The sequence below is a fragment of the Saccopteryx bilineata genome, chromosome 5 (assembly GCF_036850765.1).
Source record: "Saccopteryx bilineata isolate mSacBil1 chromosome 5, mSacBil1_pri_phased_curated, whole genome shotgun sequence".
In the NCBI taxonomy this organism is placed as follows: domain Eukaryota; kingdom Metazoa; phylum Chordata; class Mammalia; order Chiroptera; family Emballonuridae; genus Saccopteryx; species Saccopteryx bilineata.
In genome coordinates, this window is record NC_089494.1 from 71,846,340 (window position 1) to 71,990,518 (window position 144,179).

At 38.2% G+C, this 144,179-nt stretch overlaps 1 protein-coding gene, 1 non-coding gene and 1 pseudogene across 3 annotated transcripts; all 3 read left to right on the forward strand.

The window, feature by feature from the left end:
- Positions 1–14,284: 14,284 nt before the first annotated feature.
- Positions 14,285–85,052, forward strand: SLC38A11 (solute carrier family 38 member 11). 2 transcript variants are annotated; one of them, XM_066280301.1, is made up of 12 exons: positions 14,285–14,598; positions 15,098–15,215; positions 18,156–18,230; positions 33,434–33,568; positions 34,851–34,916; positions 39,347–39,453; positions 42,353–42,432; positions 65,774–65,844; positions 66,523–66,684; positions 70,040–70,152; positions 73,118–73,249; positions 84,401–85,052. In XM_066280301.1, exons 1-12 carry the CDS (start codon positions 14,560–14,562, stop codon positions 84,692–84,694), a joined length of 1,392 nt encoding a protein of 463 aa, XP_066136398.1. In that variant the 5' UTR covers positions 14,285–14,559; the 3' UTR covers positions 84,695–85,052. The 2 variants fall into 2 exon arrangements, with proteins under 2 accessions (XP_066136398.1, XP_066136399.1); XM_066280302.1 differs by lacking the exon at positions 15,098–15,215.
- Positions 16,384–16,459, forward strand: TRNAV-GAC (transfer RNA valine (anticodon GAC)). The gene has a single exon. It is a non-coding gene; the product is annotated as a tRNA-Val (tRNA).
- A 7,128-nt stretch (positions 85,053–92,180) lies between the features above and the next one.
- Positions 92,181–93,521, forward strand: LOC136337803 (26S proteasome regulatory subunit 6A pseudogene; annotated as a pseudogene).
- The last annotated feature ends 50,658 nt before the right edge of the window (positions 93,522–144,179 follow it).

The window sequence follows — 144,179 nt, forward strand, 5'->3', positions numbered from 1 at the left end:
TGAATGAAATAACATGGATAAATATCAAAATCACTACCCTAAGTTAATGAAGCCAGACACAAATGAAAACATCCCATTGATTTCATTTGCACGACATTTTATAGCAAGATAGTTGAATCTATAATGACAGAACAGACTGGTGGTTGCCTAGCTTTAGGGGTAGAGGAGGATTGACTGAGAAGAGAACTTGTTGGGGTGATGGGAATATTCTATAGCCTACTTGGCAAGATGATTACAAGGCTAAATATCTTTTTCCAAGTTTATAAAGCTTACACTTAAAATATGGACTACCAGATTCCTTGGAGGGAGTATACAACTTTTATGCTAAAATGACAGCAACTTGAACTGATAGACCACCAGTGATGTTAGAGTTTTCAGAACCCATAAAATCAACTCACAAGAGAAGGACAAAGCTTCATGTTTTAAGACTAAGGAGCAGAAGCCTGTTTACCGTAACACCAGTCATGTGTGATGAAAAATAAACCTTCAGTGAAGCCTTTCCCAGAATATCAAATGCCAGAGCTACAAATTCTGAATTTGGCAAAATGAAGAGGGAAAAGGGGTCAAAGAAGAGAGAAGCCAACCAGTCCTTCCACTGCCTCCCAGACCACAGGTGCGCAACTGTTTCCCTGGAAAACTCTATTTAGTAAATTGATACCCTCAGAGTCTCTCACCTGTTATGGGAGCTGTTGGAAATGCCAGAGGATGTTTTCCAAATTCATAAGTTTTAAGAAGAGAAGTGAGAAACAAAAATGAAGTTAATTACAGCATGTTTGCTATGCCAATGCAACTTTGAGAAAAACAAGGTAACACCACTCACCACCCCTAACCACCACCCCCCCACCCCAAACCTCCTCATCGCTGGTTCCAGTCAGATTGCCTAGAAAATCCTGACGTTTCCACAATGTCAGTCAATTTTGGCTTAGGGACGTTTTGTTAAAACGCAGATGCTGGCGCTCCTTTATCTGAAGTATGTATAGGGATAGGGGTAGATATTAAATGTTAGAACAGAAAAGAGTCTTAAAAAGGGCAAATAGAAACTGTGCGTGAGTTAGGCTGTAGGTAGCAGTTAATTCATTGTGTGAAAAGTTAGCCTTTTCTTGTTCCACTGTGCACAATGAGAAGGGTCTAAGCCCGGGGTCTCAAACTCAACTAAGCATGTGGGCCGCAGAGCAAGATCACAGCCGTTCGGCGGGCAGCACTAGGTCTACAAAAGGCAACTGTTACGCAACACTTTTCTCACTACAGTTGAAAACAAAAAAAAAATCAGTACAACAAGCACAATCGTACATGCAGTTTACTCAGTGTCACAAAACGACCAGAAGCTGTAGTTCGCATCACAACTGCTGTTAACTAAGCTAATATCTAGCTAGGATGCTAGAGAAATGAAAAATACAAGTAGGCCCCTAGGCTTACTTAATTTTATCCAAAATATTTTGAACTTCGTGGATTACTCTGCGGGCCGCACAAAATTGTTCGGCAGGCCGCATGCGGCCCACAGGCCAAGAGTTTGAGACCCCTGGTCTAAGCCCTGCTCAGGAATAGTGAAGACTTGATGTCACTATATCCATAATGGAATCTAGTCTCTGGGCAGAGCAAGAAAGGAAGAATAGATTGAGGAAACTGCTGGAGAGAAAAAGAAAAAAAAAAAAAAAGAGGAAAGAAAAGAAAAGGGATTACCAAATCTGAAGTCGACTCTATTTAGACTGGCTGGTGACAGAATGAGAAAAGTTTTTAAATGTCCCACCATTTTCTGTGCCCTAAATGTAACTTTCCAGAAATAACCATATAGCAAACTTGGCTACACAAAGTCTAGATCTGAGCTCCCCACAACGCTGATCCCAGACCCTGGGCTTTCCACTTCTTTAAGAACTATATCACTAGATCTTGCAGTATAAATTATGAATCATTTTACTACTAAAGACCATGTTTTTCTGACTGTGAATATGTTTATCATCAATGAAATCACTGAAGGAGTTAAATTGCCTCCCTTGAATCTTTTTTTTCTTTTTTTTTTTTTTTTTTACAGAGACAGAGAGAGAGTCAAAGAGAGGGATAGATAAGAACAGACAGACAGGAACAGAGAGAGATGAGAAGCATCAATCATTAGTTTTTCATCGTGACACCTTAGTTGTTCATTGATTGCTTTCTCATATGTGCCTTGACCGTGGGGATACAGCAGATCGAGTAACCCCTTGCTCAAGCCAGTGACCTTGGGTCCAAGCTGGTGAGCTTTGCTCAAACCAGATGAGCCCGTGCTCAAGCTGGTGACCTCAGGGTCTCGAACCTGAGTCCTCCACATCTCAGTCCAACGCTCTATCTACTACGCCACCACCTGGTCAGGCACCTCCCTTGAATCTTATCAATGGGCATATCACACAAAAAGATGTCAGTCAGTGGCTTACCAGAAAAGTGACTGAAGATCATTTAAACCAACACAGAAACCAATACAAATGGATTTGGGGATAATAATAATTTCAGATTTTGTGTGTTTTCCATTTCATTTTTTAACAAATATTTTTTCTTTTTTTATTAATTTTAATGGTGTGACATTAATCAATCAGGGTACATAGGTTCAGAGAAAACATCTACAGGTTATTTTGACATTTGATTATGTTGCAAACCCATCACCCAAAGTCATATAGTCTTCCGTCACCTTCTATCTGGTTTTCTTTGTGCCCGTCCTCTCCCCCCACCCTCTCCCTTCCCCTACCCAGCCCGGTAACCACCACACTCTTGTCCATGTCCCTGAGTCTCATTTTTATGTCGCACCTATGTATGGAATCATATAGTTCTTAGTTTTTTCTGATTTACTTATTTCGCTCAGTATAATATTATCAAGGTCCATCCATGTTGTTGTAAATGATCCAATGTCATCATTTCTTATGGCTGAGTAGTATTCCATAGTATATTTGTACCACATCTTCTTTATCAAGTCATCTATTGAATGGGTTTTTGGTTGTTTCCATGTCTTGGTCACTGTGAACAATGCTGCAATGAACATGGGGCTGAAATACAAATGGCCAACAGATATATGAAAAGATGCTCATCTTCATTAGCTATTAGAGAAATGCAAATCAAAACTACAATGAGCCCTGGCCGGTTGGCTCAGTGGTAGAGCATAGGCCTGGCGTGTAGAAGTCCTGGGTTCGATTCCCGGCCAGGGCACACAGGAGAAGCGCCCATCTGCTTCTCCACCCCTCCCCCTCTCCTTCCTCTCTGTCTCTCTCTTCCCCTCCCGCAGCCAAGGCTCCATTGGAGCAAAGATGGCCCGGGCGCTGGGGATGGCTCCTTGGCCTCTGCCCCAGGCACTAGAGTGGCTCTGGTCGTGGCAGAGCGATGCCCTGGAGGGTCAGAGCATCGCCCCCTGGTGGGCGTGCCAGGTGGATCCTGGTCGGGTGCATGCGGGAGTCTGTCTGACTGTCTCACCCCATTTCCAGCTTCAGAAAAATACACACACAAAAAAAAAACTACAATGAGATACCACCTCACACCTGTTAGACTAGCTATTATCAAGAAGACAAGTAATAACAAGTGTTGGAGAGGCTGTGGAGAAAAAGGAGCCCTCATTCACTGCTGGTGGGAATGTAAAGTAGTACAACCATTATGGAAGGAAGTATGGTGGTTCCTCAAAAAATTAAAAATAGAACAACCATATGACCCAGCAATCCCTCTACTGGGAATATACTCCCATAACTCATTTTTTAATAATTTTAACCTGCCTTTCTCCATAAATATTTGGAGAATAGGTAACAAAAAAGACTTACATAATACAAATGCATTTAGCTATATGATCCTTAGAAAATCATCTCAAAAAAATTCTAAAAGGGAAATATTTCTTCTAACTAGGGTAAATAAAATGTATTTTTATTTTTTTTAAATTTTTTTTATTCATTTTAGAAAGGAGAGAGGGAGAGAGAGAGAGTGAGGAGAGAGACAGAGAGAGAAGGGGAGGGAGGAGCAGGAAACATCAACTCCCATACGTGCCTTGACCAGGCAAGCCCAGGGTTTTGAACCGGCAACCTCAGCATTTCCAGGTCGACGCTTTATCCACTGCGCCACCACAGGTCAGGCTAAAAATGTATTTTTAAATATGGGGGGGGGGATTCCGTCTAGCTGAATCAGTGGAGGGTTGATTATAGTTCTTTGATAGCAACTGGCTATTTAAGTTAAAAGGGAAGACTGTGTACATGCTTTATTTTTTCTGTTCTTCCCCTCCCTTTAGTTTGCTGTGTGTTTGGACTAAGAAACACATTAAACTTATTAGATTACTCTTATTTTTTCCCAAAGGGAAAATTTTACAGGCTTTTTAGTTCTCTGAGTTTTACAATTAAATTTTAAAGCACACACATACTCACACACACAATCTTCTTATGGTTTAGTTACTCTTGTTTGTTGTTACTATTCTGCATTTCCATTCTCTAAGTCCATACTTCCTTCTAAGATAATTTACATTTTACTCAGAGTATGTTTAATATTATTTAGGTATCATTTTTTCTGCCTTTGTAGTGGGGACATTTAAGGCCTGGCCAGCATAAGGGCTGTGCTGTCCTGGCTTCCCACCACACCGGGTCAAGTCTCTGTGAAGCAAGGTCATGAGAACGCAGCTGCTGGCCTGCACTGCTGCTTCTCTAGCCCTTGGGGAGGTCCTTTCGGAGACTATGTTGAAGAAGGTAGTAGTATTTAGAACAAATATACATGAGCTGTTATTATTCTTGTCCATACTATTTTTAAAAACTTTTTATAATCAGGCTGAGTTCTTGACTGCCTATGTGGCAAGAGGTCATTTTTTTCTTTTTTCTTTTTGTATTTTTCTGAAGTTAGAAGTAGGGAGGCAGTCAGACAGACTACTGCATGTGCCCGAACAGGATCCACCCAGCATGCCCACTAGGGGGCAATGCTCTGCCCATCTGGGGCATTGCTCGTTGCAGCCGGAGCCGTTCTAGTGCCTGAGGTGGAGGCCATGGAGCTATCCTCAGTGCCCGGGCCAACTTTGCTCCAATGGAGAGAGATAGAGAGGAAGGAGAGGGGTAAGGCTGGAGAATGAGATAGGTGCTTCTCCTGTGTGCCCTGACCAGAAATTGAACCCTGGACTTCCACACGCCAGCACATAACCACTGAGCCTACTGGCCAGGGCTTAGAGGTCACTTTGTTTACATTGACATTTTTCTAGAAAACATCTTAGATACAGAGTCTCATGTTGAGCAAATAAATAGGAAGAGTTGTAAGAAAGGAGCACAGCTGAGAATGGGAAAATTAAAGCAAAAATGAGACAGAACTGAAAACAAATGCCTTTTAAAAACAAGAAAAAGATCAAGTAAAAAAGTGTCTTGCTTCATTCTTGCTTTTATTTTATTTTCCCAGATGGTTTTTTATACGGAAATATCAGCCACTAATAAGAATAAAACCTTTTATTACAACATATTATTTTTAACTTCATGAAATACTAATAATGCTTCATACTATCAAAAAACCTTTACATCTTTGCAAATCAAGCACCGTTTTCTATATTTTGTCTAATATATCCATGATACTTCTCCAGTTAACAGGAGAAAGGTATGCAGTAAAAGGCAATATTACAAACTGGAAAAAATGAGAATAAAATTAACTAGAATATACCTTGATCAATTTCCAAAAACCCTCTCTCTTTCTTACTTTATTTACCCCTGTAATACATGTATCTGCCTTATTCCACATCTTAGAAACTGCCATAACCTTTCCTTATCTTACTTTCAATGATCAAGGTCCAACTCAGAGCCTACCTAACATCATAGAATTGGGGAATTTCAAATTCCAGAAGAAATTTAAAACTATTTAATGTTTCCATTTATATTGGTCCTGGTTCAGATCACTGCCCAAGCCTGCCTTTGCTTCAAATTGTTTTCCTCAATCCTATTCCCCAGTACTTGGCAGGTAAACCATAGTAACTGGTCCAATGGTCTGGCCCTTGACTGGATGAGGGATTGGAACTTAACCAAGGAGAGCTCATTCCTAGGCTAGCAGCCAACCAAGAGGAGATGGGGTTCAAAAGGTTGTGCTCAACAGATGTGACAGTATTTAGCTGAGAATATCAAACTGACTTTCTCCAGAATTTGCCTAGGAGAAATGAGTGACTAGCCAGTCAGTTGAAAGAACAGATTGATCTATAGAGATAAGTCAAAATTCTAGGGGATAAAAATAAGCTGGTCCTGATAGAGAGAGCACAAACAGCCAGCACCATCTGGAACCCTGCCAAGTTTTCTAGCCCTAGATCCAGTATATAAATACTTATAATAATACCTCTTCTTATTTCTAAGGAGCTCAAGAAAGTTTCTCTTACTTGTAAGCAAAAACACCAGCGCCTTTCCTATCCTTCATCATCCCCAATAACACTCTATAATATAATGTCCTTGCCCCAGTGGTCAGGCCTGTGTTTAAATATCTCCAGTAGGAATTTATCACTCAAGTTATCCCAGTATATCTCTAAGTAATTAGATTGTAAAGCCATTTCTTATATTGAGTAAACCCCTAATCCCCTGAATCTTATATTCTTCAGCTACTTAAAGATTCATGAGACCTTTCATCATTCTGATTCTGAACATGTCCCAGTCTACTTGTAAATTTATCAAAATGTGACTTTCATAGCTGAAGATTGTCTATGTATGTGTGGTATAACCAACACAGAGAGCCTGGACTACCATTTTCCCTGTGTGTAATGTGTTTCAAGTACTGTTGCCTGATACTGCAGTAGACATTTCTTAATGGCACTGTTGAATCATTTTAAATTTATTGTTAATTAAAAGTATTAATTCATTTTGAAATGAGTTTTAGATAACCCACATGCTTACATCTTATAACTATATGGTTTGTTTTTAGATCGAAGATTAGGATGTGAAATTTACAAATTAAATTTCATCTTTGCTAAGTTAAATTTTATCAGTTTCCAGTCTTCCATCAAATGTCCCCAAGCCCTTGCCCCAGCTATTTATTATAGCTTGATCCTCTGACTGGTCTACCAAATATATCTATTTCACTCATTGGTACATCATTTCTACTACCTAATCAAGTTATTCATCTTTTAATGAAGGCTGGGTCCCAAGTACAGAGCTAACATATCTTGTTTTCAGAAACTACAAAGTGTTATACAAAAAACTTTACTTGTAACTGGTAGTGTGTAAAAAATTAAAAAGAATGTAATGTGAGCAAACCCAATGACTCTTTTTCTAGAAAGTATCTATGACTTTCCAGATATGTGACTGGTGGGGGCAGTGCAATGGAGCCTATATATTTTTCCTTTTCTTGTAGAGGATGAGTGGATAATCCTTTTGAAACATGAGTGGATAATGCTTACCTTCAACTGCTAGTATAAATATTTTGAGCATCTTTTTAAAAATATGTCTACTGCCTGACCAGACGGCGCAGTGGATAGAGCATCGGACTCGGATGCCGAGGAACCAGGTTCGAGACTCCGAGGTCACCATTTTGAGCCTAAGGTCACTGGCTTGAGCAAGGGGTTACTCAGTCTGCTGAAGACCTGTGGTCAAGGCACATACGAGAAAGCAATCAATCAACAACTAAGGTGTCACAATGTGCAATGAAAAACTAATGATTGATGCTTCTCATCTCTCTGTTCCTGTCTGTCTGTCCCTGTCTATCCTTCTCTCTGACTCTCTCTCTGTCTCTGTAAAAAAAGAAAAAAAGAAAAAAAAAGTCTACTAAACATTTGTAAGACAGACAGTGCCTGTCACAAGTAGTTGAAAGGATCATTTGGCTTGAGTCTTTAATGCTTGGTGAGTCAGATTTAGACCTTAATTGCAAATAAAGTTATACTTACAGCTACAGAGATACAATAAAGAGATTAAATTTTGTAAATCAATTTTAAATATTAAAACAGCATCTCCTGTTATGCATTATGAATACATATATTTTAATATATCCTATAATTATATGAATAACAAAATGATATCTCACTTTATTTTGGAATTAAAAGCAGAGCATTAATTTGTTAAAAACATTTGAAACTCTGTCACAACTGTGTGACATCCTTTTCTATAATTTCCTTATTTTTTTTAAATATTGTGGTTGCATTAATAAATGGAGATAGGTCCTGGCCGGTTGGCTCAGCAGCAGAGCATCAGCCTGGCATGTGGAAGTTCCAGGTTTGATTCCAAATCAGGGCACACACAAGAAGTGCCCATCTGCTTCTCCACCCTCCCCTTTCTCCTTCCTCTCTATCTCTCTCTTCCCCTCCCACAGCCAAGGCTCCATTGGAGCAAAATTGGCCTGGACACTGAGGATGGCTCCATGGCCTCCACCTCAGGTGCTAGACTGGCTCTGGTTGCAATGGAGCAATGCCCCAGATGGGCAGAGCATCACCCCCTGGTGGGCATTCTGGGTGGATCCCAATCGAGTGCATGTGGGAGTCTGTCTGCCTGCCTCCCCACTTCTAACTTTGGAAAAATACCAAAAAAAAAAAAAAAAATGGAGATAAGTCAGGCCTTTGTCAGTTTCTGATGCCTTAGAGACAAATGAGCATCATGATTTCATTACTGAAATGTTCTCCTGATGGACCTTATTTCTAGACACATTAAACTCACTATCTCTTAACAACAAGATTTTTACTAACTGAGTTCTTTTGAGATTGTTTCTTCTATTTAGTATATTTTTAATGAGCAGCAGTAATTAGATGAGTCACCACGCAAGGTTCAGTGAAGAAATAAAATCGTCATCACCAACAAGAACAATATAAATATGATCCTTTCCATTCCCACAGATAGTCCACAATTATGTATAGCACACAATAAAGAACTGGGTATTTTATTTTTAGGAATAATAAAACTACCTTGTAACAAAGTAAGAGATTTAGAAGTTTTCCAGGCCCATATTTCTACACTATTGGCAAGCCAAGCTCTAGTCACAAAGTTCTTGTATGGTTACTTTACTTCCACTTCTTGACTTTAACCCCACTGGCCACTCTCTTTGACAAAGAATATTTCTGTTGCACATCATTCATGAGAAGGCAAATGTCCCAGCTAGGCAAGGACACACACTCTCAGTTGTCACTCACATTTCTGCTGCCAAAGTTCCACCTTCCTCTCTCCTCCAGTTCTGCAAGCTCTTGAGCTGATATATCTAGAGTACTATCTGGTTGAACCTCTGATCTTCCTAGCCAGACCAGCTGAGGGGTACACAATTTCCTGTTGCCCAATTTAGTTCAACTGATAGGGGGTTAAAATATTGCAAATGGAACTTAATTAAAATAAAAGGGAAAAAAAGATAAAAATAGGTAAACCAACCCATATTTATTCTAGTGTAGCCTTCATAGATTCTCTTGACTAAAAGGTATCAAAGGGTATTTAGCACCCAAACTCATTTCTTCAACATTGTCACTTTTCATGTGCTTGGGCATATTTATTTAGTGATAAAAACTGGTATTATTTACGAACAAATGTCAGCTTGCTTATCTATTGTCTTGCCTTATGTTCTTCATATCGTACTGGGCCTAAAGTACCTAATGTATAATAACCACTCACCTCCAGCTCTTGGAGCTTAAAAAATGGTTCTGATCTGATAAAGTAAATATTGAGAGCTGCAAACATGTAGATCAAATTGGATTTTGATTCTGAGAAGAAACCCTCCTCTGCATAGAGACGGAAAACTGCATTCTCTCTCACATACACAGAAAACGCAGGCAGTGGAGCAGAAGATGCTGAGAGAGCACTCAGGCACAGTCAGAGCTACAGTTTTTCTGGGTCAGTCCGCAGGTTAATGACCAAAGACTAACAATAATTCTCTGTGATAAGTGATGCAGACCCTGAAGCAAGACATGAATAACCAGTGCTGACCAGACCCCTATGGTATGGATCTAAGAATAAGACCAACATGGGAGAGACACATAGAAGGGGACCATTGTCATATCAACAGAGAGTATTCCCTGAGCCATATTAGCCAAGGTTTTTTACCAGTTCTTTAATGAGGAAAAACTAAAAATATCAGAATCTAATGACTTATAGTTTATTATATGTGTATTTAATAATAAACTGTGTATATTTATTAATCCAGTTTAATTAAGTACAATGAAGCTTATTATTATTTCCACAAGGAGCTTAGTTAAAGAACCTCTTTGAGTGTTGTTATTTAAAAAATACATAAATTGGATGAAACCTTTTGATTATTAGAATCACAGTTTTGGTACTCATACGAGTTTAATAAGGGTTAGATTTGTCTGTAAATGACAGAAACCCCCAAATAAGAGTAGATTAAATAATATGAATGTTTATTTACTTCTCACATTACCAGAACAATCCAGATCTAGCAGATCTACCTAGGCACAGGCACCTTCTTAAATGTGAAGTTTCCAATAGACAGTTGGTCCAAGATAAAACTCCATCTTCAGCCACCATGTCTCTGACTCCAGCTAGTAAGAAGGAACAAAAGAGAGGTAAAGATATTACCTTCTCTTTAAGGATATATATTCTACCTATATTCTCTTGGTCAGCACTTAACCACAACCAGCAGCAAGTGAAAATGAGAATTTTATTCTTCCTTTTAGGTGATTATGGACCAGACAAAAGTCAGAGCCTCTATCATAGTGAAGGACAGAAAGAAAGGAGCCATTTAGAGCCAAATAGTAGTACAGTAGCCAAACTCCTTCTATATTATACAACATTGACCCAACAAAGTATTTTTCTGTTTAGATATAGCAGCAGCAAACATTTATTGAGATCTTCCTACATCCCAAGCAATTAACTGAATTCTTTAAAAAAAAGAAAAAAAGTGTTATGGATTGAATTGTGTGCCTCAAATAAGATATGCTGCTAAAATTCTAACCTCAGTACCTCAGAACGTGACTTCATTTAGAAATCGGATTTTTTTACAGGTATAGTAAAATTAAGATGAGGAATTAAGATGAGGTCATTAAAGTGGACCCAACTCCAAAATGATTAGTGTTCTTATAAAAAGGGGAAGTTGGCCTGATGTGTGGTGGTGCAGTGAATAAAGTGTCAACCTGGAATTGCTGAGGTCGCCAGTTTGAAACCCTGGGCTTGCCTGGTCAAGGAACATATGAGAGTTGATGGTTTCTGCCCCCCCCCCCCTCTAAAATGAGTAAATAAAAAATATTTTTAAAAGCCTTTAAAAAAAATAAATAAAAAGGGGGAGTTGGATATAGACACAGACATGCATAGAAGGAAGGGTATCTGAAAAGACACTGTCAAAATGGCCTATGAAGATGGAACATTAGAGTGATGTATCTACAGACCAAGAAACATCAAAGGTTGTTGGCAAACCACCAGAAGTTAGAAAGAGGCAAGAAAATATTCCGCTCTGTAGATTTTGCAAAACCATAGCCCTGATTATATCTTGATTTCAGACTTCTAGTCTACAGAACTGTGAGAATAAGTTTCTGTTGTTTTAAGTCACCCAGCTATGGTAGTTTGTTACAGAAGCTACAGGAAACTAATAGAAATAGATTATTTCATTTAATTCTCTCAACTATTGCACAAAAGAGGTAGGTATTCTTTCCTTTCTACAAATAAAGAAAGTAAGGCTCAGAAAGTTAAGTAATTTGCCAAGATCTCTTAAGTTTTTAATTGAACCTAAGGGTTTGTGTTTGTTTGTTTGTTTTTAATTCCAGAGCCTGAACTTCAAACCAACTATATTAACTCAAAAATTAACCAAAAATCCATGTTGTTAGATCTTCTTTCTCTTCTCAGCTTGGACACCACTAGAGAAAACTGAAGTGCTATGCAGCTATTAGGTGGACTACCATCCCCCATGTGCCTTTATTGCATAATATTGTAGCCTACCATTCAAACTGGGACACTTTTGAGAATGAAAAGTACGTTATTCATAATTATACTGGGACAAGAAGCCTAAACCATGACTACCTTGGGTAAACCAAGGCTTACAGTCACACTAATTAAACTCATTCTTCAGTGCCCCATTCACCCTGAATTTTAACCAAAAATGGCATTTTAGTGTCTTCACATCAGGGGTCAGGAAACTTTTTGGCTGAGAGAGCCATGAACACCACATATTTTAAAATGTAATTTCGTGAGAGCCATACAACAACCCGTGTACGTTATGCATTATCCAATAAAAATTTGGTATTGTCCCGGAGGACAGCTGTGATTGGCTCCAGCCACCCGCAACCATGAACATGAGCAGTAGGAAATGAATGAATTGTAATACATGAGAATGTTTTATATTTTTAACATTTTTTTTATTATTAAAGATTTGTCTGCAAACTAGATGCAGCCATCAAGAAAGCCACATCTGGCTCACAAGCCTAGGTTCCCGACCCCTGCTTTACATAATTCTAGTAATTATAGTTAAAAATAAAAAAATACCTAAACTATGAAGTAATAATAACATGGTACCACAAGAATAAGATATTCCTTGATGAGTAACATATAGATCATAAAAGATAGTTACAAGAATGATTTTGTAAGTTGATTAATGCAAAAAGAAAAAGAACATATTAATTATTTAGCCGACATTACCTGAACAGTCCTTCCAGACCTCTATACACTGAGTATCCCTACCTTTGGAAAGTTAAAAGAGAGAGAGAGAGAAAGGTCTACCTTATTTGAACATTATACACTAAAGCTCTACTTATTACAGCAGCTAAACCAGTAATCTAATACTGTAGAGAATATCAAGCATCCATTTTTACAAAAAACAAATTATACTCCTCTTCAGATTCCTTTCCAAGGCTGAGGAAAAAGAAACTTCCTCAGGGATGTTAATTGAAAGATTTTTATCTCTATTTTCATTCAAACTTGAACCTTCACAATGTCAGAAGTCAGGTTAACCATCAAGAAGAGCTTCATGAATTCAGACTTCTGCCAAAAGAGAGCCTCCTCTGATTATTTTTAAGAGAACTAGATGCTCTTAGAGGTCATGTAGTTTAGACTGTAAACAGATAATGAGGAAAAATAATAATCCTACATAAATACAATATACTACCTACATAATTTGATAAAAAGTTCAAGTTAAAGCTCTCTACATTCCTGAAAGTCTGGCTCCTGTGGCTTATGTTTGGGGCTAAGACAAAATCAGTAGAACTGCTTATGTACATAGTAATATATATTTATCCTTTACCTCAAACTCTTTATAATCTGAGTAAACCATAAGGTTCTACAATGTTAACTGTTTACTTCGGCATGGGTGAATTGCCAGGGATTCCATGATTTTATCTGTCCTTTCTTCTTCATGTGTTCTCATTGAGACTTATACCACTTTTGAAATTGCATTAAACAAATAATACTTTTGGAATTATAAAAGTCTTTTAGAAAAAGCATTAAAATATGTTTTAAAAACTTCCAGTTTCTGGTATAGCATACAAGAAGCTAGGACTAGACGCTCGAATACTCCACTCCAACCTAAAAACAAGGAAAAAAGCTGAACAAACTCAATGTTATATAACATGTATGGGTACAAGTGAATGAATTAAAATATACAGCATGGATAAAAAAGATAGACACCAATTTATGAACTGGATGACTCTGGGGGCAAAGGGGAAGGAATGGAGATGAGCTGAGGGGTGTCAATTGTCACATCACGTTTATTTTGAAATTTGAAGAAAACATGATAAAACATTTACATTTGTTAATCTGGTGTTTTATAACTTTAGTTTTTCCATGTTTTTAAAATGCTTCATAATTTTAAATAAATGTCTATTAAAAAGATCCTCTTTAATTATTTGATAAGTACTAGTGTTACATTACCACCCTTCCTGTCCCTGGCACTGTTCTCTATGTATCCATCTCTGTGTGATTGAATATTCTCTGGGCCTCTATCCTCATCTGTAATAAGACTATCATTTAAGATTCTTTCTAAGTCACTCTAGGAGCCTTCCCTTCCCCATCACCTTATGCCTGACAACCCCCCTTAAGGTTTGCTCATTGAGTCTGTTATCAATGCATCTTCCTTTCCCCTCTAAGTCTCCTTCTTTGAAAAGTCACAGGAAATATTTGACCAAAGCATGCTCAGTAATTGAGTTTGCTAGAACTCTAGAAAACTTAATTGTTTTCCATTTAAAGTAAAGAGCCTGCATTTTCATTTGTCATCTTTGCTATAAAAGAGGTGTGAGGAGGAGGAGGTAATAGAAAAGATACTCCAAGGGGGTGGGGAGTGGGGCAGGGAGGCTATTGAGTTCTTACCTGGGCATCAGTCTCCAGCCAAGGAGCAGCTAATTGGGGATGGACTAAAATGTGGCCATCGTAGCTGTCTCTGGACAATCTGGTTAGGCACCGTGGGCAGAACAGACTATACTCTGCAGCTGGAGCTGGGTGGGGGCGCTGCCCAGATCAGAAACATCTTGTAGCACCTCGCGTGAGGAAGCAGCACCTTTTGGCTGGGCAAGTCCCTTGAGGGGAAACCGCCCAGGGCTGAGGCAACCAAGCGAACTGCGGCTGAGGAGTGGGGGCGGGGCCAGCGCCCCGGGAGGCACCGCTCGGTCCAGGTGTCCTGCAGCGCGCAGAACCTGGGTGTGCGAAGTCCCCGAAGAGGAAGGTCCGGGCTCGAGTGGCGTACCCACGACCGTGAACCTTTCACCTGTTGCGAGCAGGTGCAGCCATGGGCTACCAGGGGCAGCAGCCCGTCGTCCCACCACAGGTAAAACTGGAGGCTGGCGCTGAATCTGAAGCCAAGTCCCCTCAAGTTTCATTCACCCTGCAACAGAGGTCGGCTTATCTTACCTGGGGTCCTTGTTTAGCAGTACTGAAAGTTCTCGGGGAGGAAAAGTTTTGCCTTGATCTGACTTTTCCCCTCTTCGTAGGCATTTTTCTATGTAATCTGTTTAATTTCACAAAATCGTTATCACTGGCTCCCTAACAGATCCTGTACTCTGGGGTCCCATGTAGCAGCCCATGAACTGCAGCTGTAACCAGGACTTTTTGGGGTGGAGTTTGTTTAAAAACCTCTGATAAACTACTAGCTATTATTGTTACTCCTTATTATCTTCATCCTTATTTTCTTGTATTTGATTTAACTTATTATTATTACTGCTGTCGTGTTAGTTCACTATACTGCATGTTCGACGCTTTTCTGTTTTTTGAAGTGTAAATATTTGCTTAATTATATATATAATTGTCCACTTTATATATTTAAATAGAGCGATCAAGATGACAAAGAAACCCTCGTTTCTGAACATAAGCACAAAGGGAAAACTTGTCGTCAGTCCGCTGCTGTTTTTAATGTTGTCAACTCTATTATAGGATCTGGTACAATAGGTTAGTTGCTTTGTTGTTGTTGTTGTTTTTAATTTTAATTTAAAATACCAAATGAAAGACTTTTATTATGCTGTTAATATTTATTGATTTATTTTAAGTAAAGATCGTAAATGATAAATTGGTAATTGTCTTCTATAAAAGCCTTCCATATTTTTCCAGTGTAAGAATAGGCATCACATCAATCCCTTTTTTCATGAAGATGGGGTTGTGATACACACTCTTTCCACATTTGAGAGCATCTTACACATGTGTTAGGATAAGTGGATCAGCATATGAGAGATGCGGAAAATTTTTTTATAGGCAGCATGGTCAAATGATAATGTTACCTAATTTACTTTATCCCTCCTTCTAAAGTGTCCATCATTACTGAATCATGTTTCTATAACCGTTTAGAGGTGTAAAATCTCCAGATATTTGGAAATACTGAAGGTATAAAAGTTTAATATGAAAACATAAAAATATTGTGAAAACTTAAATCCAAACAATATTTCCGTACTCATCTATATAGTGTTAAATTTAAAGTACAGCTTTATTCATTTATATTAATTTTAAATATTACTTAATCAATAAATAAAAATTGGTTAAGTAAAAGTGCATGTGATTTTTTTTTTAACAAAGGAGCCAAATCATAATTGAAAGAAATGAACACTTCATATTTTCCCAATTTGAAGCAAGGGGGAAATTATGGTGAAATTAATTGTATTACTTTATAGTAATGAAGGTAGTTATTTTTTCCATACTTACTATTCTTTTTTTTTTTTTCTTAAGTGAGAAGCAGGGAGGCAGAGAGACAGACTCCTACATGAGCCCCAACTGGGATCTAGTCGGCAAATCCCCTATGAAGGGATGTTCTGCCTATCTGGGGCCGTTGCTCTATAGCTCAGCAACTGAGCTATTTTAGCACCTGAGGTGAAGCCACAGAGCCATCCTCAGTGCCTGGGGCCAACTTGCTCCAACTGAGCCATGGCTGCAGGAAAAGAAGAGATAGTGAGAGGGAAGAGAGATGGGGAGGGGTAGAGAAGCAGATGGTCGTTTTTTGTGTGCCTTGACCAGAATCGAACCGGGACATCCACATGCCAGGCCAACACTCTACCGATGCTTTACCATGGAGCCATCTGGCCAGGGCCCATACTTACTATTCTTTCTGCTAGTTAAAAACACTCAATTTGCCCTGGCCGGTTGGCTCAGTGGTAGAGCGTCGGCCTGACGTGCGGAAGTCCTGGGTTCGATTCCCGGCTAGGGCACACAGGAGAGGCGCCCATATGCTTCTCCACCCCTCCCCCTCTCCTTCCTTTCTGTCTCTCTCTTCCCCTCCTGCAGTGGAGGCTCCATTGGAGCAAGGATGGCCCGGGCGCTGGGGATGGCTCTGTGGCCTCTGCCTCAGGCGCTGGAGTGGCTCTGGTCGCAACAGTGCGACGCCCCGGAGGGGAAGAGCATCGCCCCCTGGTGGGCAGAGCGTCGCCCCTGGTGGGCGTACCGGGTGGATCCCGGTCGGGCGCATGCGGGAGTCTGTCTGACTGCCTCCCTGTTTCCAGCTTCAGAAGAATACAAAAAAAAAAAAAAAAAACAAACACTCAATTTAAGAAAAAGTAGGAACAAAACAGAATTTTGCACTACTCATTGAGAATATTAATTTTTTTCCTGTAAAGTTTTGACATTTTAGTAAGTCATCATTGAATATTTATCTGGATTGAGTTACTTTTCTTACCTTTCTGAAGTTGATGTGTTTTTTTATTTTGCTTGTTTCCATAGATAATTTTCTTTTCAAATGGCACATCAGGTAGTTACCTGAAGCACAGCAGTAACAAACAAGGTCAATGACTTGTTTGAAATGTTGGTTCTATGTACCACAGAGGGGTGGGCAGCTCTCCTTGGCAGAATTCCAAACTTCATTCCGGATATGAACCCTTAAAGCTGACCCATGTCAGCAACATTTAAAGTAGCACATTTTTTTTTTTTTACTTTTATTTTTTTTCTGAAGCTGGAAATGGGGAGGCAGTCAGACAGACTCCCGCATGCGCCCTACCGGTATCCACCCGGCACGCCCACCAGGGGGCGATGCTCTGTCCATCTGGGGCGTCGCTCTGTTGTGACCAGAGCCACTCTAGCGCCTAAGGCAGAGGCCATGGAGCCATCCCCAATGCCCGGGCCATCTTTGCTCTAATGGAGCCTTGGCTGCGGGAGGGGAAGAAAGAGACAGAGAGGAAGGAGGGGGGGGAGGGGCAGAGCAGATGGGCACTTCTCCTGTGTGCCCTGGCCGGGAATCGAACCCAGGACTTCTGCACGCCAGGCCGACGCTCTACCACTGAGCCAACCGGCCAGGGCCCAGATTTTTTTTTTAAGGAAAAATTTTTCATAGAGTAAAAGTTCTGGGTGGAAATATTTTAAATATATTTTATTTTAAACTTTTTATTGTTCATAATCTAATATTGTTAATTTCCCCTCAAAATTTAAAGAAAATATTTAATATTACCCCCCTTCAGCTTTATAAAAATGATTTTCCTTCTCATTTTTCTCCCCTTCTCTTATGTGGTTGCTCATTTTGACGTCTCCAATCCCATTACCCTCCGTGCTGTCTAATCCTCACATGCAGAAAGCTTTGGGTCATTACTCTCTACTTTCTAGGTCATGCGATCCCCTCACCCTGACATGAACATTATCTGTGTGAACTAGCGTCTATTTTTTTCATTTGTTGTTTTCTTACTCTTATTCCATCATCTCATAAACCTGCTCTCTTGACGTGTCCTTCACTTTAATATATATTTTATTTTAAAATAAGTATCAGTATGCTGACATTTAATTTTAGTAGTCATATGCACTGTTTATACTTATGTCATATAAATATATCAATTTACTTAGCTTATATACAGGAATTGGGAAAATTTTCTATATTTCTATGTTTTATTAACATGATGGATGGGGCATTTTATGTTTTTCCAGGATTGCCATATTCAATGAAGCAAGCTGGCTTTCCTCTGGGAATATTGCTTTTATTCTGGGTTTCATATGTTACAGGTAAAATTATATTTTCTAATCCCTCAACTTAAATTGCACAAGGACTATTTTATACACATATACTCATACACACACTCTGTAATTGAATTTACTAATTTTACTGGATCAAAGAATCCTAAAGAATTTAGACATTTATGTCTGAGGAGATTTACTTCCCTTGCTAATCCTCTGAACAAATTAGAAAAGCATTATACATTACCAAGCCTAAATCCTTTTCATGTGCCTTTTCACTTCATGGAGAAAGTGGTAGGAGGGGGAGTCATTTCAAAGGCTGATTAAAGCTAAGACAGCTATGCTCTGAAAATGTAGTCATCAGGACTTCCTTTCCCACAGTGGCCATGGGCAGGTGCACTTGAAAAAGCAACCTTTCCAGCTATGTTTGTGCAGGTGAAACTGAAAGCCCTGATATTCCCACCTCATCCATGCTCAAGCTCCACACCTGCCACTGTCTTTAAGTGCAACAATAATGTGCTTTTCTACTACTTCTCTTCTGCTTCCCACTTGTGTGACACATTCGTTCGCACCCACGTTTTGCTGCTCCTATCTAAGTGCAGACTATACAAACTCATAATCAGCTCCTCTTCCTGTTATCCTCATCTCTCCCTTGAGAGATCCCACCAACTAACCCCATGACAAACACAGGGTCTTTCCCAGTGGTGGCAATCAGATCATTTAACAACTGGTTCTCTGCCCTAGTGACCGTTTTAAGTATAATAAAATATACATATATACCAAAAAGTAGTTTATTATTTCATGCATTTAATACTTAAATAAGAACAGTGAAGAGGTACACAAAACTAGATTATATTATAAGAAAGCATTTTAAAATATTAATGAAAAAATATTAAATAATACCTGACAAAAAACAATAAAATTGTTATTTAAGATATTTCCATTTTGCTTCTTGATTGGCATCCTCACTTGCAATTTTTTTTTCACCTATGGACAGAATTAATATTACTACAGGCATTTAGAATACGCTGTTGTGCAGATAAATGTAAATGTGTGATTTCCACATTGGGTGGCTGCCCAGGTGCCCGCCTTAGAGGGAACCCTGATTACAAGTGTCATTTTAACAACCAGTTCACTGAACTCAACAAAAAATTAGGTATCAATTCTGCTGAACCAGCGCGAACCAGCTGAATTCCACCACTGGTCTTTCCTCTACCTTTGAATCACTGAAAAAGAAGCAGCAATTACAAATAGATACCAGCTGCTGTTGCTGCTATGATGGCTACTAGCGGTAATCATCTAGATCAGTGGTCCCCAACACCCAGGCCACGGACCGGTACCAGTCCGTGGGCCATTTGGTACTGGTCTGCAGAGAAAGAATAAATAACTTACATTATTTCTGTTTTATTTATATTTAAGTCTGAACGATGTTTTATTTTTTTAAAATGACCAGATTCCCTCTGTTACATCCATCTAAGACTCACTCTTGACGCTTGTCTTGGTCACGTGATACATTTATCCGTCCCACGCTAAAGGCCGGTCCGTGAAAATATTTTCTGACATTAAACCGGTCCGTGGCCCAAAAAAGGTTGGGGACCTCTGATCTAGATGCCTTTTTACCTGGCAATGCATAATGCCCCCATTGTTCCCTTCTCCAGAGTGTTGATCTGGGCCTCAATGGCATCACCTTCCAGTGAAGTTATGACCCTCAGCTGCCATTCCTCAGCCTTCAGTCAATGATTGACCAATATAGAAGCCCTGCCTGCAGGAGAGGGACCAGTGAGTGGTGCAGTTGAAGCTCCAGAGTGCTTCACTGCATGGCTATGCTTCTGCTAGTCTCCACCTGAGATCTCATCCTTGTTGAGCTGTTTCCTGTGCCCTGTCCCCTCACTCCCCTTCTCCTGGGAGCACCCCCTCAAATCCCTTACCCAAGAATCTTTATCTCAGTTCTGCTCCTGGAGCCACTATGAAGATGCTGTCTCTCGTAAACTCTCAGGCTCCCAAGCTCAGTCTGTAACTGCTGTTTTTCTCAGGCTGAGGAAGAGTAAAGAATGCAAGAGTTACCAAAGTCAAAGGTTCAAATGCACTGGGCTCCCTCCACCTGCTTTCTTCTCACCTCCCAAACCTAAGCTGCTTTTAGCTTCTACAGCTCTTAATTTGTAGTTTAATTAGTAACTTAGTAATGTGGGGTTTATAACTTTGTGCTAATTAAGAGTTGCTGGTGTTTAGGAATTGTATTCTGTTCATCAGAGCATTTATCACACTAAAAATTTCCACTTAAAGATTTAACCTGTTGTTTCTAATTTTCTGCTTCCCAGTCAATCAGCTCTCACAAATAATTAATTTCCATCCAGGCATAACAACCATGGCTTAAGTGCATTGTAAATATTTACTAATATTTATTTATTTATTTTACAGAGACAGAGAGAGTCAGAGAGAGGGATAGACAGGGACAGACAGAGAGGAACGGAGAGATGAGAAGCATCAATCATTAGTTTCTTGTTGTGCATTGCGACACCTTAGTTGTTCATTGATTGCTTTCTCATATGTGCCTTGACCGTGGGCCTTCAGCAGACCGAGTAACCCCTTTCTCGAGCCAGCGACCTTAGGTCCAAGCTGGTGAGCTTTTGCTCAAACCAGATGAGCCCATGCTCAAGCTGGCAACCTCGGGGTCTCAAACCTGGGTCCTTGGCATCCCAGTCCAATGCTCTATCTACTGCGCCTCTGCCTGGTCAAGCAATAAAAAATTTAAAAATATATATTACCTAAGAATTCAATACTTGGAGAATGAACAGTTTACTAAAGCCATATAATTTATATATTATACACAAATAAATCATGCTGTGAATAACTTTCTCAACTAATACTATATATAAATAGCAATCATTATGAACAGTTTTTTGCAAAGGCATGTATTACAAAGCCATTAATCAGTGGAAATTACTCTTTAGTTATATGATCAAAATCCTTAAATAATTTTGATAAAGGACAACCACACAAAAGCAAAAAATATTGTATAAACTATGATTCATTTTTATTTTTAATTAGGCTTTTAAAAGCAAAATTTACAAGTAGGGTATAACATTAAATTTTTCTTTAAATTGATGCTGTAGTAACAGAATGATTTGTCTCTAGTATTATTCTTTTGTCTTTTTAAGGCCTCTAATGAGATTTGGCCAGTTAAACAGTAGTTTTTCCAAGTTTGTTTTCATGCTTGTAAAATGTTGAGAAACACAAAGAGAATTATAAATATTTATAACAAATAATTTTATTTTAAATTGCTATAAGATTTTTTATTTAGATGGTGAATGCACAATAAGATATACAGATAATGTGTTATAGAATTGTATACCTGAAACCTATATAATTTTATTAATCAAAGTCAGCCCAATAAATTCAATAAAAATAATTTAAAATTGTTTTTATTTGTTGAATAGAGCAAAATAATTTTTATTGTAAGCATAAAAGATTATTTAAGCCTGACCAGGTGGTGGCACAGTGGATAGAGCATCGAACTGAAATGCAGAGGACCCAGGTTCGAGACCCCGAGGTCGCCAGCTTGAGCACGAGCTCATCTGGTTTGAGCAAAAGCCCAACAGCTTGAACCCAAGGTCGCTGGCTCCAGCAAGGGGTTGTTCGGTCTGCTGAAGGCCCGCAGTCAAAGCACATATGAGAAAGCAATCAATGAACAACTAAGGTGTTGCAACGCACAATGAAAAACTAATGATTGATGCTTCTCATCTCTCTCCATTCCTGTCTGTCTGTCCCTGTCTATCCCTCTCTCTGACTCACTCTCTGTCTCTGTAATAAATAAATAAATAAATAAATAAATAAATAAATAAATAAATAAAATGGGGCAGACCTGTGGTGGCGCAGTGGATAAAGCGTCGACCTGGAAATGCTGAAGTTGCCGGCTCGAAACCCTAGGCTTGCCTGATCAAGGCACATATGGGAGTTGATACATCCAGCTCCTCCCCACCTTCTCTCTCTCTCTCTCCTCTCTCTCTCCCTCTCTGTCTCTTTCTCTCCCTTTAAAAAAAAAGATTATTTAAAAGAAAACTTTCATGTTGAATAATATAGAATCATTCATGGATTACTTAAACTTTGTATATAATACATTTAAAGGGAAATCAAAACATTATATAGTGGTTGATATTTAAGATTCTGAAAAATTTTAATATATTTATAGCCTGTGTTTTACAAGCAGATGAAGTCATTTATATTTATTATTGACTAAATTCTTAGCAAACTGTTAACTTCAAGTAATACATTTTGAACTTTTTATGAAACTTAGCATTCTCATTCTAAAAATACAGTTCTTCATCACAAATTTACAACATTTGTGAAATTGGCTACCTTTTCTCTGTTATTCAGGTTTTCTTTTTTTTTTTTTTAATAAATTTTTATTAATGGTAATGGGATGACATTAATAAATCAGGGTACATATATTCAAAGAAAACATGTCTAGGTTATTTTGTCATCAAATTATGTTGCAAACCCCTCGCCCAAAGTCAGATTGTCCTCCGTCACCCTCTATCTAGTTCTCTGTGCCCCTCCCCCTCCCCCTAACTCTCTCCCTCCCTCCCTTCCATGTCCTCCCCCCCCCACCCTTGGTAACCACCACACTCTTGTCCATGTCTCTTAGTCTCATTTTTATGTTCCACCAATGTATGGAATCATGTAGTTCTTGTTTTTTTCTGATTTACTTATTTCACTCCTTATAATGTTATCAAGATCTCACCATTTTGCTGTAAATGATCTGATGTCATCATTTCTTATGGCTGAGTAGTATTCCATAGTGTATATGTGCCACATCTTCTTTATCCAGTCTTCTATTGAAGGGCTTTTTGGTTGTTTCCATGTCTTGGCCACTGTGAACAGTGCTGCAATGAACATGGGGCTACATGTGTCTTCACGTATCAATGTTTCTGAGGTTTTGGGGTATATACCCAGTAGAGGGATTGCTGGGTCATAAGGTAGTTCTATTTGCAGTTTTTTGAGGAACCACAATACTTTCCTCCATAATGGTTGTACTACTTTACAGTCCCACCAACAGTGAATGAGGGTTCCTTTTTCTCCACAGCCTCTCCAACATTTGCTATTTCCCGTCTTGTTGATAATAGCTAATCTAACAGGAGTGAGGTGGTATCTCATTGTAGTTTTGATTTGCATTTCTCTAATAACTAATGAAGCTGAGCATCTTTTCATATATCTGTTGGCCATTTGTATCTCTTCCTGGGAGAAGTGTCTGTTCATGTCCTCTTCCCATTTTTTTATTGGATTGTTTGTTTGTTTGTTGTTGAGTTTTATGAGTTCTTTGTAAATTTTGGATATTAGGCCCTTATCTGAGCTGTCGTTTGAAAATATCAGTTCCCATATAGTTGGCTGTCTGTTTATTTTGATATCAGTTTCTCTTGCTGAGCAAAAACTTTTAATTCTGATGTAGTCCCATTCATTTATCTTTGCCTTCACTTCTCTTGCCATTGGAGTCAAGTTCATAAAATGTTCTTTAAAACCCAGGTCCATGATTTTAGTACCTATGTCTTCTTCTATGTACTTTATTGTTTCAGGTCTTATATTTAGGTCTTTGATCCATTTTGAATTAATTTTAGTACACGGGGACAGGCTGTAGTCGAGTTTCATTCTTTTGCATGTGGCTTTCCAGTTTTCCCAAAACCATTTGTTGAAGAGGCTTTCTTTTCTCCATTGTGTGTTGTTGGCCCCTTTATCAAAGATTATTTGACCATATATATGTGGTTTTATTTCTGGGCTTTCTATTCTGTTCCATTGGTCTGAGTGTCTATTTTTCTGCCAATACCATGCTGTTTTGATTATCGTGGCCCTATAATATAGTTTAAAGTCAGGTATTGTAATGCCCCCAGCTTCATTCTTTTTCCTTAGGATTGTTTTGGCTATTCGGGGTTTTTTATAGTTCCATATAAATCTGATGATTTTTTGTTCCATTTCTTTAAAAAATCTCATAGGGATTTTGATGGGAATTGCATTAAATTTGTATATTGCTTTGGGTAATATGGCCATTTTGATTATATTTATTCTTCCTATCCAAGAACAAGGAATATTTTTCCATCTCATTGTATCTTTTTCGATTTCCCTTAACAATGCTTTGTAATTTTCATTATATAGGTCCTTTACGTTCTTTGTTATGTTTATTCCTAGGTATTTTATTTTTTTTGTTGCAATCGTGAAGGGGATTATTTTTTTGAGTTCGTTTTCTAATATTTCATTGTTGGCATATAGAAAGGCTATGGACTTTTGTATGTTAATTTTGTATCCTGCGACCTTACTGTATTGGTTTATTGTTTCTAATAATCTTTTTGTGGAGTCCTTCGGGTTTTCGATGTATAGGATCATATCATCAGCAAAAAGTGATAGCTTTACTTCTTCTTTTCCGATATGGATGCCTTTTATTTCTTTGTCTTGTCTGATTGCTCTGGCCAGAACTTCTAGCACCACGTTGAATAAGAGTGGAGAGAGTGGACAACCCTGTCTTGTTCCTGATTTAAGGTAGAAAGTCCTCAGTTTTATGCCGTTTAATAGGATGTTGGCTGATGGTTTATCATATATGGCCTTTATCATGTTGAGATATTTTCCTTCTATACCCATTTTGTTGAGAGTCTTAAACATAAAATTGTGTTGTATTTTATCAAAAGCCTTTTCTGCATCTATTGATAAGATCATGTGGTTTTTGTTCTTTGTTTTGTTGATATGGTGTATTACGTTAACCGTTTTGCGTATGTTGAACCATCCTTGAGATTCTGGGATGAATCCCACTTGATCATGATGTATTATTTTTTTAATATGTTGTTGTATTCGGTTTGCCAGTATTTTGTTTAGTATTTTAGCATCTGTATTCATTAGAGATATTGGTCTGTAGTTTTCTTTCTTTGTGCCATCCTTGCCAGGTTTTGGTATGAGGGTTATGTTGGCCTCATAAAATGTGTTTGGAAGTATTGCTTCTTCTTCAATTTTTTGGAAGACTTTGAGTAGAATAGGAACCAAGTCTTCTTTGAATGTTTGATAGAATTCACTAGTATAACCGTCTGGGCCTGGACTTTTATTTTTGGGGAGATTTTTAATAGTTTTTTCTATTTCCTCCCTGCTGATTGGTCTGTTTAGGCTTTCTGCTTCTTCATGACTCAGTCTAGGAAGGTTGTATTGTTCTAGGAATTCATCCATTTCTTCTAGATTGTTGTATTTGGTGGCATATAATTTTTCATAGTATTCTACAATAATTCTTTGTATATCTATGATGTCTGTGGTGATCTCTCCTCTTTCATTTTGGATTTTATTTATTTGAGTCCTATGTCTTTTTTCCTTGGTGAGTCTTGCCAAGGGTTTGTCAATTTTGTTGATCTTTTCAAAGAACCAGCTCCTTGTTTTATTGATTTTTTTCTACAGTTTTTCTGTTCTCTATTTCATTTATTTCTGCTCTGATTTTTATTATCTCCTTTCTTCGGCTGGTTTTGGGTTGTCTTTGTTCTTCTTTTTCTAGTTCCTTAAGGTGTGAAGTTAAGTGGTTTACTTCGGCTCTCTCTTGTTTGTTCATATAGGCCTGAAGTGATATGAACTTTCCTCTTATTACTGCTTTTGCTGCATCCCAGAGATTCTGATATGTCGTATTTTCATTTTCATTTGTCTGTATATATCTTTTGATTTCTGCGCTTATTTCTTCTTTGACCCATTCATTTTTTAGAAGTATGTTGTTTAGTTTCCACATTTTTGTGGGTTTTTCCCCCTCTTTTTTGCAGTTGAATTCTAGTTTTAAGGCTTTATGATCAGAAAATATGCTTGGTACAATTTCAATTTTTCTAAATTTGCTGATATTGTCTTTGTGGCCCAACATATGGTCAATTCTTGAGAATGTTCCATGTACACTAGAGAAAAATGTATACTCTGTCGCTTTGGGATGAAGTGTCCTGTAGATGTCTATCATATCCAGGTGTTCTAGTATTTCGTTTAAGGTCACTATATCTTTATTGATTCTCTGTTTGGATGACCGATCTAGAGCCGTCAGCGGTGTATTGAGGTCTCCAAGTATGATTGTATTTTTGTTAGTTTTTGTTTTAAGGTCAATAAGTAGCTGTCTTATATATTTTGGTGCTCCTTGGTTTGGTGCATATATATTAAGGATTGTTATGTCTTCTTGATTCAACTTCCCCTTAATCATTATGAAATGACCATTTTTGTCTCTGAGTACTTTTTCTGTCTTGTAGTCAGCATTATTAGATATGAGTATTGCTACACCTGCTTTTTTTTGGGTGTTGTTTGCTTGGAGTATTGTTTTCCAGCCTTTCACTTTGAATTTGTTTTTATCCTTGTTGCTTAGATGTGTTTCTTGTAGGCAGCATATAGTTGGATTTTCTTTTTTAATCCATTCTGCTACTCTGTGTCTTTTTATTGGTAAGTTTAATCCATTTACATTTAGTGTAATTATTGACACTTGTGGGTTCCCTACTGCCATTTTATAAATTGCTTTCTGTTAGTTTTGTATCTAGTTTGATTCTTCTCTTTTGTTTTTCTGTCATTTGTTTTTGTTTGTTTGTGTTCCATACTTCTTTCCTCTGTTGCTACCTTTTTTAAGTCAAGTGTTTTTGTGGTGGTTTTTTTAAGGGTGGTTACCATTAAGTAATGAAAAGGGTACCTACCATATTCATTGTAGTACCCTATCTTATAAGTATTTCTGCACTTCATCATCCTTTGCTACTGTTAATCTCCATCCTCTCCCCCCTTTTTTTCCTTTGTTGTCACAGTTTAAGTTTGGTTTTATTGTGTTCTTGGTGGAGCTGTTACTTGTGGTGTTGTTTTCTTTTGTTCTTTGAATCTGGTTGGAAAAACCCCTTTAGTATTTCCTGGAGTGGGGGCTTTCTGTTGATAAATTCTCTCATCTTTTCTGTATTTGTGAATGTTTTTATATCTCCTTCATACTTGAAGGATAGCTTTGATGGGTATAGTATTCTTGGCTGAAAGTTCCTCTCTTTCAGGGCTTTAAATATTGGGGTCCACTCTCTTCTAGCTTGTAGAGTTTCTGCTGAGAAATCTGATGATAATCTAATAGGCCTTCCTTTATATGTTGTACTCTTCTTTTCCCTGGCTGCCTTGAGAATTTTTTCTTTGTCATTGGTTTGTGTCATCTTTATTATGATGTGCCTTGGAGTGGGTTTGTTGGGGTTAAGAAAACTCGGTGTTCTGTTTGCTTCTTGAATTTGAGGCTTTAGTTCCTTCCACAGGCTTGGGAAGTTCTCGTCTATTATTTGTTTGAGTATATTCTCCATTCCATTTTCTTTCTCTTCTCCCTCTGATATACCTATTATTCGTATGTTATTCTTTCTGATGGAGTCAGACAATTCCTGTAGGGCTTTCTCGTTTTTTATTATTTTTGAGTCTCTTTCTTCTTCTCTCTGTTGTGCCTCAAGTTGTTTGTCTTCTATTTCACTAATCCTATCTTCAATCTGGGCTGTTCTGTTAGCTAAGCTTGTTACCTCGTTTTTCAGCTCGTGAATTGAGTTTTTCATTTCTGTTTGATTTGTTTTTATAGTTTCAATTTCCTTGGTAATATATTCTTTGTGTTCATTGAGTTGTTTTCTGATCTCCCTATATTGCCTTTCTGTGTTTTCTTGTATATCTCTGAGTATTTTTAAGATTTCTATTTTAAATTCTCTGTCATTTAGCTCCAAGGCTTCCAATATGTTAAGTCTTTTCTCCATAGATTTTTCCACATCTATTTGTGTTACCTCTCTTTCTTTTGTATCCATAATATTCGATTTCCTCTTTCTTATCGGCATCTGAGGGTGGTCTTATTGATAGCACTAATTAGAATTAATAAAGAGTAAAAAGTAAAAAAAAAAAAAAAAAAGGTAAAACACCCCCACAAAAAAAACAGTAATAATTTATTATTTCCCCCTTTTTTTCTCTCTTCTCTTTCCCTCCTCTCCCCTCCTCAGGGAAATATCGTGCCTATAATGGAGGGCCGATTTGGGGTGAAGAGTTCAAGAGGCAAAAAAAAAGGGAGTAGGGACCTACTAAATGCAAAAAAAAAAAAAAAAAAAAAAGGAAGAAAATATTAGAAAATATTAGACAAGCATAAGATGATTTGCTTGTAAGTGATGGTCAACTAAGAGATATAATGAGAGGGATAAGAAGGAACCAGAAAAAAGGACCAAAAAAGAATAATAAAGAAGAAAAATAAAAATAATAAGTAAAAATCTGTTGTATTAAGTGGAGCGAAGACTAAATACAATGGAGACCTTGGGTTGGGAGGACCCAAAATGCCACAAAAATAAACAAACAAGAAAAAAAAATAAAAACAAAAGCAAAAAAGAGAAATAAAGCCAAAAAAAGCCTTGAGTCCCAAATTAATTAATTTGTTCGTGATTGAGGATTATATGGGAGGAAAGTAAAATGAGAAAAGAAAAAACAAATAGAAAGGAAAAAAATGAGAAAAAGAGAAAAACGAAGGAAGAAATAAAATAGGAAGAGAAAAAAACAAAATAAAGCAAGACAAAAAAAAAAAAAAAAAAAAAAGAGGAGAGAGTGAGAGTTAAGTGTTTTGGAGTATAACCCTAAAGGAGGGTGAGGATGAAGAAGAAAAATAAAATGCAACACTCATGGGTAGTGTAGTTCAAGAAAGGGGAAGCATAAGATGGGCAGAGAATAGAAGGACCGAGGTGGAGGAAATAAAGGTAATAAGATAGAAGAAACAAACAACAACAACAAAAAAAAAAATTAGTGGATCAAGTTGTAAAGTCTGTGGGTTTTTCTTGATTTTGAGAGGTTAACTTCTTCCTTTTTCTTTTCTCTCCCTCTTCCTGGTCGGTGACTCTGTACCCCAGGCTCTGCCCCTGTGTCACTCTTAGGTAGGGATTTGCAGTTGATGGGATTCTATGGCAATGTCATATAATTGGCTTTAGTCTTGCTGGAGGTAAAGGCTTGTTGGCGTTTGCAGGGTCCAACGATGAGAGAGTTTGCTTTCCTGGATTCTCTCTCCTAGTCCCCCCTTTCTGAATTAGCAGCCTGGTGATCCAGCTATAAGGCTGCAACTGCTTCTGCCTGGGGAGTAAGAGGCTCAAAGAGCTGGGAAATCCCCACTCTATCCCCACTCAGTGCAAGGCTTTGGGAAAGGCTCTGACAGTCAGGGCCTCCAGTGTAATCAGGCGGGGGTGGGAGTCAATTGTTGTCAAGGTGACTGTTCAGCGCCTATCATTTAGTTGGACCTCTCAACCCAGGCTTTCCACACTTTGTAGCCTGTTTTTGCAGGGAAGAAGAGGCACTAGTCTCTGCTTACGACTAGTGTAGTATAGACCTTATTATCTGCCAAGTCCTTCTTGTTAGCGTTTATCCCTGAATATGGAGGCTCTATCAATCAGAAGTTGCTCCCGCCCCTTTAGCGAGAGGCACTAAAAAATATCACGCCTCTTGTCTTAGATCGCTGAACTGAGAGAGATCTTATCAATTAGATCCGAGGGTGCGCAGATTTCATGGGTTAAGCTAATTTCAGTGATTGGGTCGCAGCTGTGCTTCCGAAGGTATTTTAGGCTGCCTGCGTGCGCCCTTCCCCCAACGCTTGATTGTTAGCTTGAATGGCTGGGTGAGGTGCCCCGCCCGGAGAGAATCTCCCAAGCCTCTCCCGCTCGCCCCGCCGCTGGAGGCTGGACCGCACCAGGCGCAGGATAATGGAGCCCCCTGGGTGTGCGGGCCAGCAGGGCGCCCTGGGCGCGTGGAATGCCCAAGGCACGCGCGCGAATGGGGAGCTCTGGGCACCGGTGGCCGGCGACCCCCACTCGCTGTGTGCGGGCCGCTGGGAACGTCAGCGGTGCTCAACCGGACCGGGTGTGCGCGGCTGCTCGCGGGGGCTCGCGGCGGCCACTCGCAGCGGCTCGCGGTTCCCAAGTATATGGGCTGACTCACCACAGGCGCACTTCCTTGAGGTTTGAAAGAACGTCCCTGTGGTAGATTCCTCCACACCCTCGTCTCTCAGATTCAAGTGATAACAGTCCTTTCGCTTTCAGTTTGTGTGGAACTCCGGAATGCTCCGAGGATAAATTTTTCTGTTTCTAGTTGATAAATTTGTTGTGATTTAGGGGAGAGCTGTCGGACGCGCTGCTCACAGCGCCATTTCCGTGACGTCACTCTTATTCAGGTTTTCATTGATTCTCTTTGGCCAGTAAGTTGCTGTTTCACTTTCTGAGCAGTCCTCCATATTACTGCAAGAGTGACCTTAATGAAGCCTCGACCTGATCACTGTTACTTCCCCAATCAAAGCATTCCAAGACTCTATAATGACAACAAAAAATTATTACATTCAAATCTGTCATAGTGTAGTCACAGTCTGAAGTTTCAGCCTCATTCCCAACTACTCTAACCCCTCTTTCATCCTGTCATCAACACTGCCATGTATAGACCTTATGTTTTGGCTATTCTGGGCTACTTTATTCTTCACACATAGAATATGCTTTCACACTGCCTTCCTGTGATATTCCCCTTGCTTGACATTTTCTTTTAACTCTTTCTGGTGAAACCTGTTTCATCCTTCAAGGCCCTACTCAACTCTTCTGTGGAGAGTTTCCTAATTTTAAACAGAGGAATTATAATTAATGGCTATAGTCTTTATGTTTACAGAATATTTTTAAATATATTTGTTAGGTCATTTATCCAATTAAATTTGAATCCTGCTATACCACTGATCAATTTCAACAATATTTACTGCCATTGCTGCCACTGTAGCAATGAAGAGCATTATACCTTTCTGAATGAAGCTCACTGTATAATGTGTTAAGCAAAAATACAGAGTTACAATACTTCATTAAAAACCTCATAATAAAAATATGTGCATGATTATAGGGACGTTAGCATTTAACATAATCTCAAAGGAGCAGAGACTTACCTCTACTAAGTGTTTATAAAAATATGTGAGAGAGCAAAGAAAGTTAAGCAGATGGAAATATGAAAATACAAAACAGAACTGTGTAATTATAAGCAGGGCAGATGCTGGTTAAGGAGGTTTGCAAAGACATTTATGAAGGCTCTCAAGAATGGTCCCATCATTACCATTTCCTGAAGACTGGCTAAATGCTGAGTATGATGCTGCCACTATACTTAATCCTTCTGACTCCATGAAATAGGTATTCATGATCTACTTTTATGGAGAAGGAAATTGAAACTTCAGTGGATTAAAATTATTTGCCCTAGGTCTACAGTTACTTGCAATAGAGTTGAGATTTTTATTAAATGTGTGGATTCTGGAACCAGACTACCAGGGTCTGAATTCTAACTCCTCCATTGCTAGTTCGGTGAAGTTTGGCAATTGACTTAACCTTCTGTACCTTGCTCTTCTCATTTATTAAATGGGACATAATAATGGCACCTACCAAGGATGGCTGTAAATGTTAAACAAGTTAATGTATGTAAAGCATTTAGAAAAAGGCCTGGCACACTAGACATGTTGTGAAAGTATTTGCTAGTGTTTTTATGGCTGTAACATAAATACAATTCAGAAAAGACAAGTCCTTCATCCAACATTGCACTGCAAAAAATAATTTTTTTTGCCTCATTAAAAGGAGTTGATATTTGCCCAAAGGCCTTAGAAGACCCTTGGGGTATTTTAAGCAGAAGATATGATCAGATTTATGATATGGTCAGACCCACCTGAGGGGGAATGCTGAGAAAGTCTTAACAGATGTTTAAAATATTTTGGTATAAGAGAGATTGGTGGATGAGAAAACTATTTGAAGGTTATTGCAGTAATCCAGATCATATATAGTAAAGGCCTAAGCCCTAAAATAAAATAGGTTAGCGATTAGAAATGAGAGAATACAGTTGAACAATTTATGTTATAGTATTGGATTTGGTGACCAAAGGAATATAGATGATGGATAATGAGAAGTCCAGGTAATCCACAAATTTCTGTTGATACTATTCACAGATTGTAGAAATATAGATAAAGAAGCAGGTTCCAGAACAAATATATAAATTAGAATTTGGATAGTTAAAAACTGAGATGTCTATGATATCTCCAATGTAAAATGTTTATTAGGCAGCTAGATGTAGAAATTTAGTTTTAGAGCTTGGAGTAGAGATACAAACTTGAGGGGTTACTAACATCTATAGGAAAATTGAAACCATGGGCATGAGTAAGGTCACAGGAAGACATTTTGAAGAGTGAGAAAGAAAGTCCAAGAATCCAGAATAAAAGAAAACTGGTGAAAAACTGAGTATAAGTGGCCAAAGGTAGGAGAAAATCCAAGAGAAAGTGATGTCACAAAAAACAAGAAAGATGGTTGAAAAAGAAGGGAACGTAACAGGAAAAAAAATGTTACTGAAAGAGCAATTAAGATTAAGATTTAGGATACGTCAACCAGATTTATCAATTTGGAGCTTATTAAAGAACTTGAAAGTTATTGTGGGAGGGAATCAGGGTGAAAACTATGCACTAATTATTTGTATTTTCATCTTTGTACTTTAATGCATTTCCAAATTACTTAAAGGATAAAAAGAAATCATCTGTGGTGGAAACATCAGCAAGAGAAAAGAGAGCCAAAAACATCCTGAGCATATCTGTGTTCTCAGTACAGCTGTATTATTACTGTTCACTAGGTTAAATGTCACTCACTAGGTTCATTGTGTTAAATGAAAAAAAGAAATCATAACGTTTAATTGTATGGTATCTATATATTAATATCTTCAATTTCAACTCTAAAATTGATATTTAAATCTCTAAAATATAAGTTACAAAAAATTCTTAGAATGTTCTATTCACCATAACTATAGAATAGTTACTGATTGTACTTTGATAAAAAACAAGTAATCTGAGTCTCCTAAGTCTATTTTTTATGCTAGCATACAGCATTTTTTACTCTCAATCTTCATACATTAAATGCCTATGAAATATTTCATTACCTACATTCTGTTGTTTGGCCAGTTGAGCCACAATAGTCATGGCATTCGTTAGGTTAGGAAGTAAAATGGAAAACTGATGCTTGACTCTAGTTTGTGTATCTTCTTCTGTACAGTTCATTGCATGGATTGTTAAGTATACTTGCATCTCAATTGAAAAATACATAACTAGAAACAGTACCATTTCATGATGAGTAATGTTTTATGGAAAGGAAATAAGCCTTGCCATGCTAATTTACTATAGCATTAAAAAAATTTTTTTATTTTATTTAAAGTCAAATATATAAAATCTTTTTATTAAATGTTATCTAACATTTGTTTCATTGTTATTTTTACCACAGACTTTTCCCTTATTTTATTGATAAAAGGAGGTGCTCTCTCTGGAACAGACACTTACCAGTCTTTAGTCAATAAAACCTTTGGCTTACCAGGGTATCTCCTTCTCTCTCTTCTACAGTTTTTGTATCCTTTTATAGGTAAGATGACTGTAAAGATGCATTTTATACTTATTTGCATAAACTTCCTGCCATTTCTGAATAACATAGCTTTAATAGTCATTGCACAGTCATGAAAGAGTACTAGTAGTTGAAATATATATATTCCAAATTAAGTGTTGACTTCTTTAGTCATTTTTCCTATCTGCTCGTCCTTTTGGTTGGTTTTCTACGTATTTCATTGAAATAAACTGAGAGTGATTTGTATTAAGATAATGTTTGTGCTTCTCTAGTTTGGTGAAAAATAGATTGATCTGAGATTAAATGTCAGTGAGAGAAACAATAGATTTCTTCTGAGGCTGAAATACATTCTTTGAAAACCCAAGAATATGTGAAAGCCATGTACAGGCCAACATGCTATTTAAAGCTGTACCATAATGATAAAAATGTCACCTAGCACTTCTTAAATAAATAAAATGTTAACATTCAACAATGACCAAGTTGACTTCAGGGTTTAAATGAGTAAAACAGAAACAATTGATCAAACCACTATTTTCTTATATCTACACCAAAGACTAAGAATATATTTTCCACCTGACCGAGGTGGTGGTGCAGTAGATAGAACAATCGGACTGGGACGCGGATGACCCAGGTTCGAAACCCCGAGGTTGCCGGCTTGAGGGCGTGCTCATCTGTTTTGAGTTCAGGCTCACCAGCTTGAGCATGGGATTATAGATATGACCCCATGGTCACTGGTTTGAGCCCAAAGGTCGCTGGCTTGAAGCCCAAGGTCACTGTCTTGAGCAAGAGGCCACTCACTGAACAACTAAGGTGCCACAATGAAGAGTTGATGCTCTTATCTTGTCCCTATCTGTCCCTTTTTCTGTATCTCTGTCTCTGTCACCCAAACAAAAAAAGAATATATTTTCCAAAAAATATTACTTTGTAAATGAGATATTTTAGAGCCTTCACATTTTTCTATTATTATTCATCACTTTGAGCAATATGTGTTTTCCTGGCAAAGGATTTGGAAATTGAACCTTAATGACAAGTAAATCACATTACAAATGACTACCAAATCTCACTATTATTTAAAGATACTTGGAAAGAATCAATTTGTAAAGTAAAAATCTTTTATTTTAATGTGAATCAATATTCTCCAATAAATCTGTTGTCTAGTTATTTTTAAAGTTGTACATATTGGTAATCAAAAATATATTTAAAAGTAGTAAGGTTATGCAAATGTTTGGGAAGTAACAGATTATTTTCAAAATATTCAAGATGAAAACTGTTGGTGACTATATTATTTTAATTATATATTTAGCTATGATAAGTTACAACATAATAACTGGAGACACTTTGAGCAAAGTTTTTCAAAGAATTCCAGGAGGTAAGTAAATATATTTATTTTATATAGTTTTTCATAGTTGGTATGGTTCATAATAATTTATAAGTAAAATATTTATTTGCAGGTGTATGAGTTGAATGACTTCAAGTATCTGGAAAAAATCCATGATTTGTTCTGATCCTAAAGTATTAATCTACCTTTATATATAGCTCAATTCTTATTTAGCTGTTTAAAAATATTACTACTAAAAAAATAAAATAAAATAAAAAATAAAAATATTACTACTATTATCACTATGCTTAGTCATATTATTACTGCTATATTATACTTTATAATAGTAAATATGGATAGTAATATGTATTACTATTAATAGTAAATATGATAAATATTATTAATGTACTTAGAATACTTTATATTTAAAATATGCTACGTATCACCAATTTTTTGGTAAAATTTTCTCATGTACTAATTTTACTATACCATTCCTTAAATAATTAAGCTGGTCTTTCCCCCCACTATTTCTATTAATATATAACTTAATATGCTAAAATTAACCCTTTTTATTAAGTAGTCTTGTGAGTTTTGACAAATGCATATAGTCATATTAACTACAACCACAATAAAAACAAAGAACAATTCCAGAACATCCAAATTTTCCCTATTTCCTTTAGTAGTCAAATACCCCCGCAGCTCCGGCCCCTGGTAACCACTGATCTGATGTCTCTGCCTAGTTTTCCTTTACCCAAAAATGCCAAATCAAGGGCCTTTCAAGTCCTGTTTATTTCACTTAGCATAGTGCATTTGAACTTCAGCCATGACTTTGAGTATATAGTAGTTTGGCCTTTAAAAAAAAAAGAAAAGAAAAGGAAAGAAAAACAATATCTGGGGAGTATTTAATTTTATGACTGGATAGTTTATCTGTCACACAATTGAGAAATATTTAGGTTGTTTCCAATTTGGGGAAATTATGAAAATGCAGCTGTGAACATTCTCAAGCAGACCTTTTAAACACATGCCACAGCCCCCATCCCTGTTTAACCTTTCATCATATTATGGCTATTTGAATAATTCTGTCTTCGTGTTTTGAAGAGCTTCTTATACAAGTCATATAATTCCCATTTTATTGTGACCTAACTCTGTAGTTGTTATCATAGTTGAGATTGATACAAAAATGCCTTTCCTCTTAGTGCTTGAATCACTCATTCTAAAAGAGATACAAAACAAAGTAAAACAAAACCTAGAGCTAGAAATTGCACTCGTCTCTCTTACAAAGTTTAGTGGAAATCAGGGCTGCTTGAATGTCAAATCACAAAACCAATGCTATGTGACCTTGAAAAGGTTAATGTCCTCTGAGTTCTAGTCTCTTCATCTCTAAATGATGAATTAGAATATTAACTACTTTATACAATTTTTTATGTAAAACAAAAAAGATAATATAGACAGTGCGTAGCATATAGTAAGTTAACCCAACATTGTTAGCTATTATTATTGTTACCCTGAACTATTTGCAGCTTCTCTCCTAGTCCTCAAACTCCAAATCATGATATCATAAACTTAGATCATGTGAGTGGATAGCATGCTAAGTAAAAATGGAAAGAATATGAAACTGTGTATACAATGTAATTTAAATTATATAAAAATCTCTATTTTCATAAATAAATAAGGAAAATACATTCAATATAAATTGTGGTTATCTTGTAATTGTATTTTTGTAAAATTAAAAATCAATAAAAATTAATAATCAAAATGTTTCTATCAGGAAATTTTAAAGAAATTATGTTCTATCCATCTGTGCAGTAGGTACTGTACAGGAAAATATAATACTTAAACTGCCATAAGCAAATAGAATAGATCTTTATGTTTTGATATGGGTATGTGTCCCTAATATACTGCTAAGTGCAAGAAGTATGTTACAGAACAGTATGTATAGTGTTATCTTATATGACTATCTGAAGTTACATGTACCCTTAAAACTCTGAACTTATACATTAAAAATGAAGGGAGCCTGGAGATGTTTTCTCTGAACCTATGTACCTTGATTTATCAATGTCACTCCATTATAATTAATTTTAAAAAAGAATATAAAAAAAAAAACAAAGGGAGAAGGAAGGAAGGAAGGGAGGGAGGGAGGGAGGGAGGGAGGGAGGGAGGGAGGGAGGGAGGGAGGGAGGGAGGGAGGGAGGAAGAAAAGAAAAAAAAAAGAAAGCAAATGTTGGAAGAATTGTCCCAACTTGGTTTTCCCAAGAAGAATAAGTTATGAGTATGTTCTACATTCTCCATTTTGCATATCTGTGTTTCCTAATATTTTCCTAATAAATATGTATTACTTCTTAAATAATAAAATAAAGTAACAATTCTTTAAAATTAATTCATGTTCCATTGAAAAACTGGAAAATAACAAAGGAAACAAAAAAAAATCCCATGTGTTTCGCAATTAGAAGATAACCACAATTTATATTGATGTATTTTCTTTTAGACTAGACTTATCTATAGTGCTTTACTTTTACAAAGAGTATGTATAGATAAGTTTACAGTTTCCTTTGAAACGACCTTCCTGGTTATTAATTTTATAATCATAAAAAATTACTTTTAAAATATAGGTCACAGAGCAAAAGACACACAGTTTTATTCTTATCACAATTTCTTTACATTGTTGAATGTGATATTTTGTAATGCATGATTGTATATGTCATGTAAAGATTAATATGCCAAAGTATTTTTAGAAACAGATAAAATCCTTAGTAAGCATGCATTTTTTTTTCTCCTGAAATAATATGACCAATGTCTTATACTGAGGAATGGGCAATTGCTTATACTCTTCCCAGATAACCAAAGCCTTGCTTCACGATAAAAATCAAAATAATGAGAAACATTGGTATAAAAAGTAGTATGTTTATATGATTTTGAATTTTTTGAAAAATTGCAATGTTTGATTTTTCCTACTATTTTTTTAAACATTTAAAATGTTTATTTGGGTGAGTTTTTTGTTAGAATATCAGTATGGATAATAGATCACATCATTTGAATCATTAATGAAAAATGTCCTTTACACAAATGGAGATTCTCAGTTATTAGGCTCCTAAATGCTATTCATAGCAGTCTGTTTTAGTGTTTTTCAAGGCTTAGATTTTTCCCTGTGAAGAAAATATATTTTCTACCAAATATATATATTATAAAGGGAAGGATTTGAAGGGAATAAAAACAAATATACAGATAATTAATTCAAGTTATGATCACCCGGAATATGTAAATAGTTGCATTTTGGGAACCTAAACTTTCTGTCTTATTGTTTAAATTCACAACTTTATGATGGTTCTTTAGTAATGGCCAAATTAAACACTCATGATTATTCTATCCTTGTGTGTAGGTGTGTATGTGTAAAATTTATACCATTTTCCCATCTTGGAACTTTCTTTTTAGTTACTGTATTAGCCATAGAAGAAAATTATTCTCATGCTTCAGAGAAATAGCTTCTTTTTAAAAAAAATCACACTTACTTATTTGACAGACTTGGTTTCTACAGGCTTTAAACTTTGCAGAATTAAATGCACATAGACTTGGTACCACTGAAGATATTTCAACAGTATAACTGCATGATCTCTGAAGGAATTAAATATGGGATAAAAAATTCAAATGATGTCTTCAATAGAACATGTACAAAGCTCTTGAAGCAAATACTGTGATTATCGCAGCTTTAAAAAATACATATACACTTGGATGTTTTAATTTATATCTATAATTTTTTCATTTTATGCTAGACTCTCTCTCTCTCCCTCTCTCTCTCTCTTTTATTGACTGGTTATGGTAGCCCAGAGTCTAAGATATTGTATACCAGGCCACAGCAGCTAGCTTCCTTGTGACTTTTTCTCTAACAAATTGCTTCTCTCTACTTTCGTTCAGGAAAAATACTTCTTTTTCAACAAAAGGATAGAAATATAGTGACTATTTTTATGTAAAACTTTACTTTTGAAATTTTCTTAAAGTTTTACTGATCAAGTATCTTTGAAATACAGAATGTTTTTAAAAGTCTCAGGAAATGCCCTGTCTCCATGTAGCTCACTTTCTGAATGAAGAGTTTTGCCATTAGAGGGCAAGAGTTTTGGACAAAAAGTGACAAGTTTTTTACCTTTGGAAAGGATCTCTGTAGAGTCTAGGTTAAGAGTATACTGTACTCTAAGGGGGGCAAAAGAAGGCAGAAAAAAAGAAAACTGATTAGGAGGCAATTAAAATCATTTAAATGTAAAATATTTTAACATCATTTGAATTATAGATTTATCCTTAAGTTATTTTATATTTGTATTTGTGTATATTATTTATCATTTTACATGGTTTAATGGAGCATATTTACTCTTAAAACTTTGTCCTTTAGAAATTTTTGAGTATTATTTGTCATTTTGATTATTCAATATTTACTGTGTTGCTGATGTGTTACTCATACCTATAAACACTTTCTAATATTCATTGTGTTTTAGTTGATCCTGAAAACTTCCTTATTGGTCGCCACTTCATTATTGTACTTTCCACGGTTGTCTTTACTCTGCCTTTGTCCTTGTACCGAGATATAGCAAAGCTCGGAAAGGTAATTTTTACATTTTAGTAGGTACCAAAGTGTACTCTCTTACCCACGTTAATTTTGTCCAACTATTTTATTGTCTATACCACCAAGTTCTTTTATTTATTTATTTATTTATTTATTTATTTATTTATTTATATTTTTCTGAAGCTGGAAACGGAGAGAGACAGTCAGACAGACTCCCGCATGCGCCCGACTGGGATCCACCCCGCACGCCCACCAGGGCCGATGCTCTGCCCACCAGGGCGCAATGCTCTGCCCCTCTGGGGCATCACTCTGCTGTGACCAGAGCCACTCTAGCGCCTGGGGCAGAGGCCAAGGAGCCATCCCCAGCACCTGGGCCATCTTTGCTCCAATGGAGCCTTGGCTGCGGGAGGGGAAGAGAGAGACAGAGAGGAAGGAGGGGGGGTGGAGAAGCAAATGGGCGCTTCTCCTATGTGCCCTGGCCAGGAATTGAACCCGGGTTCCCCGCATGCCAGGCCGACGCTCTACCGCTGAGCCAACTGGCCAGGGCCTGTACCACCAAGTTCTTAATGACAGTATTTATTTTTATTTTTAGTTTGATTATAATTATCCTAGAGTAAACTATGGTTGAATCTTGAGCTTATTTTAGGGAATGGATGGTTAAATAGTTGATGAGTGTGAACTAAATATGTCCCTTCTTTGTCTTTTTTAAGGTAGATATTCTAACTGACATCATACAGCCACTTTATATTTAGAAAGTATAAAGAACAACACTTAAACCAAGTTAAATTTACTAAAAAATGTTCTATCATTTTTACAGAAAGTAGGTTAAATAATTTAAAAGTAAACTAACTTTAGAAATAAGGATGAATCGCTTTATTGGCTTAAAATTTTCTTCATAAGTTACAATGTCTGTTGTGCCTATTTTTCATCCATTGCATTCAAATGTAAATGTATTGATTGATTCATTGTTGAGGACTTGGCCAATATTTGCGATTTTTAATGCTAAAGACAAATGTTGATTTATTTCTAATGAAACCAACCAAACAGTTATTTGACTCACTATCTATACCCATCAACATAGGTTGATATATCATCTGGTTGTATTTTATTTCCTTAATATCAAGGAATGTTTGCATTTTACCCAAAATATTTTTGGTTCTATATCTACATGATACCAAGCATTCTGATGAAAAATTGTTTAAAAAAATATACATGGGATATTTTTATATTCTGTTTTGAAAAATCCAACAGTTGACTGAATTTTACTTTTTTCTGTGATGTTTGATGTGTGTCCACAGTTAAGAAGTGCCTCTTTTCAGGTAGAGTTGAGAATAGAGATCATATTCCAGAGTATTCTGACTAATCTATCTTCCTTCTCGAACACTGATTTCAAAATAAGAGTACATCAAAAGGGCCTTTTTATGCTGAAATATCTGAAATGGCAAGACTGTTTCCCATTAACATGTTCAATGTAGACATAAATGTTACCTTTACAGAGCAGAAAGTGAGGAATTCATGAAAAGAAAGCTGCTAATATTCAATCATATTATTACCTGAACATTTTCTCTCCTCAATGATTCTTTAAAGTATCATATTGAAATATCTAAATATATTTCCTAGTGAGCAAAGCAGGGGAGTTAAGAGGCCTGATCTGGAGTCAGGATACTTGCATTTGAGTTCCTTCATTGCCACTTTCATGCTGTGTGACCTTGGGAATATTACTTAATATTTCTGTTTCTCAGCATTTTCATTCCATAGTAGATCGAAAGACTTATAATAGAACTACCTTTATAGTTAAAAACTAACAACACAGAAAAGAAAGTTAACTAACCATTAATAAAATAAAATAAATTTTGCATTTTATTCTTATCAGAGAAAAAAGTCTGAAATGTGTTTATCCATTAAAATTAAGAGACAATACAAAGATCTAGTATGAGTGCATAGAACACATATACACACAGACTGGTTTATATGTTAACCAGTTGAGTTAGTTCCAGGAGAGAGAAGAAGAAGCAAAGAAGACTTAGACACAGGCCAAATGGCAAGATCACAAGGAAAAAGTAACCTGCGAAGCTACAGAACAAAAAGAAAACAGCAAAACCACCCCCCAAATGTGGGAGGAGGTTGCTGTGTTGGAAGAGTGAGGCTAAGTTAAAGACGGAAGCAGAAGAAACAATAAGAAATAAGAAAAAACACAAGTCAATATTAGAATAGGGCCTGAAGAAAAATAAACATTTTACTTTTACTTTCATAAAAGAAAATCACGAGTTTTGTGTCCTACACAGGAAGTCACTAAAAACATGTAAAGTCATGTTGATAGGCCCTGGCCGGTTAGCTCAGTGGTAGAGCGTCGGCCTGGCGTGCAGAGGTCCCGGGTTCGATTCCCGGCCAGGGCACACAGGAGAAGCGCCCATCTGCTTCTCCACCCCTCCCCCTCTCCTTCCTCTTTGTCTCTCTCTTCCCCTCCCGCAGCAGAGGTTCCATTGGAGCAAAGAGGGCCTGGGAGCTGGGGATGGCTCCTTGGCCTCTGCCCCAGGCGCTAGAGTGGCTCTGGTCCTGGCAGAGCGACACCCCAGAGGAGCAGAGCATCGCCCCCTGGTGGGCATGCCGGGTGGATCCCGGTCGGGCGCATGCGGGAGTCTGACTGTCTCTCCCCGTTTCTAGCTTCAGAAAAAATACAAAAAAAAAGATAAAGTCATGTTGATATAATAATAATATAAGGTATTTGCTTTCTTATTTAAGGGGAAAAAATATGACGGTGATCTGATAAAAAGTTATGCATTTGAGATTATCGACCCAATGTATAAGAACAAGCTACTAAATAATTGTGTTTGAAACTGTATGTAGGTTTACACAAAGTAAAAAGAGAAAAACCTAATATTTTCAATAAAATAATCTCTATACTGAACTGACAATATCTTTACATTTTCTTTTGCAGATTTCTCTTATTTCAACCGTTTTAACAACTCTGATTCTTGGAATTATAATGGCACGGGTAATTTCATTGGGGCCACACATGTAAGTTTTGTTCTATTGGCTGGTCTTTGATTTATAACTTTCACACAGGTAATTATTTGACATAAATTCTGAAATGTAAAGTAATCGTGGTACCAGAAGCAGCATTTTTCATTAGTATTTGACAACATGAGAGAAAATAATTACACTTAAGTAGACACGCATGTTCATCTTGGACTCTACATGGCTGATGAGACATAAGATCTGGTAGAGCGCTCAGAAGTGGTAGAATGCAGAAATTTCTATATCTATCTCAGAGATAGATTTGCTCTTAACAAAGTTTCATCAATCTAGGTTGAAATTAGGTGAATAAATAATATTTTGGGTGTTTTCCATTAATAATAATGTAGTCACATTGAAAACTACCTTTGATTCTCTATTAAGTATGTTCTTTAATTATTTTGTGTTAAGATGCTTTGTGGTTTGTGAACTGATAGTATAAATAATAATGGTATTTATTTGTTTTTAATGTTATTAATTGGCCAAATAAAATATTGGCAACTTGCTATTGGTTTCCCAAATTTTATTCACTCATCCATGAAATTCAAAGTGTGAGTACTGCTGATCTAAACTACACTACAGTTTTTATTATTTGGTTACAGAATAGGTTTACCAAATAAGGACTAGGTAGTTTATATCCATAATCTCAAGAGAATGCTGGAATGAAACTAACTAAATTGCCTTTAAATGCAAAATTAGATTTCCGTAATGCACAATAGATAGTTGTTGAATAAACAGATTATACATTATGAAGTTTCCATGAAACCTTAAATATTTTCTCTTTTCCAAATAAGACAAAATAAAATTAATTTAAGACATAATGTCTAGGACAGTGCAAGGGACAGGCTGGGTCTTCAGTGAATGTTATCGGTGAGAGAAAAAAGAAAGGAAACCTGGTGAATAGTATAATTAATAATTTGGTCCCCAGGGTACTTCCATTTTCCTATTGATTCACTGTTGTCCTGCAAAATCTCTTCATTTTTTTTTCTATATGCTATCTCCAAATTCTTAGTTTACCAGATAAAATTTAAAATTTATGCCTCAAATTATTTGGAAGAAAATATGAAATATCTAGTTTAACTGCATTTGATATGGCCTTCTCTTTGTAAAAACATACACCTAATTTTTTAAAAGATTTAAATTAAAGGGAAAACTATATTATCTATAATGTTTATATTAATGTTCTCTATAAACAACTTACCCCCAGTTTATAGTTGTATTAGTCAGCTTGGGTTGCTGGAACAAAATACTACAGGGAGGGTGGATAAAACAGCAGACATTTATTTTCTCACAGTTCTGGAGGCCAGAATGATTGGGTTCTGGTGAGAAATCTCTTCCTGGTCTTCCTGCTGAGTCTTCACATGAGAGAGACAGCAAGCTCCCTAATGTCTCCTCTTATAAGGGTACTAATCCCATCAAGAGTGCCCAACCTTATCTAAACCTAATTATCTCCCAAAACCCCATCTCCAGATATTATCTCATTGGGGGTTAGCTCTTCAACATATAAAGGTTGACGGTCACTTTCAATCCATTACAATAGCGTTTTTTAAAAGCACTTGGTTCACTTCAATGTGACTACGTATTCTTTCAGTTAGTAAACTCAGAATGCCTATTATGTCTAGCTATTTTGGTGTTCCCTGAGAGAAAAAGTGCAGAGAGGCAGAAGTAGCACCTGCTGCAAGTTGTTCACAACCAGGCATGGCAAAGGGACTTACTTTATTTGTTTGTTTGTTTGTTTCTTTGTTTGTTTTTATGACAGAGACAGAGGGAGGAACAGAGAGAGATGAGAAGCATCAATTATTTGTTGCGGCACCTTAGTTGTTCATTGATTTCTTTCTCATATGTCATATGTGCCTTAATGGGGAGGAGATGGCTAAAGTAGAGCCAGTGACCTTGGGCTTCAAGCCAGCGACCTTTGGGCTCAAGCCAGTGATTATGGGGTCATGTCTGTGATCCCATGCTCAAGCCAGCAACTCCGTGCTCAAGCTGAAGAGCCCGCTCTCAAGCCAGCAACCTGGACTTTTCAAACCTGAGTCCTCTGCGTCCCAGTCCAGTGCTCCATCTACTGCACCACCATTTGGTCAGGCCCAAAGAGACTTACTTTAAAAACAAAAAGAAGAAAAAGAAATGACAGTACAGTCTGAGGAGTGCAAAATTGAAGCAGAAACAAGGGACAGTGGCAGTTCCAAAGCAGAGAGTGCCTATTGCAAAGAAAATCACAGAGGGCTTCCTGGAGAAAGAGAACCATGATCTGTGTGTTTTGAAGGATGAATCTGAACTTTTTCAGATAGATAAGTGTGTAAAAGGGAATATAGGCCCAGGAAAGGTAGCATAAAAATCCCAAAGTGTACAGTATATTAAATTCTACTAATATTTACTTACTATTATCTTGGTACTATACTAAGTTCTAATTTTCAAAAGTTAAATTCATAGCAACAAAAAGCTAATAAGTATACTGAACAGGATTCAATAAAGAATATTTTGGCTAAAAATTTTAATTGTATAAGATAGCTATTTCAATTGAAGCTTTTATTATGAGAAGTGGTTCTAAAGAATAAATCACTAGGTTACAATAAAAGGTCTTATAGATTTGATATAGCACTGTGAGGCAATATTGAGAAAAAAACAAGTACTTCAAAGTTGGAGATAAATAAATTATTCATTAATTGAACTCCAGGAAAATAGTTTAAAGCAATGATTTTTCAACTCTGGCTTCACATTAGAATTATCTGAGTAGCTTTTAAAAATATTGATGTTGGGTCCCCACATGCAGAGACTCTGCGGGAGTCTAGGAATCAGGCTCTTGGATTCATTATGTGACAGTTGTGAGCCTGTGAACAGGATCGGGAGCCCCTTGGTTTAAAGAAATTATATGAGTACACTTTTAACTGATGCATCATGTTTAAAAATAGACCAGAGATTTCATGTCATTTTTGTTACTACTCTTTTGTCATTATTTTTCATTATTCATTTTCTATTTACTTTTATCTACAAAATTGTTATGTGAGATACTATTGTGAATACAAAGAGAAAAAAAATATCTCACAGATGATCATCATATAGGTAGTACATCTCAATACAAAGGAAAGAGAAAGGAGAGGCCCCTTCCTGGTGGTGCTATGAATTGATTTTATGGCCAAAGAGCTATTTATTTCTGTTGTAAACAAAATGAGGCCTGTGTCTTTCTAACCATCCTCTAGGGGTCATATCTTATTTTATCTGAGCCTTTGAAATTTTTCTAATGACAGAGATTATTTACTTAACTCTTTCAATATTTAGATGTTAAAGAGTGTGTATGTTTTTTAATACCGTGCAGCCTTTTATGTCTGTTTGAATACTACAGCAAACAACTTCTGTTTGTCCAGATTTACCATCAAGCTAATCAAATCCCGTGTTCAGGGGTTGGCAGAGTAGCCAGTCAGGCAGGCTTCCTTCTGAAAATATGACAGCCACAAACGCTCATAATCCATAAAACATGAGAAATTTAATGCTCCGTGTGTGTTTTTTCTCATTCTTTGTTCAGATGAATGATTAGAAAAGCTATACTTTTTCTTATGGCTTTTAAAGTGATACTTGAAAAAGATTTTTAAACCCACTATCAGAAAGGAAGAAGGTATATATAATGGCTACTGGTATTGACCTTGTTACTATGGAAACACCTTTTTAGTGGTTGTGTTTTAAAAATAAAACACACAATGTAATTTCCTTTTTCATAACTCATAGGGCCATAAATTCTGCTTTTTGATATGATTTCAAATATCTCACAGTCGAATGACTTTCAGTTCTTTTTGGAAATAATGGTCAGTTTTATTGTATTTTCTAACCTTTTGCTTTCTAAAAACTGAGGTGACAAGGCAATTTAATTGCTTTCTAGAAAGTGGGCTGGTATCAAAATGCAATAACACAGTTTCTCTCATTCTTTTTCAGACCTAGAATCAGAGGCATTATTGCTATGAAAAACTTCATCTTGTGCCTCATTAATATTCAATTTTTTACATTAGAATAGAAATGATAACATGTAGTTCAAATTTACAACTATTTTCTTTTCATATGACATCTTTCATAGCATTTTAGACAATAATGTGTGGGATTGCTGTTCCAAAAATAATTCCAAAAATGCAGCTCCACTTTCCACAGGTATTTATGCATATAAAATATGCCTTTTCCAAGGACCTTAATACATATTAATTTGTTTTCCCCTTATTCATTCTAATCATGAAATTCTACAATATAATGCTATACATAAAGAAGAACTAGAGGGGATTAAGGAAAGGATCAGAAAAAAATGGATAAAGAGAGGAATAGTGCATATTTGGGAAAAAAGGAATAATTAGTTTTGTCAAATACTAGTCACTGAAGTTTTTGATAATGTATAAATTATTGCTCTTTTTGTTGCCAATGACTATAACCATAGGACCCTAACTGAATGAAGCAAAGAGAATATATTGACTTACATTACTGTAACAGTCAAAGGTAGTTCTGTTATTAGAGTTGGTTGACTTTAGGAGTTCAGTCAATGAAATTAGTCATGATTTGCCTGACCTGTGGTGGCGCAGTGGATAAAGCGTCGACCTGGAAATGCTGAGGTCACCGGTTCGAAACCCTGGGCTTGCCTGGTCAAGGCACATATGGGAGTTGATATTTCCAGCTCCTTCCCCCCTTCTCTCTCTCTCTTTCTCTCTGTCTCTCCCTCTCCTCTCTAAAATGAATAAATAAAAAATAAATTTATAAAAAAAAATAGTCATGATTTATCTTTTTCTATCTCTTGTCTTCTCTTCCTGTTACATTTCCAGTTTCAGAAAAGTTTTCCCTTTATTGTGACAAGATAGTAGCAGCAGTCAGCTTACACCCATTTCAGTCCAAGTTCATGTATAAAAAAAGAGCTTTGTCTTATAAATTATCTCCAACTTTACTTTCAATATGAGTTCTGACTGGCTCTAATGAGGACCCATGACAATCTCAAACCCTATCATCATGGCCTGTGTTGAGTTGCTTGTTTTCAGATTACATGCCTACACTTAATGTTAAGCCAGAGGTCAGCCAAACTAAATCACATGGACTGAGAATGTGGGAAAGGTTGATCCCAAAGAAAATCAATACAGTGATGCCAGGAGCAGACACTGGCTGGTGCAAATTACAGGTTTCTGCTTTCGGTGATAGAAAGTTACTGATAACCTTCTAGAGCTTCAATCAAATAATATGGGTAGAAGCCAGATTAGAGAGAATTAAGATGAAAGCAAATGATAGGAAAGTGAATTTTGCATATCTTCTCCCTCTTCTTCTTATTTATGTGTGAAGAGCATTAATGAATGGAATTGTCATGACAAAACAGTGGCTTGAGGAAGTAAGAACTCTACAGAATACCTTTTTTTTTTATCATAGAAGATATTGAACATGTTAAGAACCAAGCCAAAAGATGGAGCCAAATGTCCCCCAGAAAATCTTGAAAAGTTGGAATTTATAATACAGAGTAATCCCCAGAGAGGAGTTGGGATTCTTCTTCCTCTTAAAACAATGAGAGTATGGAGAGTAAATCTAAATTTATTCTGAAGACCAGTGAAGGAAATTTGAGTGTTCATACCTAGTGTCCTCTATTTTTTCAGAGATGAGATTATCATCTGAGAGTGTGGTAGAAGAAGTAGATAGGTTCAAAATTTGGATACTGTGGTTAGTTAAATTTGGAACTTTCACTGTAGGAAGTAAAAAGGGACTTACACACAGGAATAAAATAGGCCCTAGCCGGTTGGCTCAGCAGTAGAGCATCAGCCTGGCGTGCAGAGGACCCGGGTTCGATTCCTGGCCAGGGCACATAGGAGAAGCGCCCATTTGCCTCTCCACCGCCCCTCCTTCCTCTCTGTCTCTCTCTTCCCCTCCCACAGCCAAGGCTCCATTGGAGCAAAGATGGCCCGGGCGCTGGGGATGGCTCCTTGGCCTCTGCCCCAGGCGCTAGAGTGGCTCTGGTCGCGGCAGAGCGACGCCCCAGAGGGGCAGAGCATCGCCCCCTGGTGGCAAAGCGTCGCCCCTGGTGGGCTTGCCAGGTGGATCCCGGTCGGGCGCATGCGGGAGTCTGTCTGACTGTCTCTCCCCGTTTCCAGTTTCAGAAAAATACAAAAAAAAAAAAAAAAAAAAAAAGGAATAAAATAATCATGCTATTTGTTAAATTACCTTATCTGTTTTACCATGTATTTTATGTTTTTCTCACCATATTGTGAACTCCGTGAGAATGGAGATCACATTTCTCCCTCACAGTGAATCCCATTCACTCAGCACAGTGCCTAAAACAGAATTAGAATTCAGCAAAGAACTTTTGGATGATTAAATAAATGAATGAATCCCTGTGTTTTCTGATTTAAGTTGATTCAACTTGAGGATTAACTGACCAAAATTTTAAAGTAAGGAGACAATAAAAATTATCTTGAGATAATAAAAATTTTACACGAAAACATTTCTTGTCAAAGAAAATTTTCCTAAGGCAACATCCATGCTACAAAAACTTGCTAGCTCATTGCTAAAGTACCATTTGACTCCCAGTTCTACAACACTATCAAGGGCTACTGGTAAGTTTTACCAGACAGAGTGCCTACCCGAAGCAACAAATAGAACTATTGTTGTACTTGAGTCTACATGATAATAGGAGAAACTGCTGCAGGACCAATTTTTCCAGTCTCTGTAGTGTTAGTGAAGCTGGAGAACAGCTGAGGCTGCTCAGTGTGAAGAACTCATTCTCACCCTCATCAGTATTTGTATTAATGGCTGCCTTAGTGAGGTTCGTCACCTGTTTGCTATATGTAGTTAGAAGACAGACTGGTCTCTGACACAGACTCATAATAAAAGAGCAAAAATTTAGTAGCCTGTTATTTCAGAAAACAACTATTTATTAAAATATCCAGCTGACAACAGTCACTCTTCTAGGTATTGGGGCTGTGAAGATGAGGAAGAATACATGACCTCACATACCTATAGCATGTGGGTAGGGAGAGTAGACACTGGAGAGATAATCTCAATGTAATATATATCAATAAAATTATGGGAAAGCACCATAGAAACAGGAAAGACTCTTAGCATAACCTGGACAGGCAGGTGATATTTCATGGTAAGACAATATGTGACCTGCTGCTTGAAAGAAATGTAGTGGCATTAGTTGGGAGAGGTTGGTAGCTATCGTTGGCAGAAGTTTTAAAGGTCTGGAGGTGAGATGTATTGCAATATATAACAGCAGAATCAGTTCAAGGTTCTAACATTAGGAGTAACTATATTTTGCTATTGATTAGGGTAACTATCAAATAAAAATAAAAGTGTCTCCTTTAAGAATGTTCTTGGCCTGACCTGTGGTGGTGCAGTGGATAAAGCATAGAAGTTGGCAGTTCAAAACCTGGCTTTCCTGGTCAAGGCACATATGGGAGTTGATCCTTCTGTTCCTCCCCACCTTCTCTCTCTCTCTCTCTCTCCTTTCTAAAATGAAAAAATAAAATCTTTTTTTTTTAAAAAAGAATATTCGTAGAAATTATCTGAATTTTATGTTCCTTAAATATATTTCTTATCATAGCTTCAACAATAGTTATATCTTCATATCATCTCTTGAAAAACTGCTAAAGATGGTGCTTTCCTGGTCTACTGATTATAAAGCTTCTGTGTTTGGAAGTAACTAGAATTTTGGTGATTCTGAGCTGAAAGTTTGGCTAGAGTGTGTAAAGAAATGATCATCGGGAGGTTGAAAAGACCAGTGTGAAAGGAAAGCTTTATGTGCAGTGCTAACAAACTTGGGTTTTTCCTTTACTTGATGGAGCACTGAAAGTTCTTAAGCAAGAAAGTGACCAGGGCCAGTCTCCATTTCAACTGGACTTCTCTTGCTTCATAGGTGAGCACAGATTGGGGGTGGAAAGACCTGGAAGAAGGTTATCTATGGCAAACAGGAAACCCAGAGCGTAGAAGGGCAAGGCTGGAACAAGTTGAAAGGCAGAAAGCACAGGACGAACTGAAAACACAAGGCTGGTGTGTTCCAAAAAAAGTTTTATTTTCAAAATTGCTTGGGGGTAAGCAGACTGAGACCAAAGGGTGTCGGTCTCGAGCTGAGGGAGGGGCCACTAGATATAGGGGATTTGCTAGCTTGGGGTTTGGACAAGTGTAGATTAGCATGTTGGGGTTCTTGTGGCCTTAACTAGAGGAATTCTGCTGCAGAGACACATATTCTTTGATGTAGCACAGACTTGGTGTCCTTGGTAAATCCTGAAGACAGCCAAGAGGTCAGTCTCCCAGAAACAGTTGGGGACTTGAGTCTGTGAGCCTGCTTTCACAAACAGCTATTGTGATTTAAAGATCCCCTAAGGAGCCCTAATGCACAGGTTCCTCCCCAGTGCAAACAATTTTAGACATTTTTGTGAAGGTAAGCTTTTGCTACGTTTCAAAGTGAAGGCCAGGCCTTCACTTTCTTAGGAGAAAGAATAGCAAGCAAATTAACTCTCTTTACAAAATATTTGGGTGAGGGAATATAAGTTTTACAGGGGCTAATTTAACTCTAACACAGTGAAGAGGAGCATAAAGAAGGGATGATGCCAAGGTTTCCAGTTTGGATAACCAGACTGGTAGACAGTCCAGAACTCACCACCAAAATAAGAAAATCAAAAATGCTGTTCAATTAGTATTTAGTAAGTGCTCACCGTTTTAGTCACTTTTCTCGGTACTGGGGTAGAAGATCAATAAAACACAATCCCTTTCTGCAAGTCTCTTAAAACTTATTGGGAGTGAAGCAGGGTGGACAAATACATAAATAATAACCTCAACGGACTATTTAATAGAATTATGAGCAGGTGCCATGGAAACGTAGAGGAAGGGCCTCAACTTCTTTTAATTTACTAACCAAGATAAGAGAGGAAGCAGGTCTGGGGAAAAAATGTTTTTAATATTTTAATATGTTGGTTGTGAGTAACACCTGTGGTGGAGAGAGAGGAAGAAGAAGTCTCCCAGCGCTTTGGAAATGCGGGTCTGGAGTTCAGGGAGTGTCTGCTGTGGACAAGGCTGGACAGGGTCAGTGTACAAAGAGAAGAGAGGAAAAACCCAGCTAGAAGCCTAGTGTAAAATAATTATCTGGAGCTCACATCTGAAGTTAAATTTTTTTTCATGTAAATTCACATATTTAATGTAATTCTGTTTTGTGAAAAACTCAGTAGAGAACCAAAACAACACTCAGAGTTCAAACCAATTTTTACTATATTAAAAGGTGAAATCCTGCCAATATCGACTCAACCTCTGCTCTTTCAATCCTGCCGAAAACAGAGAACACCAATTTTTTTTTTAATAATTTTATTTTTTTAATGGGGCGACATCAATAAATCAGGAAACATATATTCAAAGATAACATGTCCAGGTTATCTTGTCGTTCAATTACGTTGCATACCCATCACCCAAAGTCAGATTGTCCTCTGTCACCCTCTATCTAGTTTTCTTTGTGCCCCTCCCCCTCCTCCTTTCTCTTTCCCTCTCCCCCCTCCCCCCGTAACCACCACACTCTTATCAATGTCTCTTAGTCTCACTTTTATGTCCCACCTACGTATGGAATAATGTAGTTCCTCCAATTTTTAGAGTGTTGACAGAGGAATTAAGAGTTAATAGTGGAGGGGGGGGGAGAAAAACATAAGTGACAGAATAAAAATCAAAAGCTGTTGGTGTCCCAGATAAGTAAAAGGAAGTATTTGTGATGTTTGTGGTGCCAAAGTGTGCAAGCTTTTTATATAATTCACATAAAAAAAATATATTGGCAGAAAAAAAACAACTCAGCATAATGTCATATGTAAATTTTAACTCAAGATTAGCTTTATGTAAAAGTTGTGCTTAGGAAAAAGGGGATCAGTTTTGATGTTTGGAGTGATTTCCAGCAAGAATTTTCCTGAACAGCTTTATATGTAAATCACAATTGTCTAGAGAACAGAATAATCAGAAGAAACGTGAGCTGAAAGCCAGGAAGTGGCAGAGCTGTGGGCCCACACCCAGCCTGGGAAGTGGGCAGATCTGTCTGTGTCACTAATAGCTTGTGGTGTGACAGGAAATGTGGAGCCTTTGTTCGTTTGCCAGCCGGAGCACTTCACTTTCAGAAGTGTCTGCTTAAAGAGGTGAATGTAAGATTCTCTTAACAAAAACTGAGATCGTCTGATTTGGAAGATGCCTGTGTTTAGCAGAAAAGAATTTGGGCAGGTACCACAGAGCAGTGTGATGTTTGATCTTCAGGATCCAGGCCTTATGTTCTGGGGATCAGAGCACTCCCCCATGAAGCTTGTTTTCATATGTCTGTGAAGACTGGAGATATATTTGCTAGGACTGGCTTTCTACTGCTTCGCCTTATTACTATTACTCAGCTGTTGTAAAGATAAGTGAAATTTCTCTTAAAATAAGACAAAATACCTGAATCCAAGAATCCAAGCTGAGATAATTCTGCAAAATGAATAATTCCCCCAAAACTCTCCACTCCCATCCCCACTCCATACAAAAAGGTTTCTAAAAAAGTGTAAATAAGCATATGATTGGATTTTAAAGGGTAAGGGAATACAAAATTAAGTTTTATTTAGTTAATTCATTTCAATATGACTATGCATACAGTGCCTTTTCCCTTGGTTTCTATTCATAGACAATTTCAATTATTTCTCCCAGTTTATATTTTTTGCTTTCTTGTTTGTTTTGAAAATTCTTTAATATTTATGGTTCTTTATAAGTAAACAAAGTATTTTGTTTATTATCATACTCAACTCCATTCTTCTACATGCCTGTCAGAAAGTCCAAGTGGTAAATAGTAGTTGAAATTTACAGCCTAAGTTACACTACAGGAAAAACTAAACCTCTTTAGGTAATTTCTTTAACTCATTTAGACAATTAGAAGATAATTAGATTTTCTGAAACAAAAATTACCTGCATGAGTCTTCTAGATCTGTGTTGTCCAACACAGTAACAACTAGCCACATATGTTTACCTAAATTGAAATTAGATAAAAATTTAATAAAATTTAAAATTAATTCCTCAGGCACAGTAGCCATAATTTCAAATGCTGAAAGCAACATTTGGTAAGTGGTAACCATATTGGACAGTGCACATAAAGGACATTTTCATCATCACAGCTGAAATTATATTTTTTTCATATATATAGAATGGTGTTCCAGACTTTGACATAGACTAGACTGGGCACCAAGATAACTGACCTCTTTCTTTTGTCTTTTTGTCAGCTGTATCCCCAGTAATTCTAATAGCGATTGCCGCAAAGGTGGTGCTCAACAAATATTTGTAGAAAATTGAATAACGATTGGAAAGCAGGAAGAACATAGTTTCAGATCCAGAGAGGTTTTATGTAGAAAATATTGTATAAATATACAAAGTTCAGGAAACAGGAAATTGGCCTAGATTTCTTTTTTTGAAATAATTTTCTGTACTTGCTTCCAGTCTTTATCAGCAATAGAGTATCATATTTTAAAATTATGTAATTCATTTATCTTTCTCTAGAGGTAACTATTATTATTAAATTGAGTTCATTTCCTTTTACCCAGAGGTAACTATTATGTTTAAGTGGGTTTGACTCATTCCTTCTTATTCATGCTTTTATACTTATACTATGCCTTTATGTATTGAAACAATATATATTTATAGTATTGATTAGTATGTTTGTAAATATGCATAATCATAATCACTGTAGTAAAAATATACAGTTACTATTTTTCATTCAATATTATATTTTATATATTTCTATTTTGATATAGATAGCACTGGGTGACTCTTTTTAATTCCTCTATAGCACAAAAACTTATGATTAGTCACATTTTCTTATGGACTTATTTATCAATTCTTTTGCTGGACATTGAGGTTGTTTCCAAAGTTTGACTTTATAGAAACAATACAGTAGTGAATATCCTTACCCACATCTTCATGCACACGTGTGCACTTCCTTGGCCTAGGCTATATACCCAAAAATGTAGTTGTTTTCTTATAGTAAGTTTTGATTAACTTTCACTTTACCAGACATTGCCAAATTCTTCTCCAAAGTGTTTTATAGTTTAGAGTTTCCTACATAATAATTGCAAGTTTTTCTTTCCCTGCAATTTATCAACATTGTTATTGTTGAATGAGATGCAAAATGCTATAAATATATTTTTATGCAGTTCATTTTTTTTTTTTTTTGTATTTTTCTGAAGCTGGAAACGGGGAGAGACAGTCAGACAGACTCTCGCATGTGCTGACCGGGATCCACCTGGCACGCCCACCAGGGGCGACGCTCTGCCCACCAGGGGGCGATGCTCTGCCCCTCCAGGGTGTCGCTCTGCCACGACCAGAGCCACTCTAGCGCCTGGGGCAGAGGCCAAGGAGCCATCCCCAGCGCCCGGGCCATCTTTGCTCCAATGGAGCCTTGGCTGTGGGAGGGGAAGAGAGAGACAGAGAGGAAGGGGGGGGGAGAAGCAAATGGATGCTTCTCCTATGTGCCCTGGCTGGGAATTGAACCTGGGTCCCCTGCATGCCAGGCTGACGCTCTACCGCTGAGCCAACCGGCCAGGGCCTATGCAGTTCATTTTAATTTGTCTAATTATTAAGGAGGGTGAGGAACTTATAGCATATTTATTGGCCATTTTCACTTCCTTTTCTGTCAATTGCTGTCCATTGATCGCTGAAATATCTTTGCCATATTGATTTGCAGGCATATTTAATATAGAATTAATTTATTCCTTTCCAATTATTATAATTTTTTTCTTAATTGTATTTTGCTGAAGTGAGAAGCGGGGAGGCAAAGAGAGACTACCACATCCGCCTGACCTGGATCCACCCAACAAGCCCACCAAGGGGCAATGATCTGCCTATTTGGGGCATTGCTCTGTTGTAACTGGAGCCATTCTAGAGCCTGAAGCAAGGGCCATGAAGCCATCCTCAGCCCCTGGGGCCAACTTTGCTCCAATGGAGCCTTGGCTGCAGGAGGGGAAGAGAGAGTTAGAGGGGAAGGAGAGGGGGAAGGGTGGAGAAGCAGATGGACGCTTCTCCTGTGTGTCCTTGTGGGTAATCAAACTCGGAATTTCCACATGCTGGGCCAATGCTCTACCACTGAGCAAGCCAGCCAGGGCCAATGAAATATTTTATTACTTATTTTATTGCATTAACTAAGAGTTCCATTCATGGAAAAAAAAAGGGTGGATGGTCCAAGATGATGATGAAGTAGAGGGACGTTCCAACTGCCACTTTGCAGGACCAGATTGAATTACTACTTAATTTAAGAGCAATCATCTTGAAAAACCAACTTTGGACTAAAGGAAGAAGACTCTATAACCAAGGATCACAGAAGAAGCTTCACTGAGATTGATAGAAAGGGCAGAGATGCGAAAAGGGCTGCCCCACTCCCAGGAGCCAGTGGCAGCTGAGGATCCAGAGGGACTCTCACTGTGGGGAGGGTCACACTGAAAGGTCCTCAGCTCCAGGCCTGACACCCTAGCCTAGAGCCTCACAGCCTAGAAGAGGCATCCAGACAGCATTTGGCAGTGAAAAGAGCCAGGTTTCTGTCTGTGAGAAAGAGACTGAGCTTTCTGAGATGCAGACTTCGTCTTAAAGGGCCCACGCAAAAAACCTCATTCACAGCCACTTACCCAGAGCTCCAGTGGAGGAAAAGCTAAGAAGACTGGAGTTGCCTGAGAAGAGTGTAAAGTTGGAGGCCCAGAGTGAGACACTGTGGGGGATGGCCACTGGAACCCCTGTGCTGAGTCATTCTCCATTACTGTACTGCAGTTGCCATTTTTCTTAGGCTGAGCGTCCCCTCTGTGTACTATCAGCCTGGGCACAAGCAACTGCTCTTCCCTCCAGATTCTGTCCTACCCCAATCATGGCGACTGGTGTTTCTGAGAGACCAGGAAGTAAGCAGTGCATCAGTGGCTCAGTTTTCCGGTGTTGAGACTGGAGCATTCCCACACACACTCCCGACTCTAGGACTGGTGCTTCCATTTCAGGAGGAGACTCAATAGAAACTGAAATTGTCTGGAGGGTGGGCAGACCACACCTCTGATTCTCAAAGGCCACACCCACTGAGGTCTATGAAAAATGTCTGGACAGTCTGACACCTGGGACCAGGGGCAGAGCCACACCCACCACCCTTCATAATCCCGGAATTGCTGCAGGCACTAAATTCTAGCAGAGGTTTTTTCAGCCTCTGAGCCCAACAAGCAGGCAGCAGGCAGAGGCTGCAGGAGACAGGACTCAGAAACTTGGCCTTTTAAGTGGACCTTGTCTCAGACCCAGTGTGGGTAAAAGCCAGCCTAAGATAACAGCTTGGTATTTCTATGTACACCTGGGCCCAGCAAAGGCAGCCACAAACTCTGGATTGCTTGTAGCTCCAAGAATTTTGCTGAGGGCCAGTTACAGGCAGTGTCTCCCACTGGTCTGCTCTGGGTTCCTCCCAGGGAGGCCCAGGGCTGGCACATCCAGGGACCAGCTGCAGAAAGCATCGGTTCAGGACTTAACAACCCTTGCTAGAGTGGTATCCTAAGAAAAAGCTCCTCACACTTGGCCCAGCTGAGGTGAATTCCACTCTCTATGATCAGCACCAGCACAGCAGCTCATGAGCATTGGATATGGTGGAGCTTCACAGTCAGCTAGCATGGGCACTAGATATCCTGCCCTGCAGGGCTAGATTCCACAGGGGGAAGGGAGAGAGGCTTGGAGCATAGACATTTAACATGTGGTTCTCTGTGAGTCTATTGTTGGATGTGGTTGAGGGGCTTAGTCACCTTTGGGAGGGGCACAGTCAGCCTCAGATGAGGACTCTCTGTCTTCCTTCCTGAGACCAGGGTCTCAACAGCTGAAAGAACTTCTACAGAGGGGACTGTCAGCCATACTTGGTCTGAACCTGCTGCTCACTTTGTTGGGGAGAAATAAAATTTGAGTATCCAGCAGTGGCTGAGGGATTAAGTTCTGGAGTTGGAGCCATATTCCATACTAAGCTACTGACCAAAAGACACCTGACATAGGGGTTAGTGGGAACTAAAGTTGTATTCACAACCAGACCTACCCTAACCCACCAAGTGTGCAACCTGTAGAGGGGTTGGTTGGTTGAGGCCAGTCTGAGGTGATAGTACAGTCTTACTACAGAACTCTATGGGAAGACCAGGCAGCTACAAGAAGAGGAAGAGTAGCTGAAATGTGTGGACAAATCTTACAGAGCTTGGGACTTTTATGGAGCTGCTATCATCTCTACACAGGAGGAAGCTTATCCTTATACAAAGGGTGGCCCCTCCCACACTACCCAGGCACAGAAAATGCAGACACAAACAACGAAAAGTGCAGTCACTGAAGACAGGTAGCCCACAGCAGGTTACAAACAATAGCTGACACCAACCCAAGAAGATCTAGAGCCAACACAACTGGTAGGGGGGTGGCAGATAGCACAAACCCTGACTCAGCTACCTACACAACTAGCACACCCAAAGGTAGAGTCAAGCAGGCACCGTACACTGTAGAGAATAAATATGCCCACCAAGACAGACATTGCACAGTGTGTAATACACATGATCAAGATTGACCCTTAAAGACAGCCAGCCTGAATGGATAACTGTACCCATGAAAGGACCAACTGCATTTAATACTCACATACAATAAGAGGGAAAATAGTACCCCCAAGAAGCATTCCTAGAACAAGGAAAAGAGGTGGCCTGGAAGTCAATACCACTCAGCCCGTCTTCTTCATAATGACACCACAAAAATTTTAAAGTCAGACAGTGCTATCTAATGCACAGACAAAATGAGAAGACAGAGAAATGTAACTCAAATGAATCAATAAGAGAAATCCCCCAAAAAAGAACTGAATTAGATGAAAATAACCAAACTACCAGATGCAGAGATTAAAATAATGATTTTTAGGATGCTCAAGGATCTTAGAGCAACAATGAATGGACATAATGAGCACCTAAATAATGAGATAACAAGCATCAAAAAAGACATTGAAATTATAAAAAAGAACCAGTCAGAAATGACAAATACAATATCAGAAATAAAGACTGCAGTAGAAGAAATCAATAGCAGGCTGGATGAAGCAGAGAATCTAATTAGTGATTTAGAAGACAAGATAAATGAAAGCACAGAGAGAGGAGCAAAAAGAAAAGAGACTCAAAAAGACTAAGGAAACTCTAAGAAAGCTCTGTGACAACATGAAGAGAAACAACACCCATATCATAGGGGTTCCTGAAAAAGAAGAGAACAAACAAGGGATAGAAAACCTGTTTGAAGAAATCCTAGCTGAAAACATCCCCAGATTGATGAAGGAAACAGTCACACAAGTTCAAGAAGCACAAAGAGTCCCGTTAAAGAGGAACCCAAGGAGGCCTACACCAAGACACATCATAATTAAAGTTCCAAAGTTAAGAGACAAAGAAAGAATACTAAAAGTTGCAAGAGAAAAGCAATTAATTATGTACAGAGGAGCCCCCATAAGGGTGACATTTGACTTCTCAACAGAAACACTTGAGGCCAGAAGGGATTGGCAGGAAATATTCAAAATGATGCAAAACAAGAATCTACAACCAAGACTTCTTTATCCAGCAAGGCCATAGTTTAAAATTGAAGGATAAATAAAAAACTTTCCAGACAAAACAAACAAAGAAAAAACAACCCGAGAATTCATTATAGCCAATTCAATACTGTAAGAAATGTTAAGGGGCCTGCTGTAAAAAAAAGCAAAGAAAAAAAAGTCTAGAAAAAGAGAATTGTAGATTTAAAGAATAAAATGGCAATAAATAAGTACATGTTAATAATAACCTTAAATATAAATGGAATAAATGCTTCAATCAAAAGACATAAGGTAGCTTCATGGATAAGAAAACAGGGCCCGTACATATGGTGTCTACAAGAAACCCACCTCAGAACAAAAGATATACATAGACTGAAAGTGAAGGGATGGAAAAAAATTTTTCATGCAAATGGAAATGAAAAAAAAGCTGGGATAGCAATACTTATATCTGAGAAAATAGACTTTAAAACAAAGGCTTGCCAGACCTGTGGTGGCACAGTGGATAAAGTGTTGACCTGGAAATGCTGAGGTAGCCAGTTCGAAGCCCTGGGCTTGCCTGGTCAAGGCACATATGGGAGTTGATGCTTCCAACTCCTCCCCCCCTTCTGTCTCTCCTCTGTCTCTTCCTCTCCTCTCTAAAATAAATTAAAAAAATAAAAAAATAAAAAATAAAAAAATAAAACAAAGGCTCTAGTAAGGGATAAAGAAGGTCACTACATAATGATAGAAGTAGCAATTCAACAGGAGGATATAACCATTGTAAATATTTATGTGCCTAATATAGGAGCACCTAAATATATAAAGCAAATTTTGATGGGCATAAAGGGCAATACCAACAGCAATACTATAAAAGTAGGGGATTTTAATACCCCACTAACATCAATAGATAGATCCTCCAGACAGAAAATTAAGAAACAGCCACATTAAATGACACACTAGATCAACTAGATTTAATAGATATCTTCAGAACTTTTCAGCCCAAAGCAGCAGAATATATATTCTTTTCAAGTGTTCATGGTACATTCACTAGGATAGACCACATGTTAGGACACAAAACAAGTCTCAATAAATTTAAGAAGATTAAAATCATATCCAGCATCTTCTCTGATCACAATGGCATGAAACTAGTAACTAACTACAATAGAAAAACTAAAAGACATTCAAATACTTGGAGGCTAAATAGCATGTTATTAAATAACAAATGGGTTAACAATAAAATCAAGGAAGAAATCAAAATTTCCTTGAAACAAATGAACATGAACATATAACAAGTCAAAATTTATGGGGTCCTGAGTGGGAAGTTCATAGCATTACAGGCATACCTTAAGAAACAAGAAAAAGCTCAAATAAACAACTTAACCCTGCATCTAAAAGAACTAGAAAAGGAACAACAAATAAAGCCCAGAGGAAGTAGAAGGAAGGAAATAATAAAAAGCCCCCTCGCCCAAAAAATACAAAAGGTTCATAAAACCAACAGCTGGTTCTTTGAAAAGGTAAACAAGATTGACAAAACTTTAACCAGATTCATCAAGAAAAAAAAAAAGAGAGGTCTCAAATAAATAAAATTAGTAATAAAAAAGAAGTAACTGCTGACACCACAGAAATACAAAGGATTGTAAGAAAATACTATTAAGATCTATATGCCAAAAAATTGGACAACCTAGGTGAAATGGACATATTCTTAGAAACATATAATCTTCCAAAACTCAATCTGGAAGAATCAGAAAACCTAAACAGACCGATTACAACAAATGAAATTGAAACACTCATCAAAAAACTCCCAACAAACAAAAATTCTGGACCAGATGACTTCACAGGTGAATTTTACCAAACATTAAAAGAAGAACTAACACCTATCCTTCTCAAGCTATTTCAAAAAGTTCAAGAGCAGAGAAGATTTTCAAGCTCCTTTTATGAGGCAAGCATTATCCTCATTCCAAAACCAGGTAAAGACACTACAAAAAAAGAAAACTATAGACCAATATTCCTGATAAACATAGATTCTAAAATTTTCAACAAAATATTAACAAACCAGATCCAGCAATAAATTAAAAAAGTCATACATCATGATCAAGTGGGATTTATTCTGAGGAGGCAAGGCTGGTACAATATTCGCAAATCAATCAATGTGATTCATCACATAAACAAAAGGAAGGATAAAAATCACATGATTATATCAATAGATGCAGAAAATGATATGATAAAATCCAGCACCCATTTATGATCAAAACTTTCAGCAAAGTGGTTACAGGGAACATACCTCAACATAATAAAGGCCATCTATGACATACCAACAGCCAACATCATAGTTAATAGACAAAAATTAAAAGCAATCCCCTTAAGATTAGGAACAAGACAGGGGTGCCCCCTTTCACCACTCCTATTCAGCATAGTTCTGGAAGGACTAGCCGCAGCAATCAGACAAGAAGAAATAAAAGGCATCCAAATTGGAAAAGAAGAAGTAAAACTATCATTATTTGCTGATAACATGATACTGTACATAGAAAACTCTAAAGTCTCAGTCAAAAAACTACTAGACCTGATAAATGAATTTGGCAAGGTGGCAGGATATAAAATCAATATTCAGAAATCATGGCATTTTTATACACCAACAATAAACTGTCAGAAAGAGAAATTAAGGAAACAGTCCCCTTCACTATTGCAACAAAAACAAAAAAATAAAGTATCTAAGAGTAAATTTAACCAAGGAGGAAAAAGACTTGTACTCGGAAAATTATAAAACATTGATAAAAGAAACCAAGGAAGATACAAACAAGTGAAAGCATATATCGTGTTCAGGGACAGGGAGAATAAACATCATTTAAGTCTCTATATTACCCAAAGCAATCTATAGATTCGATGCTATTCCTATTAAAATACCAATGGCATACTTCAAGTATATAGAACAAATATACCAAAAATTTATATGGAACCAAAAAAAGACACAAATAGCCTCAGCAATCTTGAACATGAAGAATAAAGTGGTAGATATCACACGTCCTAATATCAAGTTATACTACAAGGCCATAATAATCAAAACAGCTTGGTACTGACATAAGAACAGGCATACAGATCAATGGAACAGAGCAGAGAACCCATAAATAAACCCACACCCTTATGGTCAGGTGATATTTGACAAAGGAGATAAGAGCATACAGTGAAGTAAAGACATTCTCTTTAATAAATGGTGTTGGGAAAATTGAACAGGTACATGCAAAAAAAATGAAACTAGACCACCAACTTATACCATTCACAAAAATAAACTCAAAATGGAAAAAAGTCTTAAAAGTAAGTTGTGAAACCATAAACATCTTGGAAATAAACATGGGCAGTAAATTCTCCGATATCTCTTGTAGCAATATTTTTGTAGATTTATCTCCATGGGCAAGTGAAATAAAGGACAAAATAAACAAATGGGACTATATGAAACTAAAAGGCTTTTGCACAGCAAAAGACACCATGAACAAAATTAAAAGACAACCCACACAAGGGGAAAACACATTCACCAATAAATCTGACAAGGTGTTAATAATCAAAATTTATAAAGAACTTTTAAAACTCAACACCAGGAAAGTAAACAATCCAATTAAAAAATGGGCAAAGGAACTGAATAGACACTTCTCCAAAGAGGACATACAGATAGCCAGTAGGCATATGAAAATATGTTCAATGTCACTAATCATCAGAGAAATGCAAATTAAAACTACAATGAGATACCACTTCACACATATCAGAATGGCACTCATTAACAAATCAACACACAATAAGTGCTGGTGAGGGTGTAGAGAACAGGGAACCCTCCTGCACTGCTGGTAGAAATGCAGACTTGTGCAGCCACTGTGGAAAACAATGTGGAATTCTCTCAAAAAATTAAAAATGAAACTGCCTTTTGACCCAGCTATCCCACTTTTAGGAATATATCCTAAGAATATCAAATCACTGATTCAAAAGAAGATATGCACCCCCATGTTTATTGAAGCATTATTTACAATAGCCAAGATCTGGAAACAGCCCAAGAGTCCATCAGTGGACGAGTGGATTAAAATGCTGTGGTACATATACACAATGAAATACTACACAGCCATGAAAAAGAAGGAAATCTTACCTTTTGCGATGGCATGGATGGAGTTGGAGATTATTATGTTAAGTAAAATAAGCCAGGCAGAGAAAGACAAATATCATATGATCTCACTTTTATGTGGAATCTAATGAACAAAAGTGAACTGAGGAACAGAATAGAGGCAGAGGCGGGATCACAGGGAGCAGAGAGACAGCTGTCAGAGGGAAGAGGGATGAGGGGACAGGATCAGAGAAGGTGAAGGGATTAGTGAAATTATATATACATAACACATAGATACAGATAACAGGACAGCAAATCCCAAAGGGAATGGGGGAGGGGCAGGAAATGAGGGACAAGGACATGCGGGTGAGGGAATTATATTGAGTGGGACACTTGAATTCATGTTAACACAATAAATTAAAATTAATAAAAAATTTTAAAAAAGGAATTCTATTCATTCCATTCATGTAGTATGGAAGCAGTAATGGTGAACATTGTTATCTGGTTTCTATCTTTAATTGTAATATTTCTAACTTTTCACCCCTAAATATATCATATTCTTATCAGATATAGGAGAGTCTATTTTATTAATACAGTATTTTGCTTATCAAAATAAATATGAATTGTATGCTATTCAACATATTTTGCAATGGTTGTTAGCTTTTTCTCTATTAATCAGATAATGTGATCAATCACATTAATAGGTTCTTGTGTTATTGAAGTACCCTTGCATTTTTTGGAAAAATTCTTTTTAATAATGATTTTATTTTCTTATACATTTTCTTGATTGCATTTGATATTTCATTTTTTATTTCAGCATTTGTGCCTAAAGTCAGAACAATCTATATGTTCATTTTCTCATCCACATTGAGTACCAAGGTTTCAACAACTTCGTGAAATATACCGAGAAAATTTTTTTTTCCTCTTGAAATGGTTACTTCTGAAACTCAATCACAGATTATTTCATAAAAGATTACAAATTCTTTATTTATTTAATATCTTCTCTTTACCTAGATTTGAACACACTTTTTTTTCTGATCTAGAACATTTTTTTGATACTTTATATCTTATAAAATCAGCATCATTAAGCTGAAGACAGAAAATCCAAAATTATCTCTAGGTACTTTTTTTATACTCCATTGCTAGAAATATACTGAAAGAACCATATGGACCAAAAAAAAATTTTTTTAACTAATGAAGTAAAAATATGAAAATCAAATTCCTATCATTTCATTACTAATATAAGAGTTAAAATGTAAGACACCATTACAATCTTTACTGAAAAGAAAAATGAGTTTTACTTTTGTGCAAATACTTTAACTGGGAAAGTAGATCATTTAAAATATACTAGAAAGTTGAAAATGTTCAGGTTACTACAACAGTTACTACTACCTTTTTTTTAAATTTTTTTTATTCTTTTTATTTTTTTTTTTTTTAGAGAGGAGAGGGAGAGACAGAGAGAGAGAAGGGGGGAGGAGCTGGAAGCATCAACTTCCATATGTGCCTTGACCAGGCAAGCCCAGGGTTTCGAACCAGCGACCTCAGCACTTCCAGGTCGACGCTTTATCCCACTGCGCCACCTCAGGTCAGGCACTACTACCTTTTTTAAAAAAGATTTTTTTAAAGACCATGAACAAAATACATATTTTTCCCATTAGCCTTTGAATTTGCAGGTACGCTGCTAGCAGTTAATGCTCACTGCAATCCTAGTGGAGGCAGCAGGTGGCAGCAGCTTCCACTCCAAAAACTAAGGGAAGTGGAGCAAGCCTGTAACAGCTGGAGGCCTCCCTTAGAAGCTAAACTAGGTCCTTTGTGTCTGTGTCTGTTCATTTTAAAAGTGGGGAAAAATGATATAATGAATAAAACCCACAAACGCTGATAAAACAAATACGATTTTTTTATGTCTACTTTACTTCTAGAATTAATAACAAACATAAAATAGACAGGTGTATGCTTTCTAGGACTTTTCTTCCCTTCACACCTCTTCTAATTTCATGCATTCTCTAAGTCTTGCTAAAAGCCTTCTCTTTCAGGGAAGATGGCCATACTTTTAGACTTTTGATACCATTTATTAAATGACAGTGGATAGTAATAATAATACCAGTAATAATCTGTTAATGGACAGACCAAAGAAAAATCTCAACCTTTTCACTTACTATTTGTGGAAACTTAACAAGTGATGTGACTACTCAGAGCTTACCTTTCTTAATGTATTAAAATTGTGATAATAATACTTAAGTTATTATGAAGACTGAGATAACATAAGATAGTTTCCAGAACATAACTAAGTACATCATTGATTAATTTTAGTTCATGTCCACCTAGCTCAGTAAAGTAGTGCCAAGTATGAATTTCCTTTGGGTAAGATGAGTCTGCAAGGTTTAGTTGGAGGAAAATAAAGGGCAGTGTTAATTAATTCAGAAAGAACACAGCATTATTAATTTTTTGTCTTCCTCAATAAGTATCTCAAATGATGAGTGCATAACAAATGTCTGTTGTCAAATTGATGAGTAAAATAAAATTACAAAATGAAGTAGTCAGTGGATATTTTACTTATGTGAAAATAGAGTCTTTCCAAGTATTTGTCATGTATTTTTAGAGGACTGTGATTAACAGATAACATGGATATTCCTGGGAAATTTATTTACAATTAAATGAGATTAATGAAAGCCCCTTATTATTTCTGACTTATATTCAATTTATATTGTGACAATATTCCTTGTTCTCAGATATGCTTATGCTATATTTGTTTACTAGTTCATTTAACTCTCTTTTAGACCAAAAACAGAAGATGCCTGGGTATTTGCAAAACCCAATGCCATTCAAGCCATTGGTGTCATGTCATTTGGTGAGTATTTGGTTCCAAAGGCACTTTCTCAATGTGGAGTCTTCTATACGGTGAAAAAGTGCTAGGTTTCGTATTTGTGTCTGGAAAACAGATGTCCTAAGTTTTAGACATCCTATGAGCAGCATATGATCTAGTTTGTGCCCATATAAAATTAGGCTCAAACTTTTCTCACTCATCACTAAAATTTGCTTCCATTTGGACAAGTTTCTTGCTCATGCAAAACACTCATTAAAGTCACTTTATTTCTTAACTTAAAAATCTAGCAAATGTTATGGACTTCCTCAAAATCTTGCACACAAAGTATTAGGAATTGACCAGATGTTTAAATCTACTCTGTTACTTCCCAGATTGGAGAAGAATCCATGGACTAAAAACATAGTGTTGTTTATATTCCCCTTAAGATTGGAAAGGCCACTAGGAAGTGGAAAATGGGAACGAAAATTGAATAGGCCTGGTTTATATCACCAGTGACATGAAGAAACTACACAGCCTAATGTGAATGAAATTTCTCATTCCCCAAGCTTTTAGAAAGATTATATTTTGACATATCTCATAAATTAGTATATTTGAACTTCAGTTCCTTAACCTTCCAAAGTAGCATACATCTGTGAATTTTCAGAAGTAAAAGGAGAACAATGATGTTTGCTTCAATAATACCTTTTTCTTTCTTTTTTTCAGCATTTATTTGTCACCATAACTGCTTCTTAGTTTATGGTTCTTTGGAAGAACCTACAGTAGCTAAGTGGTCCCGCATCATTCACATGTCCACGACGGTCTCTGTATTTATCAGTATTCTCTTTGCTACGTGTGGATACTTGATGTTCACCGGCTTCACCCAAGGTGAAATGAGAGGAGCGGTCTTCCTGTGAGTTGGTACTCACATGCATGGAACGGTGCTATCACAATACCCAGTGTTCCACTTCAGAGTACACTACCTTTTCAATGCATTTTTTCCTCTACTTCCCTACTGTTTCTGTTTCTTAATTTTCTTCTTCTAAAATGTCTAAGCCTCTGTAGCCCATACACTCTACTTCCATGCTTTCCCTACAGAACACATGGATTCTGGCTTCTTTCTCCTCTACTCCACTGCAACTTTATTTCCCAAAACAGCAATACCCTCCCACTCTTCCAAGCTAATAGTTTTCTTGTTTCTGATTCTCATGGGCCTCTCTAGATTACTTAATAATACTGAACAGGCCCTGGCCAGTTGGCTCAGTGGTAGAGCATCGGCCTGGCATGCAGGAGTCCCGGGTTCGATTCCCAGCCAGGGCACACAGGAGAGGCGCCCATCTGCTTCTCCACCCCTCCCCTTCTCCTTCCTCTCTGTCTCTCTCTTCCCTTCCTGCAGCCAAGGCTCCATCAGAGCAAAAAGTTGGCCCGGGCACTGAGGATGGCTCTGTGGCCTCTGCCTCAGGCACTAGAATGGCTCTGGTTGCAACAGAGTGACACCCCAGATGGGCAGAGCATCGTCCCCTAGGATATGCTGGGTGGATCCCAGTCAGGTGCATGTGGGAGTCTGTCTGACTGCCTTCCCGTTTCCAACTTCAGAAAAATACAAAAAAAAAAAAAAAAAAAAAGACTAAGAAAAAAAAATACTGAACATTCTTTCTTTCCTCCCATAGAGAAAAGAGCACTACCGTGCCATCCTTGACTCTGTTACATATTTTTTCCTCTCTGAGTAATTCATCTTTGCTTTCTCCTACCTCCTCTCTCCCCCCATTAACTGGCTCAAGCAAATTGCCTTTTTTTCCTCTTAAAAAATTCTCTGTAGATTTTCCTTATTTTAACTAGTTCAGACCTTTTTTTTTTATTTTTCATCTCCAGTCCCATATCTGCTGGATATATCCACTTAGTTGTCCCATTCCTGCCTTAAACACAAAACATCATTATTCCCACAAAACCAGCTCCTCCCCTCCCCCTGGCCTCACCCCACTGCCCCACACCAAACTTTCTTCTCTTTCCTTCTATTCACCCAGCCCACACGCCCCAACAACTCAGTGGTCATCTTTTCACTTTGACCTTCACATTCACTCATCTATGTATTGATAGTATAATATTCAATGGATTCTGAGGCTACTAAATGCTATGATTCATGCATCTCACAGATTTTACAGGCCTGTTATCTCACTTGACCTTTACACAACCCTGTGAAGGTAAGTGGAATAACTAGCTTTAGCCCCTCCTTAAAATTTACAAAGAGAAGTACTAGCACAAGCTGGCTGGGGACAGAGTAGAAAACAAGTCTGACTTCCAGTCCAATTTTAATTTCATTCTTTCTTGCTGCTTATCCCATTTGGTCAAGTATTGCCCATTAAAAGCTCTCTTAGTCTCCAACTGCTCTTGAATTTAGTTTTCTGATGATGCTATAAGCTGGGTGGATGATGCATTGTTTCAAAGAGAGGTTACAAATACCTATGGTTATAGGCAGATATTTCTCAAGAAATAAAGATGGCTTCAATAGACAGTGATTAACATAATTCCAATGCAGTAAAAATATACTACACATGTGCATCATTACAGTGCAGTAATGAAGTACCTTGAAAATCTTGATAGGAATTGTGTTTCAAACTATTGCCATGTATCACTTTTTTTTTTTTGCTTTAGGCTCCAGTCTGTACAAAACTTGGTTTTTAAATGCCTTGTCTGTAAAACATAAACCCTTTCTCCAGGCACACCTTCCTGGTGTTTTTTTTTTTTGTTTTTTTTTCAGTGGTAATCTCTCAGATATAATTAAATCATTGTATAACAAAGCTGACAGGTTGGTTTGAGCTTTGTTTCTGTTTTTTTCCTAACTCTAATTCCCTGAAATACACTTAGGCTCAAACTAGAATAAGCTGACGTTGTTTCTTCAGGCCATTTCACCGTAGGCAAATCTGGTCTTGTTTGTGCACACTGCTTTCTTCTTTTCTTCTCCTTTTCAGGAGATTAATTCCAGTTTGTGAGGAGGCAGTAAGAACTCTAGATTGTTCTTGACATTTCCAGTGACTTTTGAATAGGTGTCAGGCTCATTTTTTAGTGGAGGTTAGTAAAGGGGAGCTTCTGTCCTTTTTTTCTTAGAGTGCTGGAACCTTTTCAATCAACCTTGAAACAAGTCTCTGCCACTACTGCTTTGTGGTATAATCCCCTGCTGCCCCAAAGGGACACTAGAAAGCAATATACATTTGTTCTATTTGATGGTGGAAGGAGAGATGAGTCACTTAAAATAAGTCTTAGGAAGAGGCAGGTCATTTAGCTTTTTAATGAAAGTACAAAAGTATTGTTTTCTTTTTCAACAATGTAGTAGTGTGTGATTCTGACCTAATTTTCTATTTAGTCTAATGAAAACTGTGATCAAAATTTAGAACATAAGCCTGTTATCTTTAGGAAATAAACAGACCAAAATATTTTTTGTTTCAGCGTTGGAAAAATTATTTTGCTGACATATCCTCTGTGCCCTCATTAGATCTTATATTTCTTCATAGGTGTCTGGGGAAATAATCTCTAAATAAGAACTGGTTTAAGGTATCATTTAGTTTGGAACTAATGAAATATAATGCTCTTCCATATTTTCATAGTTCTGAATCAGTGCATTTACACTTGGGTTCATCAGACACCATGAAAGATAATGTACATTTGGAATTCCTGCTGTAGCCCTGAGTTTGTGATTAAACCCTGTAGTGTGATACACAGGAAATTCAGCTCCCCAGATGCAATGGTCCACTCTTCCTTTCAGGATTGTCCTCAGTCTATGAATAGCATTTCAAAAGAAAATTTGTTTATTTTAACAGATCCCTTTTAAAAAAATAATGAAGTCATTTACTTACCAGAAACAAAGACCAGAAGCAAGTTTATAAAACCAATGCACAAGAATTTAGGGAGTTAGTTCTGGTGAAAGAAGACAATAAGTAAAAGTACTTTTCAGAAGTCAATATAAATTTAAGCAAATCTACCAAAGCTAACAATGAGTATAAGAGAAAAACTGTTAGTAATGAATTCATCTTGAAGCGGTCAGTGCATGTCCTAGTTTTAATATCAGTCAAGGATTATATAGTTATTAAATTCAAAAACATGTTTAGATTTAGCAATCTAGTCTATTAAAATAAAATGAAGTTTATGCAGCTTCATTCAGGTAATAAATATCCACTATCTCATTTATTAGATATTTATGTCAATATATAGTATCTGTTAAACAAATCTATTTTATGTCACTCTCTAGGAGACTTATTTGAAAATTACTGCAGAAATGATGACCTAGTAACATTTGGAAGGTTTTGTTATGGAGTCACTGTCATTTTGACATACCCAATAGAATGCTTTGTGACCAGAGAGGTAAGCACAATTCCTTTCCAACACTTTATCTAGGGGATCTCTCTACTACATTTAATTTAGCAAAGATTGTAAATAAATCAAATCTGCAAATTCCCAAGTGTATGACAAGTAATATAATTTAAAAACTTTTTGTTTTCAATCAGTTTAAAGATAAATTTATATTCAGTGTTTACAAGATTTTTTTCTAAAGTTACATTTGGTTTAGTTTATATAAACATAAGTACAAATATTTATACAACTGCATTCCAAAATGAATGCCAGCCTTTAATAGAGGAGCCAAACTAAGGTTTTTTTATTAAAAAAAATTCTGACAAAGAAATTAAGTATTAGGGTTTAACACATATTTTACAAAATGTCTTTCTGCTAAGATATTTTTTAAGTCAACATGTATCTAAGTCACCAAAAGATTCTAATCGGTTCTGTTAAAACTAAAATGTTTTATTTTCCATGGAAAACCAAAATTTCATTTGAACCACTTGTTTTATATATATATATTTCATTTCTATATGTAAGTATATTTATTATTTGTATTTTATACCAAATACCATGCAAAATAATATAAATAGATAGTATTTCATATATATGTATATATATTACATATATATAATACACAATCACACACACATATATATTTCACTTTCAAGTCAATTCCAAGTTATGTTACATAGTTCACCTCAATTTGTGGAGGAAAATTAGGTGAGAGAGAACTAATCTTTTTGTGTAAAATAAGATAATGTGACTTGTCTGGGGTCTTTTACTCAATTTAACTAACTGTACCAATTAGCAAAAAAAACCCACAATCTTGCTTTACAGTGGTTCTTTCAGGAACCACACTGAAAAAGGATTAGTCTTAGGATCTATTCCTAGAGACTATTTACACAGTGCACCATGTGAATAGCTCTAACGTGTCAAGTGAGCTGCCTACACTAACTCATGGGCAAGCTTCTAGAGGCAAGTCAGTGCTTACCTTTCGCCAATTCTGGGAATAAAGAAATGCACAGGGAAATAGAAAGGAAATGTTCAACACTATGTATGTCCTTTACAATTAGCACTTGTCCTCATAAATATGTAACTCACTGATCAGTTCTCCACCTTGAATATATGAGAGACCTAGACTGAACTTTATTTAATGTACTTTTTTTTAAAATCTAAGAGCCTTTAAAGATTTGCTAACTAATGTTGTATGCAAGAAATGATTTTATTTTAGCTTCTTCCCAGAACTTTAGGTTCAAATCTGCTCTCTAGATGAGCATTCCCAGATGGCGCATTCTCATATGGTTTCTGGTGAACTGTTTGTGGACAGTCTGAGGCGCTTCACCTGCACAGCTGTGTCTCCACTACTAAGAGCTTATATTTACTTTCTAGCTGCCATGACAGGAAGACGGAACTAAATCAAGATCTCCGCCATTATAGCAATTACTAAGCAGAGGAAGCTTGTATATATACCTCACCCATTCACTTCCTTTCTCTTTTTCTTCTACACACACACACACACACACACACACACACACACGTCATAAACATAATCAAAGCCATTTCTATTAATAAGTAAAGTAGCCAGCCACATACAAGTGTGCCCAAAAGCCTATTTCACTACTAATTTTTCACTATTACAATTCTATCTTAGAGGCCTTTATAAGAATAAATTTTAAATAAGATAATATTTGGAAAGACGTTATTAATTGTAAAACCATAAATGAGTACAATTTATTAGTATCCACATTAAATTATTAGCAGAATTACGTTGGTATTTGGCTATGGGGAATGTTACTTATTTAGGATTGTTCCTTATCATGGCTTGCAGAGGTCCCCAAACTTTTTACACAGGGGGCCAGTTCACTGTCCCTCAGACCGTTGGAGGGTCACCACATACAGTGCTCCTCTCACTGACCACCAATGAAAGAGGTGCCCCTTCTGGGAGTGCAGGCGGGGGGGGGGGGGGCGGATAAATGGCCTCAGGGGGCCACATGCGGCCCGCGGGCTGTAGTTTGGGGACGCTTGGAAGTTGGCTTTGCTAAGGTCCCTCAGTCCTTTCCAGCTCTTGCCTCATGGTTTTTTTGTAGTCACCACTCTGTTCACACTGTCTCATCCTTATCCTTCATAGGTAAAAACTATTCCTGTTTTTATCTTTTTGCTCTTTTTTACACATTTGCCTCAGTTTGTAAATCCTATCCATTTTTTGAGCCTCACTTCAAGCCAATGGAGGACAGGCACATTTCAGGAATGATGTCAAGCTGATTACTTTAACAGAGACAAATAAAGCTCCTTCTAGTTCTAAATTCTATTTGATTTTTTTATCCTGTCATAAATTGATTACTATTTGTTTCATTAGATTGGTTAGATCTCTGCAATTAGAATGCTAATTTCTGAGAATAGGAATTTTTCTCTTTACCAATTGTATCACATTGTAGAAAATATTAGGTAGCTGTTGACTGATTTCTAATATGAGTATCTGTGGAAAATGATGATCAACTTTTCTCCATTTTTGTTAAGTAAAGGCAAGATACAATAGATTTAACTTCTATCAAATAAGATTTAGATTACATAAAACATTTCCTGTTAGTAGAATATATCATACAGCCATTATTAAAACAAATTATGGTTACTATTTTCTTAGAGGTCATTCAAATAATCTAAATAGCATCTGTGGTTTGTCTTAGTGGTAATTTTGATAGACTCAAAGAAGAAGGATAGGTAATTTCCAAAGGTCTCTTGTACACTTGAGAAATACATTTATTCACACATTAATATGCTATGTGCTGTCTGTCTAATAGTTGAACAAAGAATATTAGTTATTGGTGTATGTCTCTGTATAAACACTTTGGAAAAAGTGGAACATTCATATGGCTTAAAGTTAGATTGGTAGCATTTTATGCAGTCCTAAGGGCAACAATATGAAATACTCTCTTAGTACATCCTGCACGTGTCTGAGAATCCCTTTCTAAATAATCTATTTATTTGGCAGGTGATTGCCAACGTGTTTTTTGGTGGAAATCTTTCATCAGTTTTCCACATAATCATAACCGTGGTTATCATTACCACAGTCACGCTCGTGTCATTGCTGATTGATTGCCTTGGAATAGTTTTAGAACTCAATGTAAGTACATTTAAAGGTTTACACCTTCCATTTTAACATTCCTTTAAAACTGATGTTTACATTTAACATAAGATGTAAGGTGTCACTTTTTGAAGTCGATTTAAAATGTGTTTGGTTTTTTGTTTGTTTGTTTGTTTATATTTTTCTGAAGTTGGAAACAAGGAGGCAGTCAGACTCCCGCATGCGCCCGACCAGGATCCACCCGGCATGCCCACCAGGGGGTGATGCTCTGCCCATCTGGGGCGTTGCTCTATTGCAACCAGGGCCATTCTAGCGCCTGAGGCAGAGGTCATGGAGCCATCCTCAGCGCCTGGGCCAACTTTGCTCCAATGGAGCCTTGGCTGCGGGAGGGGAAGAGAGAGACAGAGAGGAAGGAGAGGGGGAGGGGTGGAGAAGCAGATGGGCGCCTCTCCTGTGTGCCCTGGCCGGGAATTGAACCCGGGACTCCTGCACGCCAGGCCGACACTCTACCACTGAGCCAACTGGCCAGGGCAAAATGTGTTTGTTATAGCCCTGGCCAGATAGCTTGGATGGTTAGAGCATGGTCTCAATAGGCAAAGGTTGCGGGTTTAGTCCCTGGTCAGGGAACATACAAACACAGATCAGTGTTTCTCTTTTTCTCTGTCTCTATCTCCCTTTCTTTCTAAAATCAATAAGTAAATTTTTAAAAATGTGTTCCTTTTTTTAAGATTTTATTTATTCATTTTAGAGAGGGGAGAGAGATAAAGGGACAGAGAAAGGGGGGAGGAGCAGGAAGCATCAACTCCCAGATGTGCCTTGACCAGGTAAGCTCAGAGTTTTGAACCGGCGACCTCAGATTCCACGTATATTCCCTACCCACTGTACCACCGCAGGTCAGGCCAAAAATGTGTTTCTTAGAGTAACTATTTATGATGTTAATATTATGCACATCATGGTACTATATATTTTTAAAGCAGTGGTTCTCCAATTGAGGAAATCTTTCCCCACCTTCCCCATGGGACATTTAGCGATGTCTAAGAGACATTTTCGGTTGTCACAACTAGGTAGGTAAGTGCCACTGGCATCTAGAGGGTAGTGACCAGGGATGCTGCTAAGCATCCCACAATGCTGAAGACTGCCCCCTTGACAAAGAATTATCCAACCCAAAATGTCAAAAGTGCTGAGCTTGAGACACCCTGCTTTACAGCAATATTTTACATTTTGTTTTTATAATACTTAGACAGTACTAAAAAAATAACTATAAATTAATGCATCTGGAATTTCCTGGCAAAGTAAAAATAAGCCTAGAGAGATTCGTTAAAAGCTGTGAATGGAGAGAGTGATATCCACACCCTACATTCACTAACAATGGCCCATGTTCTTTTTTTTAATTTTTGAATTAAATTTATTGGGGTGACATTGTTCAATAAAATTATACAAGTTTCCGATCTATAATTCTATAATGCCTCATCTGTATATTGCATTGTGTATTTATCTCAAGTCCGCCCATCACTATCTCCCCCCCCATTCACATTCCTCCCCCTTCCCCTCTTGCAATCCCCCTTGTATTGTCTGTGTCTATAAGTTTTCTTTCTTGTTTAATGTCTTTGCTTTTTTTACCCAGCCTCCTAACTCCCATCCCCTCTGAAAGCTATTAATCTATTCTCAGTATCTGTGAGTCTGTTTCTATTTTATTTGTTAGTTTATTTGTTCATTGGATTTAACATATAAGTGAAATCATATGGTACATGCCTTTCTTTGCCTGGCTTATTTCACTTAGCACAATTCTCTCCAGTTTCATCCATGCTGTTGCAAAAGGCAAGATTTCCTTCTTTTTATAGACTGCTTTCCACAGTGGCTATACCAATCTGCATTCCTACTAACAGTGCATAAGGCTTCCATTTTTCTCACATCCTCACCAACACTTGTGGTTTGCTGATTTATGGATGATAGTTATTCTGACAGGTGGGAGATGATATCAAACCATACTATAAGGCCACAGAAATCAAAACAGCATGTCACTGGCATAGTAACAGACATATAGATCAATAAAACAAAATAGGGAGCCCAAAAATAAACCTACATTTTTATAGTCAATTAATATTTGACAAAGAAGGCAAGAAAATACAATGGGATAAAGCTAGGAATGCAATGGAATAAAATATTAGGAATATTGGACAGATATGTACAAAAAATGAAACTGGACCACCTTCTTATACAATACACAAAAATAAACTCAAAATGAATTACGACTTTTTTTCATTTTTAGTGAGAGAGAAAGGAAGAACGAGAGAGAGATTGGAAGGGAGAAAATGAGAAGTATCAACTCATAGCTGTGGCACCTTAGTTGTTCATTGATTGCTTCTCATATGTGCCTTGACAGGGGGGTTCCATTTGAGCCAGTGACCCCTTGCTCAAGCCAGTATCCTTGGGTTCAAGCCAGTGACCATGGGATCATATCAATGATCCCACATTCAAGCCAGCGATCTTGGAGTTTTGAATTTGGGATCTCATCATCCCAGGTTAGCACTCTAGCCACTGTGAAACCACTAGGTAGGCTGAGTTAAAGAATTAAATGTTAGACTTGAAACCATAAAAAATTCTAGAAGGAAGCATAGGCAGTAAAATCTTGAACATATCTCGTAGCAATATTTTTTCTGACATACTACCTCAGGCAAGAGAAATAAAAATAAATAAACAAGTGGGACAACATTGAACTAAAAAGTTTTGCACACCAAAGGAAACAATCAACAAAATGAAAAGACAACCACTGATTGGGAGAATATATTCACCAATACATCTGATAAAGGCTTAATATCTAAAACTTAAAAGGAACTTATAAAACTCAACACCTAAAAACAATTCAATTAAGAAATGGGCAAAGGGGCCCTGGCCGGTTGGCTCAGCAGTAGAGCGTCGGCCTGGCATGCGGGGGACCCGGGTTCGATTCCCGGCCAGGGCACATAGGAGGAGCGCCCATTTGCTTCTCCACCCCCACCCCCTCCTTCCTCTCTGTCTCTCTCTTCCCCTCCTGCAGCCAAGGCTCCATTGGAGCAAGGATGGCCCGGGCGCTGGGGATGGCCCCTTGGCCTCTGCCCCAGGCGCTAGAGGGGCTCTGGTCGCAGCAGAGAGACGCCCTCGAGGGGCAGAGCATCGGCCCCTGGTGGGCAGAGCCTCGCCCCTAGTGGGCGTGCTGGGTGGATCCCGGTCGGGCGCATGCGGGAGTCTGACTGTCTCTCCCCATTTCCAGCTTCAGAAAAATACAAAAAATACAAAAAAAAAAGAAATGGGCAAAGGACCTGAATAGACACTTCTCCAAAGAAGACATGCAGTTGGCTAATAGACATATGAAAAGATGCTCAGTGTCACTAATCATCAGAGAAATACCAATTAAAACTACAATAAGAGCCTGCCCAGGGGGTGGCATGTCGGACTGGGACACAGAAGACTCGGGTTCAAAACTCTGAGGTCTCTGGCTTGAGTGCGGGCTCATCTGGCTTGAGCTCAGGCTCACCAGCTTTAGTGCAGGGTCAATGGCTTGAGTGTGGGATCATAGACATAACCTCATGGTCATTGGCTTGAGCCCACAGGTCACTGGCTTGAGCAAGGGGTCACTCTGCTCTGCTGTAGCCCCCCCCCCCCCAGTCAAAGCATATATGAGAAAGCAGTCAATGAACAACAAAGGAGCTGCAACAAAGAAATGGATGCTTCTCATCTCCCTTCTTGCCTGTCTGTCCCTATCTGTCCCTCTCTCTGTCTCTTTCTGTCTCTGTCACACACAAAAAAAGAGAAAAAAATCTACAATGAGATATCACCATTTTTTTAAAACATTTTTTCTCTTTCTAGAACTACTTTCCCTTGTTATCTATCTCTATAACCACCTTCCAAATTTAGGTACTTAATTATATCACATCTGATTTAATACTGGCTTTTTGCTTCAACTAAGAACTATTTAAGTTTCTCTCCCAATTTATCACAATCTTCCTTAAAAATCTCCATTTTCTCACCAGAACAAGTGTAAAATCTGTTGCTTCTGCAATCTGACCCTATACCTTCCATGGGAAGTTATTTACCCTACCGTTTATTCCAAATCTATCCTCGTATCTAGTCAATCTTATTTTTTGGCCTATGAGTAAGTCATATTAATTCTTTTACTCCTTGGCTTATGTTTATTCTTTTCTACAACTATTAAGGTAATAACTTGGTTTATGTATTATTTTGTAGCATGCACTGTTTAGACTGCCCACAGCTTTCCCTTCCTACCAAGTTATAAACTCTTTGAAGACAAGGATGAAGTTAGTGCCTCCTTTAGCTCCACAGTATCTGGCACAGTGCTAGGAACACAGTGCTCTAATTACTGCATGGATGATTGCCCCTGGGGGTCACAGTTCAGGAACTATTTCTGTAAATGCTCCAGGACATAAGAGACATTCTTTAGTGTAGCACCAGGAAATTAAGTGTTACAAAAAAGAAACAGTAATCTTTCAACTACACCGGGGAGATGATCAACATGATTGTCAGTTCTGTTATTTCTTAACTTTTGAAATGTCTCACATTTTTTTTGAGATATTGTAAGATTTCGATATAAGAGAAAATATGTTCATCAACTGTCTGACCACTCACAGCATCTTGATAGCCTAACAATTATTTATTCCTTTAAGTTCACCAAGCCATATATCTATAGCTTATTCTTCACTTGCAAAACTAAATTGTAAGCATAATCCATTAAATTTCCTCTACTGTAATTATTTTGAAGAATTTTTGTAGTTAAGACAGAAACCTGGTACTGTGTTCAGAGAATATTTGACATGAAGTAGAAATCTGAGCTAGCTGTAGAGGACTATTTTTAAAATTTTTAAATGGGATTCTAGATCCTTAGAGTTTTAAAAACTTGGTTATATAGACATTTATAAAATACGATTAAAGAAGAGTCTTTAATCATGTGTTATGATCTACTAATCCAAGACCATTACACTAGTTTTAAAGCAGCTTGTAGGTTAATAAAATCTATGATCTTCTTTCTCTTTCGGAGGACCTGAGCATATGTTTTCCCAATCAAAAATCTTTTGTTGTGCACAATAACATATTCAGGTCTTCACTCAACTCCCTTTTGTGTGGGCATTTAACATGTTAATAAAGTCACATCAAGCATCATTTCTGTTAGTAACTAATGCAGGCTGGATCATGCAACACTAAAGCCTTCTGTGTTCCACTTTAGAATGACAATGTGAGCTAACATGTGCCAAGGGTTTTGCATGCACTGTCTTCTTTAATCTACATTAGTTTTACAGATGAAGAACCAAGGCACAAAGGGATTAAATAGGTCACACTAGTTTTAAGAGGCGGAATCAAGATTTGAACACGGGCTTTCACATCCTGTAGCCTACATTTTTAATAATTATGCTAATCTGAGGTTTCCTAAGCATAGGCTTTAAATTATTTAAATTAAGTATGTTCATTTATCATTTTTTAAATTCAAACCTAGGCATTGACTTAATCTGACTTAACAGCAGGTGCACTGGGTGTGCACCCTGGGCCCCGACTTCTGAGGGCCTCGCAAAACCCCAACTTTACATTTTTTTCTAATATAAGGGTCCCAATATTTTCTTCTGTGCCCAGGGCCTCAAAGGACCTTAATCTACCTCTGCCTGTAGGAGTAACCCATAATATTTATAGATATTAATAATGGGTTAAAATATATACCATGAGATGAAATATATAAAATGAAACTAAAAGTTTTTTTTATCTAAAATAATAATTCTTAATATATTTTATCTTGGTTGATAATTGTACTTTAGGAATTCTTTTCTATTGTAGCTTCTGAATCCTAAGTAGAATAATGATCTTCACAGGTGAGATGTATAATAGAATCAGACTTTCAATTTGCAAAATTAGGAAAATACTGTTACTTAGTATAACAATCCTTGAACTATAAGATCAATTATTCAAGGTTATATTAGTTATTTAATAAAAAGCAAAAAAAGAAATTCTATTAGAACTTAGCTTCCCTTTTATTTCTTTGTTTTCATGGCAGTAGACAATGACATGTTTTTCCAAAGCAAACACACTCTCAACTTTAAAGGTTTCATTTTAGAAGCAAATAAATCTAAGTCCCATTCTTGGTAGCATCTCACACTGATGTTGCTGTTTGAGAAAAGAGGCATCTGTGTTAATTGGGCCCTGTGGGTTTCTACTTGCAGCAGTACACAAAGAGAAAACATGAAGCAGCTGGTGCCTGTGGCCAGAGTAACCAGCCCAACACATAATGTGTGCAGCTTACAATGAAGGAAAAAAGTCAGCTGGTTACCCAGTGAGAGCCCAGATATAGACATATTCAATACAATCATCAGGGTGAGCAAGCCATGGTCAAAGCTGCCAAAGCCCTCCCAAGCTAGGGTATTTTTTTTTTGAGGTACAGGAAAATTTAATGAGTCCAGATTGATTGCAAAGTAAAAAATTTAAAGACACATAAGCATTATTTTATGTAGTTTTCAGCATCGTTGAATCATCTGAGAGATTTCTATTCAGATAGAAGAATTCAGATACTTTTCTATTCTGTATTGCCAGTGAAAAAGTTTAACACCTTCTGTTATTTGCAAAATGCCCTGGCATCAATAGTGTTCTTAAGAAAGGATAGTGCTGTCCTGGATTTATAAATAAGGCTATATTTTATTATTCTTTAATAAACAGTTATGGCATTTATGTCCTGTCAAGGAATTTCAGAAATTCTTCCAAAGCCAGTGGTGTATCCTCAAGCACAGCTGTATGAAATAGATCAAATAAGCTGGACTTCTTTATAAGAATTACAGCAGATGAAACTGCTCCATCATTTTACACTTGCTCTTGGATCCTCACAACAACCTCTAGCTATACTGAGCTTTCAAATATTAAGAAAGTAACTGCTACCTGGACAAGATACCCAACTGGATTTCTTCCAGTACAAACATCAGCTGTATAGTTTTCCCGCTAATTGCTACTTTCTCAACTCTTACGAATCGTGGCATAAACAGAACAGTCATTGCTTTGCACTGCCCAGCAAGTGAGGTTTGGAGCAGTACCAAAATGCTAACTGATGACAGCTTCTTAGCAGCAGCTGGTGACAGTTTTCACTCTGATAGCACTTTCACACTCCACAATCCCAGATGAATAACAGTTTGTTCCTACAAAGGTAAAAGACTTTCTCCATATACACTTTTGTATGTATATATATAAATTTATGTTTTAATTAGCTTTTTGTTTTGAAAAAGTATTTCCAAGACATTGAAGAGTAATAATTATTATAAACAGATTGAGTCATCCAGGATTTCTTATAATTTGAAAAGCAATGTCAGTCTCAAGTGTCATGGTAGAGCTCAAAGAATCCACAGTTCATTTAATTCTAGTCATATGAAAACTAATCCTCTATGCATTGTGTCCTGTGTAGGTATTTATTTGTGTTAGGTGCTATGAGTAGCAAAGTTATATTGTCCATATACTTTAAATTAGAATACAAATTTGGTACCTCTTAGTAGGTTCTCATTCTTATATCTCTAACTGTAGAAATATTTATCATGAAGTGTGGTCAGTCCTATTCTTCCCCAAATTTGTAGATGCCTCCTGGCTAGTCTGATTTGATAACTCATTCCCCTTCATTGCCATTTCTTTGTCCATTTGCTGTTTTTGTAAAAAAGAAAAACATTAATATATTTTTAGCCTTGCCTGTGGTAGCACAGTGGATAGATCACTGACTTGGAATGCCGAGGTCACTGGTTCAAAATGATGGACTTACCTGTTCAAGGCACATATGATAAGCAACCAGTGAACAACTAAAATAAAGCAGCTATGAGTTGATACTTGTTGCTCCCCCATTCTGTAAAATCAATAAATAAAATCTTTTAAAAAATGAATATATTTTTGGAATAATAGTAGTAATATTTCTGGTATGAGGATAGTATTTATTATGAAACTTAGTAATTTTGGTAAATGGTAATTTGAGAAAATATTTCTTTTAAAACTATTTTTAAGGCACGGTGTGTTGTTTTACATCATCCAACTTCAAAATCAGTTTTCTATGATTTTACCAAATTACCAATGTTGGGTCAAAGGCTTTCAGATATTTTTGAAAAATTTTAAATTTACCAAAATGATTTGTCAAAAAGCTTTCAAAGCATAGATGATAGGTGTATAAGTTTTCATTATACTTTCTTTTCTATTTTTCTGTATATTTACAAATTTCATAAAACTTTTTTAAAATATAGCAAAACATGGCCTGACCGGATGGTAGCGCAGTGGACAGAGCGTTGACCTGGGACACTGAGGACCCAGGTTTGAAACCTTGAGGTCACTGGCTTGAGTGTGGGATCATAGACATGTCCCCGTGGTCACTGGCTTGAACCCAAAGTTCACTGGCTTGAGGCCCAAAGGTCATTGGCTTGAGGCTCAAGGGTCACTGGCTTGAAGCCCAAGGTCGCTGGCTTGACCAAGGGTTCACTGGCTTAGCTGGACATATATCAGCACCCCCCCATCCAGACACGTATGAGAAACAATCAATGAACAACTAAAGTACCACAACTATGAATCAATACTTCTCATCTCTCTTTCTTCCTTTTTGTCTCTCTTTCTCTAAAATAATAAAATAAAATATAGCAAAACATGAATTTTATGTAAAGTTTGCTTTTAATTCTAAACCAATATCACATTTGCTATTGAGTATATGTTATAAAAACAAAAACGTATTTTATGGCTTAAAAGAATATTGTTAGTCATGCAATTATATTTTATGAATATGTATTATATAAGGTCTACCAGAAAGTTCTGTCCGTTTCTATCACAACAAGTTTCGACACGTAAGCCCATGTTTATTTGGCACATGTGTGCCTCTCTAATACTATCACTTAATGTATACATACTGACATAGCAAATTAACTAAAACAAAGTTGATTCACGTTAGTCTTATGTGTGAAGCGATAGTGTACCATGGCTACTGATAAAGTTCATTTACGCCACTGTATTGTATACATATTTCAACAAGGAAGAAATGCTACAGAAGCATGTAGAAATTTATTGAAAGTGTTTGGTGAAGGAATAATACCGACTATCACTTGTTTTTGTCCTTACAAAATTTTTTGAAGGGCAAAAAATTCAAAAATGAAGAATATATCAAACAAGCACTGGTTCAATTTTTCACATCAAAAGATAAAACATTTTTCAAAAACGGGATATACAAATTGCCCTCACGCTGGCAAGAAATCATTAATAATAATGGCAATTATATTATTTAATAAAGTTTATTGACGGTAAGAAAAATTTGTGTTTTGTTTTATTCCAAAAATGGACAGAACTTTCCAGTAGACCTAATATTTTGTTTAATATATAATATAATTAACATTTAATAAAATTAGAAAAATCTATTACTTAAAATGCCTTAACATTTAACATTACTTTGTTTGCAAAATTTCTGGTGTAAATTTGGCCTCCTTCAGGGGAATGTTTTGTTTTCTTTTAAGTCAAAAACTCTTGGTATTTTTATAATAGACAACACTACTGCTCATCATTTTCAATTTGACATGTCCCCTCAGGTTGGACTTATCAGTAAGCTAGAATGGGGGAGGGTGAATGAGTCATAGTCATTTAGTTCTGCTGTCAGTTTTCTAAGGTAATTAATGTGTTTAGTTTTACTTAAAAGATGCTATAGAAATGTGATTTCATGTTGAGTGCCCTTAGGGTTATAGTTTTTCTTTCTCACAGACAGGCACCGACTTTTATACAAACTCAAATAAAAAAAAAAGATAGTATGTCCCATATACTCCCTCTCACACACTATGACAAATAGACCTTTTAGACGTGAATTGCATAGTAGAGACACAGTAATTTGAAATGAAGAGTATAAGGTATTATGAAATAATTGAAAATATGGAGAATTTCAAGAGTATTTTAGAAGTCAGTCTTAGCATCTTTTTTTTCAGTATTATTTTGATTTTTTTCTACTCTATGGTGTTATTTTATTTTACTGAATAATATTTCATTTTATTTTTTTTCTTTTTCTGTATTTTTCTGAAGCCGGAAACGGGAAGAGACAGACAGACTCCCGCATGCGCCCCACCGGGATCCACCCGGCACGCCCACCAGGGGGCGACGCTCTGCCCACCAGGGGGCGATACCCTGCCCCTCCAGGGCGTCGCTCTGTTGCGACCAGAGCCACTCTAGTGCCTGGGGCAGAGGCCAAGGAGCCATCCCCAGCACCTGGGCCATCTTTGCTCCAGTGGAGCCTCGGCTGCGGGAGGGGAAGAGAGACACAGAGAGGAAGGAGAGGGGGAGGGGTGGAGAAGCAGATGGGCGCCTCTCCTGTGTGCCCTGGCCAGGAATCGAACCCGGGACTTCTGCACGCCAGGCCGACGCTCTACCACTGAGCCAACCGGCCAGGGCCATTATTTTATATTTTTTATTTGTATTTACTCTTCTCATTTGTAATTATGCTATCAGAAAAGAAAAAACCTATTTCTAAGTTTTTCTTCGATTTATTTTCTTTCCTTTGTTGGAGTTAACCAAACCTATCCAGCATTTAACAAATGCAAGGATAAATATATTTTGTAAATGTTTTTAAAAAGGAAGCCTGACCAGGCAGTGGTGCAGTGAATAGAGCATCAGCCTGGGATGTGTCGGACCCAGATTCAAAACCCCAGGGTTACCTGCTTGAGCGCAGGATAGCCAGCTTGAGTGTGGGATCATAGACATGACCCCATGGTCGCTAGCTTGAGCAAGGGATCACTGGCTTGGCTGGAGCCCCCTGGTCAAGACACATATAAGAAAGAAACCAGCCTTAACTGTGGTGGCGCAGTGGATAAAGCGTCGACCTGGAAATGCTGAGGTTGCCGGTTCGAAACCCTGGGCTTGCCTGGTCAAGGCACATATGGGAGTTGATGCTTCCAGCTCCTCCCCACCTTCTCTCTGTCTCTCTCTCCCTCTCTGTCTCTCTCTCTCCCTTTCTCTCTCCTCTCTAAAATGAATAAATTTAAAAAAAAGAAAGAAAGAAACCAATGAACAACTAAGGTACTGCAACGATGCTTCTCATCTCTCTCTCTTCCTGTCTATCTATCCCTGTCTGTCTCTATCTCTCTCTCTTGCTTAAAAGTCAAAAACAGGAAAAAAAAAAACTGTCTGAGGAATGTTCCATCTGATAACATTATCTTGTTTCTCATTTTCAATCCACAGGGTGTGCTCTGTGCAGCTCCCCTAATTTTTATCATTCCATCGGCATGTTATCTGAAACTTTCTGAAGAACCAAGGACACACTCTGATAAGATTATGTCTTGTGTCATGCTTCCCATTGGTGCTGTGGTGATGGTCGTTGGGTTCATCATGGCTGTGACAAATCCTCAGGACTGCACACACGGGCAGGAAATGTTCTACTGCTTTCCTGACAATTCCTCTTTCACAAACATCTCAGTTTCTCAGTTTCAACTGACAACTCAACTTTCCATTTTAAACATCAGTACCTTTCAATGAGTTGACTGCTTTTAAAAATTTATGCACATTTTTTTTATTGAATTTATTGTATGACACTGGCTAACAAAATCATACAGGTGTCAGGTGCACAATTCTACAGCACATCATCTATACACTGTTTGTGTATTCACAACCCCAAGTCAAGTCTCCATTCATCACCATATATCCTCCAAAATATAGACTTTTTCATGGACTGCTAAACCACATAATAGTACTCACACATGTTTTTTTAGTGTCTATATTATAAAATTATTACTTTGGCATTTATTAAGACTTGGCTTTCTTTATTATTTAGCTCAATATAAAAGATAAAAATTGAATATATTGTATTTTAAACTGGGATAAAATAAATGTTTTGTTTTACTGACTACAGCCTAATTTTAATTGCAGAAGGAAAGTAAAGCCTTTGCCATCATCTCAAAGCGTTATTCTTTTATTTGATGTGAGCCAGTATATCTTGCTTTCATGAAAGTGGATGATTGTGGATTAGAAGTTTGTATATGTGTCTTTTATGAGAAAAACAAAGCAAAACACTGTGTCTTTTAAAGTCTATGGAATCGAAAGGAAGGAAAGCTGTTTGAGAGAGTAAATATTGCAAAAACAAAGTGAAGCTCTCCATTATAATTTCAGCAGCCTCCCTTGTGTGGGGGGTAGTGAATCCCTGGAGAGATGATCCCTGGGCAGTGAATCCCTGAAAGTCCTTGCCAGGTTATTAAGAATAATAGATTGGATGTCCCGAGCACGGTGTGTGAGGAATCAAAATTACCTCTCAGCTTTTGATCTTGTGAGAATATGACAGTAGTGCCATTAAACAAATTATAAAGCAGGAGGGGAAAAAACCTACAAATTTTTCTGATGTATGAGCACAACACAACTTTTGCATCAGCTTTGAACTGTTGAATGCGAAGTGGTGGCTGGAATATAAAACTGGAAGCCAAACTTTCGGACAAGAAGCTTCCAAGAACAATCAGGGTTCCAGAAGAGGCATTCTCCCTCGTTTGGGGTCATGCTCAGAGAAACTCCTGGGTGCTTTTGTTGACTGGATTCTCCAGAAGCTGATACTAAGATGGGGTTTGGCATGCAGGCTCTTTCTTAGGGGTCATAGCCAGTGGGAGAGAGGAGGAAAGCAAGGTTGGGAGGACAAAGTGGCACTGCAGTGTAGGCCAATGAAGCCTCAGGCAAGTTTGCAGGGAGTCTGGAGCCCCCCGGCCATCAGAGTTGTCCCTGTGTGGGAGAACTAGCTGGGCTTTAGCATCACTGCCGCATCAGCCCCTGAAGGTGGGCTCCAGTGGAAGGACATACCCTTGGGCCAGGCAGCTCTCTGCAGGTGTGAGCAACCCAGAAGGAAGTGAGAGCTGGAGGCTGTCTGGTGGAAGCGGGGCGGGGGGGGGGGGGTGTGCAGGTTTCCCTGTACAGGACCTGGGAGGCACAGCTGGGTCCACCACAGCTGACCTCAGTTGTTGTTTTTTTAAGTATTGCCCAAGATTTTATTTCTCACCTTTTCATTTGTATTTCAACCCAGTTGACAATCCATAGTATTATATTAATTTTTGCCAAATACTGAGACACTATCACAAGCAGTTTGTATACACATAATGGGTTTGTACAAATCACAGGCAAGAAATAATAATAATAATCCCACAGAAAGTATATAAAGCATAGTTTCACAATAGACTGAATGAAGAAGTGGTGAGAGCGGAGTCACTGTGTGTCTCGCATAGTAAGAAAGGCCTGCTGAGAGCAAAGGGAGCTGCCCGTGGCAGGCAGAACCACGCTCAGGCTTCAAGCAGCGACTGTGTTTCAATAACACATCAGCCATGACACTAAATTAATTTAAATTATATCGGCTATGTAGATTTTCTGTATTTAATTTGCAGATTTGTTTTTATAGTTGTTCAAGAATCAGATGGTTAAGTGGTTTGGGCCTAGTTTTAGACTGATACATGTTTTGGTAATAATAAAAATTCTTTCACTTCATAGTGAGGGGAATGTAAGAAATTTTTTTTTCAGCAGCCTATCCCTACATTAGTCCAGACTGAGAAACACTGGCCTACATAGTAATTAGATAAAATCATGAGAGATGAGATTTCTAAGAATGTACAGAGAGAACACATCAAGGATAACATATGTAATTTAGCACTTGACCGCCTATTATCTGGTACTTACGGTATTGCTCCTGATGCATCAGCCTGGACTGGTTAAGGAAGCCAAAAGCTCCTGGTAGGAACTGAGTACTACATTGAGGCTTACTAAATATTTGTTCTGTTTTCTTGTTGTTTGGGTTTTTTTGTTTTAGGGATTTTACCCCCAAAATAACTAGAACAAGACTGCCTTGGACACAGTTATTAGCTGCATGGATGACCAACATCTTTTAAATTATGATAGAATAAATCTTAGAAACTCACATTGCTTTTGCAGGAATACTTGTCTGTTTCTTTAGTTTGCCACCATTCAGAACTTCAGGAACCTCCCCCAACCAATTTTCTGCCTCAATTAAATAAGATTTTCACTGAAACTCATTTCCTCCCTTCTAATTCTTGCCCTTAACAAAGCAACTTGCAATTTTGAAACCAATTTTTGAAGTTATCTCTACATTTGAACTTATAAAGTGCTTTTTAATTTTCAAAAAGGGGGAGGTAATATATCATTACAGACTAATGCAAACATTTAACAATACATTTTCATTAAGGGTATAGAGTGAATGAATGGCATCTGTATAACATAGATTAGATCCCTGTCCATGTCATTTAATAGGATCTGTAATCTCAACCCTAACTGCAACCATCTTCAAATATCAGAACAGGTTGATTGCTTTGCCTTCTGCCTGTTTCCAGTGGTGTCAAGCAATAACTGTTGCCTTTTGTCTTTCTTAAAAGGCTCTGAATTCCACATTATCCAACTAAGAATATCCTAATTACTTCTCTGCTGGAGTCATCGTGGCACACAGCTATTCAATTAAAGAGTAATTTTTTGGACAGGAGCAGGCCTTCTGGTTTGTCTGTTGCACTCTTCTCAGGAAAGTAATGCTAGTCAGTTTTTCAGTAGAGACAGTCCCTGTTAGGAGTAGGAGTTGTCTGATATGCCAAGAGTGGCTTGAGCATAGACCAGCCAGAGACCATGACGTAGGGTTCTCATAAATACTTTACCAGTTGTGGTAAGGTAATAATTAAACACGCCAATCAGGTAGTTTCTTTAAAAATTTATAATTGGCCATGACTGGTGGATCAGTGGATAGAGCACCCACCTGGTGTATGGATGTCCCAGGTTCAATTCCTGGTTAGGGCACACAGAAAAAGTGACCATGTTCTTCTCCCCTCCCTCCATTTCCTCCCACAGCCAGTGGCTTGACTGGTTCCAACATGGCCCCAGGCACTGAGGATAGCTCCATTGGGCCACATCAGCCTCAGGCACTAAAAATAGCTCAGTACTTGAGCATTGGTCCCAGATAGAGTTGCTGGGTGTATCCTGGTTGGGGCACATGTGGGAGTCTGCCTCACTATCTCCCTTCTCACCTAAAAAAAAAAAGAAATTCTAATTATTCTAAAAAGTATATAAAATATTTGTCCGGAAAACAAACAAACATCAGAGGGATGAGAGACACCATGAGCTAGAGCAGGGGTCCCCAAACTACGGCCCGCGGGCCACATGCGGCCCCCTGAGGCCATTTATCCAGCCCCCGCTGCACTTCCGGAAGGGGCACCTCTTTCATTGGTGGTCAGTGAGAGGAGCACATATCACTTGTTACGGCTAGCAGTGACAAATATGGAACCGGATATTGACCATCTCATTAGCCAAAAGCAGGCCCATAGTTCCCATTGAAATACTGGTCAGCTTGTTGATTTAAATTTACTTGTTCTTTATTTTAAATATTGTATTTGTTCCTGTTTTGTTTTTTAACTTTAAAATAAGATATGTGCAGTGTGCATAGGGATTTGTTCATAGTTCTTTTTATAGTCCGGCCCTCCAACGGTCTGAGGGACAGTGAACTGGCTCCCTGTGTAAAAAGTTTGGGGACCCCTGAGCTAGATAGACTAGAATAATTGACTAGAAGAGACAGAGAGTCCAGTCATTCTCTAAAGCAGTAGTTTTCAAATTTCCACGTGTCTAAATCACCTGGAGGGCTTGTTCAGGCACAAATTGCCAGGCCCCACCTCCAGAGCTTCTGGTGCAGTATGCTAGGGTGAGGCTCGAGAAATCTCATTTCTGAAAATTTCCCAGGTGATGGTGCTGCTGTTGGTTCAAAGATCACATTTGAAAAAGGTAGGAGGTTGGATACAAGAAAGATGTTGGCTGGGTCATTCGTTTAGCAGGGATAATCAACCTTTTTATACCTACCGCTCACTTTTGTATCTCTGTTAGTAAAATTTTCTAACCGCCCACCAGTTCCACAGTAATGATGATTTATAAAGTAGGGAAGTAACTTTACTTTATAAAATTTATAAAGCAAAGTTACAGCAAGTTAAAGCATATAATAATAATTACTTACCAAGTACTTTATGTCAGATTTTCGCTGTTTGGCAGAATAAATCTCTATAAAACAACTTATTATAGTTAAATCTATCTTTTTATTTATACTTTGGTTGCTCTGCTACCATCCACCATGAAAGCTGGAACACCCACTAGTGGGTGGTAGGGACCAGGTTGACTACCACTGGTTTAGAGGCTAGACAAAATACAAGCAAGATGTAGAAACACCATGCTGGATCTCAGGAGAGAAACAGGCAGGAGATAGGAGGGAGAGCTATTGGCACGTATTAATGTACTTACCCTTTGTCTTTTTGAAAAATCATTTGGTGCTGCTTACTAAAAGAAAAGGAGGAACCAAGACAGTAAGATCATTGAAAAGTAAGAGAGGAAGAGAGTTAGCCTGACCTGTGGTGGCACAGTGGATAAAGCGTCGACCTGGAATGATGAGGTTGCCGGTTCAAAACCCTGGTCCTGCCCGATCAAGGCACATATGGGAGTTGATGCTTCCTGCTTCTCCCCCCTTCTCTCTCTCTCTCTCCTCTCTAAAAATGAATAAATAAAAATTTAAAAAAAAAGAGGGAAAGAGAGTTAACAAAGGAGAAAACAGAGATTGTAGTCTAAAGTCAACACAGCTGCAGTGGTTAGACTGAAAGCCTGGTTCAGAACCTACATGCATTGAAGGAAGACTACCTGCACTTTTTAGCTCTTAGTTATGAGAAGAAAGAAAACACACTGGTGCCTCAAAAGTACACCAAGTTTTCCTAAAACTAAACTCAATAGAATGTCTTAATTGGAAAATTAGTCAAGGAACATAAGTAAAACTGGATTATACTTGTAATAACATCATGCCGATGAAGAATTCATGTAGCAGTCCTCACAGTACACTTTATTAGTCACTCCACAAACATTTGCTCATCAACAATGAAAATTATCAGTAAACCTAGCTTTGGAATTTTTATTACATTATTTATTTATAGCAATATGTTAATGCTCTATTTAAAAAAAAAAGCACATACGGATTTAGTCTGTCCTGCACTCCTAACACCCAGCTGATTCTTGCCTTTACCAACTCACACCTAGACTAACCCATGGTACCTTACCTGAGTATTCTGCTCTGAGGCTCTTCTTCCTCGAAGACGGTTGTGCATCACTCCAAAAATTATCTTATTAAACTGATGCCTTAATAATGCCACTTGCTTGCTCAAAAGATTTTCACGAAATTTTTGTGCTTACAGGATAAAGTACAAACTCCATAGTCTGTATGCAAAGCTTTCATAATATGACCTCAACATGTCATTCTGGCCTTATTTCCTACAACTGGAAGGAGCTCCTTATTCTAACATACCTAAAGCATTACTTTATCCTAAAATTGCTCTGTGCCCCTTTGGCCTTTGCCCCTGAATTCTTGCCATTCTTTCATCTGAAATGTCTAACCCCTTAGCCCAAACAAAATTCCATTACCCTTTAATCTTCTCCCTGGGCCATTCCTGACAACTTTAGTTGCAAGCTAGTTCTTTTTCCTTTGGAATTCTGTAATTCTCATATTATGCTATATGAAGTAACCTCTCCAATCAGATTAAATGTCCCTTGAGGACAATGTGTTTTAAAGCCTCTTTTTATTCTTTATGGTCCATGGCATGATGCCTTGAATGTAGTAAACACTTAAGTATTTGAAATGAGATTGATGGTTTAAAAGGGTAAAACGGTTAATTGTATCAGTAGCCGTACATATTATTTTATCAGATTTTTCCAGCTATAATGATTGTCATTCAGTAAAGTAGCATATTAATGTGCTGCATTCATCTAACAAGCTGATTTAGATAATTAGTAGAGTTTCTTTTTTTGTTTTTTTTTTAGATTTTATTTATTCATTATAGAGAGGGGAGGGGGAGAGAGAGAGAGAAAGAAAGAAAGAGAGAGAGAAGGGGGGGAGGAGCAGAAAGCATCAACTCCCATACATGCCTTGACCAGGCAAGCCCAGGGTTTTTTGAACCGGCAACCTCAGCGTTTTCAGGTTGACGTTTTATCCACTGCGCCACCACAGGTCTTTTTTTGTTTTATTATGCATAGAACCTTCAGAGAAATATTTCAAATATTCTTAAAAAGATGCGTCAAGTACATACCAATCAGGACACAGCTTTTCACTTGTTTTGACTGCTAAACAAACATTTACTTTACCTTTCTTAATTATAAGCTCCTAAAATCTGATACTATTTCATATTTAGTTTTTCTTTTTGCCCGTGTATGCTCATCTTACTCATTCAAGATGATTGATAAACATTAAATGACTTGAATTTCTAATTTAGGTGTGTTGGACTTAAATTGATAACTCAGTAAGAAAACTTACATTAGACCCTTCATTGAACATTATTTGTAAAGAAAAAAAGAGGCAATACTTGAACTGAAAAGTGTTTATGGGTTGGGTGTAATTATCACTTTGCTTAATCTCAGCAGACAGTGCAGTAATTTGACAGAGCACTGGAAACAGGAGGGGGAAATCGTGAGAACACACCTCAGGCAACACAGCAGTTTGCAGTTTAAAATTTGAAATACTTTGGAAATGTTTATGTCCAAGGCACAATGGCAGCCTTGTAGTCATCATTTTTAAATTTTGTCTTGCTGGTGGACAACAGGCCAGTCCTAGAAAAGTGAATACAGTCTAGGCTTTTTATAGTCATATCCCATTACATAACAACACTGTTCTTTAATTCTCTAGGTTCTGAGAGAACCTAATAGAAAAGCATCTCTCAAGAAAAAAAATGACAAATTATTTTATCCTGAAACAGCAGCCTTTGGCTGACTTTTAACTTTTCTTAAACAATATTGCATTCTGGTGAAGTCCTAATTTTTTTTCCTTGAATTATACCTTTTGATTATTGTTCTTCCATCGCAAGATGTAAACAAACTAGAAGTTGAGTAATATAACTGGGTTTTATGTGTTCTATGTCACGAAACATTTAAAAATGAATTTCATTTTGTTTAAAAAGCTGTTAAGAATAGACAAGGGGAGTGACTCGGCAAGAGAAGATGGCGACCGTGTGGGATGAGGCTGAGCAAGATGGAATCGGGGAGGAGGTGCTCAAGATGTCCACAGAAGAGATTATCCAGCACACGCGGCTGCTGGACAGTGGAATCAAGATTATGAAGAGCAAAGTGTTACGAGTTACCCACGAACCTCAAGCCATGAAGGACAAGATCAAAGAGAACAGTGAGAAAATCAAAGTGAACAAGACGCTGCCGTACCTTGTGTCTCCAACGTCATCGAGCTTCTGGATGTTGATCCCAATGACCAAGAGGAGGATGGTGCCAATATTGACCTGGACTCCCAGAGGAAGGGCAAGTGTGCAGTGATCAAAACTTCTACACAACAGACATACTTCCTTCCTGGGATTGTGTTGGTAGATGCTGAAAAACTGAAGCCCGGAGACTTGGTGGGTGTGAACAAAAACTCCTACCTGATCCTGGAGACTCTACCCTCAGAGTACGACTCACGGGTGAAGGCCATGGAGGTGGATGAAAGGCCCACAGAGCAATAGAGTGACATCGGGGGCTTGGACAAGCAGATTCAGGAGCTGGTGGAAGCCATTGTCCTGCCAATGAACCACAAGGAGAAGTTTGAGAACTTGGGGATCCAGCCTCCAAAGGGAGTGCTGATGTACGCCCCCAAGTACGGGGAAGACCCTGCTGGCCCGGGCTTGTGCTGCACAGACCAAGTCCACCTTCCTGAAGCTGGCTGGCCCCCAGCTGGTGCAGATGTTCATCGGGGATGGCACCAAGTTGGTCCGGGACGCCTTTGCCCTGGCCAAGGAGAAAGCTCCATCCATCAACTTCATTGATGAGCTGGATGCCGTCGGCTCCAAGCACTTTGACAGTGAGAAGGCCGGGGACCGGGAGGTGCAGAGGACAATGCTGGAGCTTCTGAACCAGCTGGATGGGTTCCAGACCAACACCCAGGTCAAGGTAATCGCAGCCACCAACAGGGTGGACATCCTGGACCCTGCCCTGCTCCGCTCAGGCCGCCTGGACTGAAAGATTGAGTTCCTGATGCCCAACGAGGAGGCCCAGGCCAGTATCATGCAGATACACTCCCGAAAGATGAACGTTAGCCCTGATGTGAACTACGAGGAGCTGGCCCGCTGTACGGATGACTTCAATGGGGCCCAGTGCAAGGCCGTGTGTGTGGAGGCGGGCATGATCGCACTACGCAGGGGTGCCACGGAGCTCACCCACGAGGACTACATGGAGGGCATCCTGGAGGTGCAAGCCAAGAAGAAAGCCAACTTGCAGTACTATGCCTAGGGGTCGCCGCCCCACCACTCTGGTCTCTTGTAGTTAAAATTCGTAATAAAAGATGGTTTCAGCTCCCTGTAAAAAAAAAAAAAATAGACAACATTTTAACCTCAAACATTTAGAAAAATAGGACTTAGGAAACAGATTTTGTAAAGAGGCAACTCTATTGTACAAGCATTTAAGAGGTACTCCCTATTCTCGAAGACAATCTGACCTTTCAAAGTAGAGATTTTAAACAAGAAAAGTAGAAATTAAAAATAAGAGCTTCATATCTTTGTGCATCCTGGTGTTCGTTGTGGCACTGCTCATGATGGCCAAGACATGGAAACAACCAAAGTGTCTTCGAGAGGATTGGATAAAGAGGATAGCCATTGGAATGCCACTCAGCCATATATATAGAACGGAATACTACTCAGCCATAAGAAAAGATGAAATAGTGCCATTTGTGACAACATGGATGGACTTTGAGAATATTATACTAAGCATAATAAGCCAATCAGAAAAAGCCAAAAACCATACAATTTCACTCATAACTGAAACTGATAGATGCAGATTACAGTGTGGTGGTTTCCAGAAGGAAAAGGGTGGAGGTTGTAAAGGGGGCCAAACATATAGCGATGAAAGATAATTTGACTTTGGGTGGTGGGCACACAATGCAATGTACAGAACACATATCATAAAAATGTACTCTTAAACCTATATGATCCTATTAAACAATATCACCCCAATAAATTTAATTTAAAAATATATGAGCTTCAGGTGGAAAATTTCCTTGGAACAAGTGATTCTATAGGTGTAGCCTAAATGCCAACTGAGATTCCTTGCCCCCACATGATCCAATTAAACTTGATCATAAACCCCATTCCAGTCAGGAGCCTACTCATCATTTCAGAAAATTCTTCTGGCTTACTTTCTCATACTTCTCAGGCCACCATAAACTCGTGTTTTATTGCTCTGTATATTAAAACTTCATTATACTCCTGATGCAAAACACAATCTCTTCATCAGTTTCCATAAAAGTCCACTCACATCATGCATTTTGTAAGTTTTTTGTTGTGTCTTTTGAAAATTTAGAGTAGTTACAAAGAAGAGTCACATCCTAGAACACAACTTTCAACAAATCTTCAGGATTCACCATCTAAGCTTCTCTTTTATTTCTCTCATTCTCCATCTCCTCCAGCTTATCAAGCACAAATTTCCCTCTGACGTCCTCCTGACATCCTAGCACCTCCAGGTTTTAGAAGATCCCACTCCCACTTTACTCCACACCTTGTTATTATATTTTTCCAACACAGATACCATTTTTTTCCTAAGAAGAATTCAGTTGGAAGCTGTCAACACATTCACATTTAGTTTCATTTCCTGACACATATGTATCCTTTTATGTATATTCTTAGTTTAATCTCTGGTGACTTTGCTTTCCAAAAAAGGAGAAACTCAGAAGACTTCTGCCATGTGTAAAATTAAAACTTGGGTTCATGGTTCTAAATAGGAGCTGTTCTACCCAAATGGGTAACAGAAGGTTGACCAGCTTCTACTGTGGTTTCTCAACACAGTGAACCCACATGGCTTACTGAGATCTGTGCTCCCATGGGTCCCTATTGCATATCGTCAGCCATTGTAATTTTCACTTCAACACCTGTCCTAATCTCCAAACAACAGCAGTGTAACTGCCTACTTCCTTTGCACTCTGGATAAATCTAGCCTTTCAGATTTAGATTATATCAGGCTCAGCTGTAGTGAGTGAATAATCATCTGCCTTGTAAGTGAAGGAAATCTGAAAAGTCTCTACTCATTTTTTCAGATGTCCTCCATGGCAGTGTTTTTCAACCAGTGTGCCATGAGACATGGTCAGGTGTGAGTATAAATACATTTAGAAACTAAATTATTAACTACATGTATAATATGTACTGTGTTAAAGTGTCATTTTGGTACATGGTGTGTCCCAGGATTTTGTACATGTAAAAAATGTGCCGCGGCTCAAAAAAGGTTAAAAATCACTGCTCCATGGAATGATATCATGGCATCTGACATTGCTGATAGCTCTTCAGTATTTAAAATAGAGGCACCTTAACACTGGAGCATGAACTAGAGGATCCAGAAGAACAATTAGTAAGTGTAAATCAAAGAGTATGAGAATGCTAACTCCCCCCACTTCTCTACTTGCCTAAATCCCAGTAGCACTTAAGATTTTGCTCAAATGCCTCCTCCTCTGAAAAGTTTCTCCATTCGTCTCCAGTAGACCATAACTTTTCTTCTTCTGCAAGACTGTGGTTCTGAAAATCAATAGAAGGAACAAGCTAAGAGTAAATAAGAGCTTTCTAACAATTAGAGCTGAACAATGTTGGCATAGACTAACTACTCTGGGACTCAGTGAGCTCTTGTGCCTGGAACAACTTAGAGATTGGGCAAACGGATACCCACAATGTGGAAGCAGTTCTTATGCTGCATAAAAATTTCACTTGGCAGTCTCTAAGGTCTCCCTTAGTGCTGAGCTTCAAGGTACTGCCTCGGTGCTTTGAGGAAATGAAATACAGAGCTGTTATGGAATACCTTCAGTATTTATTTTTGCATGTCTTTTAATTTTTTTTTTAAATAAATGAACAGGAAAAGAGCAATGATCGCTCATTTCTTTTCACTAGTTAGACCACCTTGCACAAAATAAGTGTTCAAAAATTTGTGAATTGACCCATGACAGCATGTTTTGAAGGGACGTTAAGAAAGAGGACGAAGTACAAACTGAAGACAATAGAGCAGATATGCAGTAGCACCACAAAGCATCAGATTTTTTAGAAATTAGGCCACACAAAAGGATGGGATCTCACGGGGAGTTAGAGGGATCCTTTAAGGACCGCTCCTATTTTATTGTGAAAAATAATATAAACAGGGCCACTTCAAAACTGAGTCATCCCAGAGGAACTGCCTGACACATCTTACTCTTCAAACCTTTGGAATGTTTAAACTGGGCAAAATAACCTTTGGACTGAGTCAACATTTTATTCCAAACAACTATTTGCAAAGCTAACAGGAAAGCAGACATCCTAATTACCAGGCTGAAAATAAAAGACATTCTTCAGAAAAAAGAAAAAAAGACATTCTTTAGCAAATTAGCTTATCTGCACCTATAGAAAGTCCTTCCTTGACTTAACACCAACAGAAATTCCTTCCTTCTATTCATGTACTTTCCCCGCTTCCCTTCCTCATAAAAACCTCTTGCCTTCATATTCCTAATCATAACACTACTTGCGTTTCTGCCTGAATCAATGCTTCCCAAATAACTTTTCTTTTGTTATCTCAAATAAGTGCTTCTCTCCTCTCACTTTGGTCTTCTAGTTTTAGGTTAGCATTACCACTGGGTGTGCACAGGAATATTGCTTCCACTGCTGACCAGCATGCAAGACTAGTTCTCATTCTCTTCCTTCTCATCAGTCCTGATTTTTTACTTAAGGGAAATAGATTTGCAGGAAACACAGGCAAACTGTTTAATAATTGTGGTTAATAGACACATAATTCTTTGTCCCATTTGATTAAAGAAAATTTCCTAAACCCAGAACAGAATCATAGACAATATGAAGACAAATGTATCAAACTTGTATTTGGGTCCACATATGTGCAGCATCTATTGGTGATTAGGAGCTTGGAGATCTTTATATTGCCTTGACCCAAAAACAATGCTTTGTGGGTCATCAGCACTGGCATCCATTGACAGCTCTTTAGAAATGCAGAATCTCAGGCCCCACCACAAACCTACTGAATCAGAATCTGCATTATAACAAAAGCTCCAGGTTGTTCCTGTTCAAGTTTGAGAATCACTAATGTCTCTCACACCTGCCAAAACAGTTATCACCACCAAATCAACAAGCAAGTGCTGGCGAGGATATGGAGAAAAGGGAACCCTCATGCACTGTTAGTGGGAATGCAGCCATTGTAAAAAACAGTATGGAGTTTTCTTAAAAAATTAAGAATGGAAGTACCTTTTGATCCAGATATCTCATTTCTGGGAATATATCCTAAGAATACTGAAACACTAATTTGAAAGTATATCTGCACCCCTATGTTTATTGCAGCATTACTTATAATAGCCAAGATCTGGAAACAGCCCAAGTGCCCATCAGTAGATGAGTGGATAAAAAAGCTGTGATAGAGCCTTGGCCGGTTGCCTCAGTAGTAGAGCATTGGACCGGTATGTGGAAGTCCTGGGTTCAATTCCTAGTCAGGGCACACAAGGGAAATGACCATCTGCTTCTAGACCCCTCCTCCTTCTCTTTCTATATCTCTCTCTTCCTCTCCTGCAGCCATGGCTCAAATGGTTCAAGCAAGATGGCTCCATGGCCTCCACCTCAGGTGCTCAAATAGCTCAGCTGCTGAGAAACGGAGCAGTGGCCCCAGATAGGCAGAGCATCACTCAGTAGGGGGCTTGCCAGGTGGATCCCAGTCGGGGCACATGCAGGAGTCTGTCTGTCTGCCTCCCTGCCTCTCACTTAATAATAATAATAATAATAATAATAATAATAAATAAATAAATAAAGCTGTAGTACATTTACACAATGGAATACTACATGGCCATAAAAAAAGGAAAACCTTGCCCTTTGTGACAGCATGGGTGCATTTGGAGATTTTTATGCTAAGTGAAATAAGCCTATCAGAGAAAAACAAATACCATTAGTAACGCCGGTGGCCAAGGTCAGGCAGGTTCACACTGGATTCGGGAAGATGATAGAGAAACAGCAGAGCTGGAAAGTATTAGGTCATTCCCATTTAGTAGATTTTTGCAATGACGGACAAGCAAACAGGCAGGGGAAAACCGCTTCTCATGGCAGCAGGCAAAGAAAATAGCAAAAACACTACCCTTCACAGTGTGGTGGGCAGGCAATCTGCAATCCTCCATTTGCACTGAGGACAAGCCTTACATAGACTATACACATGTGCACTGCCATGTGCTCACACACTATTCAGGCAAAGCACAACTGAGTAAGCCTAACACAGCTGATTTCCCAACTCCACGTCACATCACTTATATGGGAAATCTAATGAACAAAATAAACTGACAAACAAAATAGAAACAGAGACATGAACAGACAGACTGACAGCTGTCAGAACAGTGTGGGGTGGAGGGTGACTGGATTAAAGAAGGTGGAAGGGCTAGTCAAAAGATATATATGCATAACACATAGACACAGAAAATATGTGGCAACAGCCAGAAGGAGGGGGAGAGAGGGGAGTGAGTAGGTGGAGGTGGGCAAACGGGGGCGATGGGGAAGGAAAGAGACTTTGGGGCGATAGGTGTCCGATGCTTTCTCATATGTGCCCTGGCCAGGAGTTAAGGCCAGAAACCGTGGGCTTCAAGCCAGCAACCTTTGGGCTCAAGCCAGTGACATGGGGTCATGTCTGAGACTGTGCTCAAGCCAGCAACCTCGAGGCTTCAAACCTAGGTCCTCAGAGTCTCATGCTGACTATCCACTGTGTCACACTCTATCCACTGTGTTACCTCCTGGTTAGGCTAGCCAAGTATGTTTTTAAGATTTTTTAATAGGTTTAATAAAAATTGTCAACTCAATGGTAGGTAATACTTTACCCAAATTATCTTCTTGTTTTGAATGAACTATAATTCACTAATGTCATTAAAATATTTTTACTATAAAATTATAAAGGGCATATTATCATATAACTAAAAATTAAATGACAGCATAAAGAGAAAAATAAAATCACCAGAGTAATAATATTTTGCTTTATTACATTTTAGTCATTTTTCTTCTGGGATAATGCAATTGTATGTCATAAAAAAAAAATGTATATTTGATTTCTGCCTGTAGTTTCTGACACAGAGCTCCTAAAACCCTTGGAATTTTCTATGTGATAGGGATGCCAGGAGCATTGCTTATTCTAGTATTCAGTCTGTGACTAAAATTTTTGACAGAAGAGCTTCTAAGACCTTTGGATTCTCTAGAATGATTAAGAGTGCCTTTTTTTTTGGCCTGACCTGTGGTGGTGCAGTGGATAAAGCGTCGACCTGGAAATGCTGAGGTCGCCGGTTCAAAACCCTGGGCTTGCCTGGTCAAGGCACATATGGGAGTTGATGCTTCCAGCTCCTCCTCCCTGTCTCTCTCTCTCTTCTCTCTCTCCTCTCTAAAATAAATAAAAAAAAAAAGAGTGCTTTTTTTTGCCTAATCAGGCAGTGGTGCCATGGATAGAGCATCAGTCTGGGATGCTGAGGACTTAAGTTCAAAACTCCAAGGTCTCTGGCTTGAGCGCAGGCTCACCAGCTTGAGAGCGGCATCGCTGGCTTGAGCATAGGATCACAGACATGACACTATGGTTGCTGGCTTGAGCCCAAAGTTGCTGGCTTGAGCAAAGGGTCACTTGCTGTGCTGGAGACCCATGGTCAAGGCACATATGAGAAAGCAATCAATGAGCAACTAAGGTACTACAACAAAGAATTGATGCTTCTCATTTCTCTCCCTTCTGTTTGTCCCTCCCTGTTCCTCTTTCTCATTCTTGCTCGTTTAAAAACAAACAAACAAACAAACAAAAAAACGAATGCCTTTTTGTGTGCTAATCAGATGACTGGGAGTTAGTCACTAGAAAGACCAAGACATAAAATTAGAAGGCTAAACTTTTTTTTATGTATTTTTTAATGTTTATTTTATTGATTTTAGAATGAAGAAGAGGAAGAAAGAGACAGGAATATTGGTCTCTTCCTGTATGTGCCCTGACCAGGAATCACATCAGAAACCTCTGTGCTTCAGGATGATGCTCTATCCAACCAAGTTATCAGGCCAGGGCTGGAAGGTTGAACTTTTATCTTCACCTTCAACCTCTGGGGAAGGGGAGAGAACTAGAAATTGAGTTACTCACAACAGCTGGTGATTTAATCAATTATTCCTAAGTGAAGGAACCTCCATAAAAACTTGAAACACAGCATTTAGAAAGCTTCCTGTTGGTGAACGCATTAGGTGTTGGGAGGGTAGCATGCACAGAGAAGGCATTGAAGTACTGTACCACCCACCATGCCCAATACCTTGCTCCATGCATCTCTTCAATTTCACTCTGAGTGGTAGCCTTCATAAGAAATCAGCAGTAGTGAGTAAACTCCTTTTCTGAGTTCTGTGAGCTGTTCTAGCATATTATCTGAGGAGGAATTGTGAGAACCGCTGATCAGAAACCCCTGGTCAGAAATTCGGTAGGCTTGGATTTGCAACTGGCATCAAAAGAAGAGACAGTCTTGTAGGTCTGAGCTCTTAATTTGTGGGATCTGATGTTAACTCCAGATATACAGTATCAGAATTGAATTTTAGGACACTAGAAATTGATCATTATGGGAAGAATCCAACACATTTGGAGATTAAGAAGTGTTGTGATGTTAGAGAATTACGGTTTTTTTAGCTATGTATAAAGTTTGGGGACCAGTTTTTTTAATATACAATATTATAAGCATTTCCTCTTGTTATTAAAAGTCTTCACGGTAAAGCTTTCGCTGGTTAATTCAATTGGTTAAAGTGTTTTCCTGATACACCAATGTTGCCAGTTCGATCTCCAGTCAAGTCACTTAAAATAAATGCATAAATAAATGGAATAATAAGTCAATGTTTCTCTCTCTCTTTCTCCCTCTTCCTATCTCTCTAAAATCAATAAAAAAACTGTTCATGGTAATATAATTTTTTATAGCTGCATAATACTATACTTTTCATATGTTCTGTAATTATTCTATTGCTCAAAATTTTTAGAATATATCTCATTCTTGTTATAAATAACATTAATGAACATTCTGGGTTTTTTTATTTTTCCTTTTGTAACAGAGACAGAGAGAGACAGAGCGAGGGACAGATAAGGACAGACAGACAAAAAGGGAGAGAGATGAGAAGCATTAATTCTTCGCTGCAGCACCTTAGTTATTCATTGACTGCTTTCTCACATGTGCCCTGACTGGGAGACTACAGCAGACCAAGTGACCCCTTGCTTAAGCCAGTGACCTTGGGCTCAAGCTGGTAAGCATTGCTCATACCAGATGAGCCCGCACTCAAGCTGGTGACCCTGGGGTTTTAAACCTGAGTCCTCCATGTCCTGGTCCAACACTCTATCCACTGCGCCACTGTCTGGTCAAGCAATTAATGAACATTCTTTAATGTGAAAATTTGTACCAATCTTCATTATATCTTTAAAATAAATTCCTAGGAATAGAATTATTGAATAAAAAATATATTTTTAAAAAATTTTAAGTGAGAGGAGGGGAGATAGTGAGACAGACTCCTGCGTGTGCTCCAGCTGCGAACCACCCAGCAACCCCTATGTAGGGCCAATACTCCAGTACTGAGCTATTTTTAGCTCCTAAGGCTGACACACTGGGACCAACTGAGCTATCCTCAACACCCTGGGCTAGGCTTGAACCAATCGAGCCACTGGCTACGGGAGGTAAAGAAGAAGAGAAGGGGAAGAGGGAGGGAGAGATAAGCAGATGGTTGCTTCTCCTGTGTGCCCTGACCAGGAATCGAACCCAGAATGTCCATATACCAGGCTAACACTCTATCCTCTGAGCCACAGGCCAAGACCAAAGAAAAATTTGAGGTGCCTGTTTTTTGTTGTTGTTGTTACTACAAAATTAAAATGTAGGTAAACTATACTAATTTAAAATTACACAAGTATACACATGTGAAAGTCCACGTTTTTTACACATTAGAAAGGGACTGTTCTAAATGACTTTATAACACTGTTTTGACTGTATCAAAGAAATCAATGCATTATTTGAAAACAAATAAGGAAAGAATCAAGCATTTTTGTAGACTTTCCATTACAAGCAGTACTACTAGGTTACCAAAGATAGAAGAACGTTTCTCTTTATTAAATATTCCAAATAATAAATGATGGAATTCAAATATCACCATTTTGCGACCCCTAATAAATGAATGAATGTAAGCATTGATATGAATAGCTGTTAACACCACAAAAAGAGATAACCTGATATTGTTTGTCATCGAAGGAAAACTGCAACTCTACCTATCAAGTAGTCTAGGTGGGGATGGGGGAGGACCAAAATCAAACCTGAATTATTAAGATTCTAAATCTAACTTATAATTTTTGGAAAAACAAACAAAGAAGACAGAGGAACCTATTAAATGACACAGCTGGAATGCAATTGGCAAAATTCAGGCTATGGAAAATTCTGCAGAGCAAATGACTCAATTGCTTCAACAAATACATTTAAAAAAAGAAGAGGGAAGAAGAAGGGAGAGGAAGGGAGGAAAGGAGAAGCAGGTTGGGAGGGAAAGATGGAGGGCAAGGAAGAAAGAAGAGAGACGAAAGGAACCTATTGATTAGAAAAAAATTTAAAAACACAATGTACCTCACCTTTTATAGATACACACTGAACAATTTATAGGTAAAATAATATCTAAGATTTCATTCAAAATGACTCATCAGGTAAAAATGGAAGTGAATGAAATTAAAACTGAGACAAGATTATCCATATGGTGATAATTTTTATATTTGTGACTGACAAAGTTATGAACCCTTATTATACTATTCTTTCCCTTTATTTATTTTTATTTTTTTAAATTCGAAACAGGTGATTTTTTTTAAGTTTTATTTATTTATTCATTTTTTTAGAGAGGAGAGGGAGAGAGAGAGAGAGAGGAGAGACAGAGAGAGAGAAGGGCAGGAGGAGCTGGAAGCATCAACTATCATATGTGCCTTGACCAGGCAAGCCCAGGGTTTCGAACTGGCAACCTCAGCATTTCCAGGTCAACACTTTATCCACTGCGCCACCACAGGTCAGGCTATTCTTTCCCTTTATATGTGTTTAAAGTTTTCTACAATAAAAGTATTTTTAAAAGAACAGCAGCACTTTTGGAGTATCTTCCGTAAAGGAAGAAGAGAAAATGAATCTAATCACCCCCTTCCAGACCTATGGGGAAGAAACTGAATAGTCTGAACTGTTTGGAACTTTTTTTAAAGCATTAAAAAGGTGTGTGAGCTTAGGCCCTAGCCGGTTGGCTCAATGGTAGAGCATCGGCCTGGCGTGTGGAAGCCCAAGTTCAATTCCCAGTCAGGGTGAACAGAAGAAGAGCCCATCTGCTTCTGCAACCTCCCCTTCTCCTTCCTCTCTATCTCTCTCTTTCCTTCCCGCAGCCAAGGCTCCATTGGAGCAAAGTTGGCCCAGGTGCTGAGGACGGCTCCCTGGCCTTCATCTCAGGCACTAAAATGGCTCTAGTTACAATAGAGCAATACCCCAGATGGGCAGAGCATCGCCCCCTTGTGGGCATGCTGAGTGGATCCTGATCAGGCACATGCGGGAGTCTGACTGCCTCCTCGCTTCTAACTTTGGAAAAAAATACAAAAAAAAAAATGTATGAGTTTATAATCTTATGGTTATTGTGAAGGAAATGTTATCTTGAACAAACATCTCTAACTTAAAGAATAGTATAAGTTGATAGAGATAGCTCTTGGAACTAAATAATATTAATGATATTTATTTCCTTGAGTGCAAAATAAAATGGAAGTGAAAATATTATCATCAAGTATCCTCTTTTCTTACCTTTCTATTATTTCCTTTTTAGTATTAAAATGTAGTTTGCTAGAATATAGACAAAGCAAGTTTATTCTCTAATCACGTTGAAGACTTATCATTATATGCTGTGATTTTTAAAAATAGTTTGCTGTAAAGCCAGTAGCTGCAGCCACCATCACAGCTGCTTGGCCCATGTAGGTTCGAATTAGATTTGGACAGACAGTAATGAAACTATGGAGCCAGGAACTGGTGGGCCATTACCTTTAATCTTAGCTTGCACCCAGCAGGCAAGTAAAAACACATACTGGGCTCCAAAACCCACTCATTCAGTGCTCACAAAGCTACTGACTTACCTGTTTCCTAGAATCAAAGGTTTCTAGCTCACTAGCCTTATTTACCTCTGTTCCCCATAACCTTCTCTCTATACAAACTCTGCACAAACTGGCTTCTCCTTCAGCACTCCTCCATCTTGGCTGCTTCTCCTGGCCTCCTCCACATGGCCTTTCTCTGCTCTTCTATAGCATGGGTTCCTCCAAGAACGTAATCACTCTTCTCCTGGAACAACGTGATCTCTCTTCCTTTTAAAATCTTTTGGGATGAAAGCCCTCCCCCAACACATATTAACATAATCACGCCCATCTCAAGCAGAAAGGGCAACTAATATCATTACCTGGGAGACAGGCTTCCATGTGGGCAGAGCCATCTTTAACAAAGTAAGCATAATATATTTTATCTGCCCAACATTTGCCATTCTACAAATGCCACAAAAAGACGTGATGTATGGCCAGAGGCCGCTGTCCTCATGGCCATTCACATGCAGGATCACATTGAATTCGGGCAGACAGTAAAGAAACAGTGGAGCCAAATAATGGCGGACCATTCCTTTATTAAAGTCTCACACTGGAGAGAAGATAAGATGGCGCTAGAGTAGGCAGATGTACCAACACCCACCTCCCAGAACCAAAGTGGATTACAAAATAATTTTAAGAACTATCATCTGGAAAAACCAACTTTGGACTAAACTAAGAGGACTCTTCAACCAAGGAACACTGAAGAAGCCACACCAAGACTGGTAGGAAAAGCGGAAACGCGGAGAAGGCTGCCCAGCTCCCCAGAGCAAATGGTAGCCAGGAGAGACTTGCATGGTGGGAAGTGAGTTTAGCAGAGAGGGAAGGGTCCTGAGCCCCAGGAACAAAGCCCCAGCCTGCAGCCCCAGAGCCCAGAAGAGGTGTAAGGACAGTATTTAGCTGGAAACAAATCAGGATACTGTTTGTGAGAAAGAGTCTGATTTCTCAGACCCAGGATTCTTCTTAAAGGGACTGCGCAGAACACCTCTCTCACAACCACTCACCCGGGGCTCCAGGGGACAGGGAGAGAAGAGAATACCAGAGTAGCAGGAAGAGAGTGTAATCTAGGAGGCACAGGGAGAAACATTTTGGGAGACAGCCACCTTAACCCCTGGGACAAGTCACTCCCCAAATCTGAAGTGAATATTTCCCCTGGAAACAGCAATACCAGCAAAGGGAAGCAGGACACCAGCCAAACAAGCTCCCCCCGTGGCACTCAGAGCAGAGTTGCTTAGGAGGAGGAGCTTTCGGGTCTACAGTAGTGACTGTTAGGGTCTGAACTGCAGTGTCCCCACCCACAAGGCTGAGGGCTCGCCTGAGGGCCAGTGGCGGTGGGATGCAGAGGCGGGGTTCTGTGGGCAGGGGGGGAAGCCTGCTGGCCACCACTGGGCTCACGTGTGAGCTCAGCCTTGCCCTGCTGGAGAGGAGTAGGCGTGCAAAAGTGGTCAAGCCCAGGTGCCGGCAGCCAGTAATCCAGCCTGCGGGAGAAGGGCGGGAACCCTGGAAGGCATGGAGACCTGCCCTTGAGCAAGGGCGCAGGAGCTCAGCCTTGCCCCACCCACAGAACCCAGGCTTGTGATCTGACTTGGGAGCCGGCTCCTCCGACGGGGGTGGAGCCAAAAGCCCAGAACAGGTGGAGTTCCGCTACTGAGCTGAGCGTGGGCACGCAGTTCTGCCCGGCCAGGTAGAGGCAAGGCTAGCAGTCGTTCCACCAGTGGGCTCCCCCTGCAAGGGCAGGGCGAAAGCTGGGAAATAGGCAGTCCCGCAGCTGAGCAAAGGTGCTCGCCACTGCCCTCAGGGCCGAGCATAATGCCACCCACGAGGAAAGGGTAAAAGCCAAGGCCACCAAGACTTGTGCACCCGAGCACGTGATCACAGCCACTCCCATGAAGGAGAGGTAGAAACCACAGCAACAGCCCCAGTGGGCAGGCACCAGCAACACCCAAACCCAAAAGCCCTAGGCAGCAACAGAAGAGGGGGTGGCAGGGCTGCAGACAGACCATACCTAGGGAACACAGGCCATACCCAGTGGCCAAAACCTTTACACAAAGAAAATGCGAAGGCAGAGAAATGCAACAAAAATGAACCAAGAGAAATCCCCAGAAAGAACCTAAATGAATCAGATATAACCAAATTACCAGATACAGAGTTTAAAATAACAATTGTTAGGATGCTCAAAGATATTAGAACAACAATAGATGGTCATTACGAACACCTAAATAAAGAGATAGCAAATATAAAAAAGGACATTGAAATAATAAAAAAGAATCAGTCAGAAATGATACATACAATATCTGAAATAAAGAACACAATGGAAGGAATTAAAAGCAAGATGGATGAAGCGGAGAATTGAATCAGTGAGTTAGAGGACATGATAAATAAAGGCACGGAAGCAGAGCAGAAAAAAGAAAAGAGACTCAAAAAGTCTGAGGAAACTCTAAGAGAGCTCTGTGACAACATGAAGAGAAATAACATCCGCATCATAGGGGTTCCTGAAGAAGAAGAGAAAGTACAAGGGATAGAGACTTTGTTCAAACATATCATAGCTGAAAACTTCCCTCAATTAAGGCAGGAAAACATCTCACATGTTCAGGAAGCACAGAGAACTCCATTAAGGAGAAACCCAAAGAAATCAACACCAAGACACATCATAATTAAAATACCAAAGCTAAGAGATAAAGAGAAAATATTAAAAGCTTCTAGAGAAAAAAAGACTATCACCTACAAAGGAGCCCCCATAAGGATGACTTCTGACTTCTCAACAGAAACACTTGAGGCCAGAAGGGAATGGCAAGAAATATTCAAAGTAATGCAGAACAAGAGCCTACAACCAACACTACTGTATCCAGTAAGGCTATCATTTAAAATTGAAGGAGAAATAAAAAGCTTTACAGACAAAAAAAAACACTCAAGGAATTCACTACAACCAAACGAAGGCTGCAAGAAATGCTAAGGGAACTGTTGTAAACAGATCAAAGGAGAAAAAGAATATAGCAAAAGAGGAACACAGTTTTAAAGAATAAAATGGCAATAAACAATTACATATCAATAATAACCTTAAATGTAAATGGATTAAATGATCCGCTCAAAAGACATAGGGTAGCTGCATGGATAAGAAAACAGGACCCAAATATATGCTGTCTACAAGAGACACACCTTAAATCAAAAGATGCACATAGGCTAAAGATAAAAAGATGGAAAAAAATATTTCACGCAAATGGAAATGAAAAAAAAGCTAGGGTAGCAATACTTATAACAGACAAAATGAACTTTAAAACAAAGACTATAGTTAGAGATAAAGAAGGTCACTACATAATGATAAAGGGAGCAATCCAACAGGAAGATACAACCATTATAAATATCTATGCACCTAATATAGGAGCACCTAAATATATAAAGCAGACTTTGATGCATTTAAAGGGCGAGATCAACAGCAATACTATAATAGTAGGGGATTTCAATACCCCATTAACATCATTAGATAGATCCTCAAGGAAGAAAATTAACAAAGAAATAGCAGACTTAAAGGACATTTTAGATCAACTCGAAATAAACCACAACAGAAAAACTGAAAAATACTCAAACATTTGGAAACTAAGTAGCATGCTATTAAATAATGAATGGGTAAACAATGAGATTAAAGAAGAAATTAAAAAATTCCTAGAAACAAATGATAATGAGCATACATCAACTCAAAATTTATGGGATACAGCAAAAGCAGTCCTGAGAGGGAAGTTTATGGCTTTACAGGCATACCTCAAGAAACTAGAAAAAGCTCAAATAAACAACTTGACCCTACATCTAAAAGAACTAGAAAAAGAACAGCAAGTAAAGCCCAGAGCTAGTAGAAGGAAGGAAATAATAAAGATCAGAACAGAAATAAATGACATAGAGGCTAAAGAAACAATACAGAGGATCAATGAAACCAGGAACTGGTTCTTTGAAAAGGTAAACAAGATCGATGAACCTTTAACCAGATTCACAAAGAAAAAAAGAGAGAGGACTCAAAAAATAAAATTAGAAACAAGAGTGGAGAAATAACAACTGACACAACAGAAATACAAAATATTGTAAGAAAATACTATGAAGAACTAGACGCCAAAAAACTAGACAACCTAGATGAAATGGACAAATTCCTTGAAACATATAATCTTCCAAAAATTAATATGGAAGAATCAGAAAACCTAAACAGACCAATTACAACAAATGAGATTGGAAAAGTTATCAAAAAACTCCCCAAAAAGAAAAGTCCTGGGCCTGATGGCTTCACAAGTGAATTCTACCAAATATTCAAAGAAGAACTAACTCCTATCCTTCTCAAGCTATTTTAAAAATTCAAGAGGAAGGAACACTTCCAAGCTCCTTTTATGAGGCAAGCATAATTCTGATTCTAAAACCAGGTAAAGACAACACACAAAAAAGAAAATTATAGGCCAATATCCCTGATGAACTTAGATGCAAAAATCCTCAACAAAATATTAGCAAACCGGATCCAGCAATATATGAAAAAAATCATACACCATGATCAAGTGGGATTTATTCTGGAGAGGCAAGGCTGGTACAATATTTGCAAATCAATCAATGTGATTCATCATATAAACAAAAGGAAGGAGAAAAACCACATGATAATTTCAATAGATGCAGAAAAAGCATTTGATAGAATCCAGCACCCATTCATGATCAAAACTCTCAGCAAAATGGGAATACAGGGAACATACCTCAACATGATAAAAGCCATCTATGACTATCCCACAGCCAACATCATACTCAATGGGCAAAAATTAAAAGCAATCCCCTTAAGATCAGGAACAAGGCAGGGGTGCCCCCTTTCACCACTCTTATTCAACATTGTTCTGGAAGTACTAGCCACAGCAATCAGACAATAAAAAGAAATAAAAGGCATCCAAATTGGAAAAAAAGACGTAAAACTATCATTATTTGCAGATGATATGATATTGTATATAGAAAACCCTAAAGTCACAGTCAAAAAACTACTAGACCTGATAAAAGAATTCAGCAAGGTGGCAGGATATAAAATCAATACTCAGAAAGCAGAGGCATTTTTATACACTAACAATAAACTGTCAGAAAGAGAAATTAAGGAATCAATCCCCTTTACCATTACAACCAAAAAAATAAAGTACCTAGGAGTAAATTTAAACAAAGAGACTAAAGACTTGTACTCGGAAAATTATAAAACATTCATAAAAGAAATCAAGGAAGATACAAACAAGTGGAAGCATATACCGTGCTCATGGTTAGGAAGAATAAACATCATTAAAATGTCTATATTAGGCCCTGGCCAGTTGGCTCAGTGGTAGAACGTTGGCCTAGTGTGTGGGGGACCCGGGTTCGATTCCCAGCCACGGCACATAGGAGAAGCACCCATTTGCTTCTCCACCCCCCTCCTCCTTCCTCTCTGTCTCTCTCTTCCCCTCCCGCAGCCAAGGATCCATTGGAGCAAAGATGGCCCGGGCGCTGGTGATGGCTCCTTGGCCTCTAACCCAGGCACTAGAGTGGCTCTGGTCACTGCAGAGTGACGCCCCAGAGGGGCAGAGCATTGCCCCCTGGTGGGCAGAGCGTCGCCCCTGGTGGGCGTGCCAGGTGGATCCTGGTCGGGCGCATGCGGGAGTCTGTCTGTCTCTCCCCGTTTCCAGCTTCAGAAAAAATTTAAAAAAATAAAAAATATAAAAATATAAAATGTCTATATTACCCAAAGCAATTTATAAATGCAATGCAATACCTATTAAAATACCAATGACATATTCAAAAATATAGAACACATATTCCAAAAATTTATATGGAACAAAAAGAGAACACGAATAGCCCCAGCAATCTTGAAAAGGAAGAATAAAGCGGGAGGTATCACACTTCCGGATATCAAGTTATATTATAAGGCCATTGTACTCAAAACAGCCTGGTACTGTCATAAGAATAGGCATATAGATCAATGGAACAGAACTGAGAACCCAGAAATAAACCCACACTTTTATGGACCACTGATATTTGAAAAAGGGGGTAAGAGCATACATTGCAGTAAAGACAGCCTCTTCAACAAATGGTGTTGGGAAAATTGGACAGCTACTTGCAAAAAAATGAAACTAGACCACCAACTTACACCATTCACAAAAATAAACTCAAAATGGATAAAAGACTTAAATGTAAGCCATGAAACCATAAGCATCTTAGAAGAAAACATAGGCAGTAAGCTCTCGGACATCTCTCGCAGCAATATATTTGCCGATTTGTCTCCATGGGCAAGTGAAATAAAAGACAGGATAAACAAATGGGACTGTATCAAACTAAAAAGTTTCTGCACAGCTAAAGACAATAAGAACAGAATAAAAAGAGAAACTACACAATGGGAGGATATATTTCACAATCCGTCTGATAAGGAGTTAATAACTGAAATTTATAAAGAACTTGTAAAACTTAATACCAGGAAGACAAACAATCCAATCCAAAAATGGGCAAAAGAGATGAATAGACACTTCTCCAAAGAGGACATACAGATGGCCAATAGGCATATGAAAAAATGTTCAACATCACTAATTATTAGAGAAATGCAAATTAAAACCACAATGAGATACCATCTCACACCAGTCAGAATGGCGCTCATCAATAAAACAACACAGAATAAGTGCTGGCGAGGATGTGGAGAAAAGGGAACTCTCCTGCACTGCTGGTGGGAATGCAGACTGGTGCAGCCACTGTGGAAAACAGTATGGAGATTCCTCAAGAAATTAAAAATCGAACTGCCTTTTGACCCAGCTATACCACTGTTAGGAATATACCCCAAGAACAACATAGCACTGTTTGAAAAGAAGAAATGCACTCCCATGTTTATGGCAGCATTGTTCACAATAGCGAAGATCTGGAAACAGCCCAAGTGTCCATCAGAGGACGAGTGGATTAAAAAGCTTTGGTACATATATACTATGGAATACCACTCAGCCATAAGAAATGATGACATCGGATCTTTTACAACAACATGGATGGACCTTGATAACATTATACTGAGCAAAATAAGTAAATCAGAAAAAACTAAGAACTATATGATTCCATACATAGGTGGAACATAAAAATGAGACTCAGAGACATGGACAACAGTGTTGGGGTTACAAGGTGAGGGGAGGAGAGGGAGGTGGTTGGGGGAGGAGAGGGGCACAAATAAAACCAGTTAGAAGATGAGGAAAGACAATTTTATCAATGTCACCCCATCAAAATTAATAAAATTTTAAAAAAGTCTCACACTGGCCAAGGAGCAAACAGGCAGGGAAAACACTTCCCTCTCATTCAGGGCTCCCAAAGCCACTGATGCATTCTTCAGTTCCACCACCAGGAGAATCTTCTCAGTTTCCTCCTGGAATTAAAGGCCCCACCAGTCTTAGTGGAGCTCACAAAAGCCCCTCAGCTCTGGTTCCCTATCTGCACACCTTCTCTTTCCCTGTCAGCATGGCTTCTTCTTCAGCACTCTGCATTCTCTCTCCTCTCACTCTGCAAACATGGCTTCTTTCCCCTTCTCCTTCTGCTTTCTCTCTTCAGAACTTTCTGGCGCCAAACCTCTCCTCCGGCAAACATTAGAAAAACAATGGCCCTTCCCAAGCCAGAAGGTAATTTGCAATTTCACAGACCACATATATCTGGCGCTGCCCAGCCCCCAGTACAAACTATAAGCGAGCGAACATAAAATCATATTTTACAAACTTATTTGACCAACACATCATTTCCAAATGGGCACTCAAATTTAAGGCATGAATAAAAGACTCTCCTCCATGTCTTCTTCCCCTCCACCCCACGCTTGCTTTAGAGAAGTTTCTGGCTCATCATAATGCAGATGTCTCCCCACAAGGCCACACAGGGAGGATCACTGTCTGTCTTTTTCCTCTTTCTCCCAGCAAAAACCAACTATAGTGCTGTCCACAGGAAGCCAGAACCTTCAGCACGTATTAACATATACAACTCATTTAGGATTACAGAATCATAGACCAAAACATTTGAAAAGGCTCAGAATCTCTATTACAGTGTGGAAAACTTCAGAATACAAATTAAATAGCGTTGAGGTAATTTGTAAATACACAGACTCGTATTCTTTAATAAACTTGGCACAAGTTTAAAGCCTTAAGCAGTCTTTTCTTGGATAGTTTCACTTTTATTCCCCTTGGAGGCAGCTGGTCCCTCCTTTGGTCTTGACCCAGGGTCACTGTCCTTTCCTGTTAGTCCTACCATCATCTGAGGCCTCTGAATTTTACTTCTACAGGTTTCTTATCCTTTCCAGCCTGGGACCACCAAGTCAAGTTCTCTGTACTCACATGGAAACTGATCTAAGTGTGGGCTGAGATCTTTCTGATCAGTCTTCCTAGGGAGTCTGCACAGGCATAGTTTACCTGAGTTAAGCATCCTCCTATAACAAATATGTTTAGTCTTTCTGTATGGCCAGTAGCTGCGGCCACCATCACAGCTGCCTGGCCCATGCAGGTTCGCATTAGATTCGGACAGACGGTAATGAAATAACAAAGCCAAGAACTGTTGGGCCATTACCTTTAATCCTAGCTTGCACCCTGCAGGCAAGTAAAAACACACACTGGACTCCAAAACCCACTCATTCAGTGCTCACAAAGCTACTGACTTATCCAAATTTTCTAGAATCAAAGGTTTCTAGCTCACTAGCTGTTGGGCAGATAAAATATATTATGCTCACTTTGTTAAAGACAGCGCTGCCCACGAGGAGGCCGTCGCCCAGGTGATATTAATGTGTGTCTCTGTGGGCAGGTAGAATCCTTGTAGCCTGGGCCTTGGTTTTGGGATTAGGCCTTTCCCACCCATTTTGATGTGGGGTGGCACAATCCAATCATGCCTCAGAGAAGTGTTTTTGTATTAGAGACTTCCCTGTTTTGTATATTGGATTAAAGGTTTGGATTTCTACACTATAAAATGGGGGCAGAACGAGAGCTTGCTCTCTTGGTTCCTGGGATGATTAGCATGAGAGAGCAGAGGGAGCAGAGCAGAGAGCAGAAAGAGGCCATGTGGCCAGGAGAAGCAGCCAAGATGGCAGAGTATTGAGTGAAAGGCCAGTTTGTGCAGTTTGACGCTGGAGAAGGAAGGAGATGGGGAACAGAGGTGAATAAGTCTGGTGAGCTAGGAACCTTTGATTCTAGGAAACTCAGATAAATCAGTAGCTTTGTGAGCACTGAATGTGAGTGGGTTTTGGAGCCCAGTGTGTGTTTTTACTTGCCTGCCGGGTGCAAGCTAGGATTAAAGATGATGGGCCACCAGTTTTTGGCTCCATTGTTTCTTTACTGACTGTCCAAATCCAATGCAAACCTGCATGGGCCAGGCTGCTGTGATGGTGGCCCTGGCTACTGGCTTTACAGAGTTCATACCATAATAATATCAACATTAAATTGGAATTGACCCCTTGAATTCTGCAAAACTGATCATTTCAGATTTACCAAAAATTGGAAGGGAATACTTGTACTTCTATTCTAGTTCCCCAGATTTAGAAATAAGATTCTATCTTGTTAATTTCTTAGAGTGTATTATTTTCTTGGGTGATAGCTTCTTTTAAAACTCATGACCCATTATGTATTTTTAAGAATCAAAGCTTAATCTCTGTGTGTTTTATTTTTAGTATCAATTACCAAGAAAAAAAAATTTGTACATATAGTAACCCAAATACAATCTCTTGACCTGAATCTTTGTCTCAAATATTCTGGATTATTTTTCTTTATGCTACATGGTTTAGAAATATGATCAGTTCCAGAAGCCATTTCAAATAAGTGGCTTTGGTTTAAGTCAAACTTTAACATGTTTCCAAGTTTATTACATAATATTTAAATATATTTATATACTATTTTCCATTTTATATTTTTTCACTTAATGTTATATCCTTAAAGATTTTTTATGTTACAAACATTTTCAAATACATCAAACTCATATTGATACATTTTAATGGTATATTTTAATTTTACCATTTTTTTCTGAATATAAAAATAATAAACATTTTTAAATTTGTGTATAAAATATCTGGAAGAAGCCATGGCTGGATAGCTTGATTGGTTAGGAGGGGTAGTCAACCTTTTTATACCTACCACCCACTTTTGTATCTCTGTTAGTAGTAAAATTTTCTAACCGCCCACCGGTTCCACAGTAATGGTGATTTATAAAGTAGGGAAGTAACTTTACTTTATAAAATTTATAAAGCAGAGTTACAGCAAGTTAAAACATATAATAGCAATTACTTACCAAGTACTTTATGTCAGATATTTGCTAAGTTTGGCAGAATAAATTTTTATAAAACAACTTACGATAATTATATCTATCTTTTTATTTATACTGTTGTTGCTCCACTCCCGCCCACCATGAAAGCTGGAACGCCCACTAGTGGGCGGTAGGGACCAGGTTGACTACCACTGGGTTAGAGCATTGTCCTGAAGCACAGAGGCTACCAGTGCAATCCCGGATGAGGGCACATACAAGAACATTGCCATTCCTGTCTCTCTCCCTCCCTTCCTCTCTCACAAAAATTAATCAATATATATATATATGTATATATATATTTACATATATATATTTAAATCTGGAAGGAAATATACTAAAATAGTATATTTAATATGGAATGTTTCTTTCTACTTGTCTATATTTTTTAGATTATTATAAAATATTTTATTTTAATAATAATAAATTTTAAACACAATGTGGACAATAAAATCAAAGAAAATATAAATGTTTAAAAGGCAAACTTTCTACACTAGCCTATTAAAAAGCTAGTGTAGAAAAAATTCTAAACTAATGATTTTTTTTTTTTAATTTTTTTTTTTTATTCATTTTTAGAGAGGAGAGAGAGACAGAGAGGGAGAGAGAGGAGAGAGAGACAGAAAGAGAGAAGGGAGGGGAGCTAGAAGCATCAACTCCCATATGTGCCTTGACCAGGCAAGCCCAGGGTTTCGAACCGGCGACCTCAGCATTTCCAGGTCGACACTTTATCCACTGCGCCACCACAGGTCAGGCAAAATTCTAGATTATGACTGTTTATATTGAAAATCACAAACTATATTTACTCTAGCTCCTACATTGCCTAATACTTGAGCACAATATGCATACATTATATAAATGATATTTTATGGTAAAAAATATATAGCTTTTATTTATTTTTGTGTTCATTAACTGATGGGAAGATATTTCACAGTGAGCATCACTGGAATATGAAGAAGGTTGTTTGGCACTTATATTACACATAGAAATTTAAAATTATTATGCATATATAAACCCCCCCAAAAAAATGAATATGTACTTACATAAGCAGATTGAACATTAAACAGAAAGAAGATATAAGATTTAATATTTGTCTTCCCTAAATGCAAGCATCATTACAGTAATGATTTATGTTTGAGATTTATACATCTCATCATAATTTGGCTATCATTTTAAGTGCTTTACATACTGTTGAGTACCTTTGACTTCAATTTCAGACTCATTCTTCAAATGCAAACACATCTTAATCCATTCAAAAGAATGTAGAGATTTATTGAGCTAATTTAAGAAATAGAGCATTTTTACTGAGAGTTGTGTTCTCATATCAGCACTAGGTAAATAATGACTTAGTATTGATGTAAAAATTTTAGTCATTTGTAGAAAAGGTCCCACAATTATTTTTCCCTTACATTTATTTCAAATAACTTAAACATGTGATGTCTATTTACTGACCCTCAAAAAAGCACTAAAATATCTAAAATAGCAAAATATTACCAAACCTTAGCTCCCCCTCAATTTTCTTTTTTTTTTTCTTTCTTTTTTTTTCTTTTTTGGTATTTTTCCGAAGTTGGAAATGGGGGGGGGGGCAGTCAGACAGACTCCCGCATGTGCCCGACCGGAATCCACCTGGCATGCCCACCAGGGGGTGATGCTCTGCCCATCCAGGGCATCACTCTGCCACAATCAGAGCCATCTAGTGCCTGAGGCAGAGGCCACAGAGCCATCCTCAGCACCCAGGCAAACTTTGCTCCAATGGAGCCTTGGCTGTGGGAGGGGAAGAGAGAGACAGAGAGGAAGGAGCGGGGGAGGAGCGGAGAAGCAGATGGGCACTTCTCCTGTGTGCTTTCGCCGGGAATCGAACCCGGGACTCCCACACGCCGGGCCGACGCTCTACCACTGAGCCAACCGGCCAGGGCCACTTCAATTTTCACACACTAATCACTGTCATAGCATTTCTCTTGTCCAGCTGTTCTGTCTGCCAAAAGCAAACTTTGGCAAAAATGGGCATAATTCTCAGTAATAATTTAGACAAAGCTTTATAGAAAACAACAGGTTGATTTAACATGAGACTGGCTACCATAGAAATAGGATCCAGATAGTCTGTCTTGGGGGGTCTGAATAATAGAATAACTGTCAGTGTGGAGTGGACCCATCTGGATTTAGGTTGAATTGTAACATTGCTTTAAGATCTTTCCAAATGCATGAGCTTGTGACTATTCGTGGAGGCAAGCCTTCCATGTCATCTACAAAGTTAGACCTCTACAACTTTTGCTTTATGGAAAAAGTAAGACAAATTTACTTTTCAAGCAATGATTTAAGAAGAAAAACTATTTACGAGGTTCTAGATTGTGACATCTTGCAATGCAAGGTACAATAAAACAAATGAGTTTTTCTTCACCTAAGAGGTAGTTTTCATTGATTCAGATTAAATATGTATATTTATATATATGCACATGTACATTAATGAGGAATTTGAGATGAGTTAATGTTTTAATAACACATAATTAATGTTGTCTTGCATGAAGTCAAAACAAGAAAAATCAGTGTGAGTGACCTTTGAATTGAAAAAAAGCAGGCTGAAATGTCTTCAGTAATTATTTTGTCTACATAAGGTCTAAATCAATGAAAGAGGTTTCAAAGTTCTTTTACAGAATCCATAAGACAAAATACAATTCTTGAGCAGTGAAATCTTGGGAAGAATTAGGGCAATTTATTTAGACTGAAATACGACAACTAGTAATAACATTATTCTAGTTGTAGTCAGCATGCATATCCTGCCTTTGCCAACTTTATGAAACAATTAAAAACAAAAGCAGAAAACTTGTTCTTGAGTTATTCTAGTAATTCTGATCAGCTCTGACTAGTCTAAAAACATGTAAATTTTTTCCTAAGATATGTTTCCATGCCCTTTATTTATCAGCTAGTAAATATTCCTTATATTTACATACCAATTAATCTTCTTTCTAATTTTTCAGAAATATAAATGGCAATTAGATGGGCTGAAGATAGTGCCAAGCTTTTCACACTGTCCCTTATTTATTAATCATATATATATGAAACACTGGAGATATTTCCCTAGTTACGAGCAGCACTTAAGTTGAAACCCTGGCATGGGCCGTTGCCTCAGGGATGACACGTAAAGCACCCCGGGGACCATGCATTTCTGCCAGCACTTTAAGGCCCATTGGAACATACTTTTAGCTTTTGCTGTTTGTTCAAATATAAGCACATAAATAGTGACTTTTAGCTCATATATGTCTTTGCCAATTTCCTTTGCCCTATACCCCTCTCTACTACCCCAGCTGCCTCTCCCAAGTTTTATCTGAGGAGTGCCCTTTATTGCCCTGGCTGCCCATCAAATTTACCCAGGAAAAGCCAAAACAAATAGCACTTTTGAGAGACATTACAAAATGGCTGTCACTCTGCCAGAAGTTTCAAGTGGGGGTCTTGAGGGGTAAGTTGAGTCTAACATACCAGACTTTCTGGAGCTCTCCACTACCTGAGGACAGATACTCTTCTCATAAGCAGAAGGTGAGAATAATTTCAGGATGACTTTTCTGACTCATTTATAGAGCTTTCCTTGGCCTATGAGTATAAGAAAGGTAAATACAACATTCCTTAAAGAGGAGACTAGTAGGTAGATAAATGGCTTCTCAGTCATACTGTTATAAGGTTCAAAAAAGCTGAAAATTGATATTGATATTCTGGGAGGAAAGGTCAGGCTTTCCTGTCCTGTCCCTCCTTTAGGGAGGGGAGGGAGAAGAATGTAGAAGTTTCTGGCTTGCAAGAACAATAGGTCATTCAGTTTTAAATCTAAAATAAAGGTTAACCTAGAAACTTCTCTTTCAATAGGAGGCAGAATTTACATACCACTTTGCATTGATTATTGTTCCTCCCTCTTCCTGAAATCTTTTTTTTATTTTTATTCATTTTTTAGAGAGGAGAGGGAGAGACAGAGAGGAGAGACAGAGAGAGAGAAGGGAGGGAGGAGCTGGAAGCATCAACTCCCATATGTGCCTTGACCAGGCAAGCCCAGGGTTTCGAACTAGCGACCTCAGCATTTCCAGGGTCGATGCTTTATCCACTGCACCACCACAGGTCAGGCCCTTCCTGAAATCTTGAGGGTAAAATACCTCTAGGCTAGTGAGGGAGATGAACCCTGAAAGATTTGTAAACATCTTTGATTGTATTACCTTGAGAGACTTAATGTTTCTGTGTATCCCCTTGTACCATGATGTCATGCTCCCCCTACCCCCACCCCGTGTATTGAGCAAGGGTATATAAACAGCCCCTGAACTATTTTTGGCACTGCACGATTTGGGCTTGCAGATGCCTTGAGTCAGCCATATGCAGCCGGCATATTAAAATTTCCTCCTCTAATAAAACTCTTCTGTTGGGCAGTGTTGGTCAAATAAGTTTGTAAATATGATATATATGTTTGCTCGCTTATAGTTTGCATTGGATGTGGAGGGGCAAGCTGTAAACAAGCAGGTAAGCCTTTCCCACCCTTTTTGATGTAGAGTGGTGCACTCTTATGAGGAATCCCACTATGCCTCAGATAAGTGACTTTGTATCAGAGACTTCCTTGTTTGTATATTGGATAAAAGGTTTTGACTTCTACATTAAAAAATGGGGACAGACCGGGAGCTTGCTCTGTCTTGGTTCCTGAGATTAGCATTAGAGAGGAGAGCAGAGAAAGGCCATGTGGAGGAGATCAGGAGAAGCATCCAAGATGGTGGAGTGCTGAGTGAGAAGCCAGTTTGTGCAGAGTTTGTGCAGGGAGAAGGAAGGAGATGGGGAACAGAGGTGAATAAGTCTGGTGAGCTAGAAACCTTTGATTCTAGGAAACTCGGATAAGTCAGTAGCTTTGTGAGCACTGAATGAGTGGGTTTTGGAGCCCAGTGTGTGTTTTTACTTGCCTGGTGGGTGCAAGCTAGGATTAAAGATGATGGCCCACCAGTTTTTGGCTCCGTTGTTTCTCTACCGACTGTCCTCCGAATCCAATGCAAACCTGCATGGGCCAGGCGGCTGTGATGGTGGCCACGGATACTGGCTTTACATCTTCAAAATTCATCTGGACTGGGTGTCTCTATGTAAACTCGATGAAATGAGGTACAGTGCCTTTCAGAATCTGGGGTGTGGTACTTTATAACAATACCAGGAAGGCAATAGCACTCCAGATGCACTGGGTTATGCATGGTACCGTATTTTTCAGTAGTGTAAGACTTTACTAACAATGTAAAACTGTACAGGGTTTTTACATGTAACCCATTTTAGAAGAATTTATCTGATGACCTTTTTTGTAGCAATAAACCTGTAGCAGAGCTAATCACAAAGGCCACTTCTAATACACCAGAACACATGGGTGTCATCTCTATAGAACAGTGTGCCCAGGAACTAACTTCTCTGTTCTTCAACTTTTCCTTAAAATGGGCTAATGGCAGTGTTATAAAGTACTGCACCCCAGATTTTGAAAGGCACTGTACCTCACTTCATCAAGTTTACATAGAGACACCCAGTCCAGAAAAGTTTTGAAGAGTTTTATTAAAGGAGGATATTTTAAATATGCTGGCCACATATGGCTGACATGGGGCATCTGCAAGCCCAAATAGTGCAGTCCCAAAAATAATTCAGCGGCTGTTTATATACCCTTGATCACACATGGGCAGAGGAGAGCATGACATCATGGTACAAGCTGACAACATTTGTTTAAGGCATACACAGAAACATTAAGACTTTCAAGGTAACACAATCAAAGATGTTTAAAATCTTTCAGGGTTCATCTTCCCTCACTAGCCTAGAGGTATTTTACTCTCAAGATTCCAGGAAGGGGGAGGAACTACAGCAGAGGTCGGGAACCTATGGCGTGCAAGCCAGATGTGGCTTTTTTGTTGGCTGCATCTGGCTCACAGACAAATCTTTAATAAAAAAATAATAACGTTAAAAATATAAAACATTCTCACGTATTACAATCCATTTGTTTCCTACTGCTCATGTTCATGGTTGCGGGTGGCTGGAACCAATCATGCCCTCCGGGAAAACACCAAATTTTTATTGGATAGTATGTAACATACATGGGTTGTTGTATGACTTTCATGGAATTACATTTTAAAATATGTGGCATTCATGGCCCTCTCAGACAAAAAGTTTCCCAACCCCTGAACTACAGCCAATGCAAGGTGGTATGTAAATTCTGCCTCCTATTGAAAGAGAAGAAGTTTCTCAGTTAACCTTTATTTTAGATTTAAAACTAAATGACCCATTGTTCCTGCAAGCCAGAAACTTCTACATTCTTCTCCCTCTGCTACCCAAAGGAGGGATGGGACAGGAAAGCTTGACAGGTAAGCCTGACCTTTCCTCCTAGAATATCAATATCAATTTTCAGCTTTTTGGTACCTTACAACAGCAGTACTTACCTCATGAGGTTGTAGTAAGAATTTAAAGCATTAATACATGTAAAGCTGCTAGAGATTTTCACATAGAAAGTATAAGTATAGCTATTATTATTAACTTTCTATTTTCCATGCCAGCATGACAATTGGGAAGTCATAAATCAAAGTCTTTCAGAATTTACATGAAATCATTACATTTTACATTATAATGCAAAAAGAAGATAACAAGACAGCCTTGCAATACTCCACAGGCAAACACCATCTGGTCTGTAAAGAGCCAGTCCTCTGCTTCCTGACCCTGACTCTGCAGCACTGTGAATGTTTCTAGTAAACAGAATTCAGTTCAGCTCATGGCTGAGTCCTGCCTTCAGAGTCATAACACAGGAGTCTTTGAGAGACTCAAGCAAGATTTTGTTATCCTAACAGAGTTTTCTTGTAGGGAGATATTAGAGTATTTTTTCCCTTCTCTCCTTGAGTAAGAGGGAATCTCTGACAGTGTCCACATCTCCGCCACGGCTCCAGCTCTTGCTAGACAGATCACTCACCCGCAGACCTGCCTCCAGAAATCACTTGCCCACGTCTCATTTTTGGTATTAGCTCCAGCCTGCATACAACTTCTGTTTTCTGGTCACCATACAGTTATCTGTTGTTCTTTCAGTATATGGGTGATTAGAGCTTCTTTCAGGAGCCTTCACCCACCCTTGTTTAGCTCCTCTGTTTTCCATTACCTGGGTGATCAGTTTTCTGTATTAACTCAATCTATCTGAAAGATTAAGGCTAGGTGCTGAATAATAGAATACTCACAGAGTTGATAAAGTAGAACACTTCACTTTGGCAAATGTAAAGCCAGTAGCCACGGCCACCATCACAGCAGCCTGGTCCATGCAGGTTTGTATTAGATTCAGACAGATGGTAATGAAACAATGGAGCCAAGAACTGGTGGGCCATTAACTTTAATCCTAGCTGGTGGGCAAGTAAAAACACACACTGGGCTCCAAAATCCACTCATTCAGTGCTCACAAAGCTGCTGACTTATCCGAGTTTCCTAGAATCAAAGGTTCTAGCTCACCAGACTTATTCACCTCTGTTCCCCATCTCCTTCTCTCTACACAAACTCTGCACTAACTGGCTTCTCACTCAGCATTCCACCATCTTGGCTGATTCTCCTGGCCTCCTCCATGTGGCCTTTCTCTGCTCTCCTTTTTCTTCTCTCTCTTCTAATGCTAATCTCAGGAACGGAGAGAGCAAGCTCCTGGTCTGCCCCACTTTATAGTGCAGAAATCAAAACCTTTAATCCAATATACAAAATAGGGAAGTCTCTGATACAAAGTCCACCCCAAATCAAAAAGAGTGGGAAAGGCTTAGTCCTAAAACCAAGTCCCAGGCTACAAGGATCCTACCTGCCCACAGCCCACCCCCAACACATGTTAATATAATCATGCCCATCCCAAGCAATCACCTGGGTGACGGGCTTCCACGTAGGCAGTGCCATCTTTAACACAGTGAGCATAATATATTTTATCTGCCCAACAGCAAAGAACAAAGCTCACTACTTAATAAATTACTTAAACATTTAAAGGCAGGAAATTTTATCTCTCATGAACTTTCAAAATAATTTTAAATAATGATTAAACTTTTGTTATAAAGATAAAAACTGCTTATTTTAGAAAAAGTGGAGAAGTGTCAAAATAAAACTTCTTTTAGTTACTATTGCTACACCTCTCCTATATAGTACTGTGTACTTCACAGTAATATTTTGGGCGGGGACAGGTTTTGAGCTATTTTAGAGATAGTGTAGATACCAACTTAACATTAATTCTGTTGAGTTTAAGAGAAATAAGAAGTAAAAGAGTGAGGGTCTATTATTAATCAAGACATTTGATTCCTCTCATGCTAAAAATGAAGGGCCAGCAGAAAGCAGTGCCAGTTACTAAGGAGGAACAAGCAGGCTTTATAGTCCCAAGCTTTCTGCTCTCATGAAGCAAGAAAACACAGGGAAAGAGAGAAGACAGTTCCTTTCAGGGGCAAAATGAGTATATTCCTTTGGTATATACACTGAGGCATCCCACTTCATATTCCATCATAAGTAATTCCCACATATTTTCCCTTCAAAGTATATCTCTTAAGCTTTCTTTTTTTATCCATGAACACAGAGCACTGTTTGTACACTGCACTTATGAATATCAGGTTGTCCTCTGGCCAGTTGGCTCAGTGGTAGAGTGTCAACCTGGCGTGTGGATGCTCCAGGTTCAATTCCCAGTCAGGGCACACAGGAGAAGTGACCATCTGTTTCTCCACTCCTCCTCCTCCTCTTTCTCTCTCTCTTCCCCTCCCACAGCCATGGCTTGATTGGTTCCAGCAAGTTGATTGGCTCCAGGTATTTAGGATGGCTCCTTGGCCTCCACATCAGGCACTAAAAATAGCTTGATCATAGAGCAATGGAGCAATAATAGCCCCAGATGAGCAGAGCTTCACCTCATAGGGGGTTTACTGGGTGGATTCAAGTTGGGTAGCATGTAGGGGTATGTCTCTCTGCTTCGTCATCTCTCACTTAATAAAAAAAAAAAAGAATACCAGGTTATGCTCATAAGACTTTACTTAAATCTTACAAATCAATTACATTTTTCATGGGAATTGATACATTTCAAAGACCACAAAAATGTAAATTAAATATTTAAGAACCACTGAACTTGAAATAGTTTCCCTCTAAAAATGTAAAATATTCTAGAATTTGAAAGAATGTAAAGAGTTTATTATATCTATCATTTAGCCAACCAAGAAGGTCTACATACAAACCAACAAAAATTATAAATTTATTTATAAAAATCATCATTAAAATGTATCACTCAATTTCTTTTTATACTTGTTTTCTTTATAGTCAGTGTCTAGTCTATCATCTTAGATTTCAGAAGGGATCAAATATTGAATTACCACTTTGTTCTCAAAGGAAAGAACTACCTTACATTTTACAGAGTCTGCAGACAGCCCGCCATCTGTGCTAGAGGCCAGAAAAGAGTGAAGTAACCGCATTCCCCTGTTGGTAAGGCAAAGTTGGCTGCTGTCTCTTAATGACTGAATTCCAAGGCCAAATAGCTCTGCAATTTCTTATTGCATAAGCCTTAGTCCTGTGGAGCACATCTGAAGTGTCCCTATTTTTCAAAAGATTTAAAATAATCATGTTTTACAGTTTTCTACTATAGAGTTTAAAATCAGAATACATTATCAAAGCTATCTCAGTTTGATAATAAAGTATCATAAAGCATTATGTTATCAACAAACTAGCCAGCATATTATTGAGAAAAGATAATATGGCATAGAGTACTGGCCATGTTTAAAAGAACCCAGTTTAATTATACTGCTTAGAAAGCTATGGAAATTTTGGTGGTAGGGTGGGAGTCGGGGGATGAACTTCCCTGGCCACATGGAAGGTCAGGAAAGAGAAAGCTAAAAGTCAATGCGTCTAGGCCTAGAATAATTGCAAATATTCTGTGTTTTCCTTCCATTGCATCATTCTCTACTCTTTTGCTCTTTCCTTTGAAGTAGGGCCTGGTCTCAGTTGTGCAATGAGTAATAAGAAAAAGATCTGTGCCTCAGCATGGACTGAAGGGGTAGTGAGAGCAGCATTTCCTCCCCCGGGTCTGGAATGGGTAGAGTGGCCAGCTCAGCAGCAGCTAAGGAAAGAAGAAGGAGGCTGAGTGGATGGGGTTTGCTTCTAACCACCCTGAAGCAACAAACTGGGAACCTCTCAGAAAGAGCTGAGGCTGTGGATTTCTGGCAGACTGAATGGGAGCTCAAACCAGTGTGGTTGGGGTTGCATTTACTGTATTTCCCCATGTATAAGATGCTCCCATGTATAAAATGAACCTTAATTTTGGGGCCCAAAATTTGGAAAAAAAAATGTATTACATAAAGTAATTGAACTCAACTTTTAATCATCATAAAATTAATACAACTCCTCATCACTGTCCAAACTCCCATCAATTAGATTGTCCTCATCTATGTCTGATGACGAATCACTGTCTTCAACAATGAGCGCAAAAACAAGCATGAGAACGCAGGAAATGCAAGTAAAAAAAACACAAAAAAACTACAACCACCACCCAGTAAGACACATCCAGTTTTTAGACCCCAAATTTTCCCCCAAAATGTGCATCTTATACTTGGGGAAATATGGCATATTTATATTAAATTTAAAGAAGATTAATAATAATTCATAGGAGACTCAGGTAGGAGAAAACTATTAGTGAATTTTATGGATTTTGATTCAACACTATATATTAATTCAATTTTTTATGTACAGGGAAGAAATTTATAGACAGTGTTCTTGAGGGAGTTATAATCTACAATTAAAATTTGAAACATAAAGAGGAAATCATAACAGCCTTAAAAATATCCCATAATTTTATGGGAGTACAGAAGAAAAAAACTTATTTGTAAGGTGGAGAGTCAGTAAGATTTAATCTGATCCACAAATAGGCAGGAATGATATAGTCTAAAGAAAAATCCAGGTGACACAGATCTAGCTATAAAACCCATTTTCATCTTGTACCAGATAGGATTTGTGTTCAGTCATGAGCAACAGAAAGCCCAATGTATAAGTTAAGCAAATTAAACTTTAGTAGCAGACTGTCATTTAAGTCTTTGGCTAGAACTATGTGAAAAGGCTCACTCCTTGCTATAAGGGAGGTTGGGATATGCAGTTTTTTGCTTTCTGTTTTAGTCAGTCACACTGTTAAGCCACTTCTTCCTGGTCACCAAAAAACAAACAAACAAAAAACAAAAAAAAACAGTATTCTGTAAAAGAAAAAAAAAAGGAAGAAAGGTTATGTGCCGTATACCACTTATAAGCTGTGTAACCTAGGGTAAGTATCACTAATGTTTCGAAATGTCAGTTTCAGAGTGACGTCACGGAAATGGCGCCGTGAGCAGCGCTTCCGACAGCTCTCCCCTAAATCACAACAAATTTATCAACTAGAAACAGAAAAATTTATCCTCGGAGCATTCCGGACTTCCACACAAACTGATAGCGAAAGGACTGTTATCACTTGAATCTGAGAGACGAGGGTGTGGAGGAATCTACCACAGGGACGTTCTTTCAAACCGCAAGGAAGTGCGCCTGTGGTGAGTCAGCCCATATACTTGGGAACCGCGAGCCACTGCGAGCGGCCGACGCGAGCCGCCACCGCGAGCCGCCGCGAGCAGCCGCGCGCGCGCCTGGTCAGGTTGAGCACCGCTGACGTTCCCAGCGGCCCGCACACTGCGAGTGGGGGTCGCCGGCCACCGGTGCCCGGAGCGCCCCATTCGCACGCGTGCCTTGGGCATTCCATGCGCCCAGGGCGCCCTGCTGGCCCGCACACCCAGGGGGCTCCATTATCCTGCGCGTGGTGCGGTCCAGCCGCCAGCGGCGGGGCGAGCGGGAGAGGCTTGGGAGATTCTCTCCGTGGGCGGGGCACCTCACCCAGCCATTCAAGCTAACAATCAAGCGTTGGGGGAGGGGCGCGCGCAGGCAGCCTAAAATACCTTCGGAAGCACAGATGCGACCCAATCACTGAAATTAGCTTAACCCATAAAATCTGCGCACCCTTGGTTCTAATTGATAAGATCTCTCTCAGTTCAGCGATCCAAGACAAGAGGCGTGATATTTTTTAGTGCCTCTCGCTAAAGGGGTGGGGGCAACTTCTGATTGATAGAGCCTCCATATTCAGGGATAAACGCTAACAAGAAGGACTTGGCAGATAATAAGGTCTATACTACACTAGTCGTAAGCAGAGACTAGTGCCTCTTCTTCCCTGCAAAAACAGGCTACAAAGTGTGGAAAGCCTGAGTTGAGAGGTCCAACTAAATGATAGGCGTTGAACAGTCACCTTGACAACAATTGACTCCCACCCCCACCTGATTACACTGGAGGCCCTGACTGTCAGAGCCTTTCCCAAAGCCTTGCACTGAGTGGGGATAGAGTGGGGATTTCCCAGCTCTTTGAGCCTCTTACTCCCCAGGCAGAAGCAGTTGCAGCCTTATAGCTGGATCACCAGGCTGCTAATTCAGAAAGGGGGGACTAGGAGAGAGAATCCAGGAAAGCAAACTCTCTCATCGTTGGACCCTGCAAACGCCAACAAGCCTTTACTTCCAGCAAGACTAAAGCCAATTATATGACATTGCCATAGAATCCCATCAACTGCAAATCTCTACCTAAGAGTGACACAGGGGCAGAGCCTGGGGTACAGAGTCACCGACCAGGAAGAGGGAGAGAAAAGAAAAAGGAAGAAGTTAACCTCTCAAAATCAAGAAAAACCCACAGACTTTACAACTTGATCCACTAATTTTTTGTTGTTGTTGTTGTTGTTTGTTTCTTCTATCTTTTTGCCTTTATTTCCTCCACCTCGGTCCTTCTATTCTCTGCCCATCTTATGCTTCCCCTTTCTTGAACTACACTACCCATGAGTGTTGCATTTTATTTTTCTTCTTTATCCTCACCCTCCTTTAAGGTTATACTCCAAAACACTTAACTCTCACTCTCTCCTCTTTTGTTTTGTTTTTTTTTGTCTTGCTTTATTTTGTTTTTTTCTCTTCCTATTTTATTTCTTCCTTCGTTTTTCTCTTTTTCTTATTTTTTCCTTTCTATTCGTTTTTTCTTTTCTCATTTTACTTTCCTCCCATATAATCCTCAATCACGAACAAATTAGTTAATTTGGGACTCAAGGCTTTTTTTTGGCTTTATTTCTCTTTTTTGCTTTTGTTTTTATTTTTTTTTCTTGTTTGTTTATTTTTGTGGCATTTTGGGTCCTCCCAACCCAAGGTCTCCATTGTATTTAGTCTTCGCTCCACTTAATACAACAGATTTTTACTTATTATTTTTATTTTTTCTTCTTTATTATTCTTTTTTGGTCCTTTTTTCTGGTTCCCTCTTATCCCTCTCATTATATCTCTTAGTTGACCATCACTTACAAGCAAATCATCTTACGCTTGTCTAAGATTTTCTTCCTTTTTTTTTTTTTGCATTTAGTAGGTCCCTATTCCCTTTTTTTGCCCCTTGAACTCTTCACCCCAAATCAGGCCCTCCATTATAGGCACGATATTTCCCTGAGGAGGGGAGAGGAGGGAAAGAGAAGAGAGAAAAATAGAGGGAAATAATAAATTATTACTGTTTTTTTTTTTTGTGGGGTGTTTTACCTTTTTTTTTTTTTTTTTTTTTTTTTACTTTTTACTCTTTATTAATTCTAATTAGTGCTATCAATAAGACCACCCTCAGATGCCAATAAGAAAGAGGAAATCGAATATTATGGATACAAAAGAAAGAGAGGTAACACAAATAGATGTGGAAAAATCTATGGAGAAAAGACTTAACATATTGGAAGCCTTGGAGTTAAATGACAGAGAATTTAAAATAGAAATCTTAAAAATACTCAAGGATATACAAGAAAACACAGAAAGGCAATATAGGGAGATCAGAAAACAACTCAATGAACACAAAGAATATATTACCAAGGAAATTGAAACTATAAAAACAAATCAAACAGAAATGAAAAACTCAATTCACGAGCTGAAAAACGAGGTAACAAGCTTAGCTAACAGAACAGCCCAGATTGAAGATAGGATTAGTGAAATAGAAGACAAACAACTTGAGGCACAACAGAGAGAAGAAGAAAGAGACTCAAAAATAATAAAAAACGAGAAAGCCCTACAGGAATTGTCTGACTCCATCAGAAAGAATAACATAAGAATAATAGGTATATCAGAGGGAGAAGAGAAAGAAAATGGAATGGAGAATATACTCAAACAAATAATAGACGAGAACTTCCCAAGCCTGTGGAAGGAAATAAAGCCTCAAATTCAAGAAGCAAACAGAACACCAAGTTTTCTTAACCCCAACAAACCCACTCCAAGGCACATCATAATAAAGATGGCACAAACCAATGACAAAGAAAAAATTCTCAAGGCAGCCAGGGAAAAGAAGAGTACAACATATAAAGGAAGGCCTATTAGATTATCATCAGATTTCTCAGCAGAAACTCTACAAGCTAGAAGAGAGTGGACCCCAATATTTAAAGCCCTGAAAGAGAGGAACTTTCAGCTAAGAATACTATACCCATCAAAGCTATCCTTCAAGTATGAAGGAGATATAAAAACATTCACAAATACAGAAAAGATGAGAGAATTTATCAACAGAAAGCCCCCACTCCAGGAAATACTAAAGGGGGTTTTCCAACCAGATTCAAAGAACAAAAGAAAACAACACCACAAGTAACAGCTCCACCAAGAACACAATAAAACCAAACTTAAACTGTGACAACAAAGGAAAAAAAGGGGGGAGAGGATGGAGATTAACAGTAGCAAAGGATGATGAAGTGCAGAAATACTTATAAGGTAGGGTACTACAATGAATATGGTAGGTACCCTTTTCATTACTTAATGGTAACCACCCTTAAAAAAACCACCACAAAAACACTTGACTTAAAAAAGGTAGCAACAGAGGAAAGAAGTATGGAACACAAACAAACAAAAACAAATGATAGAAAAACAAAAGAGAAGAATCAAACTAGATACAAAACTAACAGAAAGCAATTTATAAAATGGCAGTAGGGAACCCACAAGTGTCAATAATTACACTAAATGTAAATGGATTAAACTTACCAATAAAAAGACACAGAGTAGCAGAATGGATTAAAAAAGAAAACCCAACTATATGCTGCCTACAAGAAACACATCTAAGCAACAAGGATAAAAACAAATTCAAAGTGAAAGGCTGGAAAACAATACTCCAAGCAAACAACACCCCAAAAAAAGCAGGTGTAGCAATACTCATATCTAATAATGCTGACTACAAGACAGAAAAAGTACTCAGAGACAAAAATGGTCATTTCATAATGATTAAGGGGAAGTTGAATCAAGAAGACATAACAATCCTTAATATATATGCACCAAACCAAGGAGCACCAAAATATATAAGACAGCTACTTATTGACCTTAAAACAAAAACTAACAAAAATACAATCATACTTGGAGACCTCAATACACTGCTGACGGCTCTAGATCGGTCATCCAAACAGAGAATCAATAAAGATATAGTGGCCTTAAACGAAATACTAGAACACCTGGATATGATAGACATCTACAGGACCCTTCATCCCAAAGCGACAGAGTACACATTTTTCTCTAGTGTACATGGAACATTCTAAAGAATTGTCCATATGTTGGGCCACAAAGACAATATCAGCAAGTTTAGAAAAATTGAAATTGTACCAAGCATATTTTCTGATCATAAAGCCTTGAAACTAGAATTCAACTGCAAAAAAGAGGGGGAAAAACCCACAAAAATGTGGAAACTAAACAACATACTTCTAAAAAATGAATGGGTCAAAGAAGAAATAAGCGCAGAGATCAAAAGATATATACAGACAAATGAAAATGAAAATACGACATATCAGAATCTCTGGGATGCAGCAAAAGCAGTAATAAGAGGAAAGTTCATATCACTTCAGGCCTATATGAACAAACAAGAGAGAGCCGAAGTAAACCACTTAACTTCACACCTTAAGGAACTAGAAAAAGAAGAACAAAGACAACCCAAAACCAGCCAAAGAAAGGAGATAATAAAAATCAGAGCAGAAATAAATGAAATAGAGAACAGAAAAACTATAGAAAAAATCAATAAAACAAGGAGCTGGTTCTTTGAAAAGATTAACAAAATTGACAAACCCTTGGCAAGACTCACCAAGGAAAAAAGACACAGGACTCAAATAAATAAAACCCAAAATGAAAGAGGAGAGATCACCACAGACATCATAGATATACAAAGAATTATTGTAGAATACTATGAAAAATTATATGCCACCAAATACAACAATCTAGAAGAAATGGATAAATTCCTAGAACAATACAACCTTCCTAGACTGAGTCATGAAGAAGCAGAAAGCCTAAACAGACCAATCAGCAGGGAGGAAATAGAAAAAACTATTAAAAATCTCCCCAAAAATAAAAGTCCAGGCCAGACGGTTATACTAGTGAATTCTATCAAACATTCAAAGAAGACTTGGTTCCTATTCTACTCAAAGTCTTCCAAAAAATTGAAGAAGAAGCAATACTTCCAAACACATTTTATGAGGCCAACATAACCCTCATACCAAAACCTGGCAAGGATGGCACAAAGAAAGAAAACTACAGACCAATATCTCTAATGAATACAGATGCTAAAATACTAAACAAAATACTGGCAAACCGAATACAACAACATATTAAAAAAATAATACATCATGATCAAGTGGGATTCATCCCAGAATCTCAAGGATGGTTCAACATACGCAAAACGGTTAACGTAGTACACCATATCAACAAAACAAAGAACAAAAACCACATGATCTTATCAATAGATGCAGAAAAGGCTTTTGATAAAATACAACACAATTTTATGTTTAAGACTCTCAACAAAATGGGTATAGAAGGAAAATATCTCAACATGATAAAGGCCATATATGATAAACCATCAGCCAACATCCTATTAAACGGCATAAAACTGAGGACTTTCTACCTTAAATCAGGAACAAAACAGGGTTGTCCACTCTCTCCACTCTTATTCAACGTGGTGCTAGAAGTTCTGGCCAGAGCAATCAGACAAGACAAAGAAATAAAAGGCATCCATATCGGAAAAGAAGAAGTAAAGCTATCACTTTTTGCTGATGATATGTGCAAAATATATGTATAGGAAGATAGGTTTTTCCTATACATCGAAAACCCGAAGGACTCCACAAAAAGATTATTAGAAACAATAAACCAATACAGTAAGGTCGCAGGATACAAAATTAACATACAAAAGTCCATAGCCTTTCTATATGCCAACAATGAAATATTAGAAAACGAACTCAAAAAAATAATCCCCTTCACGATTGCAACAAAAAAAATAAAATACCTAGGAATAAACATAACAAAGAACGTAAAGGACCTATATAATGAAAATTACAAAGCATTGTTAAGGGAAATCGAAAAAGATACAATGAGATGGAAAAATATTCCTTGTTCTTGGATAGGAAGAATAAATATAATCAAAATGGCCATATTACCCAAAGCAATATACAAATTTAATGCAATTCCCATCAAAATCCCTATGAGATTTTTTAAAGAAATGGAACAAAAAATCATCAGATTTATATGGAACTATAAAAAACCCTGAATAGCCAAAACAATCCTAAGGAAAAAGAATGAAGCTGGGCGCATTACAATACCTGACTTTAAACTATATTATAGGGCCACGATAATCAAAACAGCATGGTATTGGCAGAAAAATAGACACTCAGACCAATGGAACAGAATAGAAAGCCCAGAAATAAAACCACATATATATGGTCAAATAATCTTTGATAAAGGGGCCAACAACACACAATGGAGAAAAGAAAGCCTCTTCAACAAATGGTGTTGGGAAAACTGGAAAGCCACATGCAAAAGAATGAAACTCGACTACAGCCTGTCCCCGTGTACTAAAATTAATTCAAAATGGATCAAAGACCTAAATATAAGACCTGAAACAATAAAGTACATAGAAGAAGACATAGGTACTAAAATCATGGACCTGGGTTTTAAAGAACATTTTATGAACTTGACTCCAATGGCAAGAGAAGTGAAGGCAAAGATAAATGAATGGGACTACATCAGAATTAAAAGTTTTTGCTCAGCAAGAGAAACTGATATCAAAATAAACAGACAGCCAACTATATGGGAACTGATATTTTCAAACGACAGCTCAGACAAGGGCCTAATATCCAAAATTTACAAAGAACTCATAAAACTCAACAACAAACAAACAAACAATCCAATAAAAAAATGGGAAGAGGACATGAACAGACACTTCTCCCAGGAAGAGATACAAATGGCCAACAGATATATGAAAAGATGCTCAGCTTCATTAGTTATTAGAGAAATGCAAATCAAAACTACAATGAGATACCACCTCACTCCTGTTAGATTAGCTATTATCAACAAGACGGGTAATAGCAAATGTTGGAGAGGCTGTGGAGAAAAAGGAACCCTCATTCACTGTTGGTGGGACTGTAAAGTAGTACAACCATTATGGAGGAAAGTATGGTGGTTCCTCAAAAAACTGCAAATAGAACTACCTTATGACCCAGCAATCCCTCTACTGGGTATATACCCCAAAACCTCAGAAACATTGATACGTGAAGACACATGTAGCCCCATGTTCATTGCAGCACTGTTCACAGTGGCCAAGACATGGAAACAACCAAAAAGCCCTTCAATAGAAGACTGGATAAAGAAGATGTGGCACATATACACTATGGAATACTACTCAGCCATAAGAAATGATGACATCAGATCATTTACAGCAAAATGGTGGGATCTTGATAACATTATAAGGAGTGAAATAAGTAAATCAGAAAAAAACAAGAACTACATGATTCCATACATTGGTGGAACATAAAAATGAGACTAAGAGACATGGACAAGAGTGTGGTGGTTACCAAGGGTGGGGGGGGAGGGAGGACATGAGAGGGAGGGAGGGAGAGAGTTAGGGGGAGGGGGAGGAGCACAGAGAACTAGATAGAGGGTGACGGAGGACAATCTGACTTTGGGCGAGGGGTTTGCGACATAATTTGATGACAAAATAACCTAGACATGTTTTGTTTGAATATATGTACCCTGATTTATTAATGTCATCCCATTACCATTAATAAAAATTTATTAAAAAAAAAAAAATGTCAGTTTCTTCACCGAGAAATAGTTATAATAGTATCTTCCTAGTAGGTGTTTTGGTAATGATTAGAGATTATGTATTTATATTTAGGATGTTCAGTATGGTCCTGACATGTTAGGGGGTGCACGGTAAAGTATAGCTGCTGTAATTGTTTGCTTGTCTGGCTGTTTGTTTAGTAAGTTGGTTGATTAGATTCCTTTAATTAAAAATTGAAGGAAGAGTCAGATTTCAATAGGTAAATGTTAGAATAATAAAATTTTAGATAAAGAAAACAAGATTGCAAAGACATGGAAATAGGAAAAATATGTTAGAAAATTTAGAGTGTATTCAGGAAATTCTGTATAGTTTAGGAAGACTATCATCCATCCATGTCAAAGAGAAAAAGTGGATGGTACGGCTAAAAGTTAGTCTGGAACTGGGAGATGAGTGTTGGTGATGGAGGTAGAAGGGGGTGTAAGAGTGAGGGGGAGGAGTTTGAACACCTTGGCAGAAAGAGTGGAACCACTGAGGTTTTCGATGCAGGGATTAAGTCTGAGCTGTGCTTTACAATAACCACTTTGGTAGCAGTAAATAAGAATATATTTGGGAGCTGGAGAGAAACCAAAGCAAAGAGAAGAGTAGAGGGGACTAATTTCTATCTAAGCAAAACTTAATACAAAATAGAAATAAGATAGTAGCAACAGGATAGAATAAAAAAGACTGACTCAGGAGTCATTTTTGGAAGCATTAATTACAGACTTTGGCATCCAAAAGAATATCAAAGGTTAGGGGAGAGACAGTGCCAAGGCGGTGAGCTAAACTTTGAGGTTAGCCAGGGAGAAAGAGGACTGCGTAAAAAAGAGAAAGGAGAGACTAGAGAGGGAGGCTAAAGGTGAGGTGGGGGCATGGAAAAATACCGAGACTGGAAATGTTTATTCACGTTAAAAAGATATATAAAAATGGTTATATTCTATGGGGTTGTTTAATCCCTAAAAGGAATTTTCTCAGGCAAATTAATGACTCCGTAACAGCTAGATGCCTAATCCTAGTCATGCGCTACTCTGGCTATGTGGAGGAGGGAGGGGACACCACCCTACACACAGCTGCATTAGCATAAAAGTAGTCCAAAAGTATGCAAAAGAGTTTCTGAAGGAAATTCCCACTCCTTATTTTCTCACTCTCATTAAGGTGCAACATTATTCCTCTGGAAACACTTGGGCAGGACTGCACTTCCTAGAGGCAGAAGAATGAGTTAACTCACCTCTTTGGTATCTCTTGAAACGTTCAGACCACGTGATCATGGGCTCTGGGCTCAGTTTCAGCACTTAACGGTCACAAAAGAAACCCTGCGCCACAGCAGACAAGAATCACTGCTGGAATCAGGCCCTTTGTCAGTCTGCGAAGCACAGAGCAAGGGACATAAGCAGTCTATTGACAGAATTGTTGCTTATCATTTTCAGCACCAGACATTTAAAACTAGGCAGGAAACACCTTTGAAAAATGATAATCCCAAGCAATTTAGAATTAACAGGGTGCTTTCATCATCATTTCTGGAATTTTTGGTCATTTAGATGCTAACATTGCATATAGCCTCAAATTATCTAAATACATTCTGAAGGTGGCAGAAAGGGATAATTAGAGTCTAGAAACATATGTATTTTTGAAGAATTATTCTAAAAATGGTTTTAGTAAAATCTTTTATACAGATACAATTTTTTCAGTAATTATTGGTATTATTTTAAGTAAAATATTTCAGTAAAATGTTCATTTTAAGTTTTATAAAACTCTTTTTAAATATTGTATATGTTTTCTTCCAATATTTTGGTTTGCCTTAGAGATAATTGTTTCTCCTTAAATGAAGTCACAGGAATTTACTACAGTATTTAATTTGGTACCTGCTGTGCCTCGGGCACTTAATTAGCACTGACGAAAAAAAGTAGAATTTTATTATAGTAAATTATCTCACTCGTAAACTTGTAATATGCGATTAGGACTAAAATGGTTTCGGGAGTCAAAGTGGCTGTACATAAATTCATATTAGAGAGGCTGAATGATTGGTGTAAAGCCAGTGGCCGCGGCCACTATCACAGCCACCTGGCCCATGCAGGTTCGCATTAGATTCAGACAGTTGGTAATGAAACAACGGAGCCAAGAACTGGTGGGCCATCATCTTTAATCCTAGCTTACACCCACCAGGCAAGTAAAAACACACACTGGGCTCCAAAACCCACTCATTCAGTGTTCACAAAGCTAGTAACTTACCCGAGTTTCCTAGAATCAAAGGTTTCTAGCTCACCAGACTTATTCACCTCTGTTCCCCATCTCCTTCCTTCTCCCTGCACAAACTCTGCACAAACTGGCTTCTCACTCAGCACTCCACCATCTTGGCTGCTTCTCCTTGTCTTCTCCATGTGGCCTCTCTCTGCTCTCCTCTCTGCTCTCTCCTCTAATGCTAATCTCAGGAACAGAGAGAGAGAGAGAGAGAGAGAGAGAGCTCCTGGTCTGCCCCACTTTATAATGCAGAAATCAAAACCTTTAATCCAATATACAAAATAGGGAAGTCTCTAATACAAAGTCACTTATCTGAGGCATGATGGGATTATACCATCCCACATCAAAAAGGGTGGGAAAGGCTTAGTTCTAAAACCAAGCCCCAGCTACAAGGATCCTGCCTGCCCACAGCCCACCCCTAACACATGTTAATACAATCACGCCCATCCCAAAACAATCACCTGGGTGACGGGCTTCCATGTGGGCAGTGCCATCTTTAACAAAGTGAGCATAATATATTTTATCTTCCCAACAATTGGAAATCTTTTTTTTTTATCTCATCTTTTGAATTTTATTTTATTTGAGAGTATAGATCCCATTAGTTTATGGTACTTAACCTTAAAGTGTTCATCTAGTATATGACAATATACCAGATATATATTTGTGACACAGCCTTAAGTTGGCAGCTGTCTGGAGTAAAATTAACCAGTTCTCTAGCCTCCTCTACATTCACGGAATTACTCAGACTTTGACTCTCACTCTCATGTTTCCATCTCTTAAGTAATAATGTCTTGAATGTATATAGGACCTTCTTGTAGAGTTCTTTTTACCTAAATAACAATAAGGAAATAAGAGGTATTTATTATAATTGCCTTCTACATTCCCATAACCACATATGTCTTTTATAGACTTAAACAGTGAGGTTTAAGTCAAGGTCATCCAGTTAGAGATTAATTTTTTAACACAGAGTCTAGTGTTCCATTCATTAGCTTATCTTTATAACCTTAAAATCACACTCAGCATGTACTATAAGTTTAAACTTTAGTGTTAGTCTCTGAATCAAGGTACCATACCTTGTAAGCAGCTTGCCTAGGAAACCCATTTGCTCAGCACAGAGCACCAAGTTAAAAGAATTCAAAGAAATCGGATTAGGTTGCTTTCAGTAATTCTCATTATGACCTGCTAAATTAAATTACAAATTGAAATGTAGCTGAAATAACTCTGTAACTGGTGCTGTTACAGCTAATAGAAAACTTTCAAACTCTAACATTCATCTCTGGACCATTTCTTTACATGAAAGTGTGACATCTGTAGGGCTAAAATCTTGCGTTTGAATTCTCCTGAAGAAAAGCACCAAACTCAGAGAAGTGCAGGGATGAGGATGGGATTTCAGTTTGTGCTATTCCAGTTAGCACCAATTTCAATTAATGTTATTGATCCTCAGTTGCATTCCAGAATCTATGCAAAGTCCCTGCATGATCACTATGACATTTAATTTTTCCTCAAACATGGTGATGTAGGCATGGCAATTCTCACTTCACAAAAGATGAAATTTCATGATTCTGAGACTTAAGTTTGGCGTTTTGTCCACAAGCTTAATTTAAGAGTCATAAAATAAGTTGATGTTACCTGCATCTCGCGTTGAAGCCCAAGGATATGCTAGTATATGATGAAATTTTAATATTGATCATAAGTTGGTTAATGCTTTTATAAATCAGGCTGACATTATTAGCAAACAGATGAACTTATACTTGAATAAAATAAAATCTCACCTGGGTTGTAACAAGGAAACGGACTGTGGAATTTTATATATTTTTGTATTGTTTATTTATTTGTTTTAAATATTTTATTTATTGATTTTACAGAGGGGGTTGGGAATGAGAAGTAGTTTCTTCACTCTAGCTGTTCATTGGTTGCTTGTCGTATGCGCCTTGACCTGGCAAGCCCTGGGTTTCAAACCAGCGACCTCAGTGTTCCAGGTCAGTTCTATATCCACTGCACCACCATGGGCCAGGCTATTTCCATATTGATTAAATGCCTATTAGAGTAAATATTATTTGTAACTAGAAAAATATAAGAAAATTGTGGGAAATACTTTATTAGATTTCTTTAAAATTTGGAAATGTGTATTTATTTTAATTTGATGCTGGGCCTCATATATATGTGGTAGAAATCAATAATAATAATAATAATAATAGCAGCAAACATGTATATTGTACTTACTACATGCCACCTATTCCTGTGTGTGTGTGTGTGTGTGTGTGTGTGTGTGTGTATATATATATATATAAACTCATTTGATTCTCATAATAACTTTTTGAGCTAGACTTTATTATTATCCCCATTTTAGAGATGAGGAAATTGCAGTACAGAGATGTTCCAAATTCACACAGGTAGCAATTAACGTACAACTCAAGCAGTATGCCTCCTGCAAATTGGCCTTTTAACTCCTACTCTATTTCTATATATGTTTGAACTGCCCAATAATCTAAGTTCAATGACTTCTTGGGTAATATATCATTTTATTGTTGCACATGGGTACTGAAATACCAAATTTCTAATCCTTACCTTTTTTAGCAATCAGAAAACCAAATTATATTAAATTTAATGCATATTTATTGAAATTTTGTCATATTCCAACTAATTTGCTGAAATCTTAAAATATAGTAGCTGTCTGTGGGCAACTGAAGTGGTAGAAAACAGAAACAAAAAAATTCTTCGCCTGAATTCTTCATAAAGCAAAGCCTACCTGTGACCGGGACTGAATTAAGTATAAATTGTTAATATGCAGGAGGCATACTGCTTGAGTTGTATGTTAATTGCTACCTGTGTGAATTTGGAACATCTCTGTACTGCAATTTCCTCATCTCTAAAATGGGGATAATAATAATGTCTAGCTCAAAAAGTTATTATGAGAATCAAATGAGTTAATATATATATATATATATACACACACACACACACACACACACACACACACATACATACACAGGAATAGGTGGCATATAGTAAGTACAATATACATGAGTACCATCTCAGTGGACAGGAGTTAGGGACGGGAGAATAAAAGATGAATGGTGGAAGAATTAATTAATGGATGCGGGAAGTTGATCACTGCTCTGGTTGACTAGGTATTCTATCCCACGGGACACTCTGCGAAAGTATCCAGGACACCTGGCTGAGGGAGGACAATGCCCATCGCTTGCAAGACAAGGAAGCCCTGAAGGATTAACTCCCCCACCTTCAGGTGACACTAAGTGTGTGTCCAGCAGGTTCCCAAAGGCACTCTGCAATATCAGAGAATTGCTAAGGCATGAATTTAAGATGTGGGTCCCAGGCGAGGCACTGTCAATTTGCAACTGCATGAAACTGGTCAGGGCGCTGGAGGAACCAGTGAGCGCTGCCAAAGCTGGACTCGTCAGTGAGGCTTGCGGGATTGAAAACTGCACAGGCTGTGCTTACTCAAGGCAACAGTGAACAAAGATAAGTAAAACATGTGGTTTAGAAAGTGATAAGTGTATTGGTAAACAAAAAGAAAATAAAGCAGTTTAAGGAGATTTCATGTGGGGGAACGGGGAAGAATTAGGCTGAGGTTTTTTATGTTGGTTTTTTTTTTTTACAGAGACAGAACGAGAGTCAGAGAAAGGGATAAATAGGGACAGACAGACAGGAACGGAGAGAAATGAGAAGCATCAATCATTAGTTTTTCATTGTGACACCTTAGTTGTTCATTGATTGCTTTTTCATATGTGCCTTGACCGTGGGACTACAGCAGACCGAGTAACCCCTTGCTCGAGCCAGCGACCTTGGGTCCAAGCTAGTGAGCTTTGCTCAAACCAGATGAGCCCGCGCTCAAGCTGGAGACCTCGAGGTCTCAAACCTGGGTACTCCGCATCCCAGTCCAATGCTCCATCCACTGTGCCACCGCTTGGTCAGGCAGGCTGAGGTTTAACTACATTGGTCAGGGTGGCCCTCATTAAGACGGAAATATTTGACCAATGACATGAAGGAGGTGAAAGAACAAGCCATGCAGTTAACCGAAACTTAAAAATAACCTGAATACTATCAATTATTAAAAACTCTTGGGCCTGGCCGGTGGTGGCGCAGTGGATAGAGGTCGACCTGGAACGCTGAGGTTACCAGTTTGAAACCCTGGGCTTGTCCAGTCAAGGCATATACAAGAAGCAAGCAATGAACAACCAAATTGAAGCAACTATTAGCTGATACTTCTCAATCCCCTCACTTCTCTTTCTGTAAAATCGATAAATAAAATCTTAAAAAAAAAAAGAACTATTGAATAATTTCCTTCTGTAATCTTTTCACTTTAACATTTGTGGTTGGGGAGAGATTTTAAGTGTTCATTAAAACCTATAAACTAGATTTCAGTTTAGTTTTCAGGCATTAATTTCTTTTAGTTTATTCTGGTTTCGTTTCTTTCCTGTCAAATGAGGCAGGTGTCATTAGGTCTAGGTAAAAAATTAAGACTGACATGGCAGTAATATAAAAACTATGCTTCTGGCTCAAACCTCACCCTTAGACTGCAAGCCTACAGATACAGTTGCTCATTTAACTTCCCCCTTGGATGTCGGACAGCTCACTATGTCCTGATATCCCTCCCACCCCTAAGGTGCTCTTCTTACTTCTAGGTTCAGTACAATTCCACTTTTTAAACATTCAATACCAAAATCTTGGTGCCTTCCTTGATTCTTTTCTTTATCTTACTTTCTTTTCTTTTCTTTTTAATTTATTTTTTACAGAGACAGAGAGTGAGCCATAGAGAGGGATAGACAGGGACAGACAGGAATGAAGAGAGATGAGAAGCATCAATCATTAGTTTTTCATTGTGCGTTGCAACACCTTAGTTGTTCATTGATTGCTTTCTCATATGTGCCTTGACTGCGGGCCTTCAGCAGACAGAGTAACCCCTTGCTGAAGCCAGGAACCTTGGGTTCAAGCTGGTGGGCTTTTTGCTCAAACCAGATGAGCCCGCGTTCAAGCTGGTGACCTTGGGGCCTCGAACCTGGGTCCTCTGCATCCCAGTCCGACGCTTTATCCACTGCGCCACTGCCTGGTCAGGCTCTTTCTCTTACTTTCCACTTCTGGTTTCCTGATGTCTCTAACTTCAAAATATATCCAGAATTTGGCCACTTTTAAACAGCTAGAGGCTTGGACTTTCAACCACCATTATCTCTCATCTATTTTACTATAACTGCCAATGTTCTTATTCCCCCTCGTTCTCCCCTTACAGACTGTTAAAGCTTACTTCAGCTTATGCCATTTCTCACATAAAAGCCTCCAATGGCTTCCTGACCCGTCCAGAGTAAAAACCAAAGTCCTACTGGAATCTGCAAGGCCCTGACTCTTCTGACACCTTATTTCCTGTCTGGCCTCATCTCCCACCCTGTTCCTGTCCAAGCAAGCCCACTTTCTACGCATAAGCCTTTGAACATGCTATTTTTATTTTCTGCCTGAAATGATCTTCTCACAGGTATTAGATGACTAACTCTTTCAATTTCTTCAGATTTTATCAAAAACCTTCTCAGTGCGGCCTCCCCACCCCTCACCCCACGGAGAATAGCACAATTTCTCCCACCCAAAACTTCCTGTTGCTCTTGTTTCTCTGTTGTCCCTCCTTCCTTATCACTCTCATTTACTGTCTGCTTCTGCCACTAGCACATCAGCATCTGAAACTGTGCCAAAAGCATACTATATGCTCAGTTTTTACTGAATAACAGAATAAACAAATGGGTTCAGAGGCATTTATTGGTCACCAGATAGTTACGATGATTACAGTACAAATCCAAAGAAAAAGACAATGCTCAGGTTTCGACAACCAAAATGTAATTCTTCAGCTAGTCAATAGACTGGACTATCAACATTTTTGGGGAATCAATTTTTTTTAATTTCTTTAGCTCCTATTAATATACTAAGAACAAGGTTGAGCAAATTGAGTGCCAGTGTTTTATTATAGATAATAGAGAAGAGGAAACCCATGATCTGGCATCAGCAAGCTTTTTTGTGTGTGTGAGGGGGAGGACAGCAGAAAGCCTTTCTCTTTCAGGAGAGGTGAAATTGGAAAGGACAGGAGCAGAGGAATAGCCCTGTCTGGATAGCTCAGTTGGTTAGAGCTCTTTTTCTCCTGAAGCACAAAGGTTGCTGGTTCAATCCTGGATCAGGGCATATACAGGAAAAAATCCATGTTCCTGTCTCATTCTCTCTTCTGCCTACACCTCTCAGAATTAAAATTATGGCTGGTGGAATATTATTATAGTTAGGCTCAAAGGAGAGTCAAAAGTAGATCTTTGACTCTCTCATCTTTCATTTAGTCCCCTGGGTATAGGTTACCATTAGACCAGCCTCAAACAGATACTGGGGCAAAGAAGGAAAGTTGGAAGTGTGGAGACAGTGGAAGAAAGTGGTTAAACTGGTGGTGACAATGAGGAAACCAAAGCACTCCTTATCACAAAGAATTCCCAGGGGGCACTCAGACCAGAGAGCCAGAGGGAGACATACTCGGAACAAATGAGGGATCTCTAGTGTTATCTAGGATCAACACTGGATATAATTAAAGGAAAAAGCATTAGCTTCTAATTTAGTCAAGATATATAAATTATAATTTCCTCGCCATAGATTTCCCACCCTCATGAACTAGACCAGTCTGACCAAAAATTTGAGGATATCAACTATTGCAAACCCAAGAGCCAGACCAGCAGAAAGACCACCATGAAGCATTCCACTCCCTCCATGAAGATCTTAATGTTTCCCCTCATCCAGATGCCTTCTGATAAATTAGGTAGGCACAGACAAATCATTTCGATAAAGAGCTGATTTTTGAATCGACTAAATGTTTACTTAATCAAATTGTTCTAACAAGAAATAGAATAAACTGGAAGAAAAGAGATACCTTGGATTGGCAAATTAAAATTTTGATCCTTACCCCAAGTAACCCTACTGAATAAATTGAGTGCTCAGGAAAATTTTATCAGTTATTGATAAATAAAAAGCCAAACATTCTTTACACATCTGTATAATATTGAATTTTCTACCCTACAATCTGAGCAGATACATCACCCTTTACCTACCTAACAGTTTTGAATGAAAATACTAAGTCTCATCCAAAATCAAACTACTTAATTCTTCATGTGTTAGTTCACACTGAATCAATTTGGGGACCAGATAGACTCTCAGCCCTGTCCAGTGTCTTAGAGACTACACTCCTGAGAAAAGATATGTAAACATAAAAAATAGGTTTTTAGAATGATGAAAATATTGGCTCCAACATAATTAACCATGTAGCAACTACAAAATATATATGTAGAAAAAGAATATACATATAATTTAGTCTACTTTCTTCTTCTCCCATGGTTCCATGGAAATCCAGGACATACTTTCCTCGATATTACTCATGCGGTCAACCAATATCCAAAGCAGAAACTGACACCTGGAAGTGTTTTCAAAAGGAATACCAACCAAACATATGGTTGTGTGACTTCAGATAAAAGAAAAGAATCAAAATATCTCTTAATAAATGTAATACTTCTAAATGAAAATATTTTCTTTGAAAACAATGTTAAATATCTTGTTTTTTATTTGACGGCAGTTTCTTTTATTATATCTATGTTTATTTGGGAAAAACGAGGTCAGTGTCATCTATAACAGGATCTATGATTTTGTACTGAGCATGTAATAAAGTATTTTAACCTGTCATCTGCTGAATCTAATTGCTATTTTTAAAATAAAAAATAAGGAGTTACATCTTGTTGTTATTTTTGTTTGTAGTAACTGATTAAGAAGAGTTTCCTGAGTAAGCAATTAAGCTAATGACATAGTAATTACTTAAATTATAGACTGGTGTCTAAGACCCAGTGGAGAAAATTGATGGTCATGAAGACTTACTGACTAATCAAGAACTATTTTATCTACCTAATGATATCTTTCTACAGATTAAGACAGGCACCAGTTGGCTCAGTGGTAGAGTGTCAGCCTGTGTGTGGATATCCTGGGTTTGAGTCACGGTCAGGGCCACAGGAGAAATGATCACCTGCTTCTCCACCCTTCCCCCTATATCTTCTCTCTCTCTCTCTCTCCCTCTCTCTCTCTCCCTCTTTCTCTCTCTCCTTCCCACAGCTATGGCTCGAATGGTCGGAGCAAGTTTGCCCCAGGAACTGAGGATTAATCCGTGGCTTCAACTCAGATGCTGAAATAGCTAGATTGCTGAGCAATAGAGCAGCAGCCCCAGATGGGCAGAGCATTGCCCTTTAAGGGCCTTGTTGGGTGGATCAGG

Bases quoted from the DNA above. Each gene is read 5' to 3' on its own strand.
- SLC38A11 (XM_066280301.1), top strand. From the start codon at position 14,560: ATGGGCTACCAGGGGCAGCAGCCCGTCGTCCCACCACAG. The intron at 66,685-70,039 runs GTGAAATGAGAG...GTCACTCTCTAG, and splicing joins GTTCACCGGCTTCACCCAAG to GAGACTTATTTGAAAATTAC. The intron at 73,250-84,400 runs GTAAGTACATTT...TTCAATCCACAG, and splicing joins GAATAGTTTTAGAACTCAAT to GGTGTGCTCTGTGCAGCTCC.